At 40.6% G+C, this 144,179-nt stretch overlaps 2 protein-coding genes across 2 annotated transcripts; one reads left to right on the plus strand and one right to left on the minus strand.

Moving 5' to 3' along the window:
- Positions 1-1,077: 1,077 nt before the first annotated feature.
- Positions 1,078-93,761, plus strand: XRN2 (5'-3' exoribonuclease 2). Its single transcript, XM_080685575.1, has 30 exons — positions 1,078-1,253; positions 20,568-20,695; positions 20,778-20,889; positions 22,813-22,924; positions 24,536-24,594; positions 24,671-24,760; positions 26,330-26,402; positions 26,542-26,592; positions 27,298-27,455; positions 33,684-33,758; positions 33,845-33,978; positions 34,076-34,133; positions 34,217-34,324; positions 39,028-39,072; positions 40,476-40,604; positions 45,659-45,777; positions 48,285-48,420; positions 49,950-50,057; positions 50,150-50,239; positions 51,053-51,125; positions 54,206-54,289; positions 55,142-55,239; positions 55,867-55,946; positions 57,148-57,204; positions 70,196-70,264; positions 70,360-70,491; positions 74,011-74,138; positions 84,948-85,011; positions 89,774-89,912; positions 92,126-93,761. Exons 1-30 carry the CDS (start codon positions 1,179-1,181, stop codon positions 92,189-92,191), a joined length of 2,850 nt encoding a protein of 949 aa, XP_080541701.1. The 5' UTR covers positions 1,078-1,178; the 3' UTR covers positions 92,192-93,761.
- Positions 93,762-99,464: 5,703 nt separating this feature from the next.
- Positions 99,465-100,747, minus strand: NKX2-4 (NK2 homeobox 4; the record flags this gene model as incomplete). Its single annotated transcript, XM_080685022.1, has 2 exons — positions 99,465-100,078; positions 100,303-100,747. The coding sequence occupies 2 exons, from the start codon at positions 100,745-100,747 to the stop codon at positions 99,465-99,467; spliced, it is 1,059 nt and encodes a 352-aa protein (XP_080541148.1).
- Positions 100,748-144,179: the final 43,432 nt, after the last annotated feature.

The following is a 144,179-nucleotide window of genomic DNA, read 5'->3' on the forward strand; positions in this document are numbered from 1 at the left end:
CTTACATCTCTGATTAAACCTTACACTGCATGCCAGGTAGCACGGAGAAATACTTCCACAGGGGCCTCTTAAGGTGAGCCTTTAGGATTGAATGTGATTTGTCAAACCAAGAGGGGATTCCAGGGACACAGACTTCCAGGCTTGAGCAAATGGATATAAATACATACTCTTCCAGACCTCTCTCTTTACATGCTGAAAAAACGTACAGAAAGCCATCAGAAAACAAGGGATAAAAATATACTGTTAGTGCAAGGACAGGATTAAATGATCTTTACTTGGACTGAACCACAGTTGTGTGAATAAGCAAGTGACTTAACCCCATTACATCTTGACTTTCTCATGTTACATGAAGATGATAATTGCCCCCCTCAGAGGGCTCAAGTGACGATTAAATGAGATAATCCCTTAGCCTATGCTTGTACATTGTAAGCGCTCAAATAAATGCTGGAGATTGTTATCAGCAATTATTTTATACTCGTAAATGCAGCTGGAAGGTTGAATTAGATGCTAAATGCCCGCTAGATTCCATCTAATACCTAAAGTGAGTTACGTACACTATCCATCCTTAGTGCAAAGTACTTAAAAATACTCTTCTAGTAAACTTTATAACTTAAAGTAATATGCTTTTACTTTTTTATTTCACCTCCTTTATAAAGTATCCCTTGATTTTTCACTTTTTGAGGTTAGGTACGTACAAAACCAGGAAGTATAAATAACGATGCTTTGACTCTATTTTGAACTGAGATGGTGCCCAAACCCGCAAGGAAGCGCTTCCCAGAGGCCTTCGGAGCGCGCAGGAGACCACCCAGGGGAGCCCTAGGACTGGGGAGGAGAAATGCTGAGGGAGCCGTGGCGATGGCGTGCTCGACCTCGGGCGTCGGGGATGGCGCCGCCAAGAGCGAGCACGCCAAACGAGCCCGGGGCAGCCCTCACCACCCGCTCCGCCTCCGAACCCCGCTTCGGACAATCATCGAACCACCTCGACAGCTCCCGGGTGGGGAGCCTCCTCACCCGCTCGAACCGTCCTCCCGGCTTCCCCCGCGGCGCCCCGTGACATCACTTCCTGTCGCCGGTGAACACGTGGGCGGAAGTGCCCATGCCCGCGGCGGCCGCTCCTGTCTGTGTCAAGGGTTACGTTTGTCCACGGGCTGCGCCGCCGCCTCCAGCCAGGCGCCGTTATGGGAGTCCCGGCGTTCTTCCGCTGGCTCAGCCGCAAATACCCGTCCATCATCGTCAACTGCGTAGAAGAGAAGGTGAGGGGAGCCCGGCTACTGCCGCGGAAAACCGAGAGCCCTGGCGCGCCTAGGCCGCGGCCGTCGGGCCAGCCCCTGCCCCCGGGGTCCGCGCCGCCTAGTCTGCCCCGCGGGCAGTGGCGGCCCCACGCACGGTGGGGCACCGGCACTCGCCTTTGGGGTTCCCGGTGAGTGGCCCGGACTGGGTGAGGGCCGAGCGTGGCCTGCACCCGCCTGCGAGCTGCTCGTACCCTGCCCGCTTTTCCGGGACCTGAAGGCCCCGCCCACGGCTTTGTTTCCTCCCGGCACCGCGCTGTTTGGGTTTCGGAAGTGGCTCCCAGACAATTGGGCCACTTCAGACCGGTCCGCTGAAGTTAGTCAGGGATGCGCTTGCTGATCCCAGCTTTTAACTACCTTGTAAAGTAGTCGCCGGCGGCGAGCTTTTTGTTGTTGGCCGAGCCTGAAACGTTTTCTCCTAGTGTGAGCAACCATTTGTAGATCCTGCCGTAAAAGCTGCACCTGAGAACATCTAGGGCAAGATAGGAGGGTCCCTACCTCTAGGTGCCCTGACTGCTGGACATCATGCTCATGGAAATTTTCATAATTCCTGAGAACACTTGAACCTTACTCTTTTATTATTAGTTTGTTAATATGTGTGTGTAGACTTTTGTCTGTTCTTGAGTTTTGTATTTCTTGTTTCCGTCCGAGTTCGATTTTGTACTCTTAATTAGCATTTCTGGATTGGGAAGGATCGGGGGCATATCATGTTCCCTACCCCTTCGTTGTTGAGGGTCGTGGCCGTCTGTCACTGTGACCTGATATTTTTTTGCTTATGTTGGTGAGATCTTGATTTTTGTTTAGCTCCTATTCAAGGAGGAACCGGAAGCTTTGTTTTGATGGCATTCTCAGTATTCCTTGAGTTTTTCTAAAGAGAAACTGTTCAACTCAATGCTTGTTTCCTTTGTTTTAAAACTTAGCGAACTTCATTAACTTTACTTAAATTATCGCATTTTTACTCTCCAGTGATAACCACTTTTAAGTGTTTTGGTTTTATTTCTAAATATCATGCGTGTACCTGATGCATTGGTTTTGAATCTATCTTGAATTCTAGGTATGATAGAAGAGGTTTGGTCACTTATGCAGCCCCCCTTCCTCCACCCCCAAACCTCCTAATAATAAATCACATTTTTATTCATATTATTAGTAAACTTTATAACTTTAAGTAATATGCTTTTATTTTTTTATTCCACTTCCTATATAAAGTAACCCTTGATTTTTCACTTTTTGAGGTTAGGTATTTTTCTAGCCCTGTCACCCTTACTAGTCATCCAAAGCTTGTAAGCTGTACTTTTGCCCTGTTGGCATCCAATATTAAATTGCCAGGGCTTTGGCTACATAGGCTTGTTTTAAACGACGAAAAATAAAAAAATAGTATTGTTGATTATTGTCATTGTGCAAATTCAGGTTATGTACTGTGATTCTCTTTCTTTTCTTGAGCTACTTGTGTCTTTTTCTTGGTGTTGCCGTTCTCTTTTCTTCTTGACAGGGATCCCCCTCAAAACTGTTGTATCAGGTAGTCTCTCAAATCCTCTTTCTTCTTAGAGACTTCTTCTTGAGGTCTTTATTTCTGTCATACCTGGTTATTTAGATTTCCTGGAAAGTTGCTTCTTAATATTAAAAACAAAAAATCCTTTCCCCAATTGGAGTTACTGTTTTCTGATCGTCATCTTTCCAGGCTTAAATTCATCTTTGTTTCTTATTCCCAGTTGAATCTTCAAGAAAATCTGTGTGGGATGTGACTTTTCTGAATTCATTCTACCCTTGTACACACAAATGATCATTAGCTAGGCATAGAGTTTGAGTCTGAAAATTAGTTTTCCTCAAAACTTGGAAAGCATTTTTGTTTTAACTATTGTCATCCAGTATTGTTGATGAGAAGTTGATGTTAATTTGATTTATTTATTTATTTAACCAACACTTATGTAGTATTTACCACTTACCAGGCACTATTCTAGGCACTTTACAAATTAATTTATTAATTTGACTACATGACTACTGCTATCCTTCTATATAATAAAGAGCTAATATGGAAATGGTTGTCATGCCCTCACAGCTTAAGGGCTCAGACACTCAACACTGGGGAGAGAGGAATGGGGACCAGCCAGGCTGTGGCCCAGGAGAGGGACAAACTGCACGCTCTGCGGTCCCGGGTGCCAGCACCTGCGGCTGCGGCCTGAGCTCCCACCCACGGTCCCCTGCGGCTGCGACCAGCCCGGGCGAAGCCTGCCTGAGTCCTGGGTGCCTGTGGCCAGCCAGAAGGAGGAAATCCTGGGTCCCGGGTGCGGGGGAGGCAGAGGTGGTTAGGGGCGATTAGGCCAGCAGGGGAGCAGGTAGGGGCGATCATGCCAGTAGGGGAGCAGTTAGGGGCAATCAGGCAAGCAGGCAGAGGGGTTAGGGGTGATCAGGCAGGCGAGCGGTTAGGATCCAGCAGTCACGGATTGTGAGAGGCAGTCGGACATCCCCCGAAGGGTCCAGGCTGATTGGAGAGGGTGCAGGCCAGGCTGAGGGACTCCCCCCTACCCCCATGCACGAATTTCGTGCACCAGATCTCTAGTGTAATAATCATAATAATAATAATGAGAAACTGAAACATGGAGGGGTTACATAATATACTAAAGCTCACTTGTCTAATACATGTCTGAGCCACTGTCAAAACCAGGAAGAACATGCTTTTAATTTCTGTGTTCTGGTTTCATTCTTTTGTAGTTGATCTATTTTTCTTTCTGAATTTTAAAAGATCTTTATCCTTGGTATTGTAAGTTTTCGTGATTTTGTACTTAAATGTAGATTTTTTTATTATTACTTGGCTGACTCTTGAATTTAGAGATATCAATGATGAAAGAGAATCATTGATTGGCTGCCTTCTGCATGCCCCACCCCCGGGGATCATGTCCGCAACTGGGCATGTGCCCCTACTGGGAATCGAACCTCGATCTTATGGTTCATAGATGGATGCTCAACCACTGAACCACACAGGCTGTGTTGGAATACTCTTATGTATACCAGAGGCCTGGTGCATGAAATTCGTGCACTTGGGGGGTCGTCCCTAAGCCTCGCCAGCTCCCTCTCGCAGTCCCGGAGCCCTTGGGGGATGTCCAACTGACGTCTTAGGCCTGCTCCCACTAAGCCAGCAGTAGAACATTCTTAGCACAGCTGCGGAGGCGGGTGAGGTTCCCGCCACCGCTGCTGCACTTGCCAGCTGTGAGCCTGGCTTCTGGCTGAGCGGTGCTCCCCCTGTGGGAGCGCACTGACCACTAGGGGGCAGCTCCTGCGTTGAGTGTCTGCCCCCTGGTGGTCAGTGTGTATCATAGTGACAGGTCCTTCTGCCGTTCAGTTGATTTGCATATTAGCCTTTTATTATATAGGACTAGAGGCCTGGTGCATGAAATTTGTGCACGGGGGTCAGGGCGAGTCCCTCAGCCTGGCCTGCCCCCTCTGTAATCCAGGACCTCTCAGGGGATGTCTGACTGCCTCTCACAATCCTGGACTGCTGGCTCCTAATGGCTTGCCTGCCTGCCTGCCTGATCACCCCTAACCCCTTTGCCTGCTTGCCTGATTGCCCCTAACCACCTCTGCCTACCTGCCTGATAGCCCCTAACTACTCCCCTGCTGGCCTGATCGCCTCTGCCTTGCCCTGCACCCGGGACCCAGAATTTCCTCCTCTGGCCGGTTGCAGGACCCAGGCCAGCTTTGCTCGGGCCGGCTGCAGCCGCAGGGGACCGTGGGCGAGTGCTCAGGTTGCAGGCGTTGGTGCCTGGGACCGCAGGGCATGCGGCTTGTGTCACTCCTGGGCCGCAAGTGTAGCGCAGCCGCTGGTGCCTGGGACCACGGGGCATGCGGCTTGTTGCTCTTCCGGGCCACAGCTCCAGCCGCTGGCGCCCGGGACCGTGGGGCAGACGGCTTGTCCCTCTCCCGGGCCACAGCCTGGCTGGTCCCCATTCCTCTCTCCCCAGTGTTGAGTGTCTGAGCCGTTAAGGCGTGAGGGCATGACAACCATTTGCCTATTAGCTTTTTATTATATAGGATTATATAGAATAGGATATTTGTACCTCCTTTTTCTTTGCCCTCCCTGAACTCTGGATACTGGTCTTCCTGGATTGATTTCCTTTTCTTTCTCTGCTCTCTCCTCCCTCAACTCTTCCCATTCTCCTTTTGTGGCCTTGTTGAGGTACTAGAGGCCTGGTGCACAAAATATGTGCACTGGAAGGGGGAAGGGTTCCTTTAGCCTTGCCTGTGCCCTCTTGCAATCGGGACCCCTTGCTCCTTACCTCCCGCCTGCAGCAGAAGTGGGAGAGACTCCTGCCACCGCCGCTGTGCTCGCCAGCCGTGAACCTGGCTTCTGGCTGCTCCTTAGCGCTGCCGCAGAGGCAGGAGAGACTTTCGCCACTACCGCTGCGCTCGCCAGCCATGAGCCTGGCTTCTGGCTGACCAGCACACCCCCTATGGGTGCACACTGACCACCAGGAGGCAGCTCCAGTGTTGAGCGTCTGTCACTTGGTGATCAGTGCGTGTCATAGCGGCTGGTCGTGCCGCTGTTTGGTCGATTTGCATATTAGGGTTTTATTATATAGGATAATTGACCTACAACAAACTGCACATATTTAAAGTATACAATTTAATATATTTGATATGTGTTATTCATGAAACCATCACCATAATCAAGAGAATGAACATCAATCACCTCTAAAACTTTCCTTCTGCCTCTTCGTTATTCCTCCCTACCACCCATCCTTGCTGCCTATTTTTAGTCAACCACTGTTTTATTTCTGACTCTATAGATAAGTTTTCATTTTCTACAATTTTATATAACTTAAATTATATAAATTTACTCTTTTTTTTTTAACTTAATTCACTTTGACTTGGAATAATTATATTGAAATTCATCCCCCCACCACGTTATTATATGTATCAATAGTTTATTTCTTTCTATTTTTGAATAGTATGCTATGTTGTACCTATATAACATTTTGTATGTTCATTCACGAGATTGATGAACGTTTGGATTGTTTTCCAGTTTGGGGCTATTTACTATTGGAGTACAAGTTTTTGTGTGTACATATGCTTTCATTTCTTTAGAGCAGTGATTTTCAGCTGGTGTGCCATAGCATACTGGTGTGCCGCAAGAATTTTTAAAACATGCAATTCCTGACTAGTTAGGGGCACTGACCTCTTTTCCTTTAAATTGTCAAATAAGAAAATGACAACAGTCAACAAAATATTAGCTGTCTGGTGTGAATGAATCAAAAGTATACCTATTTTTTGTCAGATTGGCAAAAGGTATATATTTCTTGGTGTGCCATAGAATTTTAGTAATTAGTTTATGTGTGCCATGAAATGAAAAAGGTTGAAAATACCTAAGAGTTAAATGATTAAATTGCATGGTAGGTGTGCGATTATTTAAAAAAACTTGCCAGTCTGTTTTCCAGAGTGGTTTTATCATATACATTGCCACCAGCAGTGTATAAGAGGTCTAATTGTTCTACTTCTTTGCCAGCACTTAGTGCTTAGTCCTTTTAGTTTTAGCCATTCCAATGTAGTGTTGTTAGGATTTTAAATAGCATTTCCATAGTGACAAATTATGTTAAGCATTTTTTCAGTGCTTATTTACCTTCCATATGTCTTCTTGAGTGAGGTGTCTATTCAGATCTTTTGCCTATTTTTAAGTTGGCTTGTCTTATTGAGTTGTAGAGTTTTACATATTTATATATCTTTTGCAAATATTTTCTCTCAATTTGTTTTTTGCCTTTTTACTTCTTAGTCATGCAAAGAAGAACAAAAGTTTTCAATTTTGATGAAGTCTGATTTATTTTTTTCTTTTGTAGTCCTGCTTTTTGTGTTGTATTGAGAAATATTTGCCAAAGCCAAGATCACTAAGATTTCTGAATGTTTTCTTAGAGAGATGTTTTATAGTTTTAGTTCATCAGATGGTCTGCTTTTAGTTTTTTAATATGATGAGTTACATAGATTTTAAAATGTTAAACCCACCTTGCATTCCTTGGGTAAATTCCACTTGGTCATTGTGTGTTTTTTTTTTATATTGTGTTGGATTCAATTTGGTAAAATTTCCTTGAGAATTTTTACATTTATGTTCAAAAAGGGTACTTCTTTGTCTAGTTTTGGTGTCAGAGTAATGTTGGACTCAGATTGAGTTTTGAAGTGTATAACCTCTTCAAGTTTTCTGAAAGAATTTGTGTAAAGTTGATATTATTCCTTAAATATTAGTAGAATTCACTAGTGAAGCCATCTGGATCTTAAGTTTTGGGGCAAGGTTTTAGCTACAAATTCATTTCCTTTAGTAGATATAGAGCTATTTAGATTGTATATATCTTTTTGAATGAGCTTTTGTAGTTTATATCTTCACAGATTTTGTCCATTTCATCTAAGAAGTCAAATTTGTTGACACATAAAGTAGGTCATAGTATTTCTTCTTCTCCTAATATGGGTAAAAATGGAGGGATGTCATTTGTCTTATTCCTGATACTAATTTTTCCATTTCTCTTTTGTTTGTTATGTATATTGTTTTCCATTATTAGTCTGGCTGATCTCAAAAAAGTAGCATTTGGTTTCATGGATTTTCTCTTTCTGTTTTTATTTCATTGATTTCTGCTGTTATTTTTTACTAGAGGCCCAGTGCACAAAATTCGTGCACTGCGGGGGAAGAGTGGGGGGTCCCTCAGCCCAACCTGCACCCTCACCAATCTGGCACCCACAGGGATTGGGCCTAAACCGGCAGTCGGACATCCATCTCACAATCCAGGACTGCTGGCTCCCAACTGCTCGCCTGCCTGCTTGCCTGATTGCCCCTAACCACTTCTTCCTGCCAGCCTGATCATCCCCTAACTACTCCCCTGCTGACCCAATTGCCCCCAGCTGCCCTCCCCTGCTGGCCTGGTCGCCCCTAACTGCCCTCCCCTGCAGGCCTGGTTTCCCCCCCCCCCAACTGCCCTCCCCTGCAGGCCTGGTCCTTCCCAACTGCCCTCCCCTGCAGGCCTAGTCCCCCACAACTGCCCTCCCCTGCAGGCCTGGTCGCCCTCAACTGCCCTCCTCTGCCAGCCCGGTCACGTCTAACTGCCCTCTCCTGCTGGCCTGATCACCCACAACTACCCTCCCCTGCCGGCCATCTTGTGGCGGCCATCTTTGACCACATGGGGGTGGCCATCTTGTGCAAGGGTGTGAGGGTCAATTTGCATACTACCTCTTTATTATATAGGATTACTTACTTCTATGCTCACATTGAATTTAGCTTGCATCTTTCCTTTTTGTTTCTTAAGCTGGAAGTGGAAATCATTGCTTTGGTACATTGCTTCTCTGATATAGGTGTGGACTGCAATAAACTGCTTCATAGGTACTGTTTCAGCAACATGCCACAAATATTGATGTGTGTTTTCATTCAGTAACAAATACATTCTGATATTCCCTTTGGCACATCAGTTATTTAAGTGCTAATTTTCAAATATTTGGGGGATTTTGCAGACTTTTCTTCTGTACTTAAAAAGTACTCATTCAACCACCAGTTTTTTCACTTTGTATCTGTGGCTCATGCAGTCCATTTATTAGCTTTCTGATCTTGGGAAAATGACAAGCTGTCCTTAACTCTAAAGAGCTGGAACTTACTGCATTACACTGCACTACTTCCTATTGTCTCTATGTTCTGGTCATCTGTGTATGAAAGCTGAAATAAGGCAGAGTGTCACCTTGTTTGAGTGTGTGTGTTCTTGGACTCAGTTTTTTTTCCAGCTCTGCTCATATTTACAAATGACCTTGAGAGAGCTACAAATATTGATTTGGATTACAGAAAATTTTAATGAGTAGGTGAATTTGTAGATTTGGAATGTGTGAATAATGAAGATCACCTGTGTATGTACTACATACCACGGAGGTGGCTATGTGGATTAAGTCAGTTATTACAAGTGAAGGGCTTCCAACAGTGCCTGATGAAAGTGGGGATATTATCATATCTAACTCTTGGTAATATTGCATAGTGTAGAATTTTGCACTGTTATCATGTAGTGACATCCAGATTTCCTACCATGTTTTATTCTCTTTTTCTTGTGTTTCACTGAATCCTTTTTAAATGACAGACACTGCTCTCAAGGCTGGGAGGATACTAATGAATTGGGGGTGGGATTTGGTTCCTGACCCTGCATTTTATTTTCTTCAATATGATATATTTTCTTAGCTGGCTACTGTATTTTTAAGGCAGTTTTATTGAGATATGGTTCACATACTATACAAGTCACCCATTTAAAGTCTGTAATTCATTGTTTTTCCATATATTCACAAATGTATACAATCGTCACCACAGCCAATTTTTTAACATTTTCATCAACTCAAAAAGAAACTTGTACCTTTTCGCTACCATTCCTCTATCCCCTGCCCTCACTTCCTCTATCCCTAAGTAATAGCTAGTCTACTTTCTGTCTCTGGTTTTCATGTGAATGGAATCATAAATGGTTTTGGGGGGCTGGTTTCTTTCACTTGAAAACGTTAGGTTTTCAAGGTTATATCTATGTTGTATCCTGAATCAGTATTTTATTTTTTAAATTACCAAATAATGTTTAATTATATGGATATACCACAATTTGTTTATCCATTTGTGTGTTCATGGGTATTTGGGTTGTTTTACCTTTTGACTATTATGAATAGTGCTGCTACATTTATGTACAAGTTTGTGTGTGGACATGTTTTCATTTTATTGGGTATACCTATGAGTGTAATTGCCGAATAACATGGTAACTATGTTTAATTATTTGAGGAATTGCCAAACTATTTCCCAAAGTGGCTGGAACATTTTATATTCCCACCAGCTATAGTTGAGGGTCAGTTGCTCCACGTAAGTGCTAACACTATGTCCCTCTTTTATTAAAAAAAAAATATTGATATTTTACAGAGAGGAAGGGAGAAGGATAGAGAGTTAGAAACATCGATGAGAGAGAAACATCGATCAGCTGCCTCCTGCACACTCCCTACTGGGTATGTGCCCGCAACCAAGGTACATGCCCTTGACCGGAATTGAACTTGGGACCCTTGAGTCCGCAGGCTGATGCTCTATCCACTGAGCCAAACCGGTTAGGGCTCTTTTTTTTTTTTTTTAAACTGTCCTGGTGGTATTTGACTGTTTTTTTGCATTTCTCTTCTGGCTAATGATACTGAGTATCTTTTCATGTGCTTTATTGTCCATTTGTGTGTCTGAAATGTCATTTCAGATACTTTGCATATTTTCAAATTGGGTTGTCTTTTTATTATTGAGTTGTAAGAGTTTATAAATATATGTTCTGAATACAAGTCTCTTGTTAAATACATGATTTGTAAGGTTTTTTTTTCCCCATTCTGGGTTGTCTTTCCACTCAATCGTGCTTGAGAGTCCTTTGATGCATAAAAGTTCTTAATTTTGATAATGAAGTCTATTTATTTTTTTGTTGCTTACTCTTTTGGTATCATAAATAAGAATCTATTGCTAAATTTATGCCTCTTTTCTTCAAAGAGTTTTAAAATACCATTTGTCCAAAACTCTGTTCTTTCCTCATTGAATGATCTTGGCAACCTTGTCAAAAATCAGTTGACTATAGGTGTATGGGTATATATCTGGTCTTTTAATTCTATTCCTGTGGTCTATATGTTTATTCTTGTACCAGTACCACACTGTTTTGACTATTGTTTTGTAGTAAGTTTTGAAATTGAGAAGAATGAGTCTTCCTATTTAGTCTTCTTTTTCAGGGTTATTTTGTCGATTGTGCTCCCTTGCAATTCCATATGAATTGTAGAATCAGTTTCCAAATATACATTTTTCATTTCTTTGGTAAACTATTTTGATAATTAATTTATTCCTATTTTGTAAACTGTTGTGAATAAAATTTTCTTAATTTGATTTTTGATTGTTCATTGCAAGAAATTAAATTGATTTTTTGTATATTGATCTTTATCCTGCCATCTTGCCCAACTCATATATTACTTTTTTTTTTTTTTGAAAGTCACAGACAGTTTATCTTTCTATAATTAGATTAGGAGAAAAATGAAGAACCCACTGATAGGAGGAAGAAGCAAGAGTCTTCTGGGTTCAGTCATTGTTTTTCCATGGCAGAACATACGGCAGAGACTTGGGAACGCGCATGCCTGAAGCCAGGTTACTCTTATGTTCTATAACTATGTTGCTTGCAGGGCTGTTCTTGCCACAGTAGTTCGCTGTACCCCAGACAAATGGGGTGCTGGTCTGTTCCCACAAATCTTTATCCCAGTCTTCATCACAAGGAGGGCACTGCCATGTGCTCTCAACCAGAGTCTCTTGTCCAAGGTTCCGGGTTTGGTTGACTGAGTCAAGACACCCTCTCCACACCTCATATATTACTTCTAATAGTTTTTTTTTTGGTGGATTCCTTAGAGCTTCCTACATACAAGATCATGGCATGCAAAATAGAGATAGTTCTGCTTCCTCCTTTCCAATATAGATGCCTTTTATTATTTCCCCCTCCCTCCCTCCCTCCATTCCTTTGGCTAATTGCCCTGATTAGAACTTTCACTGCAGGTTAGAATAGAAATAGCAACAGTGGACATCCTTGTTTTATTCCTGATCTTAAAGGGAAACCATCCATTATGTCATCATTAAGTATGATGTGAACTGGGTTGGTGCCCTTTATATTGAGGAACTTCCCTTCTATTCCTAGTTTCTTTTTTTTTTTTAAATATATTTTATTGATATTTCACAGAGAGGAAGGGAGAGGGATAGAGAGCTAGAAACATCGATGAGAGAGAAACATCGATCAGCTGCCTCCTGCACACCTCCCACTGAGGATGTGCCCGCAACCAAGGTACATGCCCTTGACCGAAATCGAACCCGGGACCTTTCAGTCCGCAGGCCGACGCTCTATCCACTGAGCCAAACCAGTTTCAGCTATTCCTAGTTTCTTGAGTGGTTTTTCTTTTTTCTTAAATCATGAAAGAGTGTTGGATTTTGTCTAATGCTTTTTCTGCATACATTGAGATGGCCATATGATTTTTGTTTTTTGTTCTAGTCATCTGATGTATATATTAATTGAAATTTGGCTGTTAAACCAACTTTGCATCCCTAGGATAAATCCCACTTGGTCATGGTGTGTAATTCTTTTTGTATATTGCTGGATTCCATTTGCTAGTATTTTGTTGAAGACCCATATTCTTAAGAGATATTAATCTGTAATTTTGTATTCTTGTAACTTCTTTGTCTGGTTTTGGTATCAGGGTGACACTGACCTCATAATATGTGTTGGAAATTGTTTCTTCCTCTTCTCTTTTTTGGAAGATTTGTGAAGAGTTGGTATCCTTCCTTAAATGATTAGTAAAATTTAGTGGTGAAACCTTCTAGGCCTGGGCTTTGCTTTGTCGGTAGGTTTTGTTTGTGTGTCTGTGTGTGTGTGTGTGTGTGTGTGTGTGTGTGTGTGTGTGTGTGTTTTTGCATGTACCTCTAATTATCCCAACACCATTTATTCAAAAGACAGTCTTTACTATCTTTTATGCTTTTGCCTCCTTTGTCAAATATTAATTGAGCACAATTGCATGGGTCGATTTCTGGGTTCTCTGTTCTGTCCCATTGATCTATATGCTTGTTCTTGTGCCAGTACCAGGCTGTTTTAATTACAGTAGCTTTGTAGTGTACCTTGATATCCAGTATTGTGATTCCTCCTTCTGTCTAAAGATTGCTGAGGCTATTTGGGGTCTTTTTTGGTTCCATATAAATTTTTGAGTATTGGTTCTAGATCTGTAAAATATGCTGATGGCATTGTAATATGGATTGCATTTTATCTATGGATTGCTTTGGGCATTATGGACATTGTAATGATGTTGATTCTACCAATCCATGAATACGGTACATTCTTCCACTTGTTTATATCTTCTGTCTTTTTTTTCAACGTTCTGTATTTTTCTGGATACAGGTCTTTTACCTCATTGGTTAAGTTTATTCCCTAAGTATCTTAATTTTTTTGTTACAGTGGTAAACGGGAGTCCTTAGTTTCTCTTTCTGTGAGTTCATTATTAGTGTACAATCTCCCAGATTGGAGAGGGTGCAGGCTGGGCTGAGGGACACCCCCCCCCCCCCCCCCCCGCACGATTTCTGTGTGTTAATTTTGTATCTTGCTACATTGCCCAATTCATGTATTAAATCTAGTAGTTTTTTGGTGAAGTCTTTAGGGTTTTCTATGTACAATATCATGTCATCTGTGAATAATGACAGTTTTACTTCCTTCTTTCCAATTTGAATTCCTTTTATTTCTTGTCTGATTGCTGTGGTTAGGATTCCCAGTACTGTCCTATCTAATAAAAGAGTAATATGCAAATTGACCATCACTCCAACACACAAGGTGGCTGCCCCCATGTGGTCAAAGATGACCACAACAAGATGGCCAGCAGGGGAGGGCTGTTGGGAGGGACCAGGCCTGCAAGGGAAGGCAGTTGGGGGCGATCAAGCCTGCAAGGGAGGGCAATTGGGGGTGATCAAGCCTGCAGGGGAGAGCAGTTGGGGGTGACCAGGCCTGCAGGGGAGGGAAGTTAGGGGTGACCAGGCCTGCAGGGGGGGGGGCAGTTAGGGGCAATCAGGCTGCAGGGGAGCAGTTAGGCATCTGTCAGGCTGGCAAGGGAGTGGTTAGGGGGTGATCAGGCTGGCAGGTAGAAGCGGTTAGGGGCAATCAGGAAGGCAGGCAGGCGAGCAGTTGGGAGCCAGCAGTGCTGGATTGTGAGAGGGATGTCCCAGTAGGATCGGGCCTAAAACGGGCAGTCAGACATCCCTCGAGGGGTCCCAGATTGGAGAGGGTGCAGGCTGGGCTGAGGGACACCCCCCCACACACGAATTTTGTGCACTGGGCCTCTAGTCCTATATAATAAAACCCTAATATGCAAATCAGCCGAATGGCGAATCAACCGGTCCCTATGACGTGCACTGACCACCAGGGGGCAGATGCTCATTTTAGGAGCTGCCCTGTAGTGGTCATGTGCTCCTATAGCCAACCGCCCGTGCGTGGCTGGCCAACCTCCCTCGGTCCCTCCCCCTGGCCGGCTGGCCCCAATGGACCCCGAACGGTCTCGATTGGCCTTGATCGGCTCAGGGACCCCACCCGTGCATGAATTCGTGCACTGGGCCTCTAGTAAATCAATAAAGCAGAAAGATAAGGAAGATAAAGAAAAAAGTTAAAAAAAAACGAAGTGGCATTCGTCAGCAAGAGTTTAGTGCCTCCTAGGAGCTCCCTTTGGATCCTGCTCTTCTGTTGACTCCAGCTGACTGTTCTGTCTGCTGATTCTGGACTTCCCGGGAGGTACTTAAATGCTAACCACTGTCAGAAACTGTCCTCCTTTGGCTCTCAGCGACATGTTTGAAGCTTCAAGCAATCCACAGTCTATGGGTCTTGACTGTGTGAAGGAGGGGTCAAACTGCACTCAAAGGTCTGTTTGTTAGCCCCATGGGGCCCAGGGATGGGTCTGCAAACTTCCCTAGGTTCCCCAGGCTCCCCCTCTGCCTGCCTTTACCTGCCAGCTATCTGTCGATCTTAATCCTCAATCTTTTTCTGAAAGGGCTTTAGGTGGAATTGGGAGTATAGACCCCTGGGTCTCCAGTGAGTGGGAGGTGTTCATATTTCAAGGAAAGTGGCATATGTGTTTCCCTGTCCCAGAACTACTCCTCTGAGAGTGTCTCAGAATATTTCACTGCCCTGGGCTGGGTGGAGAGCCTCATATGCAGTCCATTGGGAGTAGCTGGATACTGGGAGTTTCTGTCAGCTCTCCTACCCCCAGTCCAGTAACTGACACTCCCTGAGAATGTTCAAACTTGTAGACTTGGCCTCTGCTGCTGTCTCCTCTGCAAAGTTCAAGATGCAGGACTTGGCAGGCAGAGCTCCTGAGGGTGGAGCGAGCTGTATCGCCTAGGGCAGGAGTTTTTTTCCTGTTTCTCAGCTGTGGCTTCTGGGAGGGGCAGTGCCTCAGGAAAAAGGGCTGTTTTGGTTTGGGGGTAAATAACCGAATACCCTTCTCTAGGCCACTACTTTTCCACGTTTTTCCCCAATGCTTCCCACCAAAGCCTTGGGTGAGTAGCTGCAAGTGAAAATCGCGTGCTTTGGGTTAAAAAAACAACAACACAAAACTGAGGCTTTGTCTTCGACTAGCACCATCTACTAGCTCGGGTCTCCTGGATGTTATGTGGGCCACTGTTCTCAGCTCTGCTGGTGCTGCTGGCTGTGGAGCCCAGCCTGGATTCTGGGCCTTAATCTTTTCAGGGAAATAACACTCCTGTAGCCTAGAGATCCCTCCTCACTCTTTTTTTTTTTTTTTTTTTTTTTTAACCACCTCACTCTTGAAGCTGGGTCAGTCCCTCTCACTACCTCACCCTTCCTACCAGTCTTCAGGTCGTTTCAGTCCTTCCTGATATGTCTCCTCCTCAGCTGGATCTCAGTTGGTAATTCTGGGTGAATGTTCCCCAATTTAGCTTTATTTATAGTCTGGCCCTGGGGACTTTTAGATTCACTTGTTGATAGATATGTATTTGTTCATAATTTTTATCTTTACCTTTTTTTCTTCTTCCTCTTCTTACAGAATACCTTTCAGCATTTCATATAATACTGGTTTGGAGGTGATGAACTCCTTTCGCTTTTCCTTATCTGTGAAGCTCTTTATCAGACCTTCAATTCTGAATGATAGCTTTGCTGGGTAGAGTAATCTTGGATGTAGGTTCTTGCTATTCATCACTTTGAATATTTCTTGCCACTCCCGTCTGGCCTGCATAGTTTCTGTTGAGAAATCAGCTGACAATCGTATGAGTGCTCCCTTGTAGGTAATTAACTGTTTTTCTCTTGCTGCTTTTAATATTCTCTCTTTGTCTTTTGCTCTTGGCATTTTAATTATGATATGTCTTGGTGTGGTCCTCTTTGGATTCCTTTTGTTTGGGGTTCTGTGCGCTTCCTGGACTTGTAAGTCTATTTCTTTCACCAGGTGGGGGAAGTTTTTGGTCATTATTTCTTCAAATAGGTTTTCAGTATCTTCCTCTCTCTCTTCTTCTGGCACCCCCATAATTCGGATGTTGGTACACTTGAGGTTGTCCCAGAGGCTCCTTACACTATCTTCATATTTTTGGATCCTCTTTTTTTTTTGCTTTTCCAGTTGAGTGTTTTTGCCTCTTTGTATTTCAAATCTTTGACTTGATTCTTGTAGTCCTCTAGTCTGCTGTTAGGTCTCTGTATAATATTTTTTATTTCAGTCAGTGTATGTTTAATTTCTAGTTGGTCCTTTTTCATATCCTCGAGGGTCTCGCTAAATTTATTGGCCTTTTCTAGGAAATTCTTGAAAAACCTTATAACCGTGGATTTGAACTCTATATCCAGTTGTTTGCTTTCCTTCATTTCTTTCATTTGTGATCTGTTTCTTTGTCTCCGCATTTTCGCTGCTTCCCTGAGTTGGTAGAGTAGTTTTGTGTGCTAGGTGTCCTATAGGGCCCAGTGGCTCAGCCTCACCAGTTACCTGAGGTGGACACTCTTGGTGCACCCCTTTGTGGACTGTGTGTACAGCCTTGTTGTAGTTAAGTCTTGATTGTTGTTGGTATCACTGAGAAGAATTGACCTACAGGTCAATTGGCTGTGAGGATCAGCTGTGTCTATGCTGGGAGAACTTCTGTGCTGGAGACACCCTTATGAGACAAGACTTGCAAAGTTGCAAAAGCCTCTGTGCTCAGCTTGGATGGAGTGGAGTCTCAGGGCGGAGCAGGCAGCCTTGGCTTCTCGTCAGCCCTGCCCTATGAAGCCCCTGGGTCTCAGTGTCCCTCGGTAATCGCTGCAAGCACCTCTGAGAGAAAGCCACCCTCGAGTTTCACCCGCTGCCAGACAGTCCAGTTTCTCCCCGAATGAGTCTGGGTTCCTGGAGTCTCGCACAGAAGTGGAGTTCAGCGCAGTCGGGAGCTCCCATCTCCCTCCCACTTGAGAAAGCCAGCCGCGCACTCAGCAGTCAGTCTTCTCTGCGCACGCGCGCCTCTGGACCTCTGCCTTCCGCAGTTCCCCTGAGTCTCAGTGTGCTTTTCTCTTTTCCTGACAGTCCAGATTACCCCCGAATGAGTCTGGGTTCCCAGAGTCTCGCCTGGAACTGGAGTTCAGCGCAGTCGGGAGCTTCTGTCTCCCTCCTGCTTGAGAAAGCCAGCCACGCACTGAGCCGCCAATCCTCTCCGCACGTGCGCGTCTCCGTACCTCAGCTTTTTGCAGCTCCTGAGTCTCAATGTGCTTTTCTCTTTCCTTCTAGTTGTAGAATTTCCACTCAGCCAGCTTTCCTGTGGTTCTGGATGGTGTCCGTTTTGTCTTTTAGATGTAGTTTTGAAATTGTTGTGCGAGGCAGCAGTTTAGGTGTTTACCTATGCCACCATCTTGGTTTGTCCTCTTGAGTGAGTTTCTTTGTTGAACATCAAAATCTTCTCTTAAAGAAAGAATTTCTAGATCTACATAATTAGTGTATTGAATGTATCTGTAGTACTTATGAAAGGAAAATATGTGTAGCTTTCTTATTGGGAATGCCTGGAGCTGTTTTTGTTTGTTTGTTTGTTTTGCTTTTTTGTTTTTTAATTAGGACCCACCTTGCCCTCTTCTGCATATTATACTTTCTACTTAGTACAAGTAGAAGTCCTCATGCAGCTACACTTAGCATTCATTGAAGAACGGTAAGATTCCTAGTGCTGCACTAGGCATTAGGGCAGAGGTTAGCAAGCCAGTGACCTCTTATTTTTATAAACAAAGTTTGTTGGAATACAGCTATACCCATTCATATCCGTATTACTTATGGCTGCTTTCAGTCTATAAAGACAGATATGAGTTGAGATCACATGGCCAACAAGTTTAAAATATTTATTAACTGGCTTGCTGGGGAGCATAAAGAAAGTGGGTTTCCATTCTCCTGAGTGTAGTGTCTGCTTGGTGTAGGAAAAGGAAAATGTGGAGTTTGAAGTATAGACATTAGATGAAGAGGTAGAGAGCCTCCTACCTTCGTATACTTTGTTTTTGTTTGAGGGTCATCTGATTATCTTCTTTGATAGATGTCTCCCTCCCCCCAAAATTGACCTGCTTTCCTTACCACCTATCCTATTCACTGTTCCTTTTTTTTTTTCACTTTAAATTTTATTTTTTAATTACAGTTCATATTCAGTTTTATTTTGTATTAGTTTCCGGTGTATAGCATAGTGGTTAGACGATCATATACTTTCATTCACTGCTTTGGATCAAGCCCCTTTTTTTGTGATTCACAGCATGTATGTGTAGAATACTGTCTGGCAGCTTCTTCCCTGGACTGCCCTTAAATTCTTTTTCATATCCTTTATTTCCAATTAAAAATATAAATTGAAGCCCAGTCTTATTCATATCCCTCTCAAAGATAACCACTGCCCTGACATTGGTGTTCATCCCTTGCTTTACTCTGTGCTTACTTTGCTTATGTAGTCATTCCTAAACAATAGCTAATACTGTTTCATCTATTTTATACTTTCTATACTTGATATGCTGACTATTTCTTTCTGGAACTTGCTTTTTTGGCTCAGCAGTATATTTGTGATTATCAACTACAGTTTAATACGTGGGCTCTCTCTCTCTTTTTTTTTTTTTTGCTAATTAAGTTGACTTTATTTTTTCAACAGCTTTATTGAAATACAATGTATCTATATCATAAAGTTCACCTATTTATTTATTTTAAATATATTTTATTGATTTTTTACAGAGAGGAAGGGAGAGGAATAGAGAGTTAGAAACATCGATGAGAGAGAAACACCGATCAGCTGCCTCCTGCACACCTCCCACTGGGAATGTGCCCGCAACCAAGGCACATGCCCTTGACCGGAATCGAACCTGGGACCCTTCAGTCCACAGGCCGACGCTCTATCCACTGAGCCAGACCAGTCAGGGCAAGTTCACCTATTTAAAGTATCAAATTCAGTGGGATTTTTTAGTATATAGAGAGTTGAACAATAATTGCCATTATTTAATTTTAGAACATTTTTATCACTCCCAAAAGAAATGTTGTACCCATTTGCAGTCACTTCCTATGTCCCTCACCCTTCCCTTGCCCTCAGATTGAATTCAGTCTATTTCTGTTTCTGAATTTGTTTTCTGGACTACATAAATGGGATCTTTTATGGGAGTGTGCCTGTCTTTTACTTGGCAGGATGTTTCTGAGGTCTATCCGGGATGTAGTATGTATATGATGAGCTTTTAAATTGTTCACATTTTTTCTTTTTGTTATTACAGATGATGCTTTATATGTAAGGGAAAACTTATTGTTTTAAATGATTTCTATTAGTAACAGTAAAAGTCTTATTTCATATTCTTACAGTTTGCTGAATCTCTGGAAGAAAAAGACAGGAAATATTCATTACAAAAATATATCAGTGCCTCTAGGAGTAAATAAGGCACAGCCCTTACCTTTTGAAGAACTCACAGTGTGGTTGGATTAGAATGACAGATTAATTATAAAACCGTGGGAGTGCTACAAGGGAATTAACAATAATGAGGATCTGCAGAAGGAGGACCAGTTAGTTTTGGGGGAGAAGTGTACAAAGTGTTACAAGGTGATTGACATTTGATCTCAGTCTAGACCCTGGAAAATTAATAAGATTTTAGGAAGTGGGTGTGTTGGCAGGGAGGAAAAAGGAGAAGCAGTGTGCAGAGGCATTGAGAGGTGAAAGAGCATTTTCCAGGAACTTAGAAGAGATAAGGTGGGCCAGATTTATGTTGTGGTAGGACAGGATAGTAGTAAGGGTCCAGGCTCATTGGTGTGCTCCTGCTATGGGAATCATTGGAATAATTAGGCAAGATTAAGACACGGCCACATTTGGATTTTAGAAAAAAAAAAACACCTGACAGTAGAGAAGGGTGGGCTGGAGATAGGAGAGTCTAGTGATGGAGCAGTTCATACGAAGACTGTTCTGATCTTTTAGGTGATGTTGGTAATGGTAGTAGGAATGACAGGAGATAGAGAGGCATTTTTCAGATTAAATTGACAGGATTTAGAGATAATGGATGGTGAGGGAAAAGACTTCCAAGATGATTCCCCTGGTTTCTCACTTGGCCTACTGAATGAGTTGAGAATTTGACAAATATCATCCACATAATTAAGACTAATTGGTTGTGTTGGAAGCTATCATTTCCTGTAATGAAATATCTGCTTCAGTTTGTTCTAGGGAGTAAAAGAACTTATTTTATAATCTAATTCAGAAATGAAACAGGTTCATACTGAGCCTAGGATGTGTTAATTTAGACTTAAACAATCAAACTACTATTAATTATCACTTCCTCATAGCCCAAAGAATGCAATGGTGTAAAGGTTCCTGTTGATGCCAGTAAACCTAATCCAAATGATGTGGAGTTTGATAATCTGTATTTGGACATGAATGGAATCATCCATCCCTGTACTCATCCTGAAGACAAGTACGTAACCCATTTTTGTCACTGATATCATAAGTTACAGAGGAGTACTATATTATATTACATTGTTTGCTTGTTATTATAGACCAGCACCAAAAAACGAAGATGAAATGATGGTTGCAATTTTTGAGTACATTGACAGACTTTTCAATATTGTAAGACCAAGACGACTTCTCTACATGGCAATAGATGGAGTGGTGAGTACTAAAAAAATTAACTTAGATTCCTTCATTTTTGCTTTTGTTGTGTTCCCAATGTCTACAATGAAAGTCAGCTAAATAATGAAAAACGTTGACTCTGGTCAATTTGAAAAAGTCTCATCCTTCAGTCATTGATTCAAACATTTTTTGTGCCTGTTTTGTGCAGGTACTGTGAGTTGCTGGGGATATTGATGACTGCCTTTGCTTTTGAAGGGCTTTCCACTAAAGGGACAGACACATAAGTAAATGAGTGAGGTTAGTTACTAATTAATGAACTCTATAGACACTAAATAGCATATGCAGGGTATTGAGGGAAGAGAGAGTCAGTGCTACTCAGGAAGTTAGGAGATAGAGAGAAGGTGACTTCTGTCCCATTTGTTAAAGGGCAAAGTATAATTGGATATTGATGGGCAGTAGAGGTGAATGGATTGGACAGATATGGGAAAGGAGGACCTTCCACATCTGCTAGGTAAACACACTTCCATGCTATTGACCACACTGACACATATGGATGACTGCAGGTGTTTTAGATTGGAAAGGGAAGTAGAGCAATGGCTTGAGTTCACCTTACCTGTCAGATTCAGAAGTTTGGATTTTATCCTATAGGCAGCAAGTAGCTATCCAAGTGACTTAAGAAGGGAATAACTTACTGGTCTATAACAATACCAAGTAGCTTAGGTTATAAATGACCAGCAAACTACATAGCAGGGTTCAAAGAAAATTAAGGTAAGTCATTACCCTAAATTTGTTTAGCCAGGAGCAAATAGATTTTCTTTCTTTTATATTTAGTAATCCTAGTGGCTGATGCAGTGATTTTGAAAATCCAGAAAGCTCTGTGAGGTTCTATTTACTCAGTGAAAAATCTTAGCTGCCTGATATCTTGTTAAGTTACAGTTAAAGTGGAGTAAAGAATAAGGGAACAAGAATATGTCTTATTTGGAGCATATTTCAATTCATATTCAGCTAAATTTCTTAAAGAAAATTTTTAACTTTAGTGTGCACTTACTGCTACATCAAGTATGTAACGTGGGTATTTGTATGTGTATGTACATGCACATATCTGCAAGATGTTTTTTGGTAAATGTAGATCATAGAACTTGGTATTTGAAAGAAATTAGGTGATCTCATTTTACAGAAATGGGAATTATTTAAAGAGAACATAACACCCCCCCCCCCCCCACACACACACACACACTTATTTTAGATGTGGACAAAATACTTCAGAGTCCCAACCCCAGAACTCAGTTCAGTAATTTAAAACCTTACATTCCAGCTCATTTCATTCAAGCTTATTTGGTGATTTAAATTGCATTTGGTGAGAGTGATTTAAAAGTGCATTTGATTAAAACCTTGTTCCCTTTTTAACTGTTGTACCTTACTGTAGATAGAGTAGTTGTTGTGAATCTCATTCTGGGAAATACAAAGGAGAAGTGCCATGGGGTCTTAGAGACCAAGAAGTAGTTTTCTTTTGTTTGTTCTTTTTTTTCCTATTGCTCTTATGGGGCGTTGTGAATCCCATTTGGAGACCATCCTTTTTAGGCTTGGACATAGGGAAGGTCTTCCTGATTCTGGTTCTGTAGAAACTATCTTTGCTTGCTGGCTGGGTCTTTGAGTAAAATGAGCTTTCCTTGTGGAGAAACCATAACCCAGTGGAACTGATGTTAGGTTGTGGGCCCTGCTGTGAGTGGTAAGTGCTATGGCTTCATAGGATGTTTGTCCATTTGAGCTCAGCTTTTCGGTTTTTGGTCCAAATTTAAGTTCTCGGGGTCTATTGTCTGTTATGGAAGTATTGTTAGACATATTACTTACCTTTTCCATCTTAGTGTACTATTTTTACAAGAACAACTGATTCAAAATAATGTAGATTTAGTTGTGAATATTTTGAATGGTATTATTTAAATATGAAATATATCTTTTCAGGCACCACGTGCTAAAATGAATCAACAGCGTTCTAGGAGGTTCAGAGCATCCAAAGAAGGAATGGAAGCAGCAGTAGAGAAGCAGCGAGTCAGGGAAGAAATACTGGCAAAAGGTAAAAAATATGCACCTTGAAGTTGGATTTTTATAAGTGGAGAAGGGGATGGGGTGACAGCTTTTTCTTATGAATAGGCAGAGCTTTAATTTAATTAGGATCCCGGAATATGCAAGTAAGATTTATGTTCACTGTTGAAGAAAAGTAGTACATGGAACTCTTTATACTCCCATTAATAAACTTGTATATTTCCACACTATAGTCAAAGGGAAACTTGGAAATAAAAGTAGGGAATTCTGATTTCATTGCTTTTCAGGGTACATGCAGCTCTTCAGCTAACTTTCAAATAAATAGATATTTTTATTGATTTCAGAGAGAGGAGGGGAGAGGGAGGGAGAGAAACCCTGATGAGAGAAATATCAATTGGCTGCCTCCTGCAGTCTTCCTACTGGGGATCGAGCCCACAACATGGGCTTATACCCTGACTAGGAATCAGACTGGCGACCTCCGGTGACACTCAACCAACTGAGCCACATTGGCCAGGCTTCAGCTAACTTTTATACATCTGTAAAATAGAAATACGTTAAGAGTGTTTCTTTTTCCTATGGGGACTGTTAGAAAGCTACATTTCTGGAAATATTTTCCTCAGATCAGTCTTGATGGCTTGCTTATTGCTTCCCTTAAGAACTCAGAGGTCTATATGAGGAGGCCGGGGAGGAACACTTTCAATATAGATTGATGTACCAGATGCTGAGGCAATGAGGTACCCAGGGTTTTCCCATTTGAGGGGTGAGTAGAATGGAGGACAGTCATCTTTGCAGGTCCCCAAAGACTTGACATTCCTGATGGGAATATAGGTAGGAGTTGACTAAGTCTCAGAGAGGAGGAAGATCAGGAGTTCTGATGTCCACTGGGTGAAGACACCTGTGTATGTGCTGGGGCATGTTGTAGCAGGATTGTTTGTTTTTTTGTTACATAAGGCAGTATGCTAGACCAGGAAAGCCATAATTCATTGGCTGGAGAGAGTGTACTTGGCAGTTGAAAAAATAGCTATGATAAATTTTTACGTTATTTTGATTTGCTGGAAATATACAGGTATATATTTATTTGGCTGCAGCTTGTAATTAATACTCTAAAACTTGTTTGTATTTGTAACAGATTGTCTTTGATTTTAGACATGTCTCCTTTCTTGAAGATATTATGAAGAAGCTAATCAGTGATATAGAGGAAAAATAGGATTTTTTAAATGTCTAGTTGACAATTTTATTTCTTATATAAAGCTGTGATAAAATCAGTATTTCAATTTGTTTTACTAAGGCACCTTTATTTAAAGAATTTATCAGAATTAAAACTCCAAACCCCATGTTTGTGTATGTGAGAGAGAGAGCTGTTACAGAGGTCATTAGAAAGAACATCAGCATTTTGATATTTTTATAACAACATAGTATCTTTTGTGTACTATATGTTCTTTGACAGTCATGTTAAGCTTAATTTAAATTTGAGGGGAGGAATCTTACTTTCCTCCCAAAAGGGAAAAAACATTGTTCCTCAGGTGACAATACTTCTCTTTCTTTTGTATTTGAACTTTTTGCTATTGTTGTTCTGGCTTAATATTGAGTAATTTACCTCACTTTTTATGGGGAGAACAAAACATTGCCTCTTTTTCTTTAGGTGGCTTTCTTCCTCCAGAGGAAATTAAAGAAAGATTTGATAGCAACTGCATTACACCAGTAAGTAATCGCATACTTTGCTAGCTATTACTGACTCTTAAATGATCAGTTAATTTATTTTCTTCTATCATTTTAGGGAACTGAATTCATGGACAATCTTGCTAAATGTCTTCGCTATTACATAGCTGATCGTTTAAATAATGACCCCGGGTGGAAAAATTTGACAGTAAGTTTTATATTTTGGTACTTCAGAAAGATTAGGGTGATCATTTGAGGCTGTACTTTGGTATGACTGATGTTATTTGTCCTCTCACCCCCCACCCCCAACAAATGCTAGTTGACTGTCAGAGGAAAGAAGTTTCAAAGGTTATTGGAAATGGGATGCCTTGCATGGTCCAGTTTTAAAAAGTTGAATTTTCTCTCAATGTCAATTTTGTCCTCTTCTTATCACTATGAAGCCATAAAATGGGACTTATGATTTTAAAAATGTGAGTGTGTATGTATACATGAAAATAATTTTTAAACAAAAATTTCTTAAATTAAAATCAAATTATGGCCTTGCCAGTGTGTCTCAGTTAGTTGAGACTTGTCCCGTGCACCAAAAGGTTGCCAGTTTGTTTGTTTTTTCTTTTAAGTCTTTTTTTAATTTAATTTAATTTTTTAATTGATTTCAGAGAAGAAGGGAGAGGGATAGAGAGATAGAAACATCAGCAAAAGAGAATCATTGATTGGCTGCCTCCCACATGCCCCCTACTGGGGGGGATCGAGCCCGAAACCCAGGCGCGTGCCCTTGGCTGGAATCGAACCTGGGACCCTTCAGTCCGCAGGCCAACACTCTATCCGCTGAGCCAAACCAGCTAGGGCAAGTTTTCCAGTTTGATTCCTGCTCAGGGCACATGCCCAGGTTGCAGGTTTGATCCCCAATCTAAGTGCATGCGGGAAGCAACCAATCCTTGTTTCTCCACATTAATGTTTCTTTCTCTCTTTCCCTCTCTCCCTTCCTCTCTTTAAAAATCAATCAATTAAAAATAAAGAATACAATTACATCAAGGATTAAAGTTGTAGGCTCTGTCTTTAAATAATGTCTGTGTTCACCCTAGCCGGTTTGGCTCAGTGGATAGAGTGTTGGCCTGCAGACCAAAGGGTCCTGGGTTCGATTCCGGTCAAGGGCATGTACCTTGGTTGCAGGTTCCTCCCCGGCCCGGGCCCTGGTCCAGGTGGGTGCAAGAGGCAACCAATCGATGTGTTTCTCTCACATCGATGTTTCTCTTTCCTTCTCTCTTCCACTCTCTTTAAAAGATCAATGGAAAAATATCCTCAGGTGAGGATTAACCAAAAAAAGGGAAATATAATAATAATAATATAATAATGATGTCTGTGTTCTCTTACGTATTTCAATAAAATATAAATGAGTTTTTATGTAATTTTAGATTACAAGTCCCCTCCACCTATTATTTAGATAGCAAATTGTATTTAATAGGATCTTTTTTGATTACTCCCTGGACTTACATGGTTCAGAGGTATGTCTTTGGATAGTGGTGAGAGTAGTAAAAACTTAAGAACCGATCAGATTTTCTAATGACTGAGTTTGACCCAAAATTTTTATTTTTGCTATTTCATGTAATAAGTTAATCAATGAAATAGTTTGGATGTTTACACACACATTTTATTAAGAAAATTTCCAACTAATAAGCTATCTTATGAGTTATTTCCATTTATTTTTAAGATACTCAATTCAGTTAATTTTTGTTCTAAAATATTAGGGATGAACTGAAAGTGTTAACTTTTTTTATAGGTTATTTTATCAGATGCTAGTGCTCCTGGCGAAGGAGAACATAAAATCATGGATTACATTAGAAGACAAAGAGGTAAAACTGATTTGTAAATATTTGATTATATGTTCTATTGGAAAGAAAGATAAGCCATTATATGAAAAGCATTTAGTAAAATCTGACATTTCTTTGGTATAAAATATATTTATATAAATATATGTTTTCCCCTCTTTAGCCCAGCCTAACCATGACCCAAACACTCATCATTGCCTATGTGGAGCAGATGGTAAGTTTCTTTTTATGGGATTTGATTCTCTTGGATTAAACCATAGCATCTTGATTGGTTGGTGTATAATAGTTGATTACTCATGGGTGCCTAGAAATTCTAAAATGCCTTGCTTATTTTATGTTTGAGAGGGAATTAGTTTTGAGTTGTTTAATCTGTAATTAATTTACCTATGTTTATATTTTACATTAAAACCTTTAATATTGCTGCACATAACTTTAAAATGGAAAATTTCCAAGTGTTGACAGTGAGTGGTAGTCTGAATTCTAGGCCCATGTATATCTGGAGGACATCTTGTTGGCTGAGGACTGCTAGGAAGTGTTAGGCTTTTTGGCTTTGCCATTGTTTGTCTGCCCCTTTGAACTTTGCTTTGTACTGGTGTCTTACTTTTTTTTTTTTAAATATATATTTTATTGATATTTTACAGAGAGGAAGGGAGGGGGATAGAGAGCTAGAAACATCGATGAGAGAGAAACATCGATCAGCTGCCTCCTGCACACCTCCCACTGGGGATGTGCCCGCAACCAAGGTACATGCCCTTGACCGGAATCGAACCCGGGACCCTTCAGTCCGCAGGCCGACGCTCTATCCACTGAGCCAAACCGGTTTCGGCTGTCTTACTTTTTTGATGATGTCCTGTGCCTTTCATTATGGTAAGGATCTTCTCAAAGTGCTCACTGTTCAGTTTTTTGTTGTTGTTGATAGCTGATCTCATCATGCTTGGCCTTGCTACACACGAACCCAACTTTACCATTATTAGAGAAGAATTCAAACCAAACAAACCCAAACCCTGTGGTCTTTGTAATCAGTTTGGACATGAGGTCAAGGACTGTGAAGGTTTGCCAAGAGAAAAGAAGGGAAAGGTAAGAATTTGAAGCGGTAGTTGCCTCATTTTTAAATCTATTTAATAAAACATACGTATTTTTTATTGTAACAAAATATAAAATGTTAATTGTAGGGAGCGGTTATAGGGTTAAGCCTCGGACTGACCTGCTGGCAAAGCCACAAACAAGTCCCAGCTTAGAGGGCACAGTCCTCTCATAATTAAGCTTTACCTTATGATGCTCCATAGATCCTTCCTGGGTTGCTAATGGGCTGTGGGAGGTGCAGCAAGTGCTGCCAAAACAAGTGAAACTCACAAGAACATTGTAACTATGGTGACCACTACCTTGTTTACCTCTGACTATAAAATAAAGCATCAGCTTGCAGTCTGGATCTGCTCTGTGGTCTCAGCCAGGCACAGAAGATCCACCGACCCAGCTTATTCTCTTTGTCTTTTCTTCATCCTTCGCCGGCCCTCACTCAGGCTCGCAGAACCCATGGCTGTGCTGGCGCAGCTTAGTTAACCATTTTAAGTGTACAATTCAATGAGAATAAATATATTTAGGTTGTCTCATTTTTAAGATGGATAGAGACAATTATGATGGATTAGTTTTTTACCTACTACTCTGTTAACCCTCACAGAGATATATCTTTTAAAGATCTTTATTTAAATAGATCTAGAGACATAGAAGCATGGAATAGAGTGATGAATCTCAGGGAAGACAGGTGTGTGGGTTTGGGGGTAGAGAGATTAACCAAAGAATTATATGCATATAAGCGTATGGGTACAGACAGTAGTGTGGGGAAGGCTTGGGCAGAGGGGTGGAGGGCAGTGTGGGTCAATGGGGGAGAGAAAGGGGGCATCTATAATATTTTCAGCAATAAAAATGAATTTAAAAAATAATTTTATATCTTTTTATACTTTTTAATTACAGTTGACATTCAATATTTATCTTAGTTTCAGGTGTACAGCATAGCGGTTAGGCAATTATATAACTTAAGAATTGATCTTCCAGATAATTCTACTACCCACTTGGCACCATACATAGTTATTATAGTATAATTGACTGTATACCTTATTCTGTACTTTTCATCCCCTATTTTCTAACTACCAGTTTGTATTTCTTAATCTCTTCATCTTTTCACTCAGCCCCCTAACCCTCTTTCATCTGGCAACCTTCAGTTTGTTCTCTGTATCTATGTTTGTTTATTTTGTTCTTTAGATTCTACATATAAGTGAAATCATATGGTATTTGTCTTTCTCTTTCTAATTTATTTCACTAGCATAATACTCTCTAGGTCCATCCATGTTGTTGAACATGGTAAGATTTCATTCTTTTTTTATGGCCAAGCATTGCATATATGTAACACTTTATCCAATTATCTATTAAGTAGAGGCCCGGTACACAAAATTTGTGCATGGGGGTGTTGTCCCTCAGCCCAGCCTGCACCCTCTCCAATCTGGGACCCCTCGAGGGATGTCCAATAGGATCGGGCCTAAACGGGCAGTTGGAAATCCCTCTCACGATCCAGGACTGCTGGCTCCCAACTGCTCGCCTGCTTGCCTTCCTGATTGCCCCTAACCGCTTCTGCCTGCCAGCCTGACCACCCCCTAACCACTCCCCTGCCAGCCTGATTGATGCCTAACTGCTCCCCTGCCAGCCTGTTTGCCCCTAACTGCCTTCCCCTGCAGGCCTGGTCACCCCTAACTGACCTCCCCTGCAGGCCTGGTCACCCCTAACTGACCTCCCCTGCAGGCCTGGTACCCCCCAACTGCTCTCCCCTGCAGGCCTGAGTCCCCCCAACTGCCCTTCCCTGCAGACCCAGTCACCCCCAACTTCCCTCCTCTGCTGGCTGGGTCGCCCCTAACTGCCCTCCCCTGCAGGCCTGGTTCCTCCCAGCTGCCCTCCCCTGCTGGCCATCTTGTGGTGGCCATCTTGTGTCCACATGGGGGCAGGATCTTTGACCACATGGGGGCAGCCATCTTGTGTGTTGGAGTGATGGTCAATCTGCATATTACTCTTTTATTAGATAGGCTAGAGGCCTGGTGCATGGTTGGGGGCCAGCTGGTTTGCCCTGAAGGGTGTCCCGGATCAGGGTGGGGGTTCCCTTGGGGTGTGGGGCAGCCTGGGCAAGGGGCTTGTGGTGGTTTGCAGGCTGGCCACGCCCCCAGCGACCCAAGCGGAGGCCCTGGGATCTGGGCTTTATCTATCTTCTGTAATTGAAACTTTGTAGCATTGAGTGGAGGCCTGGGCCAGCAAGGGCAGGCGGAAAGCTTGGCTTCCTCCATTGCCAGGGAAACCCAAGCCTCCCTCCTGCTCTCTGTGGCTGCAGCTATCTTGGTTGGGTTTATTTGCATATTCCCTCCTGATTGGCTGGTGGGCGTGGCTTGTGAGTGTAGCGGAGGTACGGTCAATTTGCGTATTACTCTTTTATGAGATAGGATGGGCACTTGGGTTGCTTCCACATTTTGACTGTCCTATATAGTAAAAGCCTAATATGCTAAGTGTCCAGTCGGCTGTCAGCTGTTCAGCCAATCAAAGCGTAATATGCTAATGATATGCTAAGGCTGCTCAACTGCTCGCTATGACGTGCACTGACCACCAGGGGACAGACATTCTGATTGGTAGGTTAGCTTGCTGCTGGGGTCTGGCCGATCGGGACTGAGCGAGATGCGCCAGACGCACCCTTGAGCCCTCTCGCAGTCCCTCCCTGGCCCTGATCATGCACTGGTGGGGTCCCTTGGCCTAGTCTGCGCCCTATTGCAATCCAGGGCCCCTTGGGGGATGTTGGAGAGCCGGTTTCAGCCCGATCCTGGAGGCCAGGCGGAGGGACCCTACCGGTGCATGAATTCGTTCGGGCCTCTAGTTATAAATAATACTGCAATGAACACGGGGGTGCATATATTTTTTTGAATTAGTGTTTTGGATTTCTTCAGCTAAATACCCAGAAATGGAATTGCTGGGTCATAAGGTAGTTCTACTTTTAAAAAAAACATATAGCCCTGATTGGTTTGACTCAGTGGATAGAACGTCAGGCCGTGGACTGAAAGGTCCCAGGTTGGATTCTGGTCTAGGGCATGTACTTTGGTTGCAGGCTTGATCCCCAGTAGGGGGCGTGCAGGAGGCAGCTGATCGATGTTTCTAACTCTGTATCCCTTTCCCTTCCTCTTTGTAAAAAAATCAATAAAAATATATTAAAATATGTATATGTGTATATATATGTTTTTATTGATTTTTAGAGAGGAAGGGAGAAGGATAGGGAAATAGAAACATCGATGAGAAACATCGATCAGCTGCCTCCTGCATACCCCCCTGGGGATTGAGCCTGCAACCTGGGCATGTGCCCTGACTGGGAATTGAACTAAGGACCTCTGGGTTCATGGGTCAGTGCTCAATCACTGAGCCACATTGGCCAGGCAGTAGTGCTATTTTCATTTATTTGAGGAGCCACCTAGTACTTTCCATGGTGGGTGCACCAATTTGCAATCCCGCAAACTTTGCAGAAGAGTTCCCCTTTCTCCACATCCTGGCCAATATTTGTTCTTTGTTCTTAGTTGATTTATTTATGATAGCTATCCTGATATGTGTGAGATGATACCTCCTTGTGGTTTTAATTTGTATTATTCTGGTGACATTTAACATCATTTCATATGTCTATTGGTTATCTCTATGTCCTCTTTTGAGAAGTGTCTATTCATGACCTTTGCCCATTTTTTTATTTTATTTTTTTAAATACTTTTTCATTTTTCAATTGCAGGAGACATACAATATTGTATTAGTTTCAGGGGTACACCCAGTGATTTAGACATTGTATAACTTACTAAGTGATAATCCTGATAAATCTCATACCCATCTGAGACCATGCATAATTATTAGAACATTATTGACTATATTCCCAATGCTGTATTTTACAGCCTCATGACTGTTCTGTAACAACCAATTTGTACTTCTTAATCCCTCCACCTTTTTCACCCATCCTCCTCCTCCTTCCCTCTCCTCCCCCAGTCTGGCAATGTCAAAACATTGTCTGAATCTGTGAGTCTGTTTCTGTTCTGCTTGTTTATTTTGTTTCTTAGGTTCAATTGTTGATCGATATGTACTTATTGCCATTTTATTGTTCATATTTTTTATCTTTTTTTTTTCTTCTTCTTCATAAAGAAGATCCTTTAACATCTCATGTAATACTGGTTTGGTGGTGATTCCTTTAGCTTTTTCTGGACTCTATTCTGTTCCATTGATTTATGTGTCTTTATGCCAGTACAGTGTTGTTTTGATTACTGTAGCCTTCTAGTATAATTTGATATCAGGTAGCATGATACCTCCAACTTTGTTCTTCTTTCCCAAGATTATTGTGGCTATTTGTGTTTTTTTGTGGTTCCATATTAAATTTTGGGATTATTCTAGTTCTGTGAAAAATGCTGTTGGTGTTTCTATTCGGATTGTGTTGAATCTATAGATTGCTTTTTGTAGTATGGACATTTTAACAATGTTAATCCTACCTATTCATGAGTACAGCATATGTTTCCATTTATTTTTATTTTCTTCAATCCCTTTCTTTAGTGTCTTGTAATTTTCTGAGTACAGGTCTTTTACCTCCTTGGTTAAATATATTCTTTGGTATTTAATTTTCTTTTGATGCAATTGTAGATGGGATTATTTTCTCAATTTCTGTTTCTGATAGTTCATTATTGGTATACTAGAGGCCCGGTGCCTGGATTTGTGCACCAGTGGGGTCCCTCAGCCTGGCCTATGGGGATCGGCCGAAACTGGCAGTCCCACATCCCTCCAGCCTGGGGCTGGGGACCACACTACTCCCGCTCATCCTGGCCCCTGCTGCGCCTGCCACCACCACTGCTTTGTAGGCTCGCTGCCGCTCTGCTGCGGTCTCCGCCTGCCTGTCCTAGGGACATACTGGTGCTCATGATGAAGAAGTGACCACAGGCTTGCACCCCATCAATCCCGATGCTGGTCCTGATCCCGGGGCGGGGGGGGGTGGGGGCGGCATAGGAAGAGTGTCCACAGGAGAGGCTCTTGCGTATGGCCTCTAGTGTAGAATAAAAGTGGTGGAAGTGGACAACTTGATCATATGGGAAATGGTTTTAGTTTTTTCTTGTTGAGTATGATGTTAGCTTTAGGTTTGTCATATGTGCTGAGAATTTTTATCATAAATGGATGCTGGGTTTTGTCAAATGCTTTTTTTTCTAGTTACATGATCAGATTTTAAGTTTTTAAGTAAATAAACATTTAAGAGCATGTACACATTCTTCTATTACACTTTTATATTTATTTCCACTTTCCTAACATATCTATATGAGACTTAGATCTTATAGGTAATGCATATTACACATGGTTTATTTGTAAGAGTTATTTTTTCAATGGTTATGCTTCTTAAAATGAACTACAAGTCAAATATATTAAACATTTTGTTTTAAATATTAAAGTTACTCTTAGTTTCTACATATTTTGGGTTGCTTGATTATATTCAGTCCCCTCTAAAGGGGTTTTTGTTTTAATACTTGGAACCTTTTAAAAAGATATGCTGAGTGAAGAAAGGCAGGTAAGAAATATACTATATGTTCACAGAGAAAGATCTAGAGGACTTTACATCAAAATGTTAATATTGGTTGTGTGTGGGTTAGGAGTTGGCAAACTACAGCCCTAACTGGGTTGCAGATTTGGCCTATGAGCTAAGAATGATTTTTACATGTTTAATGGGTTGTAAACAAAAAATATAACATAAAACAATATGGGACAGAGACCATATGTAACCCCTACAAGCTAAAATATTTACTGTCCCCCTTCAAAAAAAATCATTTGCTACTCCTGGTGTAAGTGTGACTGGGATCATGGGTAATTTTATTTTTAAAACTAGAGGCCCGGTGGGGGGGTGGGGCGTGGGGTCCCTCAGCCCAGCCTGTGCCCTCTTGTAGTCCGGACCCCTCGGGGGATGTCTGACTGCTGGCTTAGCTAGCCCGGCTTCTGGCTGAGCCGTGCTCCCCTTGTGGAAGCGCACTGACCACCAGGGGGCAGCTCCTGCATTGAGCATCTGCCCCCTGGTGGTCAGTGCACGTCATAGCGACGGGTCGTTTCACCATTCGGTCGATTTGTATATTATGCTTTTATTATTTAGGATGTTATGGTGAATTCTTTTTTTATTTAAAAAATAGAGTATTAAAATGGATCTGCTTTAAGAAAGCCATATTTATTTGATTGAAAATTTACAGAGTTTAGAGTGGACATGTTTAATCCTTGATCCCTTTCTTGTAGCACGATGAACTTGCAGATAGTCTTCCTTGCGCAGAGGGAGAGTTTATCTTCCTTCGTCTTAATGTTCTTCGTGAGGTATGTAGTCATAATCATTGGAATTGGCACCCTAAGACAAGTGTGCCTTTAATAGCTTTAATGCCAGTGTTCCTTTTTGGTTGTAGTATTTGGAAAGAGAGCTCACCATGGCCAGCCTTCCATTCACATTTGATGTTGAGAGGAGCATTGATGACTGGGTCTTCATGTGCTTCTTTGTGGGAAATGACTTTCTTCCTCATCTGCCATCGTTAGAAATTAGGTATGTGTGTTTTTGTGGGTTTTACGACTTGCTTTAGCCTCCTTGCCTTTACAGTGAATACTGGTCCTAATGCATAATATTTGTTTCCTGGTGGCAGGGAAGGTGCAATTGACCGTTTGGTCAACATATACAAAAATGTGGTACATAAAACTGGGGTAAGTTTACTCTTGAATAATTTCAAAACAGAAGTATTTGCTTTTATAAGAAGGTTATTTTACATGTATTTTATTACTTACAGGGTTACCTAACAGAAAGTGGTTATGTCAATCTGCAAAGAGTACAGATGATCATGTTAGCAGTTGGTGAAGTTGAGGATAGCATTTTTAAAAAGAGAAAGGATGATGAGGTAAAGTGTTTCTATTGCAGTAGCTAAAATTGATCCTGTCTCTAATAGGCTGTGATGATCCTGTGATTGTACTTTTAACCTCTTACATCATTATAGTGTATCGAACATCAGTGTAATCGTGAGTGGTAATGCTTTCATTATTTTATAAAGGTTTTGATGCTTGCTTTGTGGAATTATATATATATTGTACACTGTGAGTTGCATTGTAATTTTTTTCTCTTCATATTCTTAAGATATAAATCTAAACACCTGTCTAATCAATAGGATATGAAATGAGGGTCCCAAGGCTACAAGAATGCTGGGATTGAGCTGCCATGTTTATAGGAAATATTTATGCTCTGGAAGACAGGTTAAGAGCTAGGAACTTTGTGCTCTGGTAGTAGAATATAGGGGGTGTGATTTGGATTGCATCAGCCAAGGCAGGGAGTTGCAGCTTTGAGTAAGAAATTTAAACTTAAAAGAGGGGGGAAATAAGGTAGGGGAGGGTGGGTGGGTTGGTGGGTGGGAAGAGATCAAAGAACTTGTATGGATATATGCATAACCCATTGACACAGACCATAGGGTGATGAAGGCCTGGGGCCCCAAGGTGGGGGTGTGTGGAGGCAGGCTAGAAGAGGTCAGTGGGGGAAATAAGGGCACATATGTAATACTTTCAACACTAAAGATTTTTTTTAAAGAGGGAAATAAAATAACAGAGCTCTTAGAAGTTGATTACATCTGATAGTGTGGAGAGCTTAGGTGAGAAGTTCAGGTTTTTGACCTGGACAGTTAAGAGTTTGCTGGTGCTCTTTACTGACATAGTAAGTACTGAGGGTAGAGCAGGTTAGGGTGGTGACAAGGTAGAAATCAAATTTCATTTTGGAGATAATGAGTTTGAGAGATACCTCAAGCACTCAGGACACCTGAAAGGAGAAAAGCCCAGGAAGCAATTTGATAGATATGTGTAAAGCTCAGAGTAGAAGTTTTTTTAAAGGAGATTTGAGAACCATTAGCGACTAGGAGATACTTCAAGTCATGAGTGTGAACTTGAAATCCCTGGGAGCTTATATGGAGTGACAGTGCCTCCAATAGAAACCTCGAGAAGCGTGGGCTTTTAAGGAGAAAGAGGAGCCAGTTCTAGAGAGATAGGAGGAAATACCTGAAGAGAGGAGAAGTGGAGGTGTCAGAGTGATATGCACAGGCCCCTAGTCTGCAGCCAGGGGTTCAGAGGCCCTGGGGAGTGAGTGTGGGAGAGGGGCAGCAGCTTGGAGACTGAGTGGGTTGTGGGGGAGTGGCAAGGGAAGCAAGCAGTGGGTAAAATGAGCAGATAATAGTAGCAGATAAGAGTGAAGGAAATCCTTTTGGAAACTGATTTTATAAAAAGTCATATGGCTATTTTGAGCAAATAGCACCATAATATTGCTATATTGATTCATGATCTCCTAACATTAAAATGTCATTGTATCTGACAAGATTTCATGTTTTCTTCAACTTTGTATACTGTAGCGAGTGATCTCTTATTTTAGAATTTGGAGTACCATTTTAAGTAAAAGAGTGAGTGGACTGTAAGCAATCCAAAGCTTTTGGTATTTGGTAATCTTCGATGGCAAGAATTTTTTATATGTAAAATTCAAATAACAGAACTAACTTTGTCTGGGATACCAAATGTCTACCAGGACAGCCATTATTAACTAAGTCTTCAACAATTATAGTGGCTCCACTTGACCTGCTGCCATTTATGTTTTAAGAAAAAAACTCTACGTAGTGTGTACTGCTTGATGTAAAAGCCTCATGTTAGAGCAGTCCTTTTATGTGGCTTTAGCAGACTTTACACTATTAAATATTGGTGATATTTGGCATTAGGGCAGGTTGTATGGGATTTGATAGATACCAGAGTGCTTCAGATTTAGGTAATAATGGTTTTCAGACAGCCTGGCAAAGAGGACATTTTAAAACTTTGGGTCTTTTTGGGTGTCATTGACATCATATGACATCTATCAACATGGTTGGGCATGGGGGGCGGGCGGAATTTATGAACTCACAGAAATTCCATTGTATTTTCCTGGAAAGTGTGTCCACTTTTTTTTTTTTTATTTAAATATATTTTTTATTGATATTTCACAGAGAGGAAGGGAGAGGGATAGAGAGCTAGAAACATCGATGAGAGAGAAACATCGATCAGCTGCCTCCTGCACACCTCCCACTGAGGATGTGCCCGCAACCAAGGTACATGCCCTTGACCGGAATCGAACCCGGGACCTTTCAGTCCGCAGGCCGACGCTCTATCCACTGAGCCAAACCGGTTTTGGTGGTGTGTCCACTTTTGACAGATTTCCAAAGGAGTTGATAGCACCCAGATGGACCTATTCTGCATGTGTGTGACTACCACCCTTAGAAATAGGTATTTAACTGACCAGCAGAACAGATAGTAGAAGAGGCATGCATCAGTATTTATTATTTAAATTGAGCAATTAGGTAAATGTGATGCTTTTTGTTTTATAAGCTTTGAGGTTTGCCTTTTAATCTTAACAAATATTGTCTGTTTATTCAGCAAATATTTATTAAGTGTTACCATGTGCCTGATAGTATTCGGAGTGTTACTGATATAACAAAGAAAACCAAAAAAAAAAACCACAAAAATTCCTAGCCCTGCAATTTCTTCTGGGGGAAATGGATGATAAACACAAAAACTTAAGTAAATTGTGTAATGTGTTAGGGATAAGTGTCATGAAGAAAATTAAAGCAGGTGAGGAAATAGCTGGGAAGGTGGTGATAGGTAGTTTGCAATTCTAGAAAAGGTGATTAGAGAGAGCCATGCCCACAGATGACTTTGAATAAAGACCTGAAGGATAAGAGGGAGTAAACCATGCAGACATTTGCAGGAAGAGCATTTCAGATAAAGGGAATAGCCAGTAGAAAGGCTCGGCAGAAGCATACCCAGATGTTCACAGAACTGCAAGGAGCCAGTGTGGCAGGAGCCGAGAAGAGGTCAGAAAGATGATGGCAGGCCAGATCTGGCAGGACCTTATAGGTCATTATAAGAACTTTAGCTTTCACTCTGGAGGGGTTTGAGTATAAAAGTGACAAGATTATCAAAGGGCCGCTAGCTGTTATATTGAGACTCGTATGGAAGCAAAGATAGAAGTAGTAAGTCAGGTCCAAGGGAGCTAGTATAGTTGTAGTGGAGGTGACAAGAGCTAGTTGGATTCTGCATATTTTGAAGATAGAACCAATGGGATTTGCTAATGGGTTAAATGCTAGATGTGAGAAAAAGAAAGCTATCAAGAATGAGTCCTAGGCATTTTATCTGAGCAATTGAAAAATGGTCTGAGCAACTGATGCAGAAGCCTGGAAAGTGAATCGAGGTGGTGAATGGAAAGAGATCCTGGTTGGGAAGTCTTAAGTATTTAGATGGTGTTTAAAGCCATGAAGCTAGATGATTACTCCCATGAGAGTAGAGAAGTGGAGAGGTCTTAAGTTTTGGGTTCAGAGTAACACCAACAAAGAGGTTGGGGAGTTGAGGAGCAAGGGCAAGCAGCAAGAGTGAATGAGGAGAGCCAGGTGAGTGTAATGTCCTGGAAGCCAAGTGAAGAGCATGATTCAAGAAGGAAAGCGTCATGGTCAGACAAGGACTGAAAACTGAATAATGGATTTCACAGCCTATCAGTCATTGGTTACTTAGATAAGAGAAGTTTCACTGCAGGTGGGGGCAAAAGCTTGATTAAATAAATTGGTGGTTTTCATATTTTAGGAGGTTTTAAGATAGTCATTCACTATGTATTTAACATTCAACCCCTCTCCTAGCTGAAAGCACAGTTTTCAAATTTTGTTAACACATTGCAGTTGGCAGTACTGACCTGGAAAGGACAGAAGTGAAGCTAGGATGACAGCCAGTACAGTACCAGCTGGCCCCTGTTTTAGGCCATAGCTGCAGCCATGGCCACCTTAGCTGTCATTTCAGTGCCTTGATAATCACAGAATTTTGGGCATGAGAGGTAAAGGAGGCCTTTGAATAGTCCGAACAGTTAGTGGGGAAGCAACATCAACCCCAAACCCTATGCAGTTGAAACCACGGCTACATTTTGAAAACTTGATGATGCAGACTGGACCCTTTCCTATGAGTTAAAATTGGCCCAGAATAAGCAGTGTGAACATCTGAATGTCCTTCCTTTCATTAAATTGACCTTTTAGAGCCCGGGGGTTGGGGTGGTGTTTGCATAGAGCCCACTTCTCTCTTTACCCACTGTGTCATATATGTTACAGAGTTAGAAATTGTCAAGCCCTTTTTAGGTAACAGAGGCTCACTATTGTCTCCTCAATATTTTTAAACTGACATCTTGATTATAAACTGACTTCAACTACAGCTTAAGAATTCTTTGTTTTTCTGTTTGTAGCTTTACACATTGGTAGTCTGTTCGCTCCAGGGTAGAGCCAATAGTTTTTGTCAGGAGTCTTTCATTCTTTCCTGGAATGATAAAAAAACCATCTGAAAAGAATTAGGAGGAAAGTTAAATTGTACCTAAATATAGAATGCTCTCTACCTATCTAAAGTTCTGATAAGCAGCACTTTAAACTTATAGTCTATTACCTAGTTTAATTATGTATCTAGGTTTCTGGGGTCTTCCTTTAAAACTTTAATTGTCTCTCAAATCATTCCTGGTAATGTTTAACTCTTACATTTTTGTGTAATTATTTGACAGAATATGTGGATTTTATACTTTTAGGACAGTTTTAGAAGACGACAGAAAGAAAAAAGAAAGAGAATGAAGGTGAGTTTTAATTAATAAGATTGGCAATAGCATGACTTACACTTTGGGAGGAAAATGTTTGATACAATAGCTTTTATTTCTTATCCAGTAAGAGTTGGATAGGGACATAGTGTTCACCCAGCTACCTTCTTACGTGAAGAAAGAATGCTGGTGTTGAAAGTAAAGAAGTCCTTTTTCAAACATCTGAAGGGATACAATTGATGGGCAGGAGGGGGTGGTTGGCATTTATACTAATCAGGTATTGCTTTTGTAATAAAAATAGTTAACCTTTTATCCTCTTGAAAGTTACTACATTTTGTCTACATCATTGTCAGGTTAGTATTCCCAGAACATGACACTCAAATTTTGTAGTTTCTCTACTCAGAAATCACTAGTGACTCCTTAGTTTCCTCAGAATACAGTTTTATTTTCGTCTGGCATGCAGAGTACACTATGATTTGGTCGAATTTTATCATCTGTCCAGCTTTTTCCCTTCTACCTACACCATGTCCCTCCAGACTTAGATCATTGCCTTCATTTGGTACCTTCAAATGGAATTTTTTACTTCAGGACTCCCTCATAGCTTACCTTTTCTACAAAGTCTCTTCTGCTCATAGACTAGGTGGAGCAGTTCTTTTCACTCTGGGGATTCTTGCAGTGATATTTGTTTTCTTAATTGCATGCTTTATCGTCACTTACCTTCTTTAGTTCTTGATTTTCTTATCTTCCTTACTAGATTTTAAACTCATGGAGTTTAGGGACTGCCTTTTATTATTATTATATTTTGTTGGAATCGAGCAATTTCAGGAATTTAGAAAAGAAAAAAAGTAGAGTTGTTTATTATTGCAAGTAGGTTCAAAATCACTTAGAATGGGAGGGGCATATTTATTTTCTACCCTATATATAATTATTTCCTCTCAGTCAACGTCTATGTAAAAAATCTCTCTTGTATCAGTCAGCCATGGTTGTTACCTATTACAGCTTGAATCATAGCTCTAATTAATTGGAAAGTGAGTTCTAGGAAAGTGAAGAGTAAATAAAAGTTGTATTCCTTAGTATAAATCAAACTCTTGGCTTGTTTTTTTATCTTATTAGTTATACTTAATTTGCCTAGAATTTTGTCTTGAATGTGTTCTGAAATTGTAAGTAAACATAATAGATTAGCCTAATTAGCTGGAATAGATTCTCTGTATATATCAAAATATTGAATTATTTGTACTTTCAGAGTTATTAAATATTGCAGACTTATTTATAGGGTAAGTTTCAATCAGATCAAAGTGTCAACAACTATGTAATGTGAACGGAAATCCATTTTCATTTTTTAAGTGCTTACAGTGGGGACTCTATTTTGTTGCTTTCTTTTCTTCCTGTCATCTGTGATGTCATTTAATTTTAATTTCTACATTTATTTCCATTTATGTTAGAGAGATCAACCAGCTTTCACTCCTGGTGGAATATTGACTCCTCATGCCTTGGGTTCAAGAAATTCAGGTTCTCAAGTAGCCAATAATCCGAGACAAGCAGCCTATGAAATGAGGATGCAGAATAACTCTGTAAGTGACTTATTTTATGTGGCATTGAAGAGTGGTGACTATCAGCTGTCCCTTGCAGTTGTGTGCCTAGAGTTGTTTTATAGTTTTTTCTATTTCTTTTACCTTGAGATATTTTTAATTCTGTTAAGTTTATTTTTATCAATATGAAAATACCTAAATAATATGAAAGAAAGAAAATGTATATTAAGTATAAATAGCTAAGTGGCTGCAGTGATTTAAATGGGCCCAAAGTATTAGGTGGTGATGGTGCTAGAAGCATTACTTGGACATGCAAACGCCTCATAGCTGGAGCAAGAAAGATGGGTGGGTTTTACTGCCTATTTCCCCTTTCCTTCTAGGGATCAGTTAGGGTCATTTTGGAGAATAGTATTCCTCAATTTTTCGAATACTACAGGTACTCTTTACTGCCTGAACTCTCACTCCCTGACTCAGCTCCCTGTAATAGTAGCAACAGACCATGGGCTCAGAGCACATGGGCAGGGCAGCAATAGGAGTGAGGAAACAGACTACCAACCAACATTCACAGATGGCAGATAATCAAAGTTATTGCTTATTTTGGACTAGTAGGTGTGAGAGAGAGAGAGTGTGTTATAGAGAAGGCAAGATAGTATGTAAGGAAGGTTTGGTATCAACGTAAATCATTGCTATGATATATCCAAGGAAACAGCCTAAGTTTGGGTGTTTAGATTTCATTATTCTGATAGTTATTGTATTGATGCTCAAATTCCTTATTACAGGGCAGTCCTGTGTGCAGAATGTTTGCCATATCAGGAGACTGATTGGATTTATCTTGCCATAAAGTCACACCTCAAAGTTTTAAGAGCCTTAGATTTTAAATTTGAGAACTGAGATTTTACATCTCTTGAGAGAAGCAGCCTAGGTTTCTGTTGTGTTTTTTGTTGTTTGATTTTGTTTTCTTGTCTTATTCCTTACACCATTAACAGAGTGGGATGTGGAGGGTTAGTGAAAGGGATTGCAATGAGACATGTGAGTCAAACAGAAAAAAACTGATGTCCATTATTTAAGATTAGAGGGACTACAGTCCCCTCAGAGGAACTGAGAGTGACAAGTATTCTTAAACACCATATTGCTGATAGAATATTTTTCTGTGAATCTCAGGCAGCCAAGTAGGTTTAAACTTTGCCAGCTGTGATGCTTTGAGAAGGATTCCAAAACTATATTCAGGCTCTACAGGACTAGACCCATTATCCTATCTCAGTGGTCGGCAAACCGTGGCTCGCGAGCCACATGTGGCTCTTTGGCCCCTTGAGTTTTTAGCAAAGGCCAGCTTAGGAGTACCCTAATTAATTTAATAACAATGTACCTACCTATATAGTTTAAGTTTAAAAAATTTGGCTCTCAAAAGAAATTTCATTCGTTGTACTGTTGATATTTGGCTCTGTTGACTAATGAGTTTGCTGACCACTGTCCTATCTAATAAAGAGGGAATATGCAAATTGACCATCACACCATCACAAAGATGGTGGCGCCCAGTCCCCTCAGCCCCGCCAGAGTCCCACAGTCCTTTCAGCCCAGATGGGGAGGGCGGCAGGTGCACGGTGTGGCCAGACCCACCCTCAGTCCCTCAGACTCCCAGCCACCAGGGCCAGCCTGAGGTGCAGGCAAGCCTCCGATTGCTGCTGCCCAGCCGACACCCGAGGTGCAGGCAAGCCTCAGATGTCGGCTGCCCAGCCACCCAGGGCGCCCAAGGCTCAGGTAACCAGGGTGGGCCAAGGCTTGCGCTGCCAGCAGTGGCAGCAGCAGAGGTGTGATGGGGGCGTCACCTTCCCCTGATCGCCCGGTCACCTCCCGCCCCTGAGGGCTTCCGGACTGTGAGAGGGGGCAGGCCATGCTGAGGCCCCCCCCCCCCCCCCCCCCGCCAAGTGCATGAATTTTCATGCACCTGGCCTCTAGTTGATTAATACCTGACATGGGAATAGGAGTGGAGAGATTGGTGATTAGGTTATTTGATCCTGTCTTAATTCCTCTTGACACAGTTGTTTTTATCAGAGTCTTTGCATTGAGGGATTTTCATCTTGAATGTTCCAAGTTTAAGAAAATTATGAAGTGAAGTTATGAAATTCCTTTAAAATCTTGAAGTTTATTTTTTTTTATTTTTTTTTAAATATATTTTATTGATTTTTTACAGAGAGGAAGGAAGAGGGATAGATAGTCAGAAACATCGATGAGAGAGAAACATTGATCAGTTGCCTCTTGCACACCTCCTACTGGGGATGTGCCCGCAACCAAGTTACATGCCCTTGACCGGAATCGAACCTGGGACCTTTCAGTCCGCAGGCTGACGCTCTATCCACTGAGCCAAACCGGTTTTGGCAAAATCATGAAGTTTATTTAAAGGAAGCCTTTAAGATTGTGTTTTATTTTTTCTCAATGTTTGGGTGTGTTAGTCTCAATTGACTGGTGTCTGCTGATGGTCTGCATTGTTAATGTTATATTAGATAGGTTTGTTTCCTTATAAATATGGTTTTATTCGTGGCTTTATTTATATTATGTAAATATGTTTTGAAATGTTGCATTCTGAAGTATGGTTTCATTATATCTGTGACTAGTTTCAGTTTAGTAAGTTTGATTGCAAAAATAGCTTTTTCAAAAGAAATTTGAAATGGTATGAATCTGGTAGGTTTAGGAAAGAATACTTTTTTTTTAAATATATTTTTATTGATTTCAGAGAGGAAGGGAGGAGAGAAAGATAGAAACATCAATGATGAGAGAGAATCATTGATCAGCTGCCTCCTGCACCCCTCCTACTGGGGATGGAGCCCGCAACCCAGGCATGTGCCCTTGACTGGAATCAAACCTGGGACCATTCAGTCCGCAGGCCGATGTTCTAGCCACTGAGCCAAACTGGCTAGGGGTAGGAAAGAAAACTTTTACTAGTAGAGATGGAGCAGAAAGGAGAGCAACAGAGATTTAGTATTAAAGAGCAAGCACCCTTTTTTTTTTTCGTTGAAGGTATATTATTTTTATCTTAAGATAGAGTTTAAATGTGGTTTGTCAATTTGGGAAAGTTTGCTTTTTACAACAACTCTGTACTTAGACAGTTGATAGGAACATCATTCTCATAATTTGATCCAAATGGATTAGTGTTGGGCTTAAAAAATGGTAACTTAATTAATGGTAACTACTTGGTGCCAGCAGGCAGTATGTTATTGGTCTTTCACATGTATTGTTTTATTTAATCCTTGCAATAACCTGTAAAGAGATAGAACATTATCATCCCCATTTGAAGCAGAGGCTGACAGGGGTTAAATAAATTGCTCAGGGCCATACAGTCAATAAAGATTGGATTTGGTATTTCAAACTCAGATATGTCTGACTAAAAATACCCATCTCATTTTCCAAGTACAACAGTTCCTGGATTTACTTTTATTGGTGTATTTTTTTTTTTTTAGTATTGGCCATATAGTATCATGATAAAATTGATATTATACATTTTAAAAAGAGAAGTGTTATATGCTCTATGAAATATAATTTTACTTTGTGGTAACTTTACTTGGCCTATTTTATGAACTGCCTTTATACTAAGGTTTTATTTATGGTATTAAAGAGCCTCCTCAGTCCTGGCAGGGTAGCTCAGTTGATTGGAGCATTGTCCCCATACACCAAAGTTGCAGGTTCGATTCCTGGTCAGGGCACATTCAAGAATCAACCAATGAATGCATAAATAAGTTGAACAACAAATTGATCTCTCTCTCTCTCCCCTTCTCTCTCACCCTACTCTCTTCCTTTCTCCCCCTCTCTCTCCTTCCCTTTCTTCCTCTCTTTTTAAAATCAATAAATTTTAAAAAAGAGAGACTCAGCTCTCATCTTAAAAATAATTTAATTTACTTGAAATATCTAGTATACTGTGAATAACAGAAAAAGACCTTTACCATGGAAATCTTTTCTGCCACTTACGTTTTTGGTCATTTAACACACAACTTAAAGTTGCAGAAGATTATAATTTTTAAATTAAATATTAAGATACTTTAGGGTGCTACAGTTCATTGAATTAGGCAGAGAAGAAGATAAAACTGATAATACTTTAAAGATAATACCTTAAAGTGGTATCTAACTCTGAAATAATAAAATCTGCATTTTTTTAAGATGACTAGATTTTTATTTGTGCATTGAATTTTAAAACAGTATATATCAAATAATTTAACAGTTATCTGACAGAGTCTTATGATTAAACTAGAGACCTGATGCATGAAAATCGTGCAAGAGTAGGCCTTCATAGCCTTGGTTGCCCTTGTGCAGCCCCGGATCCATCCTAATGGTCGTTCCACTGTTAGGTCGATTTGCATATTATGCTTTTATTATTATAGATAGTTGCTTTTCAGAGTGGTTGTACTAGATCAGTGGTCGGCAAACTCATTAGTCAACAGAGTCAAATATCAACAGTACAACAATTGAAATTTCTTTTGAGAGCCAAATTTTTTAAACTTAAACTATATAGGTAGGTACATTGTTATTAACTTAATTAGGGTACTCCTAAGCTGGCCTTTGCTAAAAACTCAAGGGGCCAAAGAGCCGCATGTGGCTCGTGAGCCGCAGTTTGCCGACCACTGTACTAGATAGAATATTTTATTTAATTTCATTCATTCTCACCAGTATTGACTTTTTAATGTGTTATTTATTTATATACATATTTTTTTTCCATTTACAACTTTGTTATGTAATCGGTGGAATGTGATCATAAATTTGTAACAATGGGGAACCACCAAAGAAAAAAATATTCAAGTCTTAAAATTTAAAAGTGTATAAAATTAAATTTTTCTTTTGAAGCAGTTTTTATCGTAAGAATGTTCAGGGTTTTTTTGTTTGTTTGTTTTTTGGTATAAGCATAAGAAGGTTGGTACTATATTACTTGTTTGGGGAGAGGTGAAGTAGGCCAAGATTGGTCTTTGTACTTTCTAAATATATTTACCATATCTATTTGATAACTTAAAAAAAAAGTGGTATCATGAAACATGGTGGTAATAGTTTGATGTGACTTCTTACGTGAAGTGAATAATTAAATCCTGTCTCTGTAATGTTCCAATTGTCTCCAGAGTCCTTCAGTATCTCCTAATACAAGTTTCACTTCTGATGGTTCCCCATCTCCGTTAGGAGGAATGAAACGAAAAGCAGATGACAGTGACAGTGAACCTGAGCCAGAGGATAATGTCAGGTGAAGACATTTTTTTGGTTGCATTTTGTTAGCAAATTGCTGAAATAGATGTGGTATAATTAATACTATTTAGCTTAGAGCAGCAGTGTCTGCAGATGCTTGCCTGTGATCTTTTTATACACAAGTAATTAATGTGAAGGTTTAGACTAGTCAGTAAATTCCAGTGAGATGTATAAGCTACTATTGCTGTTAAAACTAAGTATCTAGATTAGTATGCGTGCAGGTTTTCGACCTCCAAACCACTTTTCCCTCTGAGACCAAGCACTAGGTTGGCTAGACATGAGGTGTTTAGCTCTGACTATGTGATCTGAATGTTACCAGTTTGAGATTAAATTTCCAAGCTGCTTAACCTATTAAGTTCAATTACACTTGGATACCTTAATATAGTTTGCTTTAATCTTCTCATTTGAAAAGGTTATTCCTCAAAATGAAATATACAAATGACATTTGGTTAAGAAATGTGTATATTTTTTAAAACCACAAACTTGCATATGCACAATTATATTTCATGGCAGAGAAGTTTCCCTTTAGCTGTTTAAAATTTATAATAGGAAACTTTGATTATTTAATTTATCCACAGGTTTTTGGTCATTATATAGTAAGTTTAACAGCCTTTGTGTAATTAAATCCAGGTTTGCAGCCTGGGTTCCAAGTATAAAAGACCAACAATCTCAATAATTGAAACTCATTATGAATTTAGCAAAATGATATATTTCAAAGTTAAACAATAGTGGTCCACAGCTCATACTGCTTTTATGGGACATGATTGGTATTTTGTATTTATGATACGAAACTTCACAAGTGTCATGTATAATACTGCATTTTTCTAATATTCTTTGATGTGAGATTCTGAGATCTGTGGTGACTTGTAATGGAACGTTTACCTGATCTGAGTTTTTATTCTCTGATTCTATAACTCTGGACTTTTTTCTTACAGTGCTTTTTGTTTTACTGTGTAGCCATCATGTTTAATACCAGCTTAATAGTTAACTTGATTTACTTAGAACTTTATTGTTTAATCCTGTTGCTGAGGATAATCAAGGTAGAAATGTTTCTATCAAGAAATGTTTGGCCCTAGCCATTTTGGCTCAATGGAGAGCATTGACCCTCGAACTGAAGGGTCCACCATTTGATTCCCGCACATGTGGGAGGCAACCAATCAGTGTGCCTCTCTCACATCGATGTTTCTCTGTCCCCCTCCCTTCCACTCTCTCTAAAAATCAATGGGAAAATATCCTCAGATAAGGATTAACAACAACAAAAAGTAATGTTTGTAGTTTTTAGCATTTATTTAGTTGGTATTTCCTATAAATAGCGGTAATCCACATTACGGATAGTAGATATTTCTCCTACTGATATTCTATGAATACTTTGAGTGTGTGTGAGAACTTAAAATTGATACGGTGTATTCTGAAACATGACTGTAATTTGTAAGATCTGGTACATGGTAGAAAATAGCTCTTAAAAGGAGAATCATTTTGATGTTCTTGATCCGTGCTGGTGAAGTTTCTTTTTTTTGTATGTGTTTTTTTTTTTAAGGTTGTTTTTTTTTGGGGGGGGGGGGGTAGGCTTTTTTAAAAATATGTTTTTATTGATTTCAGAGAGGAAGAGAGAGAGATGGAAACATCAATGATGAGAGAGAATAATTGATTGGCATGTGCCCTTGACGAATTGAACCCGGGACCCTTTAGTCCGAAGGTCGACGCTCTATCCACTGAGCCATACCAACTAGGGCTTTTTTGGCTTTTTTTGTGTTCCTTCAATAAAATGTTTAAATCTCTCAGAGAATGAGAAATGAGTACTTAAAAAATATGCTTTGGGTTAAAATAGGGATTTTTACATTTTTTTTTTTTTGGTGATTAGCGATAATTTAAGTGAATTGACTTGCTTCTTGGTTTAGCAGAACGTACATACATACCTTAAGCCAACAGCAACTCTTACCTGAAAGGAGTAAGGTGGCCCAAAGAGAGTAGGTATACATATAATTTGTGCTTGGTTCCTAGATATTTTTTTATCAACCCCTTCTGCCTTTTAAAAAATGAATCGTGCTAGTCATTTTCTAAAAAGTAATTTGACTTTTTTGGTACAGTTTAAATGTATTGTAACAAACAGGAATTTGATCAATATAAAATTTCAGTATTTGAATTTAAAATGTAGTTTTAGAATTGTTCCACAAAATAAAATTACATGTAAAACAGTATGAAAATTTGAGCAAATAGGTGTTATTAAAGTAGTTTAATAAATGGTTGTTCTTTTTTAAATGTAGTTGTATAATGGTATTACTAGTTTGTGTTTGGGTTTTTTATGTTTAGCTATCTTTAAGTTGATAATAAATCCTGGGAAAGTGGACTTTTTAGAAATAACTAAGTGAAGTTGTGCTAGCATTACTGTTAAACTCATTTACGTTTCACCTGGATATTAAATATACATTGATTTGGACAATAAATTGGTAGATAATTACTGAAAGTATATTTATTCAACATAAACTGGCTTTGACTGGTTTGTAGGCTATGGGAAGCTGGTTGGAAGCAGCGGTACTACAAGAACAAATTTGATGTTGACGCGGCTGATGAGAAATTTCGTCGTAAAGTTGTACAATCTTATGTTGAAGGGCTCTGCTGGGTTCTTCGATATTATTACCAGGTACAAATAGAATATATTTCTCTAAAATATTATAATAGTGTATATTATTGAGATATATTCTGAAATTAAGCCCAGACTTCCTTTTTTAAGTTTCCTATTTAGAAATTTATTACCTTAAATAATACTTGTTTGTAAAGTTCCTTAAATGTTAGTATATAAACAAAGCTAATTTGGGTTTCATTAAAGGATTTTAGCATTAAATTGTGTGGTTGAGTGTACTTTGGCTTTCATATGATTAAAGTTTGGTGTGTTTTAAAAAATAACTGAATAACTACTAGTCACTAAATGACTGAACAAAGGAAACCTGGAAAATGCTAGTAAGAATTTGAAAGGAATTTGAATGATAGGATTTCCTCCATGTAATTTAGTGATGTTACATAAAGTGCATTCTAATTGGAGTAATCTCCATCTGACTGAAAACCTTCAGTAATTGAGATGTCAGACTGGTGAGAGATTATATAAACATAGGGAATATAACATTGTTAGATAATATCTGGTTTTATACTCTGAGAGTGAAGCAAGTTAAGTTTGGTGTGACGTGGGGATAGATGAAGTTTGTTGGTAAGTAGGAAGTAATTTAATGCACTAAACAGTAATATAGTATTGATTGTAAAATATTCTAATTTCATGTTTTACTCCTACCCTTAAGATTTTAATTTATTAGGCACAGAGTCAAACACTTATCAGGAAGACTCCTCATTTCTATGAGTATTACTTGCTTTTGTTTTCTTTTCAATGGGTATGCTTAAATATTTTTATGGTAAAGAGAAAGTTGTCACATGAAAATATAAGGAATTGTAAAATGAAACTTTTGGCTGTTTTACTCTCAACCTCTGTTTCAGTGATGTCCCTTACCCACCCAAATGGGCTCAAGTAAGTGTGAGCTGCAGTTGCTCTTCATTATATTTGATAATGGCAGCTCTAGAGTTGTAGAGAAATGCCTTGAAACACATTTAACACGTTAAGCCCCATGTCAGTCACCGGTGACTGACACTATACTTTCCATATGGAAGACAAAACAGGCTGGGCACTTAACGTGTTAAGGCTAAAAATCATAACCATATTGTATCTAAATACAAATTTTGGTGTTAATTGATTATTAAAGACTAGAGGCCTGGTGCATGGATTTGTGTACATTGAGAGGAAATTAATTAGAAGAAATATTTTAGAGGCCAGAGAGGAACCACGGGAGGGCTCCAAGGACGTGTCTGGCCCGTCTCGCCCAGTCCCAATAGGCCAGACCCCAACAGCAGGCTAACCTACCAGTTGGAGCATCTGCTCCCTGGTGGTTAGTGTGTGTCATAGGACAATTATCATATTAGGCTTTTATATACTTATAGATAGATAGATGGATGCTTTGCAGAAAGTTCAGATTTACTCAAAATAACTTTTAGGACTTGTGGGAAAAAATTAATATATGAAATATATTCTAGAAGTTGTGTGTTAATATTCTAATTTTTGTTTGTATTTGTGCTGTGACTCTCATTAACGTAGATTTTTGTTTTTGTTATTATTATTAATGATTTGAGGGCTGTGCTTCCTGGAAGTGGTATTACCCGTTCCATTATGCACCATTTGCTTCAGACTTTGAAGGTATTGCGGACTTGCCTTCTGATTTTGAGAAGGGCACTAAACCGGTAAGCTTAATTATTTCGAGCCATTAAATTCATAGACTTTTGGCTTAGATAAAAATTGTGTAACTTATCTGAAACTTTTTTCTTTCTTGCAGTTTAAACCACTAGAACAACTTATGGGAGTTTTTCCAGCTGCAAGTGGTAACTTTCTACCTCCATCATGGCGAAAGCTCATGAGTGATCCAGTGAGTCTTAGCATTTTGAGTGTGTTGGTAACTGGGTTTTTGTCATAGGTTTCACTAATATTAGTCATAGTTGCTCTTGCATCTTAGTTGAAACAGTAAAGTATAGAAACAAAGTAAAAGTATGTGAGTTCTACTATATATTTTTCACTACTTTTTCCACCCCTGCTTTCCTTGGCATCAGTTCCCCACTCAATAAATAAAACTGATTTGTGTTTTGGAGAAACAAATTATTTTTTAAAATTTCTTTATTATTATTATTGTTATTACCATTATTTTAAATTTATATTTATTGTTGAAAGTATTACACATGTCCCCTTTTATCCCCATTGACCCCCTCCACCACTACACTCCTGACCCCCAGGCCTTCACTACACTGTAGAACTTAGGACAAGTTGTTTTGTGCTGAGTCTGTTTTGACTTGTTCCACCCCTTGATGATGACTATAAGAGCTCAGAAGACCAACCTACCTGAAACACCTCTGAGCTTGTTTTGTGTGCTAGCTAAAAAGAGTGAGACCAAGCTGGGAAGGAGGAATTATTGCAGTCAATAAACTCTTTGCTCACTGTCTTGGGTCCACAGTTGTCAGCTCTGCAGTTCTATAATAATGCTTTTTTTTTCATAATTTAAAATAATATTGTTTATTTTGTTTTACTAGACCTGGAATTAATCACCTGATATCTTAATGGTTTTTGAAAGGAATGAAATCTCATTTTCTCATCAGGCTTGATAACTTGAATGAAAATTATAACAAATTCCTGTATAACAGCAGCATGTAACTTTTATTTTGAATCTTTACTTTCCTTCTTGATATAGGATTCCAGTATAATTGACTTTTATCCTGAGGATTTTGCTATTGATTTGAATGGAAAGAAATATGCATGGCAAGGTAAAATTTAGATATTTCTTTTTGTTAAAATAATAACTTTTTGGTAAAACTGTGAGAAAACATGATTTATAGGATGGAAGAATTACTGTAAAAGAAAGATAATATTGTAAGAATTATATGTGAAAATTCGATGTTTTTTCATTTAACCTGGGACTAGCAATGATTAATAGTTTTAATAGCAACATTCTGATAAACAGTAAATTGGGTTGAAATACATTAATCATCATATCTTTCATCTCCTTTGTGATTAATTTATTGGACTTGGGACTTTGCTCCTTCCAGTTAGTAGCTCATTGACACCTTGTTAGGTTGTTGAGAGTGAGTGTCTGGAGATTTGACTTGTATGCCATTGAAACGTTTCATAAATATATTAGAAATTTTGTTTAAATACTTGGCATTAATCATTACTTAAAATTTATTTTTTATTTATTCATTTGTTAATTTCTCATTCCTTTGTTCACAGATTTTGTAAGACTCCTATGTAATAAAAGGGTAATATGCAAATTGACCCTAATGGTGGATCGACCGGTTGCTATGACAGGCACTGACCACCAGGGGGCAGATGTGCTCGACCTAGGAGCTGCCCTCTGGTGGTCAGTGCGCTCCCACAGGTGGAGCTCTGCTCAGCCACAAGCCAGACTGATGGCTGCAAGCGCAGCGGCGGTGGCAGGAGCCTCTCCCGCCTCCTCTGCAGCGCTAAGGATGTCCTCCTCCACAGTGGTATGGATGTCCAACTGCGGCTTAAGCAGTCAGTCAGACATCCCCCGAGGGCTCCTGGGCTGCCAGAGAGATGTCTGACTGCCAGCTTAGGCCCAGTCCCCCAGGGAGCAGGCCTAAGCCGGTAGGTAGACATCCCCCGAGGGGACACCCCCCCACCCCCCGAGTGCACGAATTTTTGTGCATCAGGCCTCTAGTGGCAATATAAAATCAGTACTAAATTCAAGATGCTACTTAACACTCATCAAATGTGTGATGACTAATTGTAAAACACAATAAAGAGTTTTTCACACAGAAAGCCCCTTTTATCAAATCATTTTAACCTCTCTTCCACCATATATTTTTCTAGGATAATAAGCATGTTTGGTAAATCATGTTTTCTCTCTTTTCATTTGGTTATTCCCTGTGGTATGGATGACCAGTAAAATGACTCAAAGAGAGTTTGGGGGCAAAAAGAGATAAATAATAATTTACAATTTAAAATTATTATATTTTGCCCTAGCCAGTTTGGCTCAGTGGGTAGAGCGTCAGCCTATGGACTGAAGGGTCCCAGATTCGATTCTGGTCACGGATACATGCCTTGGTTGCAGGCTCGATCCCCAGCAGAAGATAACTGATCAATGATTCTCTCTCATCATTGATATTTCTATCTATCTCTCCCTCTCCCTTCCTCTCTAAATTAATAAAAATATATTTTTAAAAAATAAAAATAAGATAAATTATTGTTTTGAGATTTTTTAGGTTTGACTTGTACTTTATGTCATAATGGAAATTTCATATTACTTTAATAAAATTATAATGGAAAATGCAACCCATTGATTAGGGTTAAGTGTTGTGCTCTGTGGTTATATTTTGTTGTATGCAAATGGATTGGGGCATTAGGTAGTTTTTGAAGATACTTTGTGGAGGGAGAGGAGGGATAGAATATGAGGCGGTAAAGTAAAAATATATGTAAATATATATTTTTTAAATAAGTCCTTATGTGGGTTTATTAAATATAAGTAAATATATAAGCATGCAGGTGACTTGATGATTATATCATCTATATATATAAAAGCCTAAATGACCGTTAAGACTGGACGACTGGCTGGTAGCTATGATGCCACACTGACCACCAGGGGGCAGATGTTCAACACAGGAGCTGCCCCCTGGTGGTCAGTGTACTCCCACAGCCAATCTTCTGCAGTCAGCCAACCTCCACAGTCCCTCCTCCCAGCTGGCCAACTTCCCCTGGTCCCTCCCCCTGGCCAGCTAACCTCCCGCAGTCCCTCCTCCTGGCCGGCCAGCCCTGATTGCTGGCCAGGCTGAGGGACCCCACCCGTGCACGAATTCGTGCACTGGGCCTCTAGTTGTAGTATAAATTGTCAAGAGGAAAAGTAAGGCAATGCACAGTGATTACAATTTCTCCATATCCTCTCCAACACTTGGTAGTTCTGGTTTTTTGATAATAGCTGTGCTAATTGGTGTGAAGTGGTATCATACTATGTTTTTGACTTTCATTTTCTTAATGATTATTGATAGTGGGCATTGTTTTTATGTATTTATTGGCTATTTCTTTCTTCTTTGGAAAAACATTTACTCACATCTTTAGCCCATTTTTTGAATTGGGTTTTTGTTGTTATAGGAATGTTTTACATATTCTGGATACTAATCTATTACATGATTTGCATATATTTTCTTACATTCTGTGGGTTGTCTTTTCATTCTGTTGATAGTGTCCTTTTGATGCATAAAAGTTTTTTAAAATACTTTCTTAAATTTTTTTAGAGAGAATGGAAGGGAGAGGGAGAGTGAAAAGAACATCCATGTGAGAGGGAAACACGGATCGGCTGCCTCCTGCACACCGCCCACTGGGTATCGAGCCTGCAACCCAGGCACGTGCCCTTGACTGATATCGAACCTAGGACCCTTCAGTCTGCAGGCCGGCGCTCTGTCCATTGAGCCAAACTGGCTAGGGCCCTTCTGAGTATTTTAGTTGTATGAACTTTTTTTTACAAAAGAAGAAACGAAGTCCTAGAAAAATGAAAGGATAAGCTCACGCCCTTCGGAGATTAGCTGGCTTGCCCAAGGACTTCCTAGTATAGACTGATACCAGGGGACCTCTTGTTCATTTAATTCAAAAAATTTTATCATTAGAGAGTTAAGGTTTAGCAAACATGGTTTTTGATAAGAGCCATTTTAATGATGGAAAATATAAAGGATCTTTTCTTCTACCACAGTGGAAAGTATTTACACCTTAATTTTGGCTAATAGAGTTCAGTTCCAAATGTTTTGATATTAGCAGGGACACCGTACCAGAAATGTTTATTGGTGAATCCCTGATTCTAATAGCTCGGGTGGCTGGTGTACATTTGTCTCCCCAGGTGTTGCTCTGTTGCCATTTGTGGATGAACGCAGGCTGCGAGCTGCTCTTGAAGAGGTATACCCAGACCTCACTCCAGAAGAGAGTAAGATTTATACTTTCACTTGGTCAACATTGAAAGACTTTTACATTTTCTTATAAAATTTGACAAATGTAGACTTCACATTTTGTAATAAAATTTCTTATAAATTTATTTTCATTTGTCAGATTTCCCATAAATGGAACATAAATCATTTATTTTACCTCTTTTTAACAAAAGTTAACTTTGCTTCTTAAAATTTATTATCCATAAATTGAATAATAATGAAATAAAAAATTTTAAGTCGCAAGTATTTATTAAATTTATAAGAAAGCATCACTTTAAGAATATCCTTTAACCTTGTGTGTTGCAAGGGTATTGTTAATTTCCTCCCTCTTTTTCCTATCATCTCCCCCAAATAACAGTAACTTTTCTTAAATGGTTAGATTGAAACAAAAGCATTTGCCCTCAGAGTGCTAACTTAAAAATATTATTTTGCACAATAAGAGGTATTTTATCATACTACTGACAGTTAAAAGTATTGGGAAATTGCAGAGCTGAGCTCTACTGGAAAGTTGATTTAATACCAGTATAATAAACCTATCAAAATAATTTCTCTATCAACCTTCCTTAGAATACCCTTGTTATTACATGATACAATTTGTGTTTCCTCAGGGAATATTTATTTCTTACAGTAAAAATATGGGTTCTTTGTAAATAAGAAAACTTTGTCCCTTATCTTATAATGCTATATTCAGATATCTCTTAGTGCTAATTTTTTCTGATAGTCATTAAATTATTTTTTGTAAACTTATAATTAAGTTTTTAAAATATAGGTGCTTCTTATTTCATTCTCATAAATATTGCTCTTGCAGATGTAATTGTTTAATCTTTATGCCTTTCTTACTGTGTCCCCAGCTAGAAGAAACAGTCTTGGAGGTGATGTCTTATTTGTAGGGAAACATCACCAACTCCATGACTTCATTTCAGAGCTATACCAGACAGGTTCCACAGAGGTATGGTCTCTTTATCAATTATGGAGTGTTTTTAGACAGTATATTTATTTGTTTAATCAGGAATGCATTTTTAAGACTTTGGTAAAATATAAACAGAATTGCTATTTTAACCATTCTTAAATGTATAATTCTATGGTATTAAGATTATACGCAATATTGTACAACCATCACCAGTATCCATTTTCAGAACATTTTTATTTTTCCAGTCAGAAACTGCACCCATTAAACAATATTAATAAACAATACCTCCCTATTCTTCAATTCCCCAGCCTCTGGTAACCTCTCTTACTTTTTATCTCTCTGAATTTACCTACGTATTCTTGGTACCTCACATAAGTGGAATTATATTTGTTCTTTTGTGTCTGATTCGATTCACTTAGCACATTTTCAGGGTTCATCCATGTTGTAACATATGTCACAATTTTACTCCTTTTATGGCCGAATAATATTCATTGTATGTATACACCATGTTCTGCTTATCTATTTATCTGTTGGTGAGAACTTAAGTTGTTTCCATTTTTGGAGTCTTAAGAATAATGCTACTGTGATTGTGGTGTAGAAGTACATGTTTCAATTCATGCTTTTCATTCTTTTGGGGTATATAATCAGGAATGCATTTTTCCACAGCCAGTGGATGTACCACCTGAATTATGTCATGGGATTCAAGGAAAGTTTTCTTTGGATGAAGAAGCCATTCTTCCAGATCAGTAAGCTTTCATTTGTGTATAATTGGTATGACTGGGACAAAGTTTAGTTAGAATTTTTACCTTGTTCCATAAATGTGTTATTTTCTACGAATAGAAAAATGAAACAACACAAAACTTGTTGGACTAAAAAAGACTTGGAGTCAAAGCCCAGCTCTGACTAATAGCTATGCCACTTTGTGCAGGGAGTCCAGGGGGTTCTTCAAACCCTTTCAGGAGAGCCATGAGGTCAAAACTATTTTCACAAAAATACGGAGACATTATGGTGTTATTTACTATTGTCACTCTTTCTCTCTTTAGTGTGCAGTGGAGTTTTCCAGAGGCTACATGTTGTGTGTTATCTTAAGAGATTGAATTAGAAGCATATAAGAGAATCCAGCTATAATAGAGATATTTTTTTAAAATGATCTCATTTATTTTTTATTTGCTTTGAAAAATAGTTGTTTTTCATGAAAAATGTTATTTAACTTAAATGTAATAGGTATATTATTGGTATCTTTAAATTAGTAATTTTTAAGTTTCTTAGTTTTAATTTTTAATAGATAAATATTGACAGATATAACCAACATAAAAACTCGAGGGTCATCAGTTTTTAAGAATATATAGGGGTTCTGGGATCAGAGTTTGAGAACTGCTGCTCAAGGAATAGAATTTGCTGGTCATAGAGTATATGTATCTTCGTTTTTTTCTATATAATATTTGGTGGTCTTTTAAAGTGATTATACTGTTTTATAATCACAAAGGCAATTTGTGAGACATCTTGTTACTCTGTGTTCTTGCAAAATCTTTGGAATTGTTCACAACTTAATTTTTGTCACTCTGATGGATACTTCTTAGAATCTTATTGTGTTTACAGTTGCATTTCTCTGATTATTGAGAATGAAGCCATATATTTGGTTTTCCTCATTTATAAAATACCTGTTCTCTTTTTCTATTTATTTTTCTGTTCCCCAATTTCCCCTTTTAGTTTGTAGATATTCTTTACAAATTCTTATATAAGCCCTTTGCCCATAATTGTTTTCTGTTGATGAGATTACACGCTAGGGAGATAGGTTTCTTTTAAAATATAAATTATTATATTTTAGTTGTTGATGTTTTTTAATGATTTCTCTTTCTTAAAGCCTAACAAACATAGCAACATCGTATTTCCACTTATCTGAAAGGTTCTTTACAAATAGATGCTTCTTCCCTTGTTTCTCCTTAGAGTAGTATGTTCTCCTGTTCCCATGTTACGGGATCTGACACAGAACACTGCAATCAGGTGAGTTTTCCAAAGTTCATGGCATTCTGAACTTGCAAATAAGTTTAAGAAGACTTCCAATTCACAAGGAAATGGCAGCTATTATTCCACCAATGCTTTGAGATTGGAGAAGTCACTGTGTTGCAGACTTTAGAGCAGAGCCTCTTGACTTTAAATTATGTATATTGTTAAGGTTACTGATTTAACAAGCTTGCTTTGCTTCTCTGCTCTCTAGTTTCCCCTGACAACCTCTAATTCTCCCTGGATTAGGAAAGTGGGAGGAGATAGAAAGTAGGAATTTCTAGGAGTAGTTTGCTGTATTACGAGCAAACAGAGATCTGTACACGAGAGGCCCATACTGGTTCACTTTGAAATAACAGACAATTTTAAAAACTATTGTGTAGTTTATTTTGATTAAGATAAGATAGGATGAATTTGTGGTGATTTCAATAAAAATTTATTTTAAACTCTAATTTTTGCTTATTTATAAACTTATTTACACCTTATTTCTTTGGTGACAGGATTTTCTGTGGAGTAAAATAATGTAAAATGTAATATGACTGTTTAGAATAAAGATCTACAAACTTAATGATTTCTGTAATTATTGTATATAATCAATAATCTTGATGGCAGGGTTTATGTTGTCATTTTCTTCAGTCTTTATACAAGAGTAAAGCAAACACATCCTAGCAGTTCAAGGATTTTGTAAAAGCTATTCTTGAATCCTCCTTTCCCACTCATTCTTATTATTTCTCTCAGGAAATATTTTAGATTTCTCATTGTGAAGTATAAGCATGTTTATTTTCCTATCTTTAATGGATTTAGTTAGCATGCTAGAAAGGCTTTTATTTAAAGAAAACCATTGTGAATATGGAAAACCTTCCATATTAGTTAGTTGCTTTAGTTTATCTTTGCACATAATTTGTCCTGACTCTTTGACTTTGGGCTCTTTTGTTAAGAGTAGCCTTTAGAATTGTAAGCCATGTTCCTATGCCCATTACAAGCAGTCTGGCTCCCACAGATCTGGTGTGGACACTATGTATTAACCCTTGGAGTCTCTGGCTTGCCACAGAGCTTCAGGCCAATTAATCCCATCAGTTTTCTCTTTGGATTGTCACGTGTTTGCTTGTGTTCCTCAGTTTCTGTGCATGTTTTCAAGGGCCTTCCTACTTAACTTTCTAATTATTATAGAGAGTATTGCCCAAGGGAAGCATTACAAAATTGACAGATCCTGTAGTGTTGTTTTTTTTTGTATGATGTTGTTGTTGGTTGGTTGTTTTTGATCCCGAAAGAGCCTTTGTTATTATTTGGTGTTCACAAGAGTATTAAATTTATAAAACAAGTTTCAGACCCAGATGTGTTTAGGTGAGTTCTTCCCATCACATTATGTCTTATCTGTAGTGTTGAGAAAGTATATTATAGAGATTATTGAGGTGTCTTAAAAGTCATAGAGGGACCTATAGAGAATACAATTAACTATATATAATCTAGGAGATTTTCTTCCAGTTCTGATTTCATGTACCATTCAACCTATTAGTAGCTTAATTTTGAATAGAACTGGGCTATCTTCCTCCTCCATTGTTATTTGACATAGTTTATTTTTAGAGTAATTCTTTGTAAACTTTAAATGTATAAATCCTGCATATTATTTTAAATTACAGAAAAGTTATTTTCCTGGTGCAATTTTATATTCCTCTGGAGTAGATACACAGATACATGCACACACACCTTTGTTTACCTCAGATTCATGTTCCAAACTAACTTTGTCCTTTGTCCCTCACCAGTTCTCCAGGCTGCTTTGTTCTTTCTGTCCCTAGACATCCTCTTTCCCAGTTGCCCAGGCTTTGGAGCTTCTTATATGCTTTAGCTGCTCATGTTATATTACTCCCTATTTCTGCACCACTATTCTGGAATATTTTTTTCTTTTCACAGTGAGCCTGTTCTGTGCTTCTCTCCTGGATGACTGTAGTGATCTCCCAGCTGGTTTATTTGATTCCACCTTCCTTCACACTGAATCTGTTGGCATTTGAAATAAAGCTTATTTTTCTTAAAGACTACTGCCCTTTAGAAAACTTTGGTTACAATGTAGTGCCGGTAGAATTACACTCTTGCTTTTTCAAGGCCTATCATAATTTGGCAAAGCTATAGTTCTATGCCTGAATCCCCACAGTTCCTCAAGGACACCTCCTTACTCAGGCTGGTCCTTTCAGTATCCCATCGACCTCTGTGCCTTCTCCCATTATTTGAAATGCTCTTTCCTTTGTAGCCTATCCTCCATTACTTTTCTTCTCTTTTAAAGGTAATCTATAATTTATATAATTTTTGTATATTCTTTTCATCAGCAGCATTGTCAGGTCTTAGCATAGTTTTAAACTTAGGTAAAAGTTCAGTTGTTCATAGTCTTGGAACCATTGTTTACCAAAGTCTTCTAAGAGCCCAAAGTATACCAAAGGTTGCAGATTCGATTCCTGGTCAGGGCACACACTTAGGTTGCAGGTTCGATCCCCAGACGGGGTGCGTACAGGAGGCTACTGATTGATGTTTCTCTCTCTTCCTCTCTCTAAAATCAGTGAAAATATATCCTTGGGTAAGGATTAAAAAAATAAAGAAGCCCAAATTTACTTTTTCAGAGGAGTGTTTCTCAAACTTTTTCACCTTTGAATGGATCAGCCAAGGTATAGAATGTTTTATATCTTCGGGGATTTTTTTTTAATGTGAATGTGTGTAAAAATGTTCCTTTTTATTATAACCACTAAAAGCCTGGTGCACGAAATTCGTGCACTTGAGTGGGGGAGGTCCCTCAGCCTGGCCTGCACCCTCTTGCAGTACGGGAGCCCTCGGGGGATGTCAGACTGACAGCTTAGGAGCGGGGCTTAAGCCGGCAGTTGGACATCCTTAGTGCTGTCATGAGGTAGGAGAGGCTCCCGCCACCGCCGCTGTGCTCGCCAGCTGTGAGCCCGGCTTCTGGCTGAGTGGCACTGCCCCTGTGGTCAGTGCGCCTCATAGCAGCCGATGGTTCTACTGTTCGGTCGATTTGCATATTAGCCTTTTATTATGTAGGATTACTGTAGTGATCTTAAGGCTTGTAGTTGGCAAGCAGATAGTTTGAAATCCAAAGCCTGAAAGAAGTAGAGTACATGCAATCAGTAACAGACTTCATGGTTGAAAACATTTGTGGGAGGGTTTAACTTCCACTGCTTATAGTACTTTATAGGACACTGAACTGCTTAACCTCTTCAGGCAGAATGTCAGAAAAGATGTCTTAAGTCCTATATAAACTCTTTAAGTGTTTTAAAATGTCAAGTATCCTATATAATAAAAGGGTTATATGCAAATTGACCCTAACAGCGGGAAGACGGGTTGCTATGATGTGACTTGACCACCAGGGGGCAGACACTCAACGCAGGAGCTGCCCTCTGGTGGTCAGTGCACTCCCACAGGGGGAGCTCCACTCAGCCACACGGGCTGATGGCTGCAAGTGCAGCAGTGGTGGCAGGAGCTGGACTCCCGCGAGTGCACGAATTTTTGTGCACCGGGCCTCTAGTAAGAATCATAAAATTTTCTCTGCAAGAACAGTTTGCATCAGTATGCTGATTTAGCATTAATTAGGGAATGTATCAGGAAAAGGTAGAGGAAAAATTAAACTTGGTATTGAGTTTTCTTTCTTTGTGAAGTGTGCTAGCACTCTCAAACAATAGAATTTTCTAAGGATAATTCTTAAAATGAACTGAATTGGAAGAAGGTGTTGTACATTCTATTCCTTTTCCATTGAGACTTTGCCACAGTACTAGAGTATTTCCTTCTTATAAATAGTTTTAAAGTGCTGCTTGTGGTACAAGTAAAACCACTGTTCAGTTTCCTTACTTTCAACCATACTTAGCTTTTAAATTTATATTTATTTTGTCCTTGCTGTGTTTATGAAGACAGGTGATGAAAATAATAGGTTATCTGCCAGGGAAGGGATCCATTATGCTACTCCTGGGTCAGAGCTGGTCGGTGGATAGAACCTTATGCTGGGTATGTCAGCATTATTCCACCTGGAACAAATGGTTAAAAATACTTCTGTTCAGCAAATTAGATGAAACAATATAAATCAAAGCACAAATCTCTTAGCTCAGTAGCCTATTGAGTCTTTAAGCTGTTAACTCATTTCCTCCCTGACAGTGCTTCTGTCTTATCTTGGTTTTACTGCTTTCCCTCCCCTGATAAACTCTCCATTATTAATCACTTTTGTTTCTGGTGGTGGAAGTTTGTCAAGGCCTGATCTGGATTGTTTCCCCTTTATGATTTCCAGTATTTTTATTTCTGTATTTTATTAAAATTACTTTTATTATTTTTAATCCTCTACCTATAAGAATTTGAATTATATAAATCTGAAAAACTCGGGAATTTCCAAAGTTTGGATGAAATGAAAGTTACTCTCTGGTTTTTGCTTAATGGGTTTCTGCCTTGTGTAACACTTTTACGTTTACGAGGTTTATTCAAGTTGTGGCTTATATTATCACATTGGAAAAGTGCAGTTGAGTTGTGCTCTAGCTTCGTTTGTTATTTATTTTGTTATTTCTAAAAACATAATTCTTAGTACATATTTTTGGAAACAAATGAAAATACTAAAATCTCTTAATAAGTGAAGGGTTAGCTCATTTTAGAAAAGAGTAAGTCTTCAAATTGTTCTCAAAGATCAAATGGAAAAGAATGCTTTACTCCTTGAGATCATTAATAGTATCCATTGTCCCTTCAGTAGGGACCTCCAAGCTTACTTTCACATACTCCTTTTCTGTCTCCTAGTGGTTTGTACCATGTTAAGTATATAGATCACTCTTTTAAGAATTGTGAAAAGAACTAAGGAAGATCTTGGAGATAGTTTTCCTATTAGCTTGGAAATATGTCTCCTTATTGAGCATGAATAATAGTTTTAAAAACAATTTTATTGAGGAATAATTGGCATACAGTAAAGTGCACATATGCATATATTTGCCAGATAAAAGGATCTGTTTTCCCAAGCATTAGTTTCAGCTATCTTATTAAATCTCTTGTTATAACCATTGTCCTTCAGAAGAGATTATCCCTGTGGCCCTGGGATTATCTCTTCTCCCTGATAGCTTATTACTTTAGCTGTCTCCTTCATTTTCTTAGTCTCAGCTCTTTCTGTGCATGACTGCAGATCTTCATCTTGAGCCCTCACCTGAATGTACTCTCTCTCTATTTCATTTCCAGCCCTGCCATTTCTTTCTTTCTTTTTTTTTTTTTAAATATATTTTATTGATTTCTTACAGAGAGGAAGGGAGAGGGATAGAGTTAGAAACATCGATGAGAGAGAACATCGATCAGCTGCCTCCTGCACACCCCCCACTGGGGATGTGCCCGCAACCAAGGTACATGCCCTTGACCGGAATCGAACCCGGAACCCTTCAGTCCGTAGGCCAACGCTCGATCCACTGAGCCAGACTGGTTTCGGCCCTGCATTTCTTTTGCTTGCCCAACATTCCCACCTCAAGCACATGTTGAAGCTCCTTTTGGTTCTTGCCCCCTGCTCTCACACTGCTGCTGGGTGATTCTTTCTGAATTGCATCTTTGATTGCGTTTACTCCCTTACTGACATCTTGAAGTAGCTTCATGTCGTAATCAGAATAAGCCCTTCACAACAACATCCCAGTTCAACCATCCTGTCTTACTGCCCACTTCTTTTTTTTTAGTTGTTTTTTTTTTTAATAAATCTTTATTGTTCAGATTATTACAGGTGTTCCTTTTTTTTTTGCCCCCATAGCTCCCCTCCACCTGATTCCCCACCCCCACCCCATGCCCTTACCCCCCGCCACTGTCTTCATCCATAGGTGTAAGATTTTTGTCCAATCTCTTCCCGTACCCCTCACACACCCTTCCCCCTGAGAATTGTCAGTCCACTCCCTTTCTATGTCCCTGATTCTATTATAGTCACCAGTCCATTCTGTTCTTCAAATTTTTTATTCACTTGATTTTTAGATTCACTTGTTGGTAGATATGTATTTGATGTCATTTTGTTGTTCATACTTTTTATCTTTACCTTTTTCTTCTTCTTCCTCTTCTTAAAGAACACCCTTCAGCATTTCATATAATACTGGTTTGGTGGTGATGAACTCCTTTAGCTTTTTCTTGTCTGTGAAGCTCTTTATCTGACCTTTAACTCTGAATGATAGCTTTGCTGGGTAGAGTAATCTTGGTTGTAGGTTCTTGCTGTTCATCACTTTGAATATTTCTTGCCACTCCCTTCTGGCCTGCATAGTTTCTGCCGAGAAATCAGCTGACAGTCGTATGGGTGCTCCCTTGTAGGTAACTAACCGTTTTTCTCTTGCTGCTTTCAAGATTCTCTCTTTGTCTTTTGCCCTTGGCATTTTAATTATGATGTGTCTTGGCGTGGTCCTCTTTGGATTCCTCTTGTATGGGGTTCTGTGCGCTTCCTGAACTTGTAAGTCTATTTCTTTCACCAGGTAGGGAAAATTTTCTGTCATTATTTCTTCTAATAGGTTTTCAATATTTTGCTCTCTCTCTTCTTCTGGCACCCCAAAAATTCAGATGTTGGTACGCTTAAAGTTGTCCCAGAGGCTCCTTACACTATCTTCATATTTTTGGATTCTTTTTTCTTTTTGTTTTTCTGGTTGGGTGTTTTTTGTTTCCTCATATTTCGGATCTTTGGTTTGATTCTTGGGGTACGTTGATCTACAGTTGAGTTTCTGTATATTCTTCATTTTAGACAGTGTATGCTTAATTTCTGACTGGTCCTTTTCCATTTTTTTGGCATTCTCATTAAGATCCTTAAAGGTCTCACTAAGTTCCTCAGCGGTTTTTAGAAGATTCTTGAGTAACCTTATAAATGTGGTTCTGAACTCTATGTCATCCAGTAGTTTGCTTTCCTCCATTTCTTTCATTCGTGACATGTTTCTTTGTCTCCGCATTTTGCTCCTTCCCTGTGTTGATGGAGTGGCGTGCCCCAGGGCAAGTAAACAATTATTCCTGCACGCAGCCCTGCAAGCAAGCCACCCTCACTTTCCGACCCCATGGCAGACAGTCCAGCTTCTCCCCATAGGAGTTTGGGTCCCCCGCGTCTCCCCAGAAACTGGAGTTCGGAGTAATCAGGAGCTTGTCTCCCTTCAGGTTGAAAAAAACAGCGCTCCCAGTCGCCCACCGCCAGCCCGATTCGCGCGCCCCCGTACCTCAGCTTTTCAGCGCTTGTGCACGTCTCAATGCTCTTTTTTTAAATTTTATTTTAATAAATCTTTATTCAGATTATTACAATTGTTTCTCCTTTTTCCCCCCATAGCTCCCCTCCACCCGGTTCCCACCCCACCTTCTGCCCTTACCTCCCCCCCACTGTCCTCATCCATAGGTGTATGATTTTTGTCCAGTCTCTTCATGAACCCCCCATACCCCTTTCCCCCTGAGAATTATCAGTCCACTCCCTTTCTATGCCCCTGATTGTATTATATTCACCAGATTATTCTGTTCCTCAGGTTTTTAATTCACTTGATTTTTAGGTTCACTTGTTGATAGATATGTATTTGTTGTTCATAATTTTTATCTTTACTTTTTTCTTCTTCCTCTTCTTTAAGAATACCTTTCAGCATTTCATATAATACTTGTTTGGTGGTGATGACTCTTTTAGCTTTTTCTTATCTGTGAAGCTCTTTATCTGCCCTTTAATTCTGAATGATAGCTTTGCTGGGTAGAGTAATCTTGGTTGTAGGTTCTTGCTTTTCATCACATTGAAAATTTCTTGCCACTGCCGTCTGGCCTGCATAGTTTCTGTTGAGAAATCAGCTGACAGTCGTATGGGTGCTCCCTTGTAGGTAACTAACTGTTTTTCTCTTGCTGCTTTTAATATTCTCTCTTTGTCTTTTGCTCTTGGCATTTTAATTATGATGTGTCTTGGTGTGGTCCTCTTTGGATTCCTTTTGTTTGGGGCTCTGTGCACTTCCTGGACTTGTAAATCTATTTCTTTCACCAGGTGGGGGAAGTTTTCGGTCATTATTTCTTCAAATAAGTTTTCAGTATCTTGCTCTCTCTCTTCTTCTGGCACCCCCATAATTCTGATGTTGGTACACTTGAAGTTGTCCCAGAGTCTTCTTACACTATCTTCAACTTTTTGGATTTTTTTTTTTTTTGCTTTTTGCTTTTTGCTTTTTCGGTTGAGTGTTTTTTGCTTCTTTGTATTTCAGTTCTTTGACTTGATTCTTGTGTTCCTCTAGTCTGCTGTTGGGTCTCTGTATAATATTTTTTATTTCAGTCAGTGTATGTTTAATTTCTAGTTGGTCCTTTTTCATATCTTCGAGGGTCTCGTTATATTTATCGGCCTTTTCTAGGATATTCTTGAAAAGCCTTATAACCATTGTTTTGAATTCCATATCCAGTCGTTTGTTTTCCTCCATTTCTTTCGTTTGTGATCTGTTTCTTTGACGCCGCATTTTCATTGCTTCCCTGAGTTGGTAGGGTAGATTTGTGTGCTTGGTTTCCTATATGGCCCAGTGGGTCTGCCTCCCCAGTTAACCTGAGGTGGACACTCTTGGTGCACCCCTTTGTGGACTGTGTGTACAGCCTTGTTGTAATTAAGTCTTGATTGTTGTTGGTATCACTGGGAGGAATTGACCTCCAGGCCAGTTGGCTGTGAGGATCAGCTGTGTCTATGCTGGGAGAAGTTCAGTGCTGGAGACAGCCTTATAGGATTAAACTTGCCAAATTGCAATAGCTTCTGTGCTCAGCTTGGATGGGGTGGAGTCTCAGGGCGGAGCAGACAGTCTTGGATTCCTGTCAGCCTTGCCCTTGCGTGCACGCGCGTGCCTTCAGACCTCTGCCTTCCCCGGCTCCCGAGTCTCCGCCCGAGAGGCCAGATTCCCCCCACAAGAGCGTGGGTCCCCAGGGGCTCGCCTAGAACTGGGGTTCAGTGCAGTCAGAACTGGGGCTCAGTGCAGTCAGGGGCTACTGACTCCCTTCCACTAGGGACTAGGGAAAGCCTGTGGCAACCTCCACAGCCTTTGTGCGCACTGGCACGCGAGCGCCTTCAGACCTCTGCCTTACCCGGCTCCCGAGTCTCCGCCCGAGAGTCCAGATTCCCCCCACAAGAGCGTGGGTCCCCAGGGGCTCGCCTGGAACTGGGGTTCAGTGCAGTCAGAACTGGGGTTCAGTGCGGTCGGGGGCTTTCTTCCCCCTTCCGCCAGAGAAAGTCAGCCAGGCTCTCAGCCGCCCTTCCTCTCTGCGCGCACAAAGACCCTTTGCTGTACCTCCAATTCTCTGTGAGCTTTTCTCTTTCCTTCTAGTTGTAGAATTTTCACTCAGCCAGCTTTCCTGTGGTTCTGGATGGTGTCTGTTCTGTCTTTTAGTTGTAGTTTTGAAATTGTTGTGCGAGGCAGCAGTTTAGGTGCTTACCTATGCCGCCATCTTGGTTTCTCCTCAATGCTCTTTTCTCTTTCCTTCTAGTTGTAGAACTTCCACTTAGCCAGCTTTCCCGTGGTTCTGGGTGATAGACGTTTTGTCTTTTAGTTGTAGTTTTGAAATTGTTGTGCGAGGCAGCAGTTTAGGTGTTTACCTACGCCGCCATCTTGGATCCTCTAACTCTTACTGCCCACTTCTGTTCACATACTTTGGCACTCCAATCCAGCCCTTCACAACTGGGGTCCCTTCTGAGAATTAAGTCTGAGAACTTAAAGCCTCCGTTGCATGTAATGAGTCAGTTTGTGTCCTGTGTCTTTAGAATGATATGAGTTATGTATCTTGGGAAGAATTGAGGCTGTAGTCAATCAAAATCATTTTTGAGGGCTTACTTCTCGCCCAGATCCCTATTAAGAAGGCTGTGCCAATTAAACTGAACTACTCCTTGGTCCTGGGACCCCTTTCAATGTCTTGGTTCCATTATTTCTTCTGCCATCCTATAACCATAACCTTTTTGATGATGATGTTTTCTTTGGTCTCTTTACCCCCTTACACACATGCTTTTATCCCACACTCACAAAGACTTGTGTGTGGGAGATGTGTGCACACACATGCTTTGACTCAGAGCCTATTGTTGCCTTTTTCACTTTATTCCTTATAAAACTAATTAAACATTTCCTATTTATTAGAAGAAGAGGCAAGCTCAATGCGTTTATACCTTCACTCCCACCATGAGATTATGTATGCAAGTGGGCACTGTAAAAGTTGCTTGGGCTGACAAGTCCTGCTGACACAGAGATAACTGCTTTGAGACATTTTAGTTACAAATCTTGCCTTATTACCAATTTTCTCTTTTTTCTTTGTATTTGCTCAGCACTAATGAGACCAAATACTTAACTACTGTTTTCTCTGTCACCCTCTGAAACTTTTAACACTGCCTGTTCTGACATGTGCCCTACCTAAGCCACTTTGCCCAGTAGAAAACATTTGCGATAAAGACAGTTACTAGTGAAAAGTGAGTTGTAAGAGGAACAGATAGAGTAAATGAAGCGCAGTTGTTCTTGAGCTCAAAGCATTTTTATAATAAATGAGACTATTTTTGTGTACTTAAAATATAATTAAATCGTACTGCAAGGAAAGTTTCTCTATAACAGATGGGCCCTAATTATTTATTTTTTAATTTTTTAATACTTTTTAAATTTTTTTAATTTCAGAGTGAAAAAGAGAAGGATAGAAAAATCAGTGATGAGAATCATTGATCGGCTGCCTCCTTCATACCCCCTACTGGGGATCAATCCTCAACCCAGGCATGTGCCCTGACCAGAAATACAACTATGACCTCCTAGTTCACAGGTCGATGCTCAACCACTAAGCCACACTGGCCGGGCGGGTCCTAATAATTTTAAGTGCCAGTATTTGAAGAGAAAAAAAAAAATTAGTTATCTAAAATGTCAACCAGTGCCTAGCTGGTTTGCCTCAGTGGATGGAGCATTGGCCTGTGTACTGAAAGATCCCAGGTTTGATTCCGGCCAAGGACACATGCCTGAATTGCGGGCACGATCCCCTGCGGACTGAAGGGTCCCGGGTTCAATTCCATTCGTGGGCACATGCCCAGGTTGCAGGCTCGATCCTTAGTGGGGGGCATGCAGGAGGCAGCCGATCAGTGATTCTCTCTCTCTCTCCCTCTCCGTTCCTCTCCGAAATCAGTAAAAATATAATATTGTGGACCAGTAGTTTTATTGCTAGCTTTACCCAGTGGCCAGATAAGTTTCTATTGAATAAGTACAAAAAATGTTTTACATAAATGTTAAAGGCACACTTTAAAATTAAATGCCCATTGCATATTGAAATTATTTGTTACATGTTCTTACAAGCTAATATCTTCTTAAAGTTTGATACTTTGTAAAACACTGTGTAATATGAAGCGAGAATTCTTGTGATCCGTCCGCAATGTGTTAAATACATAAAATGTCCACCATTCATCCGCAATGTGTTAAATACATAAAACGTCCACCAGTTCATTAAAACCTTTTAATCATTGGAGGAATTTTGGAAAATATTAAAAAACACAAAGAAAGAAAGGAGATGGTTGATTATACAGAGAATATCACTGGTGACCTTTTGGTAAATATATGTCTAGTCCCTTGTAAATATACTGTATATTTTCCCATGTGATTATTCTATTAGTAAAATGTTTAAAATATCAACTAAGTATTTTTAGGAAGAACCATAGTTTCTATTATTCATGCACTTAAGTTTTACAGTTTTTCCACGATGAATACTAATGTTATGAGCATCCTTAAGTATAAATCAGACACATATCCAGGATCCCAGAGAGGTATTGCTTTGTCAGAAGGACTACTATTGTACTTACCAACCTTTGGATGGACACATATACATACCACCAGAGAGGAAGTTTGACCCAGCTTATTATACTCAAAGTTGGAATGTACAGACTTGTAAAGAAGTCTTTGCATAATTTTCAAATGTGACTGTTTCATTATCAAACACACATTAGTAGAGCAGAATACAGGGTTCAACTGGGAAGTTTGGTGTCACCCCTTCCCTCGCTGTCCCCCCGCTTTACCCACCTCCAGATTATTTGTGTGTATTTTTTTATTTTACAAACTAGAGGCCAGGTGCACAACTTTCATGCACTCAGGGTTGAGGGGCTCAACTCGGCCTGCGCCCTCTCGCAGTCCGGGAGCCCTAGGGCAGTGGTTGGCAAACTCATTAGTCAACAGAGCCAAATATCAACAGTACAACGATTGAAATTTCTTTTGAGAGCCAAACTTTTTAAACTTCTTCTAATGCCATTTCTTCAAAATAGACTCGCCCAGGCCATGGTATTTTGTGGAAGAGCTACACTCAAGGGGCCAAAAAGCCGCATGTGGCTTGTATGCCACGGTTTGCCGAGCACTGCCCTAGGGGGATGACCGACTGACATCCCCCTTGGGGAGCGGGCCTAACCTGGCAGTCGGACACCCTTAGCGCTGCTGTGGGGGTGGGAGAGGCTCCTGCCACCACCGCTGTGCTTGCCAGCTATGAGCCCGGCTCAGGGCTTCTGGGTGAGCATTGCTCCCCCTGTGGGAACGCACTGACCACCAGGGGGCAGCTCCTGAGTTGAGCGTTTGCCCTGTGGTGGTCAGTGCTCATCATAGTGACCATTCATTCCGCCATTTGGTCAATTTGCATATTACCCTTTAATTATATAGGATGTTTCTATTGATGTTCGTATCTTTTTCTATTGCAACAAGACCTGATTTTCCTTAGAATGCTAGAGGGAGAGTCTTTGCCAGGGACTGTACAAAATGGAAGATTTTTGTTGTTGTAAACCTCTTCTACCTGTCTCTAATATCATATTAGAATTTTTTAAGAGTTGAGGCAATGTCTACTAAAGATCTGTAATCACCCACAGTTAGCTAGAATTTCCCACAGAAAGTTACATGAAGGCTAAGAACTAGTGACAGTTTGGTAAGGAAGATATTTATTGACTAAAATAATTTTTGAAGACTTGTGAATTTTAGTTATTTTGTTTAAACATGAGAAGTATCTCAGTTTATATGGTGGTTAAATCAGGCTAATCACTAAATTGTGTATTGTTCTTTTCCAGTATTAATTTTAAAGACCCACAGTTTGCCGAAGATTACATTTTTAAAGCTGTAATGCTTCCGGGAGCAAGGTAACAACAATGCAGTTATAAAATATAAACTATCTAGATTTGTTTTTTTATGAACAGTGTTTATCCCTGTAACTCTTATATTTTCAAATGGTCAGAAAACCAGCACCGGTACTGAAACCTGGTGACTGGGAAAAATCCAGCAATGGGCGGCAGTGGAAGCCCCAGCTTGGCTTTAATCGGGACCGGCGGCCTGTACACCTGGATCAGGCAGCATTCAGGACTTTGGGGTGAGTATTAGGTTTCTGTCATTTGTATATTTTGCTGACCCATCCACAAAGCATTAAGTCAGTATTATGCCACAGATACTTTATGAGACTATTTAATACAACTTTTTTTGCAGATATTTTAATGACTTTTATCCTTTCCTGTTTTTCTTCTGTTTTTAAATTCACTGCTCTTTCTTTAGTTTATGTATTACTTTATGTGTTGTTTGAGAATTCCACTGTTTTCTCTTTTAAAATTTTGCTATTGTTCTGATAGTTATTTGAAGAGAATAAAACATTCTTTTTACTTCTAAGAAAGTTTTAGCTGAATTAATGACAGAATCCCTTTAAAGTGTTAAGCAGTACGTGAGTACACAAAGCCACCAGTTTCCTAGAGTTTTGCTTAACCATTATTTGAACAGCAGTGCCTCATTGTTGCTTGAATTTTCATTTCTTTGTTAGATTGAGTCTCTCTTAACATGTCTACTGGTAATGTATTTCCTCTTCTGTGAATTTCTGATTTTTATACTTTGCCCTTATTAGCTATTTAATTGTCTTTTTCCTAGTTACTGAGGGAACTACATATAGAGAGGGGGACCTTAAAACAATAACAGGTGACAAGCTGGGATAAAAAGAACAGGTTGGGGGAAACATTAATGAGCTATTGTTTATGAATTAATAATGATAACTCTTAAATAGATATTTTCAATTCATTGGAAAACATTACTCCCTTACACACATACTTTTAGACATTAGATCACCATCAGCATGTACTTAATACAATGAATAGTAAGGCACAGTGAATGTGGCATAGTAAGTGGTTAAGAGCATGATTTTAGATCCTAAATGACTGGGTTCAAATGCTTTTTCTACCACTTGATATTTTTGTACAAGTTACTGAACCTTTCTATGCCTTTGTTACCTATATGTAAAATGGGAATAATAATTATACCTACCTTATAAAGTTGTAGTGAGTATTAAATGAGCTAATGTTTAGCAAATGCTTTTAGAATAGATCTCAACACTGGAAATGTTAGCTGTTGTGGTTGATTGTTTTAGAAGCCTTTATTCCTAATAATAGAAAAAATGCAAATTTAAAATAATACTTTTTAAAAAAATATATTTTTTTATTAATTTCAGAGAGGGAGGAAGGGGGAGCGAGAGATAGAAACATCAATGATGAGAGAGAATCATTCATTAGCTGCTTTCTGTACATCCCACACAGTGGATTGAGCCTACAACCCAAGCATGTGCCCTGATCGGGAATCGAGCCATGACCTCCTGGTTCACAGGTTGATGCTCAATCACTGAGCCATGCTGGCTGGGCTAAAGTATTCTTAAGATATCTTTTTGCATTATTTCAACTGTTTTCTAAAGCAACATAGAAGTAACTCTAAATAGAGTACTGAGTTCTGAAGATGCGCTTAACTTAGATACAAGCTTCTAATTCTTGGAATTTATCCTGAGAAAATAATTGTAGAGGATCATAAAGTTACATGCCTAATTACCTCCAGAGCCTTGTTATCTATAATGCTAGTACTAAATGAGAGGAATGGTTTAGTAAAATATGAGACACGAACATTGGAAAGTATTCTATAGATACACACACACACACACACACACACACACACACACACACACACACGAGTAGCCAGATTGTTATGATCTCTGAACGCATAATAATCTGGCCACTTAGTGTATATCCTATATAATAAAAGACTTAATATGCAGATTGTCCCCTCGACTACGAGTTCAACCAGCAGGCAGGCTGGCCAGCCACCCATGTCCCCTCCCCCTCACCAGGTGGGCCAGACCCCAGCCATGCACGAATTTATGCACCGGGCCTCTAGTGTACACACACACACACACACACACACACACACACACACACACTCTAGAGGCCCAGTGCACGAAATTCATGCATGGGGGTATGTGTCCCTCAGCCCAGCCTGTACCCTCTCCAATTTGGGATCCCTCTCACAATCCAGGACTGCTGGCTCCCAACTGCTCGCCTGCCTGCCTTCCTGATTGCCCCTAACCACTTCTGCCTGCCAGCCTGATCATCCCTAACCACTCCCCTGCCAGCCTGATTGATGCCTAACTGCTCCTCTGCCAGCCTGATTGCCCCTAACTGCCCTCCCCTGCTGGCCTGGTCACCCCTTAACTGCCCTCCCCTGCAGGCCTGGTTTCCCCCCCCCCAATTGCCCTCCCCTGCAGGCCTGGTTTCCCCCCTCCCAACTGCCCTCCCCTGCAGGCCTGGTTTCCCCCCCCCCCCAATTGCCCTCCCCTGCAGGCCTGGTTTCCCCCCTCCCAACTGCCCTCCCCTGCAGGCCTGGTTCCCCCCCCCCCCCCAACTGCCCTCCCCTGCAGGCCTGGTTCCCCCCCCCCCAACTGCTCTCCCCTGCAGGCCTGGGTCCCCCCCAACTGCCCTTCCCTGCAAGCTTGATCGCCTCCAACTGCCCTCACTTGCAGGCCTGTTTCCCCCCCCCCCCCAATTGCTCTCCCCTGCTGGCCATATTGTGGCAGCTATCTTGTGTCCACATGGGGGCAGCCGTCTTGTGTGTTGGTCAGTTTGCATATTACTCTTTTATTAGATAGGATAGGACACACACACACACACACACACACTGAGTGGCCAGATTATTATGCATTCAGAGATCATAATCTGGCCACTTAGTGTGTGTGTGTGTGTGTGTATTACAGTTCTAAACACTATGAAAGATAAAGGGAAATGTTTGATATATTAAATTGAAAAAAAAAAGCATGATATAGAGTAAGTAGTGTATACTGTCAGCCCTCTGTATCCACAGGTTTCACATTCACGGATTCAATCAAATTGGGATCAAAAATACTGTGGGGGTTAATCCCCCAAAATTTCCAAAAGCAAAACTTGACTTTGCCCCATGTTAAATACTACACTTGAGTCCATGTTGAATGAAGTGATCATAGGCATACCTTGGTATAGCTTATATGCAAATGCAGGTTATGTACAGATATTACACCATCTATAATAATAAAAGCGTAATATGCTAAGTCAACCGGACATCCTTCCGGTTGACCTTCTGGACGAAGCCAGAGTCCTGGGTGCCAGAGAGAAGCCAGTGCCGGCAGCCGGGGGAATGAAGGCCTACTCTTGCACGAATTTTGTGCATCGGGTCTCTAGCTTTATGTAAGGGACTCCTTGGATTTTGGTATCCCCAAGCAGTCCTAAACCCAATCCCCCAGGTACAAAGAGACAACTGTACACTGATAGAGCACAATTGAAATATAATGCAAAAGAAAGAAGAAATTAATTTTTGCTTACAGTAATTAATAAATGTTTAAATGATTATTTATTAAGAATCTTGGTGGGGCAAATGAACATCTGCTGTCACAATATCAGCTACTATTTTGAACTTCGTTAATCTTTTAAATTTGTGTTATCTTAATCAGATGTTATCGTAAAGAGACGGCAACTTGCACTTGTTAAATTTGTGTCAGCTGTGATGTGGTGGATATCTCTAGATATAATTTTTTATTCTGGTTGGGCGGGTTCTTTTACAGCCATGTTATGCCAAGAGGCTCAGGAACTGGCATTTACAGCAATGCTGCGCCACCACCTGTAACTTTTCAGGGAAACTTATACAGGCCGCTGTTGAGAGGACAAGCCCAGATTCCAAAACTTATGTCAAGTAAGTTTTTACTAGTTGGTTATTTTACATGCTAAATTAAATATTACACAAAGGTTGGTTTCTAATATTCATTACTTGAAAAAAAAAAAGATTCATTGTATCCATGTAGAAATAGTGGATTTAAAAATATACAAAAAACATACAATTTAGAAGAATTATAAGAGAATATTTCATGTAGTCTCCAGATATTTTTACTGTTCATAAATAGTTAATTGAATATATGAGTGAGATTTCTTATTTTTGTGTATAAATCTTCTTTTGAGTGAGCATATGCAAAAAGAGATATGTGGATGCAATGCTGTTTATTAATATAAGTAGTGGGACAAATTATATCACATGCAATAGATATGTAATTAACAACCCCTTAATTGAAAGAAACCAGTGTCCCTTTCTTGAACAAATTGTATCTCAGAACCACCAAGTATGAAGTTAGGCATTGCTTTTGATAGGAATATGCCTTTAATACTGTGGTTCTCAGAAGACTTTGGTTTTTTCCTGACCCCTCATAACTTGTTTCAAGATCAGAAGTGGTTCAGAAATGGTAACCATGAAAATAATTACATGGCGTTTGGATTGCAGTGGACTAGGGACAAAATAGTTAAATGTTAGGCTTCATAAATTTTGCATTAATTTTAAATTGTATCCCCATTTAATGTTAGATTTGAGCTCCTTTGCAGTGCTGTTTTATCAAGAAAGTCTAGGTTGTGTCAAGTTTTCAAAACCACTTTCTTCATGAAGCCCTTTCTCCTGGTTGTCTGCTTGCTACCTAACGAGATATCACCAACCATTGCGCCACACTGGCCGGGCCTAGGTTGCTTTTATAAGTTGGCTATTGTAAACAATGTTACAGTGAACTTAAGAGTGAACTTAGGAGACCCTGCTAGTAGAACCGCTGCTGTAGAGCCTAAGACCATCGGAAAACATAGATATTTACATTACGATTCATTAACAGTAGCAAAATTACAGTTATGAAGTAGCAACGAAAATAATTTTATGGTTGGGGGTCACCACAACATGAGGAACTGTATTAAAGGGTCGCGGAATTAGAAAGGTTGAGAACCACTGCTATAGACTTTAAAATCAATTCCTGGTATTAGTAATGTGTACTGTTCCTCTTTTCTTCTTGAATAGTGTTATGAGGGCCTTTTTAACATTGTTGGTTTCGTGGGTGTTTTTTTTTTTGTTTTTTGTTTTTTTATTGAACTAACTTTTAGCTTTGTGGGCATTCCCCTCCCCCCGATTGTATGTTTGTTTTATATTGATTTCTGCTTTTGTCTTTTGTATTCCCTTCTAGTTTCTTTGGAATTAAATTGCTATTCTTTTTCTGATTTTTGGAGATGCAAACTTACGTAACTTATTTGCAGTCTTTCATATCCTAATATGTAAAAACCCTGGGTCGTAACGACCAGAGGCTGACCAACTGGAAGTCAGTGCTGGCCCTGCCCCCAAGCAAGCGGTAAGGGGCAATCAGGCAGGCAGAGTAATTAGGGGTAATCAGGTAGGCAGACCAGCGGTTAGGGGTGATCAGGTAGGTAGGCGAGTGGTTAGGGGCAGTCAGGTAGGCAGACGGCCCCTCACAGGGCTGGCCCCATCCTCAAGCAAAGAAAGAGGGAGACCCAGGCCAGCCAAGCCATTGCACCCCAGCCTGTCGCCTGCAGAGGGAGGCCACCGGTGGCAGGGGAGGGGGGGGCAGCACTGCACAGATGGCAAGCAGTGGCAGTGGCGGGGGTGGGGCTAGCTGCCTGCAGCCCGGGGAAGGAAAGCCCTGATAGGCCCTGATCTCAGGCCAGGCCTAGGGACCCTACCCAAGGGGTCCCAGATTATGAGAAGGTGCAAGCCGGGCTGAGGGACCCCCTCAAGTGCACAAATTTTTGTGCACCGGCCTTCTAGTCGAATATATATGCACTTGAGTGCTATGAATTTCACGTTAGCTTCATGTCATATATTCCTTTTATTTTGTGTCATATATTCATTGTAATTCAGTTCATAATATTCCTGATTTCCACTTTCAGAATTATATATACACTAGAGGCCTGGCACATGAAATTCATGCACAGGTACAGTCCCTAGGCCTGGCCTGTGATAAGGGCCATCTTCCCTGGTTGCCAGCAGCCAGCCCCCCCCTCCCCCCACTACCTACCCTCTGTTCCCCATTCACCATCAAGCTATCTGAGCCTGCTGTCTGGGGGGAAGGGACTGAGATGTTGGCCATTACCGACTGGCGGGGTGGGGGCCTTGGCCTGGTGCCACCCGTGTCTGCTGCCACCCACTCCCAGTTCCTCATTCGCCATTTGGTGATCAGAGCCTGCCAGCCAGGGGGAGGGACCGAGAGGTTGGCCGTTGCTGTCCCCTGCCGCCACCTAGCCCTGGTTCCCTGTTCCACATTGGGCATTCGGAACCAGCCACTGGGGGAGGGACTGAGAGGTTGGCCAGCAGGCCCTAATCGGGCGATTGGGGCCTGCGGGCTGGGGGCAGCTCCTGTGTTGAGCGTCTGCCCCCTCAGTGTGTTTCATAGTGACCAGTCGTTCCGCCATTCTGTCGATTTCCATATTACCCTTTTATTATATAGGATGGATTATTTAGGAGTATATTGCTTAAATCTTAAACATATATGCTTCTAATATTTTTAACATGTTTTTGTTTGTTTGTTTGTTTTTGGGGGTTTTTTTTACTTAAATGTAAACTATATTTCTACAAATAGTATTGTAGGATGAAAAGTTATGTTGAATTTCTGAACTTTTGGTTAATATCACCACATTAATCTCCAGATAAGAGCATACCCATTTATATTTCCTGTAGCAACAGATGTCAATTTCTAATATGCTAATTCCCACCAATATCTGGTGTTACCAATTTTTAAAAGTTCTTGCTAATTTGATAAGGAAGAATATCTTTGTTTTAAAGTATGATTTTTTAAAATTGCTGCTTTGATCACATTTTTACTAACCAGTTTTCCTTTAGTAAATTGCCTGTTCTTATTAATTTGTGTGCAAGTTTTTCTCTTTATTTGTAGGAGCATTTAAAGTCTCATTTTAAGCAGAAGAGTGCAGTTAAATCTCCTTTCTAGAACCACAGTTCTGTTGGTTACAGAAGATACTTGATGGTGGTTCTAATTAGGGAGATATAATTAATGAAGGTCAGAAGTTGTCTGTGGCAAAGTGGATTCAAAGTGGAGAAGGAACCTGAAGGGTTGGATAATTGAATGTGATAAGTGAGGGAGAGAGAAGTTTCAAATGAGGCTCATGTGTGCACTGTGGATACCTGAGTGACTAATGAGGCCTTTAACAAAATTTGGAAACCCAGGAGGGTGAAGAAATATAAAAAAATATAATGAATTTGGTTTTTGTAAAGGTTGAAGTCATCTGCTAGACGTTAAATATGGGTCCATTACTTGCTCAAGAGAGAAGATGGGTGGGGAGAAAATTGGGAATTATCTGCATATAAACCAGAAATATAAAAGTTCAAGAAAGATGTCTGTCCGGTGTGGCTCAGTAGTTGAGCATCGACCTATGAACCCAGGAGGTCATGGTTTGATTCCTGGTCAAGGCACATGCCCAGGTTGCGGGCTCGATCCTCCTTGTGGGGCGTGCAGGAGGCAGCCAATCAGGGATTCTCTCTCATTGATTTCTCTCCCTTCCTCTCTGAAATCAATAAAAATATATTTTAAAAAGTAGTTCAAGAAAGATTTAGATAGATTAATGAATTTTAATTGCCCTCAGTTATAAGAGAACCTAGAAAAACTTGGGGTTGTGAGGTTGAACTTACTAGAAGGTAATGATGTCATACATATCACAGTTTATTCCCTGATAACCTTTGTAGGAGATGTGTTGGATAAATAATTGGCCTAATCTGGAATGGTCGTTGCTGGATAGTAAATGGTCACTGTTGAATGATATGCCCAGACAAATGGCTGCTATCAAGAAAGGAAATTCATGCCAAAACCGGTTTGGCTCAGTGGATAGAGTGTCGGCCTGCGGACTGAAGGGTCCTGGGTTCGATTCCGGTCAAGGGCACGTACCTTGGTTGTGGGCACATCCCCCGTGGGAGGTGTGCAGGAGGCAGCTGATCGATGTTTCTCTCTCGTCGATGTTTCTAGCTCTCTATCCCTCTTCCTTCCTCTCTGTAAGAAATCAATAAAAATATATTTAAAAAAAAAAAAAAAAGAAAGGAAATTCCATGTTCTGTGATTTCCCCTTCTTCTCCCCCCATACTCTTTGTACATAGTTCAGCATATGATTTGACTTTTGTTTTCTTGACTGTAAGTCTTTTCTGGCATATTTTTTTCATGGTCTCTTGTGACCTCTAGATTTCATATTTATGCAGACAGAACTATCTGTCCTTCAGTCCATCTATCTCTTCATCCATACCTCTCTGTCTTTATCTTATTTTAATTTTATCCCTTATATTTATGATTTGTTGAATATCTGCATATTTTTTAGGGTAGTATTACCATTTTAAAAAGGGCAGTGATTTCAAATATTTTAACCAAGATCTTCTTTTCTTCTCCCTATGAATCCCTGTTTGTCAAGATGCTTACTACCAAAGTGTAGTTAAGCACATTTTAAGTATATTTGTTTTTCCTTCCTGTCCTCATTAGATATCTATATATATAAAAGCCTAATATGCAAAGTGTCCCCTCGGGAGTTCAACTGACTGGGAGTTCGATCACTCGCAGTGACATGCGCTGACCACCAGGGGGCGGTGTGGAACGAAGGAAGGACGCAGCCGGCAGCCTCTAGGGACCCTACCTGTGCACAAATTTTGTGCACTGGGCCTCTAGTGTGTAATAATGTTAATTCTAAACTTTTAAAATGTTGAAAGTTTTCAAATCCCTAATCTTGTCTTCTTGAAAAACCCTAAGCCTCTGAGCCTCCTGATTGAGGAGGTGGTTCTCCTTTGGTCCTTCTGAAATAAAATAACATGAAGAAGCATCTCAGCCAACGAGTGTGTGTGAAACTTGGAGTAGCATATTGTAGTAGGAGTGATTAAGACAACTTATCCTGTGGCTTTCACTCTGTCTCTTAATAGCCTTGTGATCTCAGGCAAGTTTTTGTCTGTAATCCATTTCCTTATTTCTTAAATGATGCAGAAAATACCCATCTCACAGAATATTCACAATAACTGTGTTTACATTATTAAGCACTTGAAGGCAGTACCTGGCACATAATAAGTCCTATGGAAGTATTAAATGATTTTTTTAAAAAGTCTGATTTCTTTTTATATAATTTTGAACTTTAAAATTTGGTCAGAAAGAATTTTAGTGAAATTAACATTTAAACCATTTTATCAATCTTGTAAAATGTTTTTAGTATAGCTATTTATATATATATATATTTTTATTGATTTCAGAGAGGAGGGGAGGAGAGAGAGAGAGAAACATCAATGATTAGAGAGTCATAGATTGGCTGCCTCCTATAGGCTCCCTATTGGAGATCAAGCCCCACCATCTGGGCATGTGCCCTGACTGGGAATTGAACTGTGACCTCCTGGTTCATAGGTCAACTCTCAACCCCTGGGCCAAGCAAGCCGGCTGGGCATTATTTTCTTTATGGGGTGCAAAATTACACCCAAGAAGGGCCATTTGGTCATACTGCCAACTTCTCTTAATTTCAGACTGTAAACTTGGAGTTAGCCCCATTTGAAATGTGATTTTTGATTAGGGTAATCAGTAAACATGGAATTTTTCTGCGAGTGCCACGCTGATTGGGTAAATTGCCACTTGAGTTATTGGCGAAGTCTTGGTTTGTGTGGTCTTAGAAGCTCTAGAGCAGTAGTCGGCAAACTGCGGCTCTTTGGCCCCTTGAGCGTGGCTCTTCCACAAAATACCACGGCCTGGGCGAGTCTATTTTGAAGAAGTGGCGTTAGAAGAAGTTTAAATTTAAAAAATTTGGCTCTCAAAAGATATTTCAATCGTTGTACTGTTGATATTTGGCTCTGTTGACTAATGAGTTTGCCGACCACTGCTCTAGAGAATGGATACGTTTTTAAAGACCAAAGGAAAAATTAACTGTCATTTTTCTTCTCGTCTATACATTTTTTTAATATATATTTTATTGATTTTTTTACAGAGAGGAAGGGAGAGGGAGAGAGAGTTAGAAACATCGATGAGAGAAATATCAATCAGCTGCCTCTTGCACACCCCCTACTGGGGATATGCCCGCAACCAAGGTACATGCCCTTGACCGGAATCAAACCTGGGACCCTTGAGTCCGCAGGTCGATGCTCTATCCACTGAGCAAAACTAGTCAAGGCTCTTGCCTATACATTTCTGAAGTGCAATTCACTATCTCAGATTTTTTTTTTCTCTCTCTCAAATGGATCTTTCTCTTAGAGCCATGCAAATGAATGATAGTAAGTTTTTTACCTTGTACTTTATTACTTATGGACTAGGAAATGTTTCTTCTTCATAAATACTTAAGGGTTGTATATGTTTTGCTCAGGACCACATGAGGAGATTTGTTTAAAGGTAGCCTTGAAGTTTGTCTTTGATTCTTTTTATTTTTTGGATTGAAAGCAAGAGATGTTTTAATAATTCTGTGACACAGTTTTTAAAGTCTTGCAAAATATATTTAGGTTTTAATAAAAAACTATATTTCTTACATGTACTGAATCTAGTTATGTGAGAAACAAAATTGTTCGGGAAGTGAGAAATAATAAAAGCAATATAGAGGGGGAAGTAGTTGGCATACCAGGTAGAAGTGATGGAATGAGAATTTGTGCCATATTTCTGGGCACTTAACAGGTGTACTAGAGGCCCAGTGCATGAATTGCATGGGTGGGTCTCTCGGCCTGGCCAACGATTGAGACCTATCGGTGGGGGGCTGGCCAGCGGGGCAAGGGGCTGCAGGGAGATTGGCTATGGGAGCACACTGACCATCAGGGGGCAGCTCCTGCGTTGAGTGTCTGCACCCTGGTGGTCAGTGCACGTCATAGTGACTGGTCGACCGGTTGTTTGATCATAACGGTCGCTTAAGGCTTTAATATATATAGATAGGTAGACTATTGAAAGCCTTCTTCTTTTACCCAACTGGCATGGTTCAGTGGTTGAGCATCGACCTATGAACCAGGAGATCACGGTTCCATTCCCGGTCAGGCCATGTGCCCAGGTTGTGGGCTTGATACCCAGTCTGGGGCATGCAGGAGGCAGCCGATCAATGATTCTCTCATCACTGATGTTTTTATCTTTCCTTCTCCCTTCCTCTCTGAAATCAATAAAAATATATATTTTTTTAAAAAGGTTTCCCAACCTTTCAAAAAGAAAAGCATTTATACTTAATGTGCTTTACATTCCACTTCCACTTATAACTATTGGAGTGGTTAACCTAACATGTAGCATATTTGAATCTAATGAATATGTCTTTCTGAGGGTGATAACATTCCCTCTACTACTGTTCCTAGGAAAAAATATACAAGCTTCTTTTTATATTCGTTCAGTTTTAAATTTATGTATTTGAGATCCTGTATGGGAGTTTCTGTAAGTACCATGGAGATTATGTATTCTTTAGCAGTCCTAATATATAAAAACCGTGGGTTGTAACGACCAAGGCTCGGCCAACCAGAAATCAGCTGACTGCTTTCGCTGCAGGCATGGTGCCCCAGCACTGACTGCTGAGGGGGCTGCAAATCAGGGCCAGAGAGAGGCCCGAAGAAAGAAGCAGGGACTGATCCATTGCCTCTGTGGCAGCTTTTGATCTGCACTTGCCTCGCTCTTTCTCTCCCAGTCTGGCCAGCAGCTGCACCTCCATTTCTCTCCAGGCCTCCACCCTTTCTGATCAGGCCCCGTTGATAGGCCCAGAGACACTGACTGGCATAGGAACCAACCAATCAGAACCAAATGTGGGTGCTGTGAAGAACCAATGGCTGCCTAGGAGGTGGAGCTTTTGACGCTGACTGGCCTAGACACCGACCAATCAGAACCAAATCTGGGTGCTGTGGGGAGCCAATGGCTGTCTAGGAGGTGGAGCTTTTGATGCTGACTGGCATAGAAACCAATCAGAACCAAACCTGTGTGCTGTGGGGAGCCAATGGCTGCCTAGGACCAAATTGGCCAGCAGAGGAGGGCAGTTGGGGGCAAGATCAGACCTGCAGGAGAGGTCAGTTGGGGGCGAGATCAGGCTGGCAGGGGAGGGCCAGTGGGGGGGGAAATCAGGCCGGCAGGGGAGGGCAGTTGGGGGCAATCAGGCAGGCAGACAGAGGCAGTTAGGGGCAACCAGGCCAGCAGGCAGGTGAGCAGTTCGGAGCCAGCGGTCCCAGATTGCGAGAGGGATGTCCGGCTGCCAGTATCAGGTCTAAACCAGCAGTGGGACATCCCCCAAGGGGTCCCTAATTAGAGAGGGTGCAGGCTGGGCTGAGGGAACCCCCCCTCCATGCACGAATTTCGTACACTGGGCCTCTAGTCATATATAATAAAAGCCTAATTTGGAAATCAACTGACCAGCGGAATGATTGGCAGAATGACTGGTCGCTATGATGCGTACTGACCACCAGGGAGCAGATGTTCAACGCAGGAGCTGCCCCCGGGGGCGGGGTCAGCAAGCGGGCGGCACCAGGCCAGCCAAGGTGGATGCCAGCAGCCTTCCCCCTACCCACAATTGCCCTGTAGAGGGAGGTGACTGGCAGTGGCAGCGAGGGGCTGGGGTGGCAAGCAGGCAGCACCAGGCCAGCCAAGGTGGGTGCCAGCGGGGGCCTCCCGATCACCCCACAAGTTGCCCTGCAGATTGGCCCTGGTTGCCAGTCAGGCCTAGGGACCATACCCGTGCACGAATTTCGTGCACTGGGCCTCTAGTACCATTTATAAAGAAACAACCTGGAACCAGAATCAAGAAAATAAGTCTTAATGGTAATGGGGGCATGTTTTCAGACTGACCACAGTGATTCTGGCACATGTGAAGTACTAGATGGGAGTCTGAATGAAATTCACTATATTTCTTGACTTTTGTTATTTTAGCTAATTTTGTATATGTAACACACTAAAAATACTTAACTAATTTTCACTAACCTAATTTTTGTACAATTTTGAATAGACCAAAGGACTTCAAGTTTAACAAAGTAATTATCAGAAATAATAGCCCAAATATTGATTTTATTTTCAATAAATTGCTTAACTCATTGAAAAGGGTATAATGTGTTAAGGTAAATATGTCTTGAGTTTTTCCATAGAAATAAACCATACAGATAAAATGATGGTTGTTGTCTTCTAAGAATTTCTGGTTTTACCTTCTCTAATTATGACTTACTCATAGTGTACAGTCTGTAGTAGTGACTTGGAAGTTATTCTGGACCTAGACTAGTGATCCTTCTTGCCCTGTTTTGTGTGGGTTCTGTGGTGATTAACTTCCTGAGTTCCCACTCAGGTTTTGAACATAAAATGACCACTGTGAAACCTCCTCAGCATTGCTTTTCAGCTTGACTGCTACTGGTTTGGTTTTTAAGAGATTCAAAAGGGACATTCAAATTAACTAGAGATGCCACCTCTCTTTCAATTTAGAATAGGATTCTTCTTGGAAATAATGATGATGAAGGCTTTTCCGTTCCTTTCCAAGAGAGACATGGTGGGTTTGGCTCCGTGGACTAGGCCTGCGGATGCTGCTTGTCATGGATGCTCCCCCAGGTGTAGCTTGTCCACTTAGGAAACTTGTTTCAGGCTAGCATTGTTAGAGAGTTGAAGTAGGAGGAAGCCCGGGGCAGAAATAGCCAGTTGTATCACACTGGAATCATTGTGAACAGCCAGGTACTTTACTTTGTTTCATATTCTCCTTTGCAGGGGCTTTTTAAAACACAATTATTTCTTTCCTTTTTTTGTTTTAGGTAAACCCAGATTGCATTTGAGGGTGGGGGTTCTAAATCTAAAGAAAGATAAGATTTCATTTCTACTTGCCTTTAAGAAGGTAATTTTGAAAAGCATGTTTCTAGTTTGTGTTTCCATTAAACTGTGAGCCTGAATACATTACGGTAAGCCTTGTTGCCCTTGGGTCTCAAGAGTCTGGAGGAGGTTACTGTCCTTACAAGTGAACTCATTAGACAACTCCTGGAACCAGCTGTTTTAATTAGGTCACACACAGACCCTGCTGAAGGGTGCCGAGGTGACTGCAAGACTGGAGACCAGAGTGGCGGTTGGTTGATACCAACCTACTGAGCTAACCTCTCCTGCTGACCAGTGTTATGGAGTGTTCCTTTAATCCCACTTATGTTGAGGAGAGTAGCCATTTAATTGTTTCTTATAGCTAGATGTTGTTAGTTCAGATTGGTGGTAGGGGAAGAGGTTTGACTGTCAGAAAACAATGGAAAAGTGGGTGGTCCATTTATTAACACGTCTTCCTGGCCCATGCTAGAGAGATTGTGTGCTCTCTGCTCTATGTTATGATAGCTAGGTAGGTCAGGGTTCCTTTTCAGTTTATACATTTACGAGGCAAATTTCAGGATTTCTATTCAAGTTACTATACATTAAATTTGTATTTGTGGGGAAAAACCTAATCCATTCCTTTAGCATAGCATTTAAAATATAAATGTAAAAAATACATGTGTATCTTTACACACACACACACAGCAAGAGAGAGAGAAATGTGTGAATTTAATGACCAAGGTTACTAAAACTGCGTTTTGTTACTGAAGGAAAAATAACAAAATGAATTTACTGACCCTGTTTAGTATCTTTTTACATTTCCAGTATGTGTAAATATGCTAGTTTACTTAGTTCATATTGTCTCAGATTTTTGCAAGAGTTAATTATAAAATATGTGGGTAGCTAAATAGTGATTACTTATTTTAAAGAAAAACCTCCTGTTTAACCTTTCCCTGTTTGTTTTTCAGATATGAGGCCCCAGGATTCCTGGCGAGGTCCTCCTCCCCTTTTCCAGCAGCAAAGATTTGACAGGTAATAATAAAACAAACATCACTTTTAAATATTTTTTCGCTTCAACATGTGAGGTTTGGGCTTTTTTGTTTTGAAATATACTTTCTTCCCCTAAACAGTTTCTCTTGTGCCTGTTCTTTAGGAAAATAGATGGTTAACACATTGAAGTAAAAGGCTCATGTTTATATACTTTCCTACTTTTCTTGGTCCTTGGCCTTTATTTTATTGAAGCTTTTGAGGTGCCCTGGAAAATGCAACACAGAGAGCTTAAAATTGTATTAGGTTTTGGTAAGGCTAAACAAATTTCTTTTTAGAAGGGTTGTGCAGCTTAATGAGGCATAACTAATGGTGTTCCACTTTTATCATTTCTGGGCTGGTAATGCAGCACAGTACAGACCAACCATTGATTCTTGCTGCAAACCTCTTGAAGTCCTAATCAGCTTCTTTGGTACAACTTTTTCAGGGCTGACAAGCCTATTGTAGGGCAGTGTCACTGTAGGTCAGTAGTTATTAGTTGCCACTGAAAACAGTTTCTTTAACTACTTAAGACTGAACTGAATTAAACGCAGAAGGGACTCAGAAGAGGATTATGGGATCTGCAGTCTAATAAGTACCATGGACTAGGAAGAATGTGACATGGTTTAATAACAAGGGATGTTTGACATGTGTTTTTTCATTGATAAGTTGTGTGCTTCTAAGTCAGGTGGTCTCTACAGGACAAGACAACTAGGCATGTTATGAATAATTATATTAACAGCTGTAGGGTAATTATATTAATAGCTATAGTATAATTTTTAAAAGGATAGTTTTAAAATTTATCACTTCATGCTGGTGTGCTGCCTCAGTTAGTGCTAAAATGAATTAAGCTCTGTCATAGTATAGTAAGGCTTCCTTCTTTGCCTTCCTAATTCTAATGTGTGTTGTTCCCCTTTCCATTAGCGTTTTAGCAGTCTGATCTGTTCACATCTAAAATGAAAAAATGTTTTGTTATGAATAGGGTTATAAATGCTGCACCCCTTTTAAGAAAACTCTTTACTAAAGACTAAAAGACTCTAAAACTTCATTATTTTCTTCAAAAAGATAAATCATGTTATTCAGTTGTTTATTAATAGTATCAACTGCTTATTGCAAGCTGCATTTTAGATTTAAGACAACTGATATACCTGTATTTGTTTTGTTTTCAATATAATTGCTCAAAGCACACTGGATGTACTATTTCAATATCCTTAGAGTTGTACCATTTCCAAACAAATTAAATGAGTAAAGGGTGAATATTTTCTAAATTACATAGTAGCACGTAAGAGCTTATCTCTTTTTAAATAACTCTTTCTGAATTACTTTTGTCAAATTTGATTTTAAGACTTGGTTTCCTAACTTTGTTTCTTTCCTCTTCCTCATATTATTAATAATTGCTAACATTTATCATCTGCTTACAAAAGTGTCAGCACTGTGCTAACATGCTCTTAAAAACATGCCTTCATTTATTCCTCCTAGCAACCGTTTAAAGATGCTGTTATTTTTATAGATGAGGAAAAGAATGAATGCACCCGGAAGTTCAGTAGCTTACTTAAGGTCTTCCTTCTGTACCGTTCTTGACTAAGAAATTTTTCACTTGAACAAAGCTCATCAGAATACTTACTCTGAGCATATTACAGTAAAGCCATAGGAACTTCAAAGGATGTAAAGGATCTACTTCCACTTGTGAGGCATATGTCCTTTCCAATAGCTTTTCTTTCCTCTACACATTAAACATTTTCTTCATATTATTACCATTGTCCTGGTGTCCATAATATTTTTTGTTTTTTCTGCCCTAGCCAAGTATTGGTATTATCCTTTCTAACTTTGTGAACTCAGCAGATTAGGGACAAGTTTTGTGGGGCATTTTTGGTTTAGCTTTAGTCAGAAACTTAAAACCAGGCCTTAAAACAAAAGTTTGATGTGAGCATAATACAATTCTGTTTTATGTCTTAAACCATGGTCATATAAGAAATACATCATTTATTCATAAAGAGTTTGAATTTAGTCATCCTAAAAACTTCATTAGCTTATTAGCAAATACAGTCTATCACTCATTGTGGTAGCACTTGTCATTCTCATCATTCCAACCTTAGGAGACAGAGGACAAAGTATAAACTTATAGTCACTTTGACTTTGCTACGATGTCACAAGTAGTAAACAGTAGAAATTCTTACTAGAACAAGGTACTGATCCTTAGTTCAGTACTTTTCCACTGCACTGTTTTGAATGTTTTCTTGAGAACCCTATGGAAAAGAAAATTTTCAGTGTACATATTTTTCTAAACTACACTCTTTTAAATTATTTCCTACTTGGAGATGTATTTATAATTCATATATTCATTTCACTGAAAAATACAACAGAAACACACACACACCCCTTGCCTCCCCACACAGACAACCTAATGTTGATACACGCAGAGATGTCCAGCATTCTACATCACTTGAGTTCCGCCCCATTATTTATGTTCTTGCCAACGGAGGCTTGTCTTTTCTAGCCATATTTAAAGTGGCCATTTAGTCTTTAACTTACGGGTGTTAAGTTTAGTTAGTCCTGGAAAAGCTTTAAAAACTCTGATTGCCATTTGTACAAATTAAAAACATCCAAATTGGAGTCATTACTTCACATTGCCAGCTACTTTCCAAAGCAGTAATTAGGTACTTAAGAATATTGTTGCCATCTCTGATGTCAAATTGTTGCCTCAATCAGTAGCTAGTAATTTTTAAAAGTTAAAGTATGTTAGCCTCAACATTTCTATCTCATATTTAAAATGTATTTTCCAAGGCAAATTTCAGTTTGTATTTATCAGTTAATATAATTAGTATAGAAATATGATAAAGCTTGTGGAAAATAAAAACCTTTCTGCCAGTAAAGGGAAAAAACAAAGAACAATCATGCCTCTCTGCCCCTCTTACCTTGTTCATTCTGTTTAATTTTAATTAAATTATTTTATGAAATTTGTCTTTGTCAACATTTTAATTAGTAATTCCAAACAAAAAGGAAACTTAGTTTTTAAACTGTGCTTTGTTCTTAACCTATTTTTAAAATAAAATAATATAAAATTACATTTATATAATGTATGTGATTCTTACTAACAGATTTACATGTAACTCAGTTAAGTGAGTTTTATCATTATAAAACTGAGAACAATTGATTACAGTTACTACAATGTGTGAGTTGCGTTTTTAGTGTGTGTGTTTTGCATTAATGGCCCAGTTTTGATGAGCCTCTTTTGTCACAGCAGAAACCTTATCCCCTCACTCTTGCAGAGACCAGAAGAGACCATTCCTGTCTCTGCACATGGAACTATTACTACTAAACAGATGAAGCAGTCTTGCTAAGATACATTTGTGTTCATAATGAACTCAAAAAATAATTAAAGGCCCCGAATATATGCATATTCTTTCTGAAAAGTAGATTTATTTTATTTGGATTCACTTACTGCAAGAGCCCTGGTTTCATCACTAACTGTGAAGAATAGCATTGACCTTTTTAGAGTTCTTCAGAGAGCTGTTCTTTAAGCTATCAAACAAAAATAATCATCTTTGGTGTTGAAAAAAAATAAGGCAAGTCCAAGTGAAGGGAGGAGATTGGAGGGTAGAAAGGATTGATTTAGGCTTGAATAGCTGTGAGAAGAATGCATTATCCAATGAGCCCAACTTTGGGCTTTTTTCCCTAAGACCCAGGAGGTAAAATTAATGTGCTAATACAGTTATAAGCTTATTCCAGGTTGCCAGTGATTTAGCAAGTTTAAAGTTTATTGTAATTCCTCCTAACATCTCTAATGGTCCCAAAGCTTCTAATGTTAAAATATACTGGAGAGTTCTGCCTTTGTTTATTTTTTGTAGTGACTGTTCTGTAAAGTGGAAGTTGAGGAAAATGTCTCAAGGCGAAAGTTTTGTTTTAAATGGTGATTGCCTTTGGAAAGATGTCTTTGCTACATTGTGTATTAATTTAAATTATGATTTCATACATCATACCTGTTGCTTTGTATCTGCAAAGTTAAAATAGGCACTTGAAGACAATTAAAACATTTCTTTTGACTAGTAATCTGGGCCGGCAAACTGGGTTATAATAGCTGTTGAATCTGTGTTCCCATGTAAACTGTACACCAAATGCCAGTCAGCGCATGCCAATTAGTGCTCATGTTGCTAGGTCACCGTGGTCAATTGAGAGCTGCATCAATAGAACTTGAAAAGGTTTCCTCCCGATCAGACCTTCTGACATATTGAGCAGAATAATGGATGGGAAAAAACAGCCAAGTCCCCTACCCTGGATTCAAAATACTCAGCAGTAAGAATTCATTTGCAACCTGCAATTAACTAGAAAGAATGGACTCCAAGAATGAGTCTGGACATTTTTAAAAATAAAGCCTCATTCTCTATCTTGTACATGTTTACTCTTTGGATAGCATCTTAAATGTAGCCAACTTAGAGATCTTGGTCCAAATCTTTACATGACTAAAAAGGAAATTTCACAATTGTAAATGAATAAAACATTTTTTTTTAAGCCAGGTCTTTCTGAATCACTTAAGTTTTAAACACTCTTTAATAAATGCTGATACTTTATGAAACATTAGACTACACTGGATATGTGGAATACAGAGGCCACTTTGATACCATATATCCCATACGACAAATGCAGCAAAATTGGATTGCAAAAATGATACATGCTTGACTTGTAATTGCAAAAATGATACCTGCCAATTTTAGGCTTTTGGCTGTATAACATGCTTGACTTGTAATGCACACATGATGCTTTTCCACAGGGGTGTTGGGGCCGAACCTCTACTGCCATGGAACCGGATGCTCCAGACCCAAAATGCAGGCTTTCAGCCAAACCAGTACCAGATGCTAGCCGGGCCTGGCGGGTATCCACCCAGACGCGATGATCGTGGAGGGAGACAGGTGATATGGTGTGGGCTGTGGGATGAAAAACATACTGTGTACTTAGCCATGCCTCTCAGGACTCGATATTTTCTTTAAAAACATTTCTGGATAAGATACTGATAGATTAGCTTAGCTGAACTTGGGTCCCTCATTAAAAATGTATATAAGGCATATATCTGCCTAAGTAAATTATACCTTGAATATGCTGAACAATTTCCAGAGCAAAAACTCTTTTAATCATAGCAATCAGTGACCTTTAGCACAGATGTGGTCCGTTACCAGAAACCTTGTTTATCCTTTAAGGATATTGCTTTTTGTTTTACTACAAATTAAGTCTCTCATAATAGATGATAATTTCCTAGAAAATGAAAGCAGGAATCTATCTTTTCAACTGTATATTTATCTTAGAAGTCTTATGTCTTGATGTATCTGTTATCTCTCCTCATGGAAAAAATCTCTCCTTCATAAAAAAATGTTCCACATATTTGTCTACCAAATGTAAACAGCTATACGTTGAATGAGTGTAATAATTCCTAGATATGTTTAGTAGATGTAAGCTTCATTTCCTTTTCTCTGTAGCATCCAGTTTTTGCAACATTTAAGACTGAAGTCTTATTTACTCCATTCTGTTTGTCCACCAGCCATTTGATACACTGTCCAGTATTTACATGCTCTGTCTTTTTTTTTTTGTCATCGAATTCTTGCCAGAGAACAGGATCAGAGTGTTGTGTCTTAGAGTGTGTGCTGTTTGTGGAGTTTGGTACCTGTGGTGATGCGAAGTGATTTCAAATTGCTTACCTGATGTTGCCTACAGGCTTTTTGCAATGCTTCGAATATTAATTTTATAACTCAAGGTCTTACTATGTGTCCCCTTATTCTGATAGCTAAGAGAAGTCTTTTTTACACTGTTTCTTAGTGTGTCTGTTCACTTTACAAGAAAACAATCATCTTAATTGTCTTTTGAGAGAATTTTGTTAGCTTATTAGAGACTCAGTTTGTAGAATTTTACTTTGAAAAACCTCTAAATACCATATCATAGATTGAGAATAGGTAATCTAAATAATGAATATTTATTGAAATAAGAACATACTTATAAGTAGAAGACATCTTAGAGAATGTCTAGTCCAGTCACCTAATTTTCCCAGTCAGAAACTTGAAACCCTAAAACACTTGCAGTTTGGCAGCAAAGCTGGGAACTTCTGAACCCAGTTCATTTCTTTCCTGCCTCCTTTGGAGGAGGAGATCTTCCTTTAAGGAGCTCTCTGCTATTACAGGAGGTGAAATTCTTATTCACTTAGGGGTGGGGAACCATTTTTCTGCCAAGGGCATTTGGATATTTATAACATCATTCTCGGGCCATACAAAATTATCAACTTAAAAATTAGCCTGCTATATTTGGTCAAACATTTAATTAACTCACCCCTAATGCCTGGGCAGGGCCAGACCAAATGATTCTGCAAGCCCTATGTGGTCCTCGGGCCGGACGTTCCCTACCCCTGACAGGAGATCAAAACCACTTGGTAAATTTATAATTCTTTTAGTACCTCCTTTTTCTCAGTGTCTTTCTCACTGATTTTTATTTAAAAACAATTTTTGAAGTACTATTAAATTATAGTGAAATTTATATGACTACAAGGCCTTAGCCTACAGTGTGTCTTTCAAGGGTCTACAGAAATATTATTTGCAAGCATACCTAGGAGCTATTAGGAATGTCCCTAGTAATTGATTATGTAATAACCTAATGTGTTACTTAATGCTCTACTATTTATAGCTTAAAAAAATCAAAACCACCCTAAAATTCATAGGTTTTTAGGCCTTAACTGACTTCTTATCTTGGTTAAGCAAATTGACTTTAGTGTAAATGTATCTAAAGATGAAGCTTACATCTACGACGTGACCACAATATGGCCTGTTGGGGGTGGTAGGGAAGATTGAGAACTTCAAGGGTTTTACACAAACACTTAACTCTGTATAGTTCATTTGTGTAGATTGTAAGGAATCTTTAAATTGCTTGATAAGGCTTGTTTGGTTAGTTGTCAGTAATAGCATTTGTGCTATTACTAATGTCCCACTTTGCAACAAGCTTGGTATAAATGAAGACCTTCTATGTGATATACCTTTAAGACATATTTACCTTCTTTATGGTATATTTTTCCATATAGCGGAAAAATTAATTTTTTTGCAGGGGTGTTAATCCTAGAAAATAAACTCTTTCTTTTGCTTATTTTCAGGGATATCCCAGAGAAGGAAGGAAGTACCCTTTGCCACCACCCTCAGGAAGATACAATTGGAATTAGGCTTTTGTAAAGCTTTCCCAAATCCTTTCATCATTCTACAATTTTATGCTATTTGTGGAAAGATTTCTTTCTCAAGTAGTAGTTTTTAAGAAAACTGCAGTACTTTGTGTATTTCTTTTAACTGTATATTTCTACTGATCTGATCTCACTGTTTTATGTTGCTTTCCAAAGATGTATGTTGCATAATACAGTGGATCTGAATTTATTGCTTGTAAAGCATTTTGATGGAATAGGAATACTGGTTTTTCATTATGGTTAAAAATAAACCAGCTGTGGATTTCAAAACACAGTGTATTCTAGATCATCTAAGATCCATGCTGATTTTTTAATGCACAAGAATTAGGTATGAACTCTTGAGCTGGAACCCTCAGCCAACTAGAGTATATATTGTTCAGTATTTCTTTGGAAACATTTCATTAATGTACTTGTCTTACAGAAATTTCTGGACTTTAGTAAAAACAAACAAAAAATTTTAAAATTCTGGTTTCTTGTGTTCTTATTCTTTTATAGTATTTCAACTTCAAAAATCTTGGCCAAGCATGTTGGTTTTTCTAAAACCAGTTTTTCAGAAAACAGTTAATTTCTACAATTAGATGTTGAGATGATATGCTCAGCAAGACCACCCAACCAACGCATATGTTAGTATGTCTGTCAGCTTCTGATTTTGCTAACTATAAAATCTTTGTGAGAATAAATTATTTACATTTTACAAATTTCATGTAGACTCCTGTATCAATTTTAAGGCCTTTAAAAAATTTTTATAAGAAAAGTTGGAAAGTGAAAAGTTTAATTTATAGGTAAATAGTGTATGCTCCTTAGCATATTTTTTTGGCGTTACTTCATAATAGATTCCAATTTGTACTCATTTTTTTCCTTGCTACCAAGCACACTATAATTCCTTAAATTAATGCTTGGAGTTTACATACAACACTTCCATATGTTTTAATTTGATCACCAAAACAAATTCAGATACATTATAAAGATTCTTGCTTCTTTGTTTTCTTCTTTCCATTCTAGCCTAAGGTTGTAAAATAAGATTTCTCTTTGACCTGCTGACTTAGGATATTTTTGCTTTAATATTCAACTAAAGCACACTTGTTAATCTTATTCTCTGTGTTAAAAATCTCACCTTAATCTTAAATAAGGTATTTTGAAGTTATTGGGTTCATTGCTGGTGATGGGTGAATAGAGCAGGGTCCTTTACTGTTGAGACAAAGTTTCTCAACTGGGAATTAACACAACCATTATGTATTTCCTTCACAATACATTAAAATGATAGTAATGCCTTCCATTAAATTTCTCTTCCAAATATTAAAAACATATAGCCACTTAAATCAAGCATGGCATATTCCAAAGGAGCTTATGTAAATGTCTTACTGTGTATAGCTTTATAGGTACCCAAAGCTCACACACTTATACAGAACCTGTATTTTCTCCGACCTTCAGTTTTGGCTTAGTTTAGCATTGTTTCAAGCTATCATGTGTGTCTGTAAAATAATTCCGTTTTGACTTGGCTTTTCCACAATTATATGTAACTATTCAAAACAAATTAAATTTTAAAATTAATATGTATAGTGTCCTTTTGAAGATGCCTAAAGCAAAAAGCCTGATGGAAAAGTCGAGGCTGGATTCCCTCTAACAGGTTGAGTGCCCTGAAGGACATCTGGTAATAGCTGAACCCTCACTTTCAGCCTCCCCCATTCCTTCACCCTGGCTTCCTTCTCTCCTTATTCTACCTCCATCTCTTCCCAACTTGTCCCCATCTTTGAGTGTTTCAGAAAATGTCCTGTTATTTCAATAAGAGAAAGTTTTTGAGAACTTTAAATGCAATGTTTAAAGCCATAAACATTCTCCACATTCAGATGTAAATAAAGTTAACAGACCAATTTTAAATAATTAACTGTACTCCATTATATTACCTTTAAGTAGGGCAAAGTTTTTGAGAGTCTTTAAAGATTCTTGAAGACCTTAGAACCTGGAAAGGGCCTGACTTTATTGTGGCGCTAAGGGCCCTTACTGAGCAGTGGTCCTCCCTTTACGTCAAGATCAAATGAGGTAATGCACATTAAAGTACAAAGCCATCTACAAATGACTATTAAATTGCCATTTAGCGTAACAAAGGCAAATTGGGTGTAATGACCGGTAGGTTAACTTTAGTTCGATGACGCGGGACAAGGTGGGGGTTGGGTGGCAGCACGCTGGGAGTGTGGCTGGAGGTCCCAAGTGCGCGTTTTTCGGTTGGATGCGTTGGAGGTGGGGGGGCACCGCCATCAGGACACGGCGACTTCGCAGCGGGATGGTGGTGGCGCCGGGGAGCAGTGAGCCTGGTGCGACGGGGACAGAGGTGCAGCTCTTTAGAAGCACCTCTAAACCCAGTCACCCTCCTGGCCGGGCTGGGAAGACCACGGACTCGGCGCACGTGGGGCGCGTGCCCTACGCCCTGGCTCCGATTCCTCACTCAGCGGACCCGCCCGTCCAGCGTCCGGTCGCAGCCCCTGGAGCCCGGCGTGGAGCAGGGTGGGCGCAGAAAAGCTCAGATCTCTGACCCTTGGGGTGGTCGTGTGTCCCGGCCGCCACCTGGCCCAAGCAGGACATTGCAGCATCACCTCATGGCTTCTGGGACTCAGTGTCGCAGTTTCTCAATCTAACCAGTTTCATCTCAGCTCCCTGCACGAATGCACCGAACCTGAAAGGGAAGAGCGGAGATTGTCCTCCCTTCCGAGGCTGCTGTTTTAAGTTCTTAGTCTGAACATAACCGAATTTAGCTATGCTTAAAAATCGAAGTGTGTGCATTCTCCGGAGAATTCACTAAGATTCCTTATTCCCCACCGGCAGAGCGGCTGCCTGGCTCCATCGCGCTTGTCGGACGCTTCTTTCCTGCCCACTCCAGAGAAGGTCGTGGAGCGGAGGTCCCGCCAGACTACTCCTGGCGTTTGACTGCTCTACTAATTCTAATCAGGAAAAAAGTCAATAAACTAATAAAATAACAAGCAGCCCATTCTTGATTAATTTTCCCTCCGCTCAGGGTTAAATTGAATGCTTAGCTAGTGCTGCTTGTTTCCCTGATACCATATTAAATAAGGCCAAGAGAGAACACGCTTTGATTTTTGTGTGAAATGGGAATATAGCTATTCACTTCTGCAAAATAGTTTGCACAACTTAGAGGTAAGCAAATTAGTGGTTAAACTTGTATTAGAGAACTCACCCAAACAATTGCTGAAACTAGGTTACATGGAATTGAAAACAAAATCGCATTTCACTCAATTGCAGGTAAACGTAAGTGAAAAACAAACGAAATCCAAAAACCTCTCCCATAAGCTTCCATTACCTCCTAACTTAAAAATAATGAAATCAAAGTGATCTTGAAACCACAGTTATCTCTACGTACTGGAGAGAGCCAGGTCCTGACCGGAGGGAGATGCAGTTCCCCATCTGAGTATAGTCTTTTGCGTCTTCTCATCAGTTCTCACTAGCAGTAAAAAGCTATTTATTTTCTTATTTTCTTTTTAAATATATTTTATTGATTTTTTACATAGAGTAAGGGACAGAGAATTAGAAACATCGATGAGAGAGAAACATCGACCAGCTGCCTCCTGCACACCTCCTACTGGGGATATGCCTGCAACCAAGGCACATGCCCCGGACCTGGGACCTCTCAGTCCGCAGGCCGATGCTCTATCCACTGAGCCAAACCAATCAGGGCGCTATTTATTTTCTTAATAAAATCTATCCTAGATTTCTGTCTCATTGGGTTTGAGCATAGCAAGTGGCAGTATTTTTAAAAACCGAAGTGAAAATAATTTAGATGCAGGGTTTTATCCACACGTTAGTATTGTGTTAAACAGTTGGCAGTATCATTCTCACTTTGAACTGTATCTGAAGTTTATATTGCCACCAAAAATTATCTTATGCACAAATTAATATCTAAAAATGCAATCTTTCTGTGGTTTTTTTGTGTGACTGTGGTCCCCAAATTTATTCTAAACATCTTTCTAAATCATCAGTATTCAACGAAGCTAACAAAGCAAGTGTTTGGAAGCTGCTTGCCCTTAGTGAGCAGGATTGAGTCTCTGATTTGCTTTAAACTGAAAGTAAACAGTCGCTAGCAGAATGAGTTTGAACACATCAGTTGATAAAAGTCTGATTGACTAGTTGTTCTAAGCAAAGCCTTAAATAGAAGACAACTGGGTTACACCCCCACCCTTCCATATACAAAACACCCTTCCTGTTTACTGCACACACTCTCACACATATAACATTTCAATTTACATCCCAACACAGATTATTGAGAAGTACCTGCAATCCCTGCTGTTGTTCCTCCTGCAATTTGATTCTGAGTTTTGATTCCTGTGTCTCAATTAGAAAAGATAAGTTAGATTGTTGTAAAATCCCCAAAACAGTTAGGAAAATGTCCCATGTGCAGTTAGCATTTCTGAAATCGAGTTTGGCTGTGGCCTCTGCTAAACTTCAAGGGGGGCTTTGTTCCACTCAGATGGCCTCCCTCTTGGTCCTGAAGACACTTATCCTCCTCTCCAGTTAATGAGTTTCACCTAGTCTGGCTGTTCGTGTTTTTACAAAAGATCTGCAAAGCACTAATTGCAAAAGGAAAAAAAGTTCTTGTTTTGCATTAATCAGAATGTGGAGTTCTAGAGTAAACATGCCTTTTAATTTTCATGTTTCAAGAATCAAGCCTTATCCTTATTTCAGGATGTGCACACACACATAAACTCAGTAGTTTCTGGGTGTAGAATGTGAAGCCCTCTGCAGCAATTACTGTGGCTTGGCTCCTTTACTACTTAACAGAATGCTGAAAGGAAAAGATATGCCTGTACCAAATACACTTTCAGAAAATATTGTATAAAGAGGCTGTTTATTCTTAATGATCTTTTGATACAGAATTCACTTAGACTAAGGCAGTGGTCGGCAAACTCATTAGTCAACAGAGCCAAATATCAACAGTACAACGATTGAAATTTCTTTTGAGAGCCAAATTTTTTAAACTTCTTCTAACGCCACTTCTTCAAAATAGAGTCGTCCAGGCCGTGGTATTTTGTGGAAGAGCCACACTCAAGGGGCCAAAGAGCTGCATGTGGCTCGCGAGCCGCAGTTTGCCGACCACGGGTCTAAGGGATTCTTTGTTCTGGAAATAAATTATAAAGGAAAAAACTGTCCATGAAGATTTATTTTTCTAATGTTGTTACTAGGAGCCCTTAGTCCATAAGCTATTGTTTCTGTTGCATTTGGGGCTGTTTCTATACATTTAAACATATACATATATCAAAGGACGTAAATGAAGTAAATCTTTTGAATTCTGGCACTATGAGGGAATCAAAGCACATCAGAAATAGTTATGTTTCCTTGGTTAACATTTTGAAAGGCAATTCCATCAACATGCAAAAACCCAATTTTTTGGCCCTAACCGATTTGGCTCAGTGGATAGAGCGTCGGCTTGCAGGCTAAAGGGTCCCAGGTTCGATTCCCGTCAAGGGTATGTACACCTTGGTTGCAGGCACATACCCAGTGGGGAGTGTGCAGGAGGCAGCTGATCGATGTTTCTAACTATCCCTCTCCCTTCCTCTCTGTAAAAAATCAATAAAATGTATATTAAAAAAAACAATTTTTTGTAGGCACATTGCACCATTTCATACTATTTTTTGTTTAAATTATTCGTTTTTATGTAAAATGTTTTAAAATTAGTTCTCATTTTCCAAAAATGCATTCACAGCCCCTCGATAAAGGCTGGTTCCCTTGCTGCTTTAATTTTTTTTTTTCACCTGTGAAAGTGTCTGGAGTTTATTGTTATTTACTATACAAAATATAGTTTAGAAAAAGTGCACGTTTAACTGCTAAAACACCTCCCTAAGGATTCACTTTGCACATTCAGAAAAAAACAAAAACAAAATGAAGTGAAACAAAACGTTTCAACCTCACACTGTAGTTCTTCGCATGTAGAAGAGGTTTGGGTTCCCTGGTAACTATTTTGACCATTTATAAACCATGCTTTATCCATGTCTTTTAATTTTCATTAATGTTGTAAGTTCATGGTTTTTTTAGCTTTCTTTTAGTATTTTTACTCCAACACCAGTTATTTCAATTGTATGTTAATTGAGATGTGTTGTAACATCATGACAACTATTATAAAAAAACAAAGCCTATATAATTTAGTGAAAAAGAAATGACCACTTGACTTTCACAAGAAAGCACTTAAGTTTCTTTTGTTATATTTAAATATCCATTGAACATAGGAAATATAAATTGGCATATTAAAGAGTAAATACATTTGTATAATAAAACACCAACAAAATCGGTGTGCAACCCGTTAAGTTTTAATATGATGGAAAAATTATAAAAATTTTAGTTACTTATTCTTTACATCCTGGCTACAATTCAATAAATTACCTTATTCTCTTCCTTCTTCTTGGCATGCTTTGAAATATAGATTAATTGATGTCAATTTTAGCAATTTTGTTTGCTTCTTCTAGCATTTAATCAAGGTATTCAAAATCAGACAAGCAAATATATTAGAAAGAGTAATATGTCTACAGAAGAATGGGTGTATTTATTTTATCAGTTGATTTGGGGAGACCAGATTCCATATAAAAAATAGTTTACAACCCTCCATGACGAACTGCATGGTTGGGAGTGGGAAGGGGGTCCTGTCTTAGGGTAATATGCACTCATTTGTCAAATAATGATCAAAACATTTTAAAATCAGCATTGAGTTTAAAAAGCTCTATCAATCCATATAAGCAGTATTTTGATTATTTTCATTCCATTTAACAATTCCTCTGCAATAATGTTTCTATGTGCATGATCCACCAATTTACTTTCAAACATTAATGAAATTGCACTTAAGGGGGGGATCTTTGAAAATTAATCTCCCAAGATAAATTCCACTTTCAAAAAGATTCATTGTTAAAGCTGGGTTGATTTTTAGAACTACAAACACCAACAAAGTTTCCAACACTTAAAACTCAGAGAGCTTTGGCTAGGAATGTGGTGGATGTGGACTCAGCCAGCTTTTCGCACAATTTGGAACTTCTGGAAGGAGGAAACCACCACCTCAGAGCCTCCTTACATTTGGTCCTGGGGCTGCTGCTGTCTCCCGCCCGCAGCAAAGAGGTTCCGAGACTGCCCCTCTCTGTGACCCGTGTGTTCGTTTCGATAGCCGCACACACAGAAGTCAGCCTGCGTACGTTTCCTCCATCCATTCTCGCAATGTTTTGCAAACCCTTCAGGCCTCGGGCAGGACCCGACCAGGGCACCCGCGCGGTCACCACGTCCTGCCATAGAGCAGGTTGGCACCGAGCACGCCGCCGCCACCGTAGTCCCCCGCGCCCGCGTCCAGGGCCGCCAGGCCGCCCCCCGGGCCGTGCAGCGCGGGCGGGCTAGGCGACAGCTCCTCCAGTTCGGGCGCGGGCGTCGGGGCGGGCGGCTGCGGGCCGGCCTGGCCGGGCGTCGGCGTGCCCGCTCCGTTCTGGCACGGCTTGCCGTCCTTGACCAGCACGGGCACGGCCACGCGGCGCGGGGACGGCGGCGGCGGCGGGGCCAGGCCGCCGTCCTGCTGCAGCTGCTGCGCCGCCTTGTCCTTGGCCTGGCGCTTCATCTTGTAGCGGTGGTTCTGGAACCAGATCTTGACCTGCGTGGGCGTCAGGTGGATCATGCTGGCCAGGTGCTCGCGCTCCGGCGCCGACAGGTACTTCTGCTGCTTGAAGCGCCGCTCCAGCTCGTAGACCTGCGCCTGCGAGAAGAGCACGCGGCGCTTCCTCCGCGGTGCCGCCGCCGCCGCGTGCAAGGGCGCCAGCGACTTCGCCGCGTCCGCGATGCCCGTCAGCGGCCCCACGCCGGCCACGTTCACGCCCGCCGACGGACCCATGAACCTGGAAACTGGGGAGGGGCCCGGAAGGGGAAGCCGGGTGAGCGCGAGGCCTGCTTCACACCCCACGCCCGCCCCCCGCCGTGTCCCGGGACGTCCCGCGCGCCCCGGGCCAGAGCCCAGAACCCGCGGCCCCACGCGCGCCCGGAAACCGGCATCCACGCGCCCCGCGCCGTGGCGGGAAGAGCCCACGCCGTCCGCCCTTCCTCAGTCCCGCGCTCCTGGCCCCGCTCACTTGACGAGTAGCGCGGGTCCGGGTTGGCTCCGTACCAGCCGGCGGCCCCCGCGGCCGCGCCGCCCCGCATGCCGTCCGCGTAGGCGGGCAGCTCGCCCATGCTGCCCAGGCCGCCGTTGCAGTAGCCGCCCATGGCGCCGTGCGGGAACTGCGAGACGCCCGCCGGCATGTGGTAGGTGGCGGCCGCCGCCGCCGCTGCCGCCGCCGCCGCCGCCGCCGCCGCGTTGTGCCCCGCCATGGGGTGCGGCTGCATGCCCGCCACGGCCGCACCCTGCGAGGAGGGACCGGGCGGCGCGCGGTAGGCGGCGGCCGCGGCCCCCAGGGGCGCCCCCAGGCCGGGCGGCGCGCCGTCCATGGCGCCGCTGAACTTCTTGTAGGTCTCCTCGATGGGGCTCAGGATGTCGGACACGGAGAAGGGCGTCGTATGCTTGGGGCTCAACGACATGGCTCGCGGGCCGCCAGGTAGGGGGTCCTGGGGCGGGCGCCGGCGGGATGCGGCGGCCGCCTGTCGCCGCCACCTCGGCCGCGGCCGCAGAGCCTGCGAGGAGGAGTCGGAGGCGCCGCGACCCCCCGGAGCTGCGGATCTGGGGTTTGTTTTAGTCCCGCGCCAGGTTTACGACAGACTCGGGGGGCGGAGCAACAGCCCAAACGAGCAAACAATGGTCATTGGCATCTTTTTCTCTCGGGCCCCCCCCTTCCCCATAACGGAGGCAAAAAGGGTAAAGGGGGCAGTTGGATGTCTCTTGACAAGATCACCCCCCTTTGCTTTCTGCATGCTCCCGCCTCTGTCCTGGCAGTCACCCCAGCCGTCGAGCACCAAAATTAGAAACTCCGAGGCCGGCGTCTAGGCTGAAAGTGAAGGACGTCGAGCTTCGCCAGTACAGACTTCTGATTTCCTAAAGTGACTTCGTAGCCAAGTCCCATATAATTGCGGATGGGAGATTTGGTGCTAAATTGGGGTGGGGGCGTGCAGGGCTCGCTTCGTCCTTTCCAGCTACCCCCCTCACTCGCTCCATCATCTACTCGTCTTTAAGTGTTAAAAAAAAAAAAAAGCTCTTGGGTTCCACCGTAAGAGCGCATAAAGAGAAGAGGTACAATGACCGTCCTTTGCCATTGTAGGGCTCCTAATTTATGCATCTTTAGACCCTTCAGCATCATTTTGTTGGCAACCAAACGGGCACTTCTAAATTAGCTCAAAGTATCCAAATCCAAAGAAGAGAAAACTCAGAGAGAGACACTCACAAACACAGATGCTAACTTGTAAGTATTCTGTTTTTACTCTGTGGGGATGGAGGTTGAGGTTGAGGTTGGTTGAGGCAAAGAGAGTAACTTTTATTTGTTAAAATGTTACAAGTTCAATTTGCTCCTGTAAAGTTCTTTACAGCTTTCTGCAGTTCGTTCAAAATCAATCTCTCTCTCTCTCTCTCTCTCTCTCTCTCTCTCTCTCTCTCTCTCTCTCTCTCTCTCTCTCTCTCTCTCCCTCCCCCTCCCTCCCTCCCTCTCTCCCCTCCCTCCCCTCTCTCCCCTCTCTCTCCTCTCTCTCCCTCTCTCTCTCAATCCTCCCTTTCTCTCTCTCCGTCTCTTAGGGATTATTCTTCTGCCACTCCCATGTTCAAAAAGAAGAGGAAAAAAACCCCAAAAGTACAAATATTTCTAACTGTTCATAATGTGTCTTTTTGTTATTGTCGGGAAAATATAACCTGTTCAAGGAAAAAAATATAAAATGGATGCAGAAATCAGGTGAATATGGCAGTTTCTCTTTTAAAAAACACACACGTTATCATCATTTCATTTGCAAATGTACCTGCATAGCAAAGAATTTAGACATTGTAAACTCTCCATCAAATGCTGAACACCATAAATAAGACAAAATAAGTGTGCACAGCATATCAACTAAATTTTGAAGATAATCTTACAGTTAAAAATAATGACAAAAGGAAAATGACATTGCAATTTTTAAGTTTTCCTGTAGACTGGGGCAGGAGAAAGAAAAGGAACAAGGAAAGTGCTTTTTAAAGCAAGATTTTATTGTTTAAAAATAGAAAACGATATACACCAATCATTTCAGTATAACCTAACAGTACAAGACTTGAAGGCAGGACAGTGTTACCCAGTCCTTTTCCTGTTCCATTTCAGCCCTTTGGGTGGAATGCCCTCAGACATTTTGCTTGTAGTTTTAATCATTGTTTCGTTCTTCCTTTGTACTTCAAAGAATCTGCCCTTGGGTTTGGGGGTGGGACTAGTATGGTCACCTATGGGAAGAATGTATCTACAAGGCAAGTGTGAAGAGAAGTACTTTAAAATACTAAAAGAACAAAACACAAGATTACATGAATTGTTTGCAGTCATCAATTATTGACTTAGCAAGATTAGTATTGCTTCAACTTTAACATGATGTTATTTTTACAGGTCTCTCCTGATCTTGAAACAAACACTTGGGCTAGTTCTTCATTCTCACCTGCACTGGAATTGCCTTTTTTTTTTTTTTTTAATTAGTGATACACAAAGAAGCATTTAGGTGTGTATTTAAGTGGTTGCTGGAATCCTGAAAACTGTAGTTTAAGTTTTGGTTTAATTCAGTGTTGTTTACTTGTGTTAGCTTAAATAAAAAGTAGTAGAAAGTCGTTCAGTTCAAACTTTCCTCAGAGACACCCGGGTAAGTAAAAATGGTGGTTGTAACATCTGTGGATATACAAATCACTTGCAAACCATTATATTTTATTTTTGAAGTTCAAGCATGTTTCAGAAATGAAACCCATGATCATAATCTTCAAGTTGATTAGTTATCCAAATTGAAAACATGTTTACAATTATAGTCCCCTCCCAGACTATTTACTGTGTTTTCAGGCTATGCGTTTTATCTCATGTAGTTTTTTTTGTTGTTTTTTTAGTAGGACTTCAGGATGGCAGTTCACATAAGTGGTTAATACCACAAGTTGTTGCTCACTTTGTTTTTCCACACCATGGGCCCTGCTACAGGTACATTACATCTGAAAGGTTCCCATCTTTAAATCAAACAGCACTTTGTCACATCTGGGGGCTCTCTGCAGAGAGTCACTTTCTGACTGCTTGGGAACCTTACACCCTAAACCAGGGGTGGGCAAACTCTTTGACTCGAGGGCCACAATGGGTTCTTAAACTGGACCGGAGGGCTGGAACAAAAGCATGGATGGAGTGTTTGTGTGAACTAATATAAATTCAAAGTAAAGGAGCAGAGGGGAGAGCAAGAGAACCGGATAGAACAGCCGGATCCGGCCCGCGGGCCGTAGTTTGCCCAAGGCTGCCCTAAATGGTACTCCTTCACTGGTGAGCGGTTCTGGGTGGGAAAAAAATCCACAATATTTAATATTTCTCCCTATCAATTATTTGTTTCTTGTTCCAGAAATTATATACTTCCATGCTGGACTTTTTGGATGTGTGCAGATGATTCCAAAAATAGATGTTGTCTGGATCAGCGGTCACCAACCTTTCGGACCTCACGGACCACCAGTGGTCAGTGGTCTGTGGACCACCGGTTGGTGACCGCTGGTTTGGAGGATGCCTATGTACATTTATACAGACAAATTAAAATCCAATTAATGTTTCATCAAAGCTTTTCATCAAATTATCATCTGCTGAAATTATGTATGGAAGTTCATACTCAGTAGATTATCGAATACTATTGACGAAATTAGATTCCATAGGAAATGTATTTCTAAGGAGTGTGTTCTTCCCTTAAAAACAAGGAAAGGAAACACTCAGAAGAAAAAGCAAATGCTGTCAAAGGGAATACAGTGAGATGTCCCTCCCACCCTGTCTTCCATCCTCCTAGTCTCCCTCCTCAGAGGCACCTGTACCTCTGTTACCTGTTTCTTCTGGGATGTCCTATACATCTGGAAATCTACTACCATTTTACACACAAGGTGTACATGTTCTATATTGTTTGGTACATTTTTATAGTTGAGGGGTTTTTGCAATTTTACACAGCACATTTACCTCGGAAAACTTAATAAATGGGCTGTGCAGATACAGAAAATTTTCATGAACAAAAAGATTCAGTAGGATTTCTTGGCTTTATGACAAAAATGTATTTGTTGAAAATTTCTGATGGGTTAGTTAACCTTAGGGCCAAAGATATTTGGCAAAATAATTCTGCATTAGGAGCCTTCCCTTGAGTTGGGATTTGCTGTTGTCAGACTGAAGCCCAGAGAAGGGCCTGAGGACTTAATGGAAAGTGTTTTTCTAGGGTGGCAAACAGATTTCTAATGTGTAATGAATTTATTTATAAAGACAAACTGTATTTGAAAATAGAACTTTCTGCTTAATACTAAAGAAGGTAAGTACCTTTTAGAAATGAAAGACTTGAAACATTTGTGATTAGTTTAAAACAGTTGTGTAATTAACAAAATCTTCATTTTTTGGAAGTAGCTTTAAATTATCATCTATGCACTTGGGAAGAAATAAAGAAATATGTCAGGGTACTAGTGTTTTGTACCAAATTTTAAGGTTCTAAAGAGGAAACGAAATTGTTGTAGAGATGAAACAGATTAATTATTTTTAATATTTTTGCTAATTTCACCAGTGTCTAAAATCTGGTTCTTATTTCTTTTCAGTCCTCCTAAAGGCTTTTTGTTTGAACATTCACCTCAATTACTTTTGAATCTATGATAATTTTACATGTGTATTTATATGACTGTTATTTCTATGTGACACAGTCATCCTTTCATATTTTCTTCACAAAATGCAATTCTTGTCATTTAACTCCTATAAAAACTCTTGATTCATCCTTTTCTGAGATTCAGATATTTTAGATTGAAAATAGTGCGTTAGTTTTTGACCAGTTAATTTATTTTAAATTAACGTGATTATTAGGGCAACGTGAGAATGAATGGTAAGTGTCAAAGACGTTACTGTTGTTAAAGTCATTATAATAATGAGTTCAATTAAATGATTCCTAAAAAACAAGAACTAGAAGTCTCCCACCCTTTCTAGGGTCCCACTGTAATACTAGCTTTTACAGTCACACTAGAGAATAACATTAGGCTATCCCAGCCGTGTAAACTATTAAACTTTCCTAGTATGTCACAACTCTCTCACCCTAGGATTGTGAGCTTGAACTAGAAATTTAATTTTTAAAAAATTATTTTTACATGACATGGAAAACGATGGCAACGTTTTGAACAAATTTACTTGTACATCTTGCTTACACAGAAAGTTTAAAACTTTTTAGAATATAATGGCATTTTAATTGAGCAATGTCTTTGATAGTTTTTACATGGTTTGGAATGTCATTAAATGGATCTTTTATAGAAAAAATCCTTCCAATTAGAAGCAAAACCATATTTTTATGTATTATTTTGTATGAGGAGCTAGTCATTCTAAAAGTTCTACCATATCTCTGCACCAAGCATGTCAAACTCGCAGTCGGTGGGCTGCTTGCAATTTGACATGCTTGCTTTCCACATACCTGATTAGAGTGATTACATATAGCTTTTAAAAAAATACATATTTTATAAATGTTTCTGATAATGCTCTCAGTTTTTCCAAATCTAAGAGGTTCAGTTAATTTAATGTAAAGTCTTTTTCTCTCCTACAGTTCCCATTAAAGATGTACCACCTTATATTTACAAATTAATTTGTAATTATCAATGAGGTATCAGTATTTACACCTGAATCAGGAAATTGGGTTATATTTATTGCTATCTTTTACTTAAAGGAGAAACTCCAATTTTTGATAGTTTGATAAATTGATTATTTGCTGCATTTATTAATAAACTTTTACCTGTAAAAAGAAATGACTATGGCCCAGCTGGTATTGCTCAGTGGTTGAGCATTGACTTATGAATCAGGAGGTCACAGTTCATTTCCTGGTCAGGGCACATGCCCAGGTTGCTGGCTCCATTCCCAATGGAGGAGTGCAGGACGTAGCAGATGAATGACTCTCATCATTGATGTTTCTATCTCTCTCCCCCTCTCCCTTCCTCTCTCTGAAATCAATAAAAATATATTTTAAAAAAGAACTATGACAAGATTAGAGAATAATTTGACCTATTTTGTCCTTTATTGTTTTGTGCAATGCTAACATTGAGATATTTGACAGGTATTTATATGTCTCTGCATTTCAGGTTGAGAATTGTGCTTAAAGCAGTAGGCTAATATTCACCTCATACATCAATATCAGTTTTGGTAGTGTTTTTTTTTTTTTAATTTTCATGTGTTTTGGTAGATTTTAAGCAATTTAATTATTGATTCAGTATTTGGCATTAAAAAGCTTAATATGAAATAACTTAATTAGTCTATTTTATGTGGACATTGCGTGTCATAAGGAGAGCCTGACTGATAAAAGTTCTCTCATCAGGTTTTCCTAATGAGTCTTAGACCACAACAAACCTGTCAGATGGATTTGAATATTACTAATAATCGCTTCAAAATATCCAGTTTATGCCCAGTTGGGGTGGCTCAGTGGTTGAGCATTGACCTATGAACCAGGAGGTCATGGTTCGATTCCCAGTCAGGGCACATTCCTGGGTTGCAGGCTCAATCCACAGTGTGGGACATGCAGGAGGTAGCCAATCAATGATTTGCCTCATCATTGAGGTTTCTGTCTCTCTCTCCTCCCTTCCCTCTCTGAAATAAATAAAAATATATTTTAAAAAAATATCCAGTTTGTAAAGTAAACTAATAATGGAATCTGACTTGTCAGTAAATCTAGTGTTTCTTAAGTTCTTGAAAATGAAGTTCTACTTTTAAAAGGTTTGATTTTGTCACTATTGAGAATTGCTTTTAGAAATATTGGAAATTTCACAAAAGTTTCATAAACCACAAGCTATTAGTATTGAACCAAAAATGCCAAGCTAGAGAAATAAGAATTGCTTGAGAAAATCAGTACCAGCCCTAATGAAAGCAGCTTACAATTGGTATACAGCTGTGGTTGGCAAACTGCGGCTCTTTGGCCCCTTGAGTGTGGCTCTTCCACAAAATACCACGGCCTGGGCGAGTCTATTTTGAAGAAGTGGCATTAGAAGAAGTTTAAGTTTAAAAAATTTGGCTCTCAAAAGAAATTTCAATTGTTGTACTGTTGATATTTGGCTCTGTTGACTAATGAGTTTGCCGACCACTGGTATACATATGTCTTTTAAAGATATAATTATCTAAAAGAAGAAATATATACCATTTGGAGATCATCCCTTCCAAAATAAGCATATATGTCCAAAATACATTTAAAAATAAAATGAACTTAACCTTAAGAAAAAAAAAATGGCAAACCTCACTGGGTGAAAGATTTTTAAAAATTACACAGTTAAAAGAGAGAAATTTAGAATTGTTTAAAGTTTATTTTTTAATGGAATAAATAAAACCTTGAGGGGTCTATTAAGGTGGAATCCTATATAATAAAAGGCTAATATACAAATTGTTCCCTAGACCGGGAGTTCCACTGGGAGTTCCACCGGGAGTTCGACCAGGGGGCGGGGCTGACCCGCAAACCGCCCACGGCCCCTCCCGCCAGCCAGTCCAGCCCAGATTGGGCATGCCAGCTGGACTCCAGCCGTGCACGAATTCATGCACTGGGCCACGAGTGTTATACATAAGTTGTTCTAGCAATTATATAACAGAATACCTTACAAGGTAATTATATTAATACTAGAGGCCCGGTGCACGAAATTCATGCACGTGTGTGTGTGTCCCTCAGCGCAGCCTGCACCCTCTCCAATCTGGGATCCCTCTCACAATGCAGGACTGCTGGCTCCCAACTGCTTGCCTGCCTGCCTTCCTGATTGCCCCCTAACCACTCCCCTGCCAGCTTGATTGATGCCTAACTGCTCCCCTGCCAGCCTGTTTGCCCCTAACTGCCCTCCCCTGCAGGTCTGGTCACCCCTAACTGCCCTCCCCTGCAGGACTAGTCCCCCGCAACTGCTCTCCCCTGCAGGCCTGGGTCCCCCCCAACTGCTCTTCCCTGCAGGCCCGGTTGCCCCCAACCTCCCTCCTCTGCTGGCCTGGTCACCCCTAACTGCCCTCCCTTGCAGGCTTGATCGCCCCCAACTGCCCTCCCTTGCAGGCCTGGTCCCTCTCAACTGCCCTCCCCTGCTGGACTGATCGCCCACAACTGCCCTCCCTTGCAGGCCTGGTCCCTCCCAACTGCCCTCCCCTGCTGGCCATCTTGTGGTGGCCATCTTGTGTCCACATGGGGGCAGCCATCTTGTGTGCTGGAATGATGGTCAATTTGCATATTACTCTTTTATTAGATAGGATAGAGGCCTGGTACACAGGTGGGGGCCAGCTGGTGTGCCCTGAAGGGTGTCCGGATCAGGGTGGGGGTTCCCTTGGGGCATGGGGCAGCCTAGGTGAGGGTCCTGTGGTGGTTTGCAGGCTAGCCACACCCCCTTGCGACCCAAGCAGAGGCTCTGGGTTCTGGGATTTATTTATCTTCTGTAATTGAAACTTTGTAGCCTTGAGTGGACGCCTAGGCTGGCCAGGGTGTGCAGAAAGCTTGGCTTCCTCCATCGCCAGGAGCAACTCAAGTCTCCTGCTCTCTCCAGCTCCGTGGCTGCCGCCATTTTTGTTGGGATTGATTTATCTTCTATAATTGAAACTTTGTAGCCTTGAGTGGAGGCCTAGGCCGGCCAGGGTGTGCGGAAAGCTTGGCTTCCTCCATTACCGGGGAAACCCAAGCCTCCTGCTCGCTCCATGGCCGTAGCCATCTTGGTTGGGTTAATTTGCATACTCGCTCCTGATTGGCTGGTGGGCATGGCTTGTGGGTGTAGTGGAGCGATGGTTAATTGGCATATTACTCTTTTATTAGATAGAACTAGAGGCCCAGTGCACGAAATTCGTGCACAGGAAGGGGGTCCCCTCAGCTCAGCCTGCACTCTCTCCAATCTGGGACCCCTCAGGACTCCTGGCTCCTAACCGCTCACTTGCCTGCCAGCCTGATCCCCTTACTGCTCTCCCCTGACAGCCTGTTCGCCCTAACTGCTCTCCCCTGCTGGCCTGATCGCCTCTAACCTCCTCTGCCTTGGCCCCGCCAACATGGCTTTGTCGGGAAGGATGTCTGGAAGGACATCCGGAAGGTCATCTGGAAGATGTTCAGTCTAATTAGTATATTACCCTTTTATTAGTATAGATGCCACCTTGTCCTAAAAATGCAGGTTGTTCACAGGTTTTCCTATTGTGGAAGGGGAGCCAGCAGTAGCATCCTGGGTTCTGACCAGGATAAAGCTTGTGCTTTATCTCAGCAGATGTGATTCCTAGAAGAAGACTCTTGGATGTATCTTGAACATTTCTATCGAATTTGCCAAATCATCCTCCAAAAATGTTGAATCACTTTAAACTCCCACCAGCAACCATGCGTGTACCCTTCATCCCACTTTGATGCCAATATCATTGATTTCTTCCTAGAAGCTTCCCTCCCATCAGCCAGGACTGCTTGGTACTTGAGCCAATCTCATTGTTCAGCTGGGGACTTGATTTCCTGAGATAGAATTATGGAGGAGGAAAAATAGTTTTCCTCTACCTTTCTGAGTTCTTAGTGGAGGCCCTTGTAAAAGAAAGACAGATCACCAAGAGAAAAACAAAAGCCAAAACTGGTTTGGCTCAGTGGATAGAGCGTCGGCCTGCGGACTGAAGGGTCCCGGGTTCGATTCCGGTCAGGGGCATGTACCTTGGTTGCGGGCACATCCCCGGTGGGAGGTGTGCAGGAGGCAGCTGATCGATGTTTCTCTCTCATCGATGTTTCTGGCTCTCTATCCCTTTCCCTTCCTCTCTGTAAAATATCAATAAAATATATTAAAAAAAAAAAAGAAAAACAAAAGTTCATTAACGTGTACCTCGTGTATATGTGGGAGTTCCCAGGGAAAAATGAGTAACTCCCCAAGGTGGCTTAGAATGCAGATTTAAATACCTTCTTCCTAGGGAAAGGGGACAGGAGATGTAGGCCTCTTAGAGGAGAGTAAATGATTTTTAGGAAAGATGAATGGGGTTGGGGGGAAATAGTTTGTAACAAAGTTTGGGTGTTATGTCAACTTCTACTCTCCTGTCCTGTGACAGGAGTCAGTCTTCTCTGCCTGATGACACTTCTCCCATCAAGGGACCTATGACATTTAAGCTCCTTTAGGGGTGTCTGATTTTAGGCAGATCAGGAGACTTCAGTGAAATCCTCTGCATGCATTTGCTGTTTTTCAAGCATCTGCAGCTCAAGATCATCAGTATAACAACACAGCATATGTTGGGGTGGCATGTTCTCTGACCTTCAGAATAAACCCAACAAAAGCTTGTTTCCTCTCTTAGATGATTTGCCACAGTAGCATTATTCCCTGGAGACGGTATTCTGACCAGACCTTCCTGGGAGTGGTCATAACATACCCTGTGTTTGTAGAAAGGTGTGGGCCACACCACTAAATAATCCAGGGGCAGTTTTCTCATCTTGTGGAAAGGGAGATAAAGTTATGATAGTTTATCTCCCTTTCCACAGGTTCTTGCCGGTTTGTATCTCCGCTGCCCACCCCCCCCACACTCCCCAGCAGCCCCAGCGCCTCTGCCTCTGGCCTTGGGGCTGCTGGGTGCCGGCCTCCCTGCAGGTTTGTGTCTCCCATCCACCCCAGCAGTCCCAGTGCCACCTGGCCGCTATGGGCCTCGCCATCTTGGTTGGGTTAATTTGCATACTCACTCCTATTGGCTGGTAGCATAGTGGAGGTATGGTCAATTTGCATGTTTCTCTTTTATTAGAAAGGATGTTCTTTATATGCTTATTAATGGAAACATAAAGTACTCTGAAAGATCTGATTGAAAACTATTACACAATTGAAGTTTTATTTTTCTATAGATAGTCTGGTGTATATATGATGATTTCTTCTAGGGTTGATTTTCTTAAATGCAGTATTTCTTTAGGATAATCAGTGATAGTGCATATATGCTTGAGCTACCACTATAAGCAAAATGGATGGCAGACTGCCTTGATGCAGTTTTTACCAACAATTTGCAGAGATTAAAAGGGTGATGGAAATGGTGGTTTAGGAACTGCTTTCTAAAGGCACTGGAGGGTCAAAAAGAAACCTGGGGTTTCCAGTGATCTCTGAAACCATTTTCACAGAAAGCCTAGGTTTAGTATGTACATGTGTTGTTAAGTGCTCTGCTCATGGAAAAAAATATTTAAGTGGAATAAAGAGATTATTTGGTCATGGGTCATAAATTATCAAATTGGAGTTTCAGAAAGGGAAATTAAGGATGCTCTTAATATTCAATATTCCATATGTGGTTGTGTTGCACTACATAGGCAATAAATGAACATAGGTAAATACTTATGAAAATCAAACACTTTTGAAAACCAAGAAAGTCTAATTATGAAATGTCCTTAAGCTTTCTATGTATAAATTGCCATATTTCTATGTGTTCAAGCAAGTTATTTGTATCTCTCTCACATAGCTATTTTGACATAGAGGCTCATGAGGAATTTAATGAAGCAAAAAATATTATACATTTAATCTTCCTCTACCTTCGTTCATAAAGGATATGAGGCAGTTTATAAATAAATGTATTTGTGTACTTTAAACCCTTAGTAAGTCCTGGCCAGTGTGGCTCTGTGGTTGAGCATTGACCCAGGAACCAATAGGTCACTAGTTCAATTCCCGGTCTGGGCATATGTCCAGGTTGTGGGCTTGATCCCCAGTAAGGGTTGCGTGCAGGAGGCAGCCGATTGATGATGTTTCTCTCTCATTGATGTTTCTATCTCTCTATCCCTCTCCTTTCTTCTCTCTCTAAAAATCAATAAAAACATATTTTAAAAAAACAACACAGGATTAGGACCTCATAAATAAGGACTTTATAAAAGAGTAGAAAGTTAAGATATGAGTGAAAAAAATCAACTATACAGACCACAAAGCCTACCAAGTTCTGATAGCTGAGCCTCAAATTTGGCTCTAAGCTTCCTTATGGTTAATTTGAAAAAGTGAGTTACACTTCCTATATTTTTTGCAAGGAAAAAAAACCCCGATTTCTTGGAGAAAGAAGAACACTTGGCTCTAAAGGAAATTTCTCATGGGAGTTGGGTGGGCTTCACATAGTGAGCACTGAATGTAAAATTCTATTGCGGGTGAAGGTGTTTCCTAAAGTTGGCTCATTGTAGTGGCCATTCCTCAAAAATGTGAGACCTCCACACCAAGTCAGGTAACTCTGAGGGGTGGGAGCAAAATAATAGGGTCCAGGTAGCTATCTTATATGCCAGGAACAAACTGCATACATTTTAAAGAAGACTTCATAAAAACCACCACATTATTCTACAGTCTGGTTATTAGAAAGTTCTTATACTGAGGCTAAATATGTCACTGTAATTGCAGTTCCTTGTTCAGTCCTTTGATGTTAAACTGTAAGTGTAGTCACTTCCCATAAAGCGCTCTAAATATAAAAAAGATACTGTATCATGTTATTCTTCTAGTTTTCTACTTTTCATACAAAAAATAATTTTAAAAAATCCCCCAAAATGAAAAGGTCTGGAATGAACATATACAATTCTATGAACCAAGAATTTATCAAGTGATTACCATATGCTTAAGGGTGGCCTGAGTGCTTTAGAAAACTGGGAAGGCAGCCCCTCTGATAGCAGAGAGAGGAAGTTTATTCTTGGCATCCACATGCTGATCTTGAAACAGTACTTTCTAAAAAAATATTTTTATTGGTTTCACAGAGAGAGGAAGGGAGAGAGAGAAAAACATACACTTACTCCACTTCTCATTTTGGACCAGTCACATTGCAAGTGCTTAGGACTGGTTTGTATTAAGAATTGTAGCTCTGGGGGAGAAACCAAGATGGCGGCATAGGTAAGCACCTAAACTGCTGCCTCGCACAACAATTTCAAAACTGCAACTAAAAGACAGAACGGACATCATCCAGAACCACAGGAAAGCTGGCTGAGGGGAAATTCTACAACTAGAAGGAAAGAGAAAAGCTCACGGAGAATCAGAGAAGCAGCAAAGGGCTGAGGTACGGAGACACACACGCAGAGAGGAAGGGCGGCTGAGTGCCTGGCTGACTTTCTCTGGCAGGAGTGGGAAGGAAGCCCCCGACGGCACTGAACCCCAGTTCCAGGCGAAACCCTGTGGATCCAGGCTCATACAGGGGGAGTCTGGACTGTCAGGTAGAGAGAAAGGCACACGGAGACTCGGAGACTTGGGGGAGCTACGGCGGGCAGGGGTCTGATGCACGCGCACGCGAGTGCTCACAGAGAAGACTGAATACAGAGATTGCCGCAGGCTTTCCTTAGCGGGAGGGAGTCGGAAGCTCCTGACTGCACTGAACCCTAGTTCCGACTGCACTGAACCCCAGTTCCAGGCGAGCCCCTGGGGACCCATGCTCTTACGGGGGGGAATCTGGACTGTCAGGCGGAAAATCAGGGAAGCTGTGGAAGGCAGAGGTCTGGAGGCACACACGCAAGGGCAGGGCTGACGGGAAGCCAAGACTGTCTGCTCCACCCTGAGGCTCCACCCCATCCAAGCTGAGCACAGAGGCTTTTGCAATTTTGCAAGTCTAATCCTATAAGGCTGTCTCCAGCACCGAACTTCTCCCAGCGTAGACACAGCTGATCCTCACAGCCAACTGGCCTAGAGGTCAATTCCTCCCAGTGATACCAACAACAATCAAGACTTAACTACAACAAGGCTGTACACACAGTCCACAAAGGGGTGCACCAAGAGTGTCCACCTCAGGTTAACTGGGGAGGCCGACCCACTGGGCCATATAGGAAACCTAGCACACAAAGCTACCCTACCAACTCAGGGAAGCAGTGAAAATGCGGAGACAAAGAAACATCACAAACGAAAGAAAAGGAGGAAAACAAACGACTGGATATAGAATTCAAAACCACGGTTATAAGGCTTTTCAAGAATATCCTAGAAAAGGCCGATAAATTTAGCAAGACCCTTGAGGATATGAAAAAGGACCAACTAGAAATTAAACATACACTGACTGAAATAAAAAATATTATACAGAGACCCAACAGCAGACTAGAGGACCGCAAGAATCAAGTCAAAGATTTGAAATACAAAGAAGCAAAAAACACTCAACCGGAAAAGCAAAAAGAAAAAAGAATCCAAAAAGTTGAAGATAGTGTAAGAAGCCTCTGGGACAACTTCAAGCATACCAACATCAGAATTATGGGGGTGCCAGAAGAAGAGAGAGAGCAAGATACTGAAAACCTATTTGAAGAAATAATGACTGAAAACTTCCCCCACCTGGTGAAAGAAATAGACTTACAAGTCCAGGAAACGCACAGAACCCCAAACAAAAGGAATCCAAAGAGGACCATACCAAGACACATCATAATTAAAATGCTAAGAGCAAAAGACAAAGAGAGAATCTTAAAAGCAGCAAGAGAAAAACAGTTAGTTACCTACAAGGGAGCACCCATACGATTGTCAGCTGATTTCTCAACAGAAACTATGCAGTGAGTGGCAAGAAATATTCAAAGTTATGAATAGCAAGAACCTACAACCAAGATTACTCTACCCATCAAAGCTATCATTCAGAATTGAAGGGCAGATAAAGAGCTTCACAGATAAGAAAAAGCTAACGGAGTTCATCACCGCCAAATCAGTATTATATGAAATGCTGAAAGGTATTCTTTAAGAAGAGGAAGAAGAAAAAAGTAAAGATAAAAATTATGAACAACAAATACATATCTATCAACAAATGAACCTAAAAATCAAGTGAATTAAAAATCTGAGGAACAGAATAAACTGGTGAATATAATACAATCAGGGTCATAGAAAGGGAGTGGACTGATAATTCTCAGGGGGAAAGGGGTATAATGGGTGCAGGAAGAGACTGCACAAAAATCGTACACCTATGGATGAGGACAATGTGGGGGGAGGTAAGGGCAGAGGGTGGGGTGGGAACCGGGTGGAGGGGAGCTATGGGGGAAAAAGAAACAATTGTAATAATCTGAACAATAAAGATTAAATTAAAAAAAAAAAAAAGAATTGTAGCTCTGACCCTAGCCGGTTTGGCTCAGTGGATAGAGTGTTGGCCTGTGGACTGAAGGGTCTTGGTTTTGATTCTGGTCAAGGGCACATGCCAGGGTTGTGGGCTCGATCCCCAGTAGGGGGCGTGCAGGAGGCAGCCAATCAGTGATTCCCTCTCATCATTGATGTTTCTATCTCTCCCTCTCCCTTCCTCTCTGAAATAAAAATAAAAATAAAAATAAAAATAAATAAAAATAAAGTAGCTCTGGAGTACGAATCAGAAAATTGTGATGGCCAAATTAAATATCGCACTGTTTTTGTAGGGCCCAGGAGCTAGGAATGGTTTTCACATTTTTAAAAGGTTGAAAAAAAAATCAAATGAATAATAATATTTTGTGACGTGAAAATTATGTGAAATTAAAATTTCAGTGTGTATATATATATATATAATGTCTTATTGAACATAGCCACACTCCTTCCTCAGGATCAGAGTTGAGTAGTTGCAACAGAGACCTAAAACATTTACTTGCTAGCCCTTTCAACCTCTGCTAGAGTAGAAGTGAAAGTCACCTTCACAGATACCTACCCTCACAGCTGTCTCTAGAAGTAATCACTATTATTAAGGGTTTTCTGTGTGTTTTTTCCAGACATGTTTGTGTGTCCATATAAATACATATGTTCTGTAGTTATATTTCCTTATGTATCTAGAACAGATAGTCACACTTTAAAAAAAATATAATGGTATCATCCTATATAGTAAAAGGCTAATATGCAAATTACCCCCTCAACTGGGAGTTTGACCAGGAGTTCGACCAGGGGGCGAGGCTGGCCAGCCAACCACCCCCAACCCCTCCCCCTGGCCAACCTAACCCTGATCCGGGGCTGGCTGGACCCCACCCGTAAACGAATTCATGCACCGGGCCTCTAGTTTAAAATATTGATTTCCTTGCTTTGCTTAACTATAGGGTGTCCCCCCAAAAATGTATACACATTTAACAGCTGATAGCTCAATTAATGTTTCTTTTTTTTCAGATTTAACCCATTGGAATTGATAATTATTCAAAGTGTGCATACATTTTCTTGGGACACCCTGTATATTTTATATAAGTTTTCACATCAATGCCTATACCAGCTGTGGACAAACTATGGCCCGCCGGCCGGATCCGGCCCGTTCGGCTGTTCTATCGGGCCCGCGGAGCCAAAAGAGCGGAGGTTTCTCTTGCTCTCCCCTCCGCTCCTTTACTTTGAATTTATATTAGTTCACACAAACACTCCATCTATGCTTTTGTTCCGGCCCTCCGGTCCAGTTTAAGAACCCATTGTGGCCCTCGAGTCAAAAAGTTTGCCCACCCCTGGCCTATACATATGCTTCTTGTAGTACAAATGTGTGTTATCATGGCAATACACACAGAAGTTCATTCTTTCTAACAATCACATGTTATTCCATGTTATCATTTTACTATACATTATTTAATTAATCCCCTATTAATGAGTTTAGGCCTTTCCTTTCCCTTCTGTTTCTTTCTATTCTCTCTCTCTCTCCCTTTATTTTTCTAGTACAAACAGTGTTGCAATGAACATACGTACAGATCTTTATGTACTGGTCCACATATTTCTGCAGGATAGATTTTGTAGAAGTAAAATTGGATCAAAGGGTAAGTTTATTATACATTTTGGTAGAGGTTTGCAAATTACCCTCCAAAAAGACTATCAATGTTAGCAGTATATGATGTACCTTTTTCTCCCCACATATCTCACCAACATAGATAATCATTAAATTTACCAGTCTAGTTTAGTTCGACATACATACTTTAGTATCACTTTAATATTCTTCTATTTACTGAAACACTGTTGCTTGTTTAAAAACCAAAAAGAAAATGATATTAACCAAGAAATATAATCACTTAAGTATTCAAGCTAGAAACTTTACATAGGACTCTAATATATTTGCATTTTCATCCTTGTTATTTTTCTTTTAGAGGAATATGGCATAGTGAAAAGCAATTATGCTTTATAATTAAAAATTCAGCTGAAAACGAATACAAGATAATAATGAATGTAAACTATAATTGAAAACAGTTTTAAAAAAGACATCACTTGAATCCTGCTATACTCACCTGTAAAATTTGGTGGCAAATTTTATGTAATCTTTTGGGAATCTCAGTTTTCTGTTAAAACGTTACGGTTAGATTAAATAAGGTTTAAGTAATAGATGAAATCACCTATCATTGTTGTTCCATAAAAATGTTTGCTTTATTTATCGCTTCCTTTCTTTTGCTCTTGCTCACTGCTTTCTTCCTGAACAAACAAAGGGATATGTTCTCTAAAATACCATGCTTTATTGCTGAACTTGCTGACCCACAAATGTCTAAGGAGATAGCTGCAGGGATGGATCTGGAGTTGTGGATAGAAAGATTTATTGTTTTGAGGACCAAGTCTTCTCACCATCCCCTGACGCATCCCCTTCACTTAATCTCCTCTTGTTCCATGACATTCTAAATCCAAAATGTTGAATAATATTATCCTTCCTTTTGGAAAAACATGAATCTTCAAGCCTAAAGTAAGTACCTTCCTCTTTCCTTTTGGAAGAAAATTAACTGGATAATTCTGGAATCAACCAAACAGGGACATTTCTTATGCCGATAATTTGTTAGCTTTTATCTTATAAAGAGGAGAGTGATGACTTTCAACCCTTTACATGTTGGAGTTGAAATGTGCTGAGCACTAAGTAGCCACTAAATAAACTGCTTATTTGACAGCAGAATTTTGTGTATTTGTTTAAGGACTTCATTTTTATTGTTGTTCTGAGAGTTGCCAGCTTACATAAAAAACAGGAAAATTAAAGCTGTCTTTACATAGTTAGAAAGTTATAATGTAAAATAGAGATTAGCTTTGTTCTTGATGGCATCAAAAGATCTATTAGTGGAAATTTTATATATGTAGATAGATCTTAAGATTTTAATTCAATATAAGAACCTTCTAGCAAAACTCTTCAACAGTATTGGACATATAGGTGGTAGTTAATGAACTTGAAAATCCATCTCTAATTGTGAATTGATTTGGGAAAGCCACCAAGTCTCCCCTACTCCCCTGCGTGAGGATGCGAATGAAGGGACAGAGTGGCCCCTCCCTGAGTATTATGGTAAAGGGTAAACTGTCTTGGATGAAAGGTGGCTCTGGGTAACCTCCAATGTGGAGATTCTTTGATTTTTCAGACAATGTATCCTTTAAACTTTCCTAAGGAGAAAAAGTCCACTTCTCTTCTAGACTTTTGTCTAAATAGAGTTTAAATCCATTTACACACATAATGGTGGTGGCCTTTGAGGAAACTGATATGGTGTCCTGAACCCCATTCCAAGTTTGCAGCTAAGGGTTAGGCATGAGGTTCTCCGAAGCAGAAGATTGAATATGTTACCAGCCTAGCCCCAAGCAATGCACCTCAGGGAGACCCCAGTGGGCAAGTTTGCATGTATGTGTACTGCTGGGCTGTTGTGACATTGCTTAAAAGTGTCTCTATGAGATAGAAAAGAGAATATGCTGTGTGCACAAGCTCCTGTAAGTGACTTTCCCCTTTTGCAGGAACTCATGTGCAGGGAAGAGATCAATTCAAGACATTTTAAGATTCAAGACATTGCTGGAAATTGCTATACGTAGTAACCTTGCTGAAAAATACAAGGCTGTGTGTGGCATGGCTACTTTATACTGCTTTTGCACTAAAAGCTTTATTGCTAATGATAAAACAGGGAAAGACTTTGGTTACCTGTTTTACATCTTACTGTTTAATTTTGAAGAAACATTTATATCCCCAAAGGTTAAAAAAATAAACCACGTCTTTTAAAAGTTGTTTTCAAGGGATAAGACATTATTTTTAAATAATAACGTTTCTGAATTTTATAATTCCTGGTTTCTGAACTCTATGTAATTCATTGTTTCCCCCCTCTAATCAAGATGTATTTACAAATATATTTTTACTAGAGAGCTGGTGCACAAAATTCGTGCACAAGATTGGCCAGTAATCAGGGCCAATTGGGGCCTTCTTCCCCCTGGCTGCCGGCTGCCGACCAGGGCCTTCCTTCGTTCCATGCCGCACCCTGGTGGTCAGTGCACGTCATAGCGAGTGGTCGAACTCTCGGTCGGTTGAACTCCTGAGGGGACGATTTGCATATTAGCCTTTTATTATATAGGATGTGTTCCAGGAACCAATTATACTGACTTCAATGAACTTATTAAAGAGCTGAGCCCAGAAAATTTGGGTTCTACACAAATTACAAGTGATTGCCATACAAGTGGCAGAGTTGATAGGTTTTATGTAAAGTGATCCTTCCTGATCCTTTCATAATGTTTTACAAATTTTAAATTAAGGTATAATATCCATACATTAAAGTTCAGTTTTGTGAGCTTTGACGAATGCAAACAGTGATGTAACCACCATCACAATAAAAATTTGGGATATTTCCATTAATCTAAAAAATTCAATTGTACCTTTTAAAATTTTATTTTTTACTGTTAGGTCTGTGATTCATTTCCAGTCAATTTTTTTGTGAGGATGTAAGGAAGTATGGATCTAGTTATTTTACTTCTTAAATTCATTTTTCTCTCTCTTCCCTTCCTCCTTCCATTTGTGAGTGAATATCCAATTATTCTAGAACCAGTTGAGTTGCCTTTTTGTTTTGTGGCAAATCAATTCACCATATGCGTATATATTTAAAATTTCTGAGCTCTCACTTCTAGTCCATTGATTTATATGTCTATAATTCTCAAAATTTAAAGTTCACTGATGTGGTTAAGACCAAATACTTACTGCCATGATTATCTCACTACTTACTTAAGCTGTGACATGCCAAAAAAGTACAAAGCAAAGCTCCATGGATGTGTGTATTCTTTTTACTTCTAAAAATGGCTTAGGCAACTATAACTCATTGGCATTTATATTTCAGAGCTAAAATGCAGAGATTACATTTGGATTAACATGTTGGTACTTATATTCTGAAACTAATTATGTTGCCAGTATAATGAAATGAAAATGATAACATGTCATGTGAAAAAATTTCAGATATCATGATGAAATCATTTATGCAATCTTGGTTGTCTCTGGTTTCATAATTACTTTCTATTTTCTAGAAAATCTGTTTCAATATTAAAATTATTCAAGAGTAAAACATTACTAAGAAAGCTGAGATATTTCTTTCCCTGAACTCCTAATAAAAGTCTCTTAGTTTTTTTGTCTAACTTCATCTTGCTTGGCCTGAGTTTGAGTTGCAGAGTGTACTTAAAGACTGGGGGGAATCCCAGCTTCTCCCTTGCCTACATCCAAAGCCAGACTTCTTTGGTTCCTTACACAAGAGCTGTAGGCCACTAGCTATTCTGTTTCTAAAGTACTTTAGCTGTAGGTAGATCTTGTCTCTATTGTTGGGATGGTAGGGGCACATGGAGCATCAATCACTAAAAATTGCACTCCTCCCTACACCTCAGGGGTCTTTAGTCCTGGGGATAGCCATGGCTGTGGATGGGAGGGAAATGAGAGGGAAAGTTTTTCTGCTGTGACCCAGAGAACCCTGATCTGTTCTCTTCTCTTCCAAAGCGCACATGGCTGATCACTTCCTGAGAGTTGCAGCTGGGCTTAGAGATAGGGACATTCACTACACCTGCGAAGGGTCCCCCTAGATTGCCTTCACTGTACTGTGGGTTTCCTGCTTGCCAAAGCCTTCTCCCTCTCTTCCAAAGGCACCCTCAGCCTGCAGAACGTGCCTCTGAGGGCCTGTGCCCCAATAAGCGTTCACAGCTCCCAGAAGGCAAGCCATTGCCCTTTTCTTCATGTCATTTCCTTTCCTCCCTGATAAAGTGAGTAATCCTCCTGCCCATCCCGGCTCCTAGGTCAGAGCACAACCCATTAAGCCAGCCTTGGGGGAGGGGAGTCACAGAGTTCCCCAGCACTTTGTAACACTCCCTCACCCACCCCAGTGTTGCAATGTATCCTTTCATCTTCCTTTTCTTGAGGGCATTATAGCCAGGAATAACTAGCTGGGTGGTGCTACCTGAAAATGTATTCTAAACTTTCTGGGTCAGCACCCACCCTCACTGGGCTCTTGGTACCTTAGTTATAGGGACTGCTATATTGGAGGAAACCTCCCTGTACCCTTAATGACCCAACCATTGGCACAGCAGCCACCTGGAGCCAGAGGAGAAGCTGGTTTGACCTGCAGGCGTCATCACTCCACTTTACTTTCCAAATTTCAGTCTTTTAGGGAGGCACCTGTGCAAATGATCCCAGGGCCTTCGGTCATGCCTCCCTTGCCCTCTTTTCCAAGGCATGACTCCTAGAGTCAGCCATTTAAAAAATTGGTATGTAGTCTTCTAGATTCTTTTATGCATTTTTAAAAGCATACACGGGGTTATAGATAAAGACTGTAGTCTTCTTTGTTTATTTACTCCCATGTTGACAACATGTTGACACTCAGCTGCATGACATTTTATTGTATAATTATAGCGTGGTTTACTTCACCACACCCTTATTGACTGATAGTCATGTTGCTCCAATTTCTAGATATTGTGAACATCCGTATTTGTGCATCTTTGTGCACCTGCATGATGATTTACTTAGGATGTATCCTTACAAGTGGAATTGATGGACTTTATATATTTTGATACACACTACCTTTTAGAAAAGCAACACCACCTGTGCTCCCCCAAGAAGTACATGAGAATCACCTTTTCCCTACACTCTCACGAGCATTGAGTTTTATCTTTTTCACCTCTCTTAGACCATACCCATACCAGGAGAAACATAGTATTGTATGGTTTCAGTTTGCATCTCTTTGACTATTAGTGGGGTGGAGTATCATTTCATATACTTGATAGTCATTTGAATTTTTCTATAAATTGCCTGTCCATACCTTTTTTCTACTGTAGTGTTCATATTTTCCATATTGATTTGTAAGAGTTCTTTCTTTATATAGTAAAGACATTTTATTTTATTTATTTTTTTAAAAATATATTTTATTGATTTTTTTTTTTTTTTTTTTTTTTTTTTTTTTTTTTTTTTTTTACAGAGAGCAAGGAAGAGGGATAGAGAGCCAGAAACATCTATGAGAGAGAAACATCGATCAGCTGCCTCCTGCACACTCCCCACTGGGTATGTGCTCCCAACCAAGGTACACACCCTTGACTGGAATCGAACCTGGGACCCTTGAGTCTGCAGGCCGATGCTCCATCCACTGAGCCAAACCAGTTAGGGCTGTTCAATATGCTAAAGAAAAAACCCTATCTAATAAAGAGGGAATATATAGGGGAGGGCATTTGGGGGTGACTGGGTTGTCAGAGGAGGGCAGTTGGGGATGATCAGGCTGGCAGGGGAGTGGTTAGGGGGTGATCAGGCTGGCAGGCAGAAGTGGTTAGGGGCAATCAGGCAGGCAGGTGAGCAGTTGGGAGCCAGCAGTCCTAGATTGTGAAAGGGATGTCCAACTGCCTGGATTGGGCCTAAACAGGCAGTTGGACATCCCCCAAGGGGTCCCAGATTGGACAGGGTGCAGGTTGGGCTGAGGCCCCCCCCCCCCCCAGTGCACAAATTTCATGCACCAGGCCTCTAGTCCTTTATAAAATGATAGATTTCATAAACTTTTATGGATATTTGCATCTGTGTTCAACTTCTTTATTTTTGAACTCTCAGTTTTTCCTATATCTCTTGCTCTGCTGGAGTGTACCTCTCAATGCTTCTTTTTATGAGTGTGTTAAAGAAAATAACCATAATACTACTTTCAGACAAAAAATAAGCAATAAATCTATAAACGATAAGAAATATTCAGCCAAAACCGGTTTGGCTCAGTGGATAGAGCGTCAGCTTGCGGACTGAAAGGTCCCAGGTTTGATTCCGGTTGGGGGCACGTGCCTTGGTTGCGGGCACAACCCCAGTAAGGGGTGTGCAGGAGGCAGCTGATCGATGCTTCTCTCTCATCGATGTTTCTAACTCTCTATCCCTTTCCCTTCCTCTCTGTATAAAATCAATAAAATATATTAAAAAAAAAAGAAAAGAAATATTCAGTCAGTGTTTATATATAATATATAATATTTTTTTACAACTGCATGACACTCCATTGTATGGATGTACCTATTCAACTAGTCCCCTATTGATGAATATTTAGGTTGTTTCCAGTCTTTTGCTATTACCAATGATGTTGCAGTGAATAGCATGCATCATTTTATGGTTTTCCTGATGACCTGAAAAATGAAATTTTTACTTTTCCATATGCTTTTTCTTAGCTGGTTAGCTTCTATTTAACTTTTCCATTGCATTTCTTACTTCCTCAAAGAATTTTTGGAGGCTGTGGTGCACAGTAGGCAATATTGATATATAACATAGAATACATGGACATATCATGAACCAGGGTATCCATCAATTATTTATTTTTAGTGTGATGCTTAGGTTGTATATGGATTTAGAAGGACAATTTCTCCTTCCTTTCTCCCTTCCTTCCTCTGTTTCTCCCTCCCTCCTTCCCTTTCTCCCTTCCTTTCCTCCTTCCTTTATTTCACATTGAGCATCTACCACATGGCACACTTTCTGCTAGGTGATGCAATAGTGATAAAAATGGGCATAAAGTATTATAGCAGAAACTGTTGGTGCCCTGCCCATATCTCCTTTGCACTTGCCATCCCTGTTTATGTTTACCCTACAGCTTTCAACCATCAGCATCTTGACGATTTTGCTGAAGGTTTTATCTAGCCTCAAGACGAAAATACTGAGAAGTTAATGCCTCCCCAACCCAGCAGCCTTCAAGCTATGCCAGATGGGGGTTGGTTGGTACAAAATCTCCAAGGGGGGAGAACTCTGAGGCATCCTATGTAATAAAAGCCTAGGTGGCATCACGTGATGCTGTCACAATATGGCCGCTGTGATGTCATCACAAGATGGCTGCCCCCACATCATCACAAGATGGCTGCCACAAGATGGCCACCACAAGATGACTGGCAGGGGAGGGCAGTTGTGGGCAATCAGGCCAGCAAGGGAGTGCAGTTGGGGGTGAACAGGCCAGCAGGGGAGGGCAATTGGGGGCGATCGAGCTGGCAGGGCAGGGCAGTTGAGGGCAACCAGGCCTGCAGGGGAGGGCAGTTGGGTGCGACCAGATTGGCAGGGGAGGGCAGTTAGGGGCGACCAGGTTGGCAGGGGAGGGCAGCTGGGGGCAATCAGGCCAGCAGGGGAGGGAAGTTAGGGGTGATTGGGGTGGCAGGGGAGCAGTTAGGCATCAATCAAGCCAGCAGGGGAGCAGTTAGGGGGCGATTAGGCAGGCAGGCAGGCAGGCGAGCGGTTAGGAGCCAGCAGTCCCGATTGTGAGAGGGATGTCCGACTGCCGGTTTAGACATCCCCCAAGGGTCCCAGATTGGAGAGGGTGCAGGCCGGGCTGAGGGACACCCCCCACCCATGCATGAATTTCATGCACTGGGCCTCTAGTGTTCTGATAGTATCCCAGAAATCCCAGCGGGGTTGAGCCCAAAGGCACATGGTGGTGACCTGGTTAGTAATGCACCCTATATCGACTTCTTCTTTTCTCTGCTCACTTCCCCACTCCTAAAGGGTCTTCCTGGGATCATCTCCCAATAAGCCACTTGTACTAAAATCCTTGTCTCAAGACCTGTCTTTGGAGGAACCCAAACCAAAACATTTGTGCTTACTGGCTCTTAATGTCAAGTGAGAGAGAAAATCATCACATATATGATCATATAATTAGTTCATATTAGGCATCATGAAACTTTTGTTTGTATTTTGGAAATGGATCATGCATTGTTTAAAAGATTCATTTTGTTTTACATAAAGCATTTAACCCATGCCAAATATAAGAAGTGGAAAAAAACATTTACATAAATTACAGGAAGGTAGTATTAAGTAAAAGTGAATCCAAAAATAAGTTGTTTCTGCCTTCTTTGACTTTTTTTTTTTTAATATATTTTATTGATATTTCATAGAGAGGAAGGGAGAGGGATAGAGAGCTAGAAACATCGATGAGAGAGTAACATCGATCAGCTGCCTCCTGCACACCTCCCACTGAGGATGTGCCCGCAACCAAGGTACATGCCCTTGACCGGAATCGAACCTGGGACCTTTCAGTCCGCAGGCCGACGCTCTATCCACTGAGCCAAACCGGTTTTGGCTGCCTTCTTTGACTTTTGAATTCTAAAGAAGACAGAACAAATACAAACATAGACAAAGAAGTTTAAATATTGTGTTTTTTGGATTTATTCCTAATCACTGCTTTCTCTATGTTGTGCTTTTTTGATCAGAAAACACCTGAAAATGGTAGTTGATTATACAATCAGATGCTTGACAGTAATCCTAGGAAAATTATCCTTATCTTTCTTTTATAATGAATTCCAGGAACAATCAGGTCAATGGAGAATCTTGGATGCTGCTGAGAACTACCTATTTTGTGACAATCATTGAAATTGTGCTTCATTATAGCCTCTTTGAGGATATACAAAGCAGGATGTAAATTACTTTCTTTATTTTTCTCATTTCAGCTTTGTTTTATCCCCACATTAATCAAACACAATGTTGTTGAAGACAATATGGCAGAGAAAAATATATCTGATTTTTTCCCAGGTAGTTATTATTTTACAATTACCTGGCAAAATAAAGACCAATGTTTAGTCAGTTCCCATATGTAAGACATTGTCTTTCTGTGGTATTTATAATACATGAAAACCAACTTAGCAAACATAGAGAAATATAATACATTCTACAATCAAAAATTGAATCATGACTGTCTGGTACTAAATAAGATGAGCTATGGCATGGGAAGAATGGAGATGTACAAGCCAGGAATTGGCAGATTTGAGAGCCAATTTAGAGTCAATGAGACTTGAATAATTGAGTAGAGAGGGTGGAGGAAAGAAAGATTCAAAGATTGGCTCCTGGCTGAACCTTGAGGACAGGAAGTAGGACAGTATAGTGAGTGATGAAGACTGAGGGCTCAGGCATTTATCTACCTGGCTTATAACCCAGCTCCCACTTCCAAAGCATGAGAATTTCAGCAAAGAGCTTAGTTAACCTTCTCCTCCTCTGCAAATGGAAATAAGAACATTGCCCTGAAAGGATAATAGTGTGGCTTAAGTGAGTTAATCCACACAAATACTATCACATGACCTGACACATAGGAAATATACCCACAAATATTTGCAAATCTTTAAAAAAATTATTTAATTTTTTTACTTGTCTAAAGTTTCACATATGCCTTCCTTTTCCCCGATTGACGCCGCCCCTGCCCCCCAGCCCGCAGCCATTCCCATCCCGGGCAAGACCCTACAACCCCAGTGTCTGTGTCCATTGGTTATGCTAATATGCATGCATACAAGTCCTTTGGTTTCTCTCTAACCCCCGCCCCCTCCCCTGATATTTGTCTCTGGATCTATTCTTTTTTTTTAAATTTCTTTATTGATTAAGGTATTACATATGTGTCCTTATTCCCCCATTACCCCCCACCTCCCATTTATGCCCCCACCCCCCTGTTGTCTGTGTCCATTGATTAGGCTTATATGCATGCATGTAAGTCCTTTGGTTGATCTCTCCCCCACTGTCCCCTACCTTCCCTGAGGTTTAACATTCTGATTGATGTTTCTCTGTCTCTGGATCTATTTTTGTTCATCAGTTTATGTTGTTCATTATATTCCACAAATCATGTGATATTTATCTTTCTCTGCCTGGCTTATTTCACTTAGCATAATGCTCTCCATCTCCATCCATGTTGTTGCAAATGGTAAGAACTCCTTTTTTACTGCAGCATAGTATTCCATTGTGTAGATGTACCACAGTTTTTTAATCCACTCATCTGCTGATGGGCACTTAGGCTGTTTCCAAATCTTAGCTATGGTGAATTGTGCTGCTATGAAAATAGGGGTGCATAATATCCTTTCTGATTCGTGTTTCTAGTTTCTTGGGATATATTCCTAGAAGTGGGATCACTGGGTCAAATGGGAGTTCCATTTTTAGTTTTTTGAGGAAACTCCATACTGTTCTCCACAGTGGCTGCACCAGTCTGCATTCCCACCAGCAGTGCATGAGGGTTCCTTTTTCTCCACAACCTCACCAGCACTTGCCATTTGTTGACTCATTGATAATAGCCATTCTGACAGGTGTGAGATGGTACTGCATTTTTGTTTTGATTTGCATCTCTCTGATGATTAGTGACTTTGAGCATGTTTTCATATGTCTCTTGGCCTTTCTTCTGTCTTCTTTTGAAAAGTATCTATTTAGATCAGTTGCCCATTTTTTGATTGGATTGTTTATCTTCTTTTTGTTAAGTTGTATGAGTTCCCTGTAAATGTTGGAGATTAAACCCTTATCGTTGATATCATTGGCAAATATGTTCTCCCATGCAGTGGGCTTTCTTGTTGTTTTATTGATGGTTTCCTTTGCTGTGCAAAAGCTTTTTATTTTGATGTAGTCTCATTTGTTTATTTTCTCTTTAGTTTCCATTGCCCTAGGAGCAGTATCAGTGAAGAAATTGCTTCGGCATATGTCAGAGATTTTTCTGCCTATGGATTCCTCTAGTATTTTTATGGTTTCCTGTCGTATGTTTAAGTCCTTTATCCATTTTGAGTTTATTTTTGTGTATGGTGTAAGTTGGTGGTCTAGTTTCATTTTTTTGCATGTATCTGTCCAATTTTCCCAACACCATTTAGTGAAGAGACTGTCTTGACTCCATTGTATGTTCATGCCTCCTTTGTCAAATATTAATTGAGCATAGTGATTTGGGTCGATTTCTGGGTTCTCTATTCTATTCCATTGATCTATATGTCTGTTCTTGTGCCAATACCAGGCAGTTTTGAGAACAGTGGCTTTGTAATACAGCTTGATATCTGGTATTGAGATCCCACCTACTTTGTTCTTCTTTCTCAGGATTGCTGTAGCTATTTGGGGTCTTTTTTTTATTCCAGATGAATTTTTGTTAAGTTGTATGAGTTCTCTGTAAATTTTGGATATTAAATGCTTATCTGAAATATCATTGGCAAATATGTTCTCCCTTGCAGTGGACTTTCTTGTTGTTTTGTTGATGGTTTCTTTTTCTGTGCAGAAGCTTTTTATTTTGATATAGATCCATTTACTTATTTTCTCCTTAGTCTCCATTGCCCTAGGAGCTGTGTCGGTAAAGATAGTGTTATGACAGATGTCTGCTACTTTACTGCCTATGGAGTCTTGTAGGATTTTTTATGGTTTCCCGTCTTACATATAAGTCCTTTAGCTATTTTGAGTTTGTTTTTGTGTATGGTGTAAGTTGGTGATCCAGTTTCATTTTTTTTTTGCATGTATCTGTCAAATTTCCCAGCACCATTTATTTTTATTTATTTATTTTTTAAAAAAATATATTTTATTGATATTTTACAGAGAGGAAGGGAGAGGGATAGAGAGCCAGAAACATCGATGAGAGAGAAACATCGTTCAGCTGCCTCCCGCACACCTCCCACTGGGGATGTGCCCACAACCAAGGTACATGCCTTTGACCAGAATCGAACCCGGGACCCTTCAGTCCGCAGGCCAACGCTCTATCCACTGAGCCAAACAGGCCTCGGCTGCCAGCACCATTTATTGAAGAGACTGTCTTGACTCCACTGTAAGCTGTTGTCTCCTTTGTCAAATATTAATTGAGCATAATGGCTTGGGTCGATTTCTGGGTTCTTTGTTCTGTTCCATTGGTCTACATGTCTATTCTTGTGCCAGTACCAGGCAGTTTTGAGAACCGTGACTTGGTAATATAGCTTGATATCTGGTATTGTGTTTCCTCCAACTTTGTTGTTCTTTCTCAGGATTGCAGTGGCTATTGGGGGTATTATTTATTTATTTATTCCAGATGAAGTTTTGGAGAGTTTGTTCTAGATATTTGAAATATGCCGTTGGTATTTTAATGGGGATTGCATTGAATCTATAGATTGCTATGAGTAGTATGGACATTTTAATGATGTTGATTCTACCAATTCATGAACATGGTATGTTCTTCCATTTGTTTATGCCTTCCTCTATCTCTTTTTTCAATGTCCTGTAGTTTTCTGAGTACTGGTCTTTTAATTTTTTTGGTGCAATGGTAAATGGGATTGTTTTTTTTCATTTCTCTTTCTGGTGTATAAAAAGGCCATAGATTTCTGGGTGTTAATTTTTTATCCTGCTACATCGCCAAATTCATTTATTAGGTCTAGTAATTTTTTTGATGGAGTCTTCAGGGTTTTCTATGTATAGTATTATGTCATCTGTGAATAAGGACAGTTTTACTTCTTTTCCAGTTTGGATGCCTTTTATTTCTTCTTCTTGTCTGATCGCTATGGCTAGCACTTCCAGTACTAGATCCAACAGGAGTGGTGAAAGTGGGCATCCCTGTCTTGTTCCCATTCTTTGAGTATGATGTTGGCTGTAGGTTTGTCATATAAGGCTTTTATTATGTTGAAGTATGATCCCTCTATTCCCATTTTGCTGAGAGTTTTTATCCGGAAAGGGTGTTGGATTTTGTCAAATGCTATTTCTGCATTAATTGATATGATTATGTGATTTTTGACTCTCAATTTGTTTATGTGATGTATCACATTTATTGATTTGCAGATAGTGTACCATCCTTGCATCCCTGGAATAAATCCCATTTGGTCATGGTGTCTGATCTTTCTAATTTAATGCTGAATCCGATTTGCTAGAATTTTGTTGAGGATTTTAGCATCCATGTTCATCAAGGATATTAGCCTGTAGTTCTCTTTTTTTGTGATATCTTTATCTGTTTTTGGGATTAGGGCAATGCTGGCCTCATAGAAAGAGCTTGGAATTGTGCCTTCCTCCTGAATTTTTTGGAATAGTCTGAGGAGGATAGGTTTTAGTTCTTCTTTGAATGCTTGGTATATCTCCCCTGTAAAGCTGTCTGGACCAGGGCTTTTGTTTGCTGGAAGATTTTTGATTACTGCTTCAATTTCTTTGGTAGTTATTGGCCTATTCAGGTTTTTTTATTTTTCCTGATTGAGTTTTGGGAGCTTTTATTTTTCTAAGAATATGTCCATTTCATCTAGGTTGTCCATTTTGTTGGAATAGAGTTGTTCATAGTATTTTTTCATAATCTTTATATTTCTGTGGGATCGGTTGTTACTTCACCTCTTTCATTTCTGATTTTGTTTATTTGGGTCCTCTCTCTTTGCTTCTTGGTGAGCCTGGCTAGAGGTTCATCAATCTTGTTTATCCTTTCAAAAAACCAACTCTTGGTTTTGTTGATCTTTTGTATTTTTTTTTCTCTATGTCATTTATTTCTGCTCTGATCTTTATTATTTCCTTCCTTCTGCTTATGCTGAGCTTTTCTTATTGCTCTCTTTCTAACTCTTTGAGTTGTAGGGTTAGATAATTTATTACCATCTTTTCTTGTTTTCTGAGGTAGGCCTGTAGAGCTATGAACTTCCCTCTTCAGACTACTTTCACTGTGTCCCTTAGATTTTGGATTGTTGTGTTTTCATTGTCGTTTGTTGCCATGATGCTTCTTATTTCTTCTTTGATCTCTTTGGTAATACAATCATTTTTTAACAGCATCCTATTTAGCCTCCAGGTGTTTGATTTTTTTCATTGTTTTTATTGTAGTTGATTTCTAATTTTATGCCATTGTGATCTGAGAAGATGCTTGATATGATTTCTATCTTCTTGAATTTGAAGAGACTTTGCCTATGTCCCAATATGTGGTCTATCTTTGAAAATGAAGCATGTGCACTTGAGAAGAATGTATATTCTGTAGCTTTGGGGTGAAATGTTATGAAGATGTCAATTAATTCCATCTGATCTAGTGAGTCATTTAAGATTGATGTTTCTTTGCTGATTTTTTGTTTAGAGGATTTATCCAGTGGTGTTAGTGGGGTATTAAAGTCCCCTACTATGACTGTATTGCTGTCAATCTCTCCCTTGATATCCTCCAGAAGTTTTTTTAAATGTATTTTGGTGCCTGTATTGGTTGCATATATATTTACCAGAATTATATCTTCTTGTTGAATTGCTCCCTTTAATATTATGAAGTGGTCTTCCTTATCTCTTGTTATGGCCTTCACTTTAAGGCCTAATTTGTCAGATATAAGTATTGCTATCCCAGCTTTTTTTTTTTTCATTTCCATTCGCCTGAAAACCCTTTTTTCATCCCTTCACCATCAGTCTGTGTGAGTCCTTTGTTCTGAGATGTGTCTTCTGTAGACAGCAGATATATGGCTCATGTTTTCTTATCCACTCAGCTACCCTATGTCTTTTGATTGGGGCATTTAATCCATTTACAATTAAAGTTATTATTGATAGGTACTTGTTTGTCACCATTTTTATTCTTTATGTCTCTGTTCCTTCTTCCCTTTCTATTTCTTCTTTTTACAGCAGATCCTTTAGCATTTCTTGCATTGCTGGTTGGGTGGTAATAAACTCCCTTAGCCATTTTTTGTCTGTGAAGCTCCTGATTTCACCCTCAACTTTGATTCATAGCCTTGCTGGGTACAGTATTCTTGGATTCAGACCCTTGCTTTGCATGACTTTGTATATTTCATTTCATTCTCTTCTGGCCTGATGTGTTTCTATTGAGAAATCAGTTGATAGTATGATGGGAGGTCCCTTGTAGGTAACTTTCTGTCTCTCTCTGGCAGCCTTTAAGATTCTTACTTTGTTGTTGGTGTTTGACAATTTAATTATAATGTGTCTTGGTGTTGGTCTTTTTGGGTTCATCCTGTTTGGGACTCTGTGAGCTTCTTGGATTTGTGTGGGTTTTTTCTTCCCTATATCAGGGAAGTTTTCTGTCATTATTTCTTCAAACAGGTTTTCTATTCCTTGCTCAGTTTCCTCTCCTTCTGGCACCCCTATTATGTGAACGTTGTTTTGTGTTGTCTGAAAGTTCCCTTAAGCTCTCCTGTTTTTTAAGTTTTTTTTTCCAGTTGCTGCTTTGCTTGGGTATTTTTTCCTACCTTGCCTTCTAGCTCACTGATGCAGTCCTCCACTTCTTCTAGTCTACTTTTGATGTTTTCTATTGTGTTTTTTATTGCAGCGATGTCATTTTTTCATTTCTTCTTGGTTCTTCTTCATTTCCTCTTGGTTCTTACACATATTGTTGAATTTGTCTTCCATCCTTTTCAGCATCCTTATGACCATTGCTCTGAATTCTTTCTCTGACATATTGCTTGCCTCCATTTCATTTACTTCATTTCCCAATGATTCCTTCTTTTTTTTTGTATGGGGGCTGTTTCTTTGTCTCCCCATGATTGCTCCTCTCAGAATGTCTGGTTATGTAGCTCTCTCTCTCCTGCGTTGACTCTCTCTAGGCAATCTCTGAACTTTCTGTCCACGGGTTGCCTCACTAGCTGTGTTTAATTTGCCAATTCCGGGTGGATGTTATTCAATTCAGCTGTTCCTTCTATCTTCTCTGTGAGAAGGTGCAGGGCCGATCTGCGTATTCAGTGCCATTTTGTCTCCCCCTGGACAAACTTTTTAGGCACCTGTGGCCAGGGAGACTGGAGTCTCAGTGTTCGTGGGTTCGCAGCTGAGGCAGCTGGTCCCTGGATGTTGTGGTTGTAGGGTCCTGGATATTTGCAAATCTTGATGATGATTTTGATGATGATGACACTGAGTCAGATAGAGATCCCAAAAAGATATTTTAATTCTGGAATTGTCTATAGACTGATAATTCCAGTTATAAGATCATTCCAGGAAAGTTCCTTTCTCATTTTTACTGCTTTTACTAGTCAATATCCCTTGTTTCTTCTAAAAAATTTGTGCAGAGTAAAACAAGACCCCATGAACATTCTTCAAAGTATGATAATAGAAAGATGTTTCCTGGCCATAAGATATATAGTGTATTCCCCTATCTATTATGAGTATTTTAAAATATAATCACCAAAACACTGCTATTAACTGGGTGGCAGGGAGGCTTTAGATGGGGTGAGAGCTGTAGGCTGTAGGTTGATGGTGCAGTGAAAGAAAATAAAACTGCTCATGGATAAAATTTTATCAAGGTGAAATTAAGAAATCTAGTCATAGATATTCAAAATGGTATCAATCAATATGGCAGACATGGAAAGAGGTTTTGAATTTCAGTCTGATTGAAGAGCTGCCTGTCAGGCTTTCACAAGAAGCTCTCTGTGGTTGGCCTCTTTAAATTCTTCAAAAGAGTTGTTTTGTCTTTTGGATATATGTATATATGTATATATAATACATATACACATTATATATAAAATTGAACTCCTTCCTATCAAGAGATGTCCAGCCAAAGCCGGTTTGGCTCAGTGGACAGAGCGTCAGCCTGCGGACTGAGGGGTCCCGGGTTCGATTCCGGTCAAGGGCATGTAACTTGGTTGCGGGCACATCCCCAGTGGGAGGTGTGCAGGAGGCGGCTGATCAATGTTTCTCTCTCATCGATGTTTCTGACTATCTATCCCTCTTCCTTCCTCTCTGTAAAAAATCAATAAAATATATTTGAAAAAAAAAAAAAAAAGAGATGTCCAGCTTTCCTGAGCTTAGGCCAAGTGACTTAATGTTCAGCCCTTTCTGAAGCAGAGATGTGATCGAGGCCTTGTGAGCATCCTTCAAAAGTATTTGTTGCAGGGAAATAGGGAGAGTTGATACAGATATTGATCCAGGTATAAAGTGGAACTTAAGCAAATTGTTGGACAAAGTGGCTGGGGTTCAACAGGCCTGGGCTCTTGCTTTGGCCTGAAGCACCCATTCTTCCTAAGCCTTCTTCTGGGAATCCTATGCTGCCAGCTCCAGATGGCAGGAGCTCCCACAGCAGAGAGGTGCTTTCAAACATTCTCAGTGCCCAGCAAAGGACATCGGAATCTGGGGTGGGGGGGTGAGGGGGTGGGGAGAGAAGGAGGCATTCATATCTTTTAAAGCCCTCTAGTTAATCTAATGTGCAGCAAGGCTGAGAGTCTCTGCTCTAAATGTTAACATTGTAGTTAGTCCCAGAACCTAGCTGATAGTCAAACCACCGTTGAAAATTACTCAACCTTCTAGACCTGTGCCCAGAGCTTCTGATGTCATTGGTGTGGGCTGGGCTGGCCCAGGCATTGGTAATTTTGAAAAGCTCTCCAGCCCAGCTGGCTGGCTCAATGGTTAAGCATCGACCTATGAACCAGGAGGTCCTGGTTCAATTCCTGGTCAGGGCACATGCCTGGGTTGTGGGCTCAACCCACAGTGGGGGGCGTGCAGGAGGCAGCTGATCAATGATTCTCTCTCATCATTGATGTTCCTATCTCTCTCTTCCTCTCCCTTCCTCTCTGAAATCAATAAGAATATATTTAAAAGTAAATAAAAGCTCTCTAAAGTGATTTTAATGAGCATCCAAGGTTGAGAACCACTGCTCTAATTTTAAAGAGAACAGCTAACAAGTGAGGCCAGAAACCATCCCCCACACCCCATCCAAGAAGATGCAGAAACAGCTCATCACACCCTCTTACAGCAGTCCAGCCCTCTCCCCTTCTGCTTAGGAGTTCTCTGGGCCTTGGGGAAGGGAAATGTTAGCAGGTGAGGTTATCCTCATCCTCTTTTTCCCTTCATTAGAGTGGGAGTGCTCCCTGCCCCTTGGCCAAATAAAGAGGGAGGCTGCCATAGGACTCAGATGGAGATAGGGGCCTGCAAGAAGGGAGGATGCAAGCAGTTCTTAACAGAGTGGCCCTCCCATATCAGGGAACTTGGGAGGAGCTGCTGCTACTGGTTGTCCCCAAATCTACCCAAGTGCTCATGAGAGCTGGTACATGAAGCCTGCCTCATTGAAGGCTTTAGGACCAGGTATTCTCAGCCAGTGGAGCAATGACCCCAGAGTGAAAAAATGCCAGCTGAGGAAGAGGTGCAGTCCTCCCTTTCTCTTCATCCCAACATCCTTTCCCACCCTGTGCACCCCATGAGCTGCCACTCTATGCTGTCAGGGTCCCTGATGAAGCCCACATTGGAGACAGGAGAAAATGAGATTTCAATAGAGTTCTATGGATTGAATTAATAACCAAAAGCAACTGGCAAAGATTTTTTAAATTGAGATATAATTGACATGAGTGAGATGTAATGTGTACACTTATGGTAGATCATGTGTTGATTTGATACATTTATATATTTCAACATGATTCCCACCATAGCATTAGCTATCACCTCCATCGCATCACATAATTATAATTGCATTGTTGGTGAGAACATTTAAGATCTAGTGTTTTAGAAACTTTGAAGTATATAATATGGTATTGTTGACTAATCTCCATAACTTATTCATCTTATAACTGAAGTTTGTACCCACATCTCTCCAATCCCTCCCCCCACCCCCCCGCCTCAGCTCCTGGTAACCACCATTCTATTCTCTGTTTCTACAAGTATGGCTTTTTTATATTTCACATATTAGTGAGATCATACATTATTTGTCTTTGATTTAACTCACTTAGCATAATGGCTTCAAGTTCCACCTCTGTTGTTATACATGGTAGAAATTTCATTGTTTTTGTTTTAATCCTCACTTCAAGATATTTTTCCATTGATTTTACAGAGAGTGGAAGAGAGAGGGAAAGACAGAGAGAAATATTGATTGAGAGAAATACATCAATTGGTTGCCTCCTGTACACACCCCTACCAGGGCGTGGGCCCGAACCCAGGACCCTGCAGTCCACAGGCCAACGTTCTATCCACTGAGCCTAACTGGCTAGGGCATTTCATTTTTTTTTTTTTATTGTTGAATAATATTCCATTGTATATATTTACTACATGTTCCTTATCAATTCATCCATTGTTGGGCACTAAGGTTGTTTTCATATATTGGCTATTACGAATAATGCTGCAATAAACATAGGAGTATGGATCCTTTTCCATATTCTGTTGTCATTTCCTTTGGCTATACACCCAGAAGTGGGATTGCTAGACCATACCGTAGTTCTGTTTTCAATTTCTTGAGGAACCTACGTCCTGTTTCTGTAGTGGCTGAACTAGGGAAGTTATGTGAAAGACCTAAGATGTTAAGGATCGCAACAGGGGCATCTGATGTGGCCCAGCTGGAAGCAGAGGCTTGAGGAAAATAAGTCACTTTCTGTCTGTGGCCTACTGAGAGGGACTGCTTTATACATTGATTACATTGCAGCATGCCACCCACCAGATCTTAAGGGCAGAGAATGAACCTAATGCTTTTGAAGCAACCAGAGGCCAGCTCTGTGCTGGGCATAAAACAGAGGCTTCCTGCACAAGCGATGTTTGAGGAGGAATTCTCCCCCTGGGTCTTGCCCACTTCCGGGATAACCTTTACATTCTGCTTTGTCTATTGGTGGCACATAGAATGCTGCAAGTGATCCAAGATGGAAGGATCTTTGCCATTTAGTATATTGCAATGACGAATCCTGGAATCATTATGTTGAGGAATTAATTAGATGAAACATTGCAGGACACTTTGTTGCCTCACCTCCCCCATATCAACCTTAGTTCTGAGACTTTTGGAGATTTCTTGGGAATAGGATGGAGGGATTTCTACACTTTGCCCCCTACGTCAAGAGGAGAAACAGACTTGCTACTTTTAGTGTTAAAATGAGTGCTGATACAAACATCTATCCTCTTGTTTAATCTAATGAACAACAATTTGAAAATACGGCTGGCGGGAGGAGTGTTGCCAGGCATAATAGGCATATAATAAAGTAGTTTAATATGTAGAAAACAGCTTTTAAGATATAATAGCTGGTGTTTATGAGGAAACAATTGCTCTTAAGATTGCACCATGGACCATACTTCCTTTAGTCTTTTTTATATTCATATTTTGCAAGTTTATAAAGCATCATATATATATATATACAATTTTGCATTTATTCTTCATTTAATATATAGCATAAATGTGTTCATGTTACTGGTCTTGATAACCATAATTTCTAATGGCTGAAAAATGTTTTGTTGGTAATTTAAAACAATTTATTTAAATATAACCTCATGTAAGAATTTGGGTTTGCTTCCAGTTTTGTTGTTATAAAAATGGCCATGGCTGGTGGTTCAGTTGGTTGGAGCCTCGTCCTGTACACCAAAAGTTTGCGGGTTCAATTCCTGGTGAGGACACATACCTGGGTTGCAGGTTTGGTTCCTGGGTTGGGGTGTAAACAATAGGCAACAAATTAATGTCTCTCTCTTATTTATAAATAAAACTAGAGGCCTGGTGCACGAAATTCATGCACGGGTAGGGTCCCTAGGCCTGGCTGGTGATTAGGACTAATCTGTGGGGTGACTGGCAAGGCAATTAGGGGGCCCCACTGGCACCCGCCTTGGTTGGCCTGGTGCTGCCCGCTCTCCGGCCCCACGCCCAGCTGCTGCTGGTTGCCTCCCTCTGCAGGGCAACTGGTGGGGCGATCTGGAGGGGGGCCCCCTGGCTGGTTTGGGGCCTGCAGGCTGGGGGCAGCTCCTGCTTTGAGCATCTGCCCCCTGGTGGTCCGGGCGCATCATAGAGATGGGTTGTTCCACTGATCAATTTGCATATTAGGCTTTTATAATATAAGATGCCATTTTTGCTATTAAAATAGTGCTGTGCCTTTTTATTATCTTGAATTATTAAGAGTAGAATCCCAGAAGTGGAGTTTTAGGGGCACAGTGTTTGAAGTCTTTAGTTCTTGATAAAAATTGCCAAATTTCTTTCCAAAGTGGTTATATCAATGCATAATTCCACAATGTGTAGCCTTTTTTAATGGGCTTGTGTACTTCTATAATTATTGAGGAAAGGGTGAGAGCCACTTGCTTGGTGATATGCAGGGTGCCTCAAAATACAAATGGAATTTGTACATTTTTGAAGAGAGAAGAAAATGTAGAGAAATATGGTATAGGACTATCACAGTAGTGTGTGTGTGTGTGTGTGTGTGTGTGTGTGTGTGTGTGTGTGTGTTGGGCAGTGTGGAGAATGAGAGCTTTATGTACCTAAAAAATGATTAATCTTTTGTCTGAAAAACAGGCTGAGATGACCAGATGGTGAGTGGGATGAAATCACTTTCCTACCATTGTGTGCAAGAGCTCTAACTCTTTGTCACCCACTTTGTTCCTAGGCAGTAAAGTCAATGGGGATGCTTGCTTGCAAATGACAGGAGGAAAAACCCCATTTCTGCCTTCTTTTTTCATCACTTGCCCAGTACTTATTCATTTAGACTTTTGTTTTTAAGATGAAATGTCCTTTATTTTTGGTTTCTCTCATCGCTGTAATCATGATGCACACAAATGTGATGGACATAGTATCCCTTCATTTGAGTCTCTTTTACTCCTTTAATTCTAAACTGCTGCTCTTCCTGAAGGAGAACTGTGTTACAAAAGAATGGAATTTTCCAGACAATGTTTAGTACATAATAGTTTTAAGAGGCTTCGTGTTTGCAAGAGACAAATTAAGCAGCCTCCTCTAATAGGTAGACAACATCTGTTACACAAAGTCACCATTAATGATAACACCAGGATCTCCTTTGTGACTGATTTACATCCAGCTGCACCTCCCCATCAAAGGCACCAGCCAAGAGGGCTACACATTTATCTGTCGGTTCAGAATGACTGGAAAACATCACATAAATACAGAGCAAATCCTTGTTAACCTTGGAATTCACAGCCTCCAAAACCACTGCTAAGCACAGCGTATCATCTCACAGCCAACTCGCCATCTCTATTTGGTATTTTATAAGATGCTCCAAGTTTGAGAGTGTTAATCCAGAAGGAAGCTGCACCCCAAGAAACCTAGCTTGTAGCAGCACCTGTAAAGGACCAACACACCCATTGATCTGTCAGTTACAAGTTCTTATGCCAAAGCTTTATTCAGACTGTGCCGCATCAGCACGGCCAAGGGTGAACCTGAGTGGGGGCGGTGAAGGATTGAGAAAAGACAGACAAGTGAATGAAAGCTGGGTCTCGGTGGGACGCTGTCCTCTCTGATGGAGAACTAGCGACAGCGCCACGGACTACAAGCCGCGTCTTTATTTTATAGCCAGATGCCACCAGGCAAAGTAAGGGCGTGGTCAAGATGTTTACAACATTCTCGTGAGTTTTGATCCTACTCAATTACATGCACCTGAACTCTATCAAGCCCACAGCACTCAGGCACTTGGGGCCATGTGTTCGGACCATAGGTTCAAGCTTACAACTATAGCTGTTGGCTATAATTGTGCTGGGAGGGCTCTGCCCTCCAAGCTGGGACTTGCATGTGGCCATGAGAGGACTGTGCCCTCTTATTAGTCCAAGGCTTGAACCTGTCCAAACACTGTGGCTGCTCTCCACATCAGACAACATTCCTATTTGTGCCACAGGTCTTTGTAGGACCTAATTGTTCATGGACTTATTTTCTTTCATCATTAATCAGGGGTATATTTTCAAGACTCTTTGTCAATTTCATTACATGTTTTATCCCTTTCTGGACCTGTGTCCTTTGCCATGTAACTTTGCAGTGCCTGTGTACTTCCACACACCTTGATTCTGGCCAAATGACTTGCTTTGGCCAATGAGATGTCGGTAGATGAGACACAAGCAAAAGCGTGGACAGCACCTGGGGACTCTTGCTCCTTTGCTTAGCCATCAGCACATGAAGGACATGCCTAGGCTAATGTGTCAGTCCCTGGAGTAAAAGGAGAGTGGAGAAGAGCTGAGTGAGCCTAGCCAAGCCCAGGCTAGACTGATGGGTGCCCAGACGTGCAGGTTGGTGAGCAAAGTAAGTGCTTATTGTTGTATGCTCCTGAGACTTTTTGGAGAGTGTTTATTATGTAGCAATAGTTAGCCAATATGCCAAGTTGCTACCATACTTATAGGCTGCTTTTAAAAAAATCAAATTGGAAGAGAAAAAACAACAAACAAACAAAAAAGAAAAGAAAAGAAATCGAATTGGAGATCCCAAATTTATGTTCATTTGTGCCCATTTTGGGCCCTGATTCAAAATTGAACCCCCAATTTCATATTTCATAAGCGTGTCCCTCAAGCCTGATTGTTTACACTTCCTTACTGCACCCACTCCAGCTTTTCCTTCAAAAACTGTCGCAGCTGCTTGAAGAGGCCAAGGACTAGAGGGTTGTACCAGTGGCAGAAGGTGAAGTTTGCAGCCCTAATCTCCTAATGCTGCGACACAGCCTGACAGTGGTATATGCCCAGCATCCCAGCCTGATACAGGAATGCTAATGAAGGATACAAATCCTCTCTTAAAGCTGGGTGTAAGCCATAGAACCTTCTAAATGGCTGCAATTAATGTAAATTGCAGCATCCCAGCTGAACTTTGGGATGTACTTAATTGCCCAGGGTGGCTTAATCTTCAGCCCTGCCAGTGGCAGGAGGATTACTTGTCTTTGTTGAACTCAGTAGAGAGTTGAAAGCAAATTTGCTTAAACAAGAGTAGAGTTTAGAATAGGCGTAACAGGAGAACCATAAATAACAGCTACTGAAATGTCAACTACAACCAAACCTAAGCCTGCTCCAAACCCAGGACTGCTCCCTGGAAGAAAGGCAAGCACCAGAACCCTTGTTGTAAGCGTTTATTAAATGCAATATGAGTCATGAGGAGAACAGTGGGTTCTATTTAAAGTAATAGGCATGACCAAAGCAACTTGACCATCATTTCAAAGCTACATTTCCCTGCACACGTCGGGGGATGGAAGGGTTTTGCTGATCTTTAGTGTCACTGACCCAAAATAAATGGAAATGAGATAGCCTTGGTACTTAATCAGCTCACAAATTGTTTTCCTTATAAAAGGTGTGTTTTATTAAGTGCTATAGGTAGATGGTAGAATTTCTTTCTAATGGTAGGGAAGTAACGATAAGGAATTAAACCCTCCTCATTTGCCCTTTATTTTTAATCCCTTAGTTCACCTGAGGTGAGTGGGGTATCTTGTTCTTTGAGATACAGATAGAAAGACGTGCCTCTGCCTGTTAGGGGATATCACACAATAGTTCTACTTTCAATTCATTGACCAAAATTTAGTCTTTCTCTGTTCCTTATGATGCCAGCTAGCCGGGAACATGGATGTGGTGGGCAGGCCTCCAGTCACCATCCTGGATCACGAAAACAAGGGTCATTATTGGGATAGTAGATCAGAGAACTTCAGGCAGTAGTCAGTGAGTCCATGGTGACTTGGCAGAGTTGCCTGCCACTCCTGGGCTGTCTGTCTCCAAATTTATTTTGTGAGACAGAAAAAGAAATTGTTATCTGATAAGCTACTGTCTTTTAGAAGTTTCTGTCATCCCCAGGTGAACGGAATCCTTAGTGCTGTGCTTCTGAGCCTCTAAAGCAGCAGCAGCAGCAGCAGCAGCAAATGAGCCCGTGGCATCTCTTTCAGCCCCTATAGATGAGGGCTTGGCGCAGCATTTAAGAGCACTGTTACCTCAAAGCCAGACCTCTTTCACTCATGGACACAAAGTATGACTTTCAAATGGTGGTATAGGGAAAATGAATAGAAATTCCTTTTCTTTTCCTGGCCACTCAGTAAATGATGTCCCTGTTTTGGCCCTGTCATTACTATTGGAGGTATTTATGAGGCTCAGTGATTTTATAATCCTACTAGAGGCCGGGGGGTGGGGTGGGGGTGGGGGCGGCGGGGGGGGGGAGTCCCTCAGCTCGGCCTGCACTCTCTCCAATCCAGGACCCCTCAGTGGATGTCCGACTGCCAGTTTAGGGCTGATCCCACAAGGGGTTAGGGGCGATCAGGCAGTCAGACATCCCTCTTGCAATCCAGGACCACTGGCTCCTAACCGCTCACCTGCCTGCCTGCCTGATCACCCCTAACCCCTTTGCCTGCCGGTCTGATTGCCCCTAACTGCTCCCTGCTGACCCGATCGCCCCTAACTGCTCCCCTGCCTGCCTGACCGCCCCTAAACACCTCTGCCTTGGCCCCCACAACCAGGACCCGGGCTTCCCTCCCTCTGGCTGGCTGCAGGTACCCAGGACCTCCGGTGGCTTGGCCCAGGCTGACCGCAGGCACCTGGAACCCCTGGTGGCTCGGCCCAGGCCAGCCTCAGCTGCAGGAGCCTGGTACTGCGGGCAGCTTTACCCGGGCCTGGCTTTGTCAGGAAGGACGTCTGGTCTAATTAGCATATTACCCTTTTATTAGTATAGATATAATAAAAGGGTAATATGCAAATTGACCAAATGGTGGAATCACCGGTCGCTATGACACACATTGACCACCAGGGAGCAGATGCTCAATGCAGGAGCTGGCCCCTGGTGGTCAGTGCACTCCCACAGGGGGAGCACCACTCAGCCAGAAGCCCAGAAGCCGGGCTCAAGGCTGGCAAGCACAGCGGCAGAGGTGGCGGGAGCCTCTTCCGCCTCCACAGCAGTCTCTTCTGCCTCCACAGCAGTGCTAAGGATGTCTGACTGATGGCTTAGGCCAGCTCCCCACAAGGAGCCGGCCTAAGCCATCAGTCAGCTATCCCCTGAGGGCTCCCGGACAGCGAGAGGGTGCAGGCCGGGCTGAGGGACCCCCTGAGTGCACGAATCTCGTGCACTGGGCCTCTAGTAGCTTTATAAATCTCTTGTTTTCAAATTAGTTCTTCTTTCAACATCATACTCCTTATTAAGGATGTGAATGGCTGGACCTGCCACTCCTAACAGACCCAGGAGCTGAGTGAGAACACAATCCTGGATGTGGTTCTTTCTTTTTTTCTTATCCTTTCTTCCTGTCTTGATCCCTTCATCCATCCCTCTCACCCCCTCTCTCATTCTCTTTTTTGTCTTCCTTACTTCCTTTCTATTGGATTATTACTAACATCTAGTGTATAATCTCATATGAACAGCTCCATGAATTTTTACATATGCGAACCTCCATGTGTAACCACCACTCTGTTCCAGAGAGGGAACATTTCCATGACCCTAGAAGATTTTCTTATGCCCCTTTCTAGTTCATTCTGGACCCTCAACCAGATGTAGCCACTACTCTGACTTCTATCATTATAGATTACTTTTTGCCTATTTCTGAACTTCATATAAATGGAAGCACACAATATGTGTTCTTTTGTATCTTTGTAACATAATGATTTTGAGATTCATCAATGTTACTGTTTACATCCATAGTGGTTTTTTTGTTTGTTTTTTTATTGCTGTGTAGTGTTTCACAGCATAATTTATTTGTTCATGGACATTTGAGTTTTTCTAGTATTTGGCTGTTATGAACATGCTAGCACATGTATGCTAGTAGATATAAGCAGTCATTTACACCTGCAAGTTTAATTACTGGATTATAGGACAGGAATAGTAGATTTAATAAACACCAATAAACAGTTTTCCAAAGTGGGTTGGACAATTCACTATGTCCCTGGTTCCCTTCAAACTGCTGCCCCAACTCTGGAGCTCAGAGGGAGTGAGTCCGAGTAAGTCTGTGCAGGGGTCCTTTAAGAGGAACTGCCAGGGATTCCAGAAGCCTCTGTGTCACTCAACCACAATCCCCACTGGTTTTCACAGTCCAAAGTTATGGAGACTTCTCTTCCTGGCACTGGAACCCTGGGGCTGAGGGGTCTGGTGTGGGGCTGGGACCCTTTGCTCTTCAGGGGGACCTCTGTAACCAAAATATCCCTCCTGATTAAAAACCTCCACATGTGCCTGGCCAGTGTGGATCAGTGTTTGAGTGTTGACCCATGAAAAAAGAGGTCCCCTACAATGATTTGATTTCCAGTCAGGGCACATGCCTGGGTTGTGGGCTCGATCCCTAGTAGGGGGCATGTAGGAGGCAGCTGAACGATGATGTTTCTCTCTCGTTGATGATTCTTTCTTTTCTTTCTTTCTTTTAACATTTATTTACTAGAGGCCCGGTGCACAAAATTCGTGCACGGGGGTGTGTGTCCCTCAGCCCAGCCTGCACCCTCTCCAATCTGGGACCCCTCGAGGGATGTCCGGCGATCCTGGTAGGATCGGGCCTAAACGGGCAGTCATACATCTTTCTCACAATCCAGGACTGCTGGCTCCCAACTGCTTGCCTGCCTGCCTTCCTGATTGCCCCTAACTGCTTCTGCCTGCCAGCCTGATCACCCCCTAACCACTCCCCTGCCAGCCT

Source organism: Plecotus auritus, assembly GCF_963455305.1.
Source record: "Plecotus auritus genome assembly, chromosome: 8".
NCBI classification, from domain to species: domain Eukaryota; kingdom Metazoa; phylum Chordata; class Mammalia; order Chiroptera; family Vespertilionidae; genus Plecotus; species Plecotus auritus.

Bases quoted from the DNA above. Each gene is read 5' to 3' on its own strand.
- XRN2 (XM_080685575.1), top strand. From the start codon at position 1,179: ATGGGAGTCCCGGCGTTCTTCCGCTGGCTCAGCCGCAAATACCCGTCC. The intron at 51,126-54,205 runs GTAAAATTTAGA...TTGTCTCCCCAG, and splicing joins AAAGAAATATGCATGGCAAG to GTGTTGCTCTGTTGCCATTT. The intron at 89,913-92,125 runs GTGATATGGTGT...GCTTATTTTCAG, and splicing joins ATGATCGTGGAGGGAGACAG to GGATATCCCAGAGAAGGAAG.